Source organism: Plecotus auritus (assembly GCF_963455305.1).
Source record: "Plecotus auritus genome assembly, chromosome: 10".
NCBI lineage: Eukaryota > Metazoa > Chordata > Mammalia > Chiroptera > Vespertilionidae > Plecotus > Plecotus auritus.
The window spans coordinates 30561843-30689134 of NC_137785.1; the positions used below are offsets into that span (position 1 = coordinate 30561843).

General features: G+C 48.2%; 6 protein-coding genes and 2 pseudogenes across 24 annotated transcripts; 4 read left to right on the forward strand and 4 right to left on the reverse strand.

Moving 5' to 3' along the window:
- Positions 1–30448: 30448 nt before the first annotated feature.
- On the reverse strand, positions 30449–35041 carry LOC308235684 (protein FAM187B-like; the record flags this gene model as incomplete). Its single annotated transcript, XM_080644717.1, has 2 exons — positions 30449–30836; positions 34284–35041. 2 exons carry the CDS (start codon positions 35039–35041, stop codon positions 30449–30451), a joined length of 1146 nt encoding a protein of 381 aa, XP_080500843.1.
- A 19718-nt stretch (positions 35042–54759) lies between these two features.
- On the reverse strand, positions 54760–55443 carry LOC308235962 (protein FAM187B-like; annotated as a pseudogene). Its single transcript has one exon. The product of its transcript is annotated as a protein FAM187B-like (transcript).
- An 8880-nt stretch (positions 55444–64323) lies between these two features.
- LOC308235097 (large ribosomal subunit protein uL23-like) lies at positions 64324–72981 on the reverse strand. 2 transcript variants are annotated; one of them, XM_080643754.1, is made up of 2 exons: positions 72763–72981; positions 64324–65384 (listed from the first exon to the last, which is right to left on the reverse strand). In XM_080643754.1, exons 1-2 carry the CDS (start codon positions 72797–72799, stop codon positions 64888–64890), a joined length of 534 nt encoding a protein of 177 aa, XP_080499880.1. In that variant the 5' UTR covers positions 72800–72981; the 3' UTR covers positions 64324–64887. The 2 variants fall into 2 exon arrangements, with proteins under 2 accessions (XP_080499880.1, XP_080499881.1); XM_080643755.1 differs by having other exon boundaries at positions 72529–72981.
- An 86-nt stretch (positions 72982–73067) lies between these two features.
- Positions 73068–87565, forward strand: LSR (lipolysis stimulated lipoprotein receptor). 13 transcript variants are annotated; one of them, XM_080645124.1, is made up of 10 exons: positions 73107–73478; positions 74614–74958; positions 80227–80346; positions 82309–82365; positions 82895–83041; positions 85857–86018; positions 86163–86222; positions 86315–86446; positions 86730–87343; positions 87433–87565. In XM_080645124.1, exons 1-10 carry the CDS (start codon positions 73277–73279, stop codon positions 87466–87468), a joined length of 1875 nt encoding a protein of 624 aa, XP_080501250.1. In that variant the 5' UTR covers positions 73107–73276; the 3' UTR covers positions 87469–87565. The 13 variants fall into 13 exon arrangements, with proteins under 13 accessions (XP_080501254.1, XP_080501251.1, XP_080501250.1 ...); XM_080645129.1 differs by having other exon boundaries at positions 86166–86222; XM_080645131.1 differs by lacking the exon at positions 86315–86446.
- USF2 (upstream transcription factor 2, c-fos interacting) lies at positions 87512–98296 on the forward strand. 2 transcript variants are annotated; one of them, XM_080645122.1, is made up of 10 exons: positions 87512–88717; positions 88979–89025; positions 89134–89252; positions 89372–89572; positions 89983–90133; positions 90254–90341; positions 90632–90690; positions 97206–97300; positions 97409–97537; positions 97629–98296. In XM_080645122.1, the coding sequence occupies exons 1-10, from the start codon at positions 87642–87644 to the stop codon at positions 97716–97718; spliced, it is 2055 nt and encodes a 684-aa protein (XP_080501248.1). In that variant the 5' UTR covers positions 87512–87641; the 3' UTR covers positions 97719–98296. The 2 variants fall into 2 exon arrangements, with proteins under 2 accessions (XP_080501248.1, XP_080501249.1); XM_080645123.1 differs by having other exon boundaries at positions 89372–89491.
- A 2227-nt stretch (positions 98297–100523) lies between these two features.
- HAMP (hepcidin antimicrobial peptide) lies at positions 100524–103388 on the forward strand. Its single transcript, XM_080645137.1, has 3 exons — positions 100524–100649; positions 101574–101633; positions 101719–103388. The coding sequence occupies exons 1-3, from the start codon at positions 100566–100568 to the stop codon at positions 101821–101823; spliced, it is 249 nt and encodes an 82-aa protein (XP_080501263.1). The 5' UTR covers positions 100524–100565; the 3' UTR covers positions 101824–103388.
- A 2577-nt stretch (positions 103389–105965) lies between these two features.
- MAG (myelin associated glycoprotein) lies at positions 105966–119237 on the forward strand. Of its 3 annotated transcripts, XM_080645650.1 has the most exons (12): positions 105966–106059; positions 107677–107736; positions 108208–108275; positions 108446–108814; positions 109989–110285; positions 110372–110629; positions 111779–112039; positions 116179–116466; positions 116815–116911; positions 117654–117747; positions 118007–118044; positions 118721–119237. In XM_080645650.1, the coding sequence occupies exons 3-11, from the start codon at positions 108230–108232 to the stop codon at positions 118031–118033; spliced, it is 1737 nt and encodes a 578-aa protein (XP_080501776.1). In that variant the 5' UTR covers positions 105966–106059; positions 107677–107736; positions 108208–108229; the 3' UTR covers positions 118034–118044; positions 118721–119237. The 3 variants fall into 3 exon arrangements, with proteins under 3 accessions (XP_080501776.1, XP_080501775.1, XP_080501777.1); XM_080645649.1 differs by lacking the exon at positions 118007–118044; XM_080645651.1 differs by lacking the exons at positions 117654–117747; positions 118007–118044.
- A 6176-nt stretch (positions 119238–125413) lies between these two features.
- On the reverse strand, positions 125414–127287 carry LOC308235963 (lysosome-associated membrane glycoprotein 1-like; annotated as a pseudogene). Its single transcript has 2 exons — positions 127264–127287; positions 125414–126821 (listed from the first exon to the last, which is right to left on the reverse strand). The product of its transcript is annotated as a lysosome-associated membrane glycoprotein 1-like (transcript).
- Positions 127288–127292: the final 5 nt, after the last annotated feature.

Consider the following 127292-nt stretch of genomic DNA (forward strand, 5'->3'; position numbering starts at 1 on the left):
GTGCTTGCAGTGATTACCATGGGACACTGAGACACAGTGGCCTATTAGGGCAGGGCTGACAGGAAACCAATGCTGTCTGCTCTGCCCTGAGACTCCGCCCCATCCAAGCTGAGCACAGAGGCTTTTGCAAGTCTTGCCCCATAAGGGTGTCTCCAACACAGAAATTCTCCCAGCGTAGACACAGCTGATCCTCACAGCCAATTGGCCTAGAGGTCAATTCCTCCCAGTGATACCAACAACAATCAAGGCTTACCTACAACAAGACTGTGCACACAGCCCACAAAGGGGTGCACCAAGAGTGTCCACCTCAGGTAACTGAGGAGGCTGACCCACTGGGCCCTATAGGACACCTAAAACACAAAGCCACTCTATCAACTCAGGAAAGCAGCCAAAATGTGGAGACAAAGAAACAGGTCACAAATGAAAGAAATGGAGGAAAGCAAACGACTGGATATAGAGTTCAAAACCACGGTTATAAGGTTTTTCAAGAATTTTCTAGAAAAGGCCGATAAATTTAGCTAGACCCTCAAGGATATGAAAAAGGACCAACTAGAAATTAAGCATACACTGACTGAAATGAAAAATATTATACAGAGATCTAACAGCAGACCGGAGGATCACAAGAATCAAGTCAAAGACTTGAAATACAAAGAAGCAAAAAACACTCAACCGGAAAAGCAAAAAGAAAAAAGAATCCAAAAGTATGAAGATAGTGTAAGAAGCCTCTGGGACAACTTCAAGCGTACCAACATCAGAATTATGGGGGTGCCAGAAGAAGAGAGAGAGCAAGATACTGAAAACCTATTTGAAGAAATAATGACCAAAAACTTCCCCCACCTGGTGAAAGAAATAGACTTACAAGTCCAGGAAGTGCACAGAACCCCAAACAAAAGGAATCCAAAGAGGACCACACCAAGACACATCATAATTAAAATGCCAAGAGCAAAAGACAAAGAGAGAATCTTAAAAGCAGCAAGAGAAAAACAGTTAGTTACCTACAAGGGAACACTCATACTACTGTCAGCTGATTTCTCAACAGAAACTATGCTGGGCAGAAGGGAGTGGCAAGAAATATTCAAAGTGATGAATAGCAAGAACCTACAACCAAGATTACTCTACCCAGCAAAGCTATCATTCAGAATGGAAGGTCAGATAAAGAGCTTCACAGATAAGAAAATGCTAAAGGAGTTCATCACCGCCAAACCAGTATTATATAAAATGCTGAAAGGTATTCTTTAAGAAGAGGAAGAAGAAGAAAAAGGTAAAGATAAAAATTATGAACAACAAATACATATCTATCAACAAGTGAATCTAAAAATCAAGTGAATAAAAAAATCTGATGAACAGAATAAACTGGTGAATATAATAGAATCAGGGGCATAGAAAGGGAGTGGACTGACAATTCTCAGGGGGAAAGGGGTGTGGGGGTGCAGGAAGAGACTGGACAAAAATTGTACACCTATAGATGAGAACGGTGCGGGGAGCGGGGAGGTAAGGACAGAGGGTGGGGTGGGAACCGGGTGGAGGGGAGCCATGGGGGAAAAAGAGGAACAATTGTAATAATCTGAACAATAAAGATTTATTAAATTAAAAAAAAAGGGTGCCGATTTCAGCCCCAGGAACCCCTATTCCAGGCAGTTAGTGGGATCTCCAGTACTTACCTGGAAAGAAATCCCACTGGGGGTCCTATCAAGGTTGCCAAGTTTGAAACCGGACACAATGGGTCCAAGGCTGCCTGTAACTCCTTGAGCCAAATTAAGCAGAGACGGGGTTGACTCACATATGAGCATTTATTCCAATAATGCCGGCAGTATGGGGAGAGCAGTCGGTCAGCCTAGAAATTCTGCTCTGACCAACACCCCCGCCCCTCACCAGTTGGCTGGTTATATACACACGAGGGAGAAGATAACTTGTGCAGCTACGAGCTGCAAGTGTAACATGGAAAGGGGAAGAGTAGAGTCTGCAGTCCGGCCTTCAGAATCTCAAAGTCTGATAACAAGGTGGCTAATCTCCTATGATGTTACAAACAGCTCAGCCCGTTCCTGGGACCAGAGCATGGTCAGTGTTCCTGAGAAAAACTCCCGGATGGGATCAGGGTCCGATCACAGCAAATGAAAGTGTGTCCTGTCCTTGGTCTATTCTCAAAATGTATTTATTTTCTGAGTAATGGACCCATCGAGGCATCTTATCTTTTTACTAGAGGCCCATTACTATAAACATCAATGTGTAGGTTTTGTTGTGGACATACGTTTTCACCTCCTTTGGATAAATACCAAGATGTGTAATTGTTGGATTGTATGATAAGAGGATGTTTAGTTTAGAAAGAAATTGGAAAACTGTCTTTCAAAATGGCTGTGCCATTTTGCATTCCCATCAGTAATGAATGGAGGTTCCTGTGGCTCCAGATCCTTGGCATTTTTGATTTTGGACATTCTGATAGGTGTGTAGTGGTATCTCATGGTTGTTTTAACTTGCATTTCCCTGATGACATATGATATGGAGCATCTTTTCAAATGCTTATTTGCCATCTGTGTATGTTCTTTGGTGAAGTGTCATTTCAGGCTTTTTGACCATTTTCGGTGGTTTCTTTTTAGAGAGAGTGGAAGGGGTAATGGAGAGAGAGAGAGAGGGGGAGAGAGAGAGAGAGAGAGAGAGAGAGAGAGAGAGAGAGAGAGAAACATCGATGTAAGAGAAATACATCGATTGCCTCCCACATGCAAGATGGAACCTGCAACCCAGGTACATGCCCTTGACTGGAAATCGATCTGGCGACCTTTTGGTGAGCAGGCCGACACTCTGATCACTGAGCATGTCAGGGCATTGCCCATTTTATAATTGGATAACAATGATTTTTTGTTTAGTAATTTTGTTTTATTTTCCATGTCCTTGCTTGCACATACTTTTCAAAAGCAAGAACACTGTATCAGACTTCATATTTTTGTCGCACACTTTACCAGTTTATGAAACAAACAAAAACCGAAGTCTAAATTAAAAAATACCAGCTTTCCCAAGTACCTGTCTTCCATTCCCCAGGGATCTAAAGGTTAAGACCACTGAACTCCAAGAGAATTTGAAAGGTAGAGAGAGGGAAATATGAGAGAGAGAGAGAGAGAGAGAGAGAGAGAGAGAGAGAGAGAGATGTGTCTGGCTCAGAGGCCAGTGAACTTCCTGATCCAGTATACCCCACCCCAGCCCCTGTTCCCAAGGCTGCAAGTGCCCATTCCAGAGTTATGGGACAGCATGGTCAAGGCAGGGAGCACATGGGCCAAGGCACCCACAGGGGACAGCCTATCATAAGTCAATTTGCAAGTGTTGCCTGGAGCTCTGCGCTAGGCATTTTCATCTACATGAGCTCATTAAAGCTGAACCACAGCCGTCACACAGCCAGGAAGCAAAGTCATGGATGGAATCTGGACACAGAGTCTTGTGCAGTTAACCACGGTTCCCAAACGCCCTCTCAAAGACCTCACAATAACCCTGGGCGGTGACAATACTGATTTAGTGCTGACTCTTACAGAGCACCTTCTGTGATCTAAGCTCTGTGTGCTCCACGTGCCTTAGAGAGGTTGTCTTCAGAAATGGTGTCTGTTGTGTGCCTGTTTAACAGAGGAGGAGGGGGCTGAGGCAGAGAGGTACTAGCACCTTGGGAAGAACAGCACAGTCGAATGAGGTCCCTGGCACTCTGGGTGGGACTCTGGGCTGCTGGGCCTTGAGCTCTCTGAGCACCTGCTCTGTGCCAGGGTTTGTGCTGGGCACGGGCGACAGTTGTGACCACAAACCGGCTGACAAACATGAAAGTTTCAGAGAAAGGAAGTGCAGCAGGGTGGTGTGATTGGGAGGGGCTGTGGGAGCAGGGGGCAGGGAATTGGTTGGGGGGCTGCACTGAGGAGGGTATATTTGGCTGAAACCTGAGAGCTAAGGAGCCAGCTTGCAAAGTTCCTGGGGAAGGGTGTTCCAGGCGAAGGGTGTTCCAGGCAGAGGAAACAGCAAGCATAAAGGTCTGTGTGGGAACAAGCTTGGTATGTATGAAGAACAGAAAGAGGAAGTGAGAATGAGGTGGGAGAGTGAGCGAGGGAAGAGAGAGGAAGCTTTGGAGGGGGGGTAGGGGCTGGGGGGAGGCGGAGTATCCAGGCCCCAGAAAGCCCAGAAAGGGAGGGCTGTGAGGCATGGTCTCCCAGGCTAGGTCTACTGTCAACCCCTCCTCCTGGCTCTAGAGAAGTCCACCTCTTTCTCCCCATCTCTCCTTCTCCTCCCCCTTCTGCCTTCCCTTTCTCCTCTCAGGCCATGTCTGCACTCCCCACTTCTACTGCAAGGTCTGCAGTACAACCCCCATTGCTACCAGGGCTCATGGTTCCCTCCCAGAAGGAAGATGGAGCTCTCTCTAAAGTCTCCACCTGAAGGCATTCACTCACTCATTCATTCATTCTTGAAGTTATTCACTCATCTATCAAATATTGATTTGCCTCAGGTATTTTGCCCTTGTAGTTTCCTCTTCTTGGAATACTGTCTTTTACCCCTCAGGGCTCTGCTTCCAATGTTGACTTTTTTTAAAAAATATTTTAAAAATCTATTGTATTGATTTTTTACAGAGAGGAAGGGAGAGGGATATAGAGTTAGAAACATCGATGAGAGAAACATCGATCAGCTGCCTCCTGCACACTCCCTACTTGGGGATGTGCCCGCAACCAAGGTACATGCCCTTGACCGGAATCGAACATGGGACCCTTGAGTCCAAAGGCCGACGCTCTATCCACTGAGCCAAACCGGTTAGGGCCCAACGTTGACTTTTCCAAGATGCCTTTCCTGACCACCCCCAGCAAATTAACCCCTATCACCCTTAGCAGCTGAGCTGCTCCTGGTGATAAAACAGGGTAGGTGAGTGCTCCTGGGGTTTCCTTCTCTATATATCTGAGCTATATTGACATGATGGGCATTCATTTCCCTTTCTCCATTTTCTTTGGGAACCATCCCTCTCTGCTCTTAGTCGTGCTTTGGATGGGGCCAACCCCATTTTCCAGCTCTGGAAATCAGTAGGCCATCCAGGTAAAGCCAATGAGAGACAGCCCCAGGGCTTGTGCTGGAACTCCTGGGACACTGAGTTTTTGTTCTGCCATGGCTACTTATCTGGGAGGCTATGAGGCCGGAACTGCTGGCGAGACGGCAAAAGGCTAATTCGTTGTATAATATCTGGTTCCCTCTGAGGGAACTTTACTCAAGCGGAACAGTGTAACCCAGATGGGAAAATATAACCTACTAGAGGCCTGGTGCATGAAATTCATGCAGGGGGGGGGTGGGGGGGGGGGGCGGGGGGTGTGTCCCTCAGCCCAGCCTGCACCCTCTTCAATCTGGGACCCCTTGAGGGATGTCTGACTGCCTGTTTAGGCCTGATCCCACCTAAACGGGCAGTCGGACATCCCTCTCACAATCCAGGACTGCTGGCTCCCAACCATTCACCTGCCTGCCTGCCTGCCTGATTGCCCCTAACTGCTTCTGCCTGCCAGCCTGATCACCCCCCAACCACTACCCTGCCAGCCTGATTGATGCCTAACTTCTCCCCTGCTGGCCCAATTGCCCTAACTGCCCTCCCCTGCCAGCCTGGTCACTCCTAACTGCCCTCTCCTGCCAGCCTGGTCATCCCTAACTGCTCTCCTCTGCAGGCCTGGTCCCCCCCAACTGCCCTCCCCTGCAGGCCTGGTTGCCCCCAACTGCCCTTTCCTGCAGGCCTGGTCCCCCCCAACTGCCCTCCCCTGCAGGCATGGTCGCCCCCAACTCCCCTCCCCTGCAGGCCTGGTCCCCCCCAAGTGTCCTCCCCTGCAGGCCTGGTCCCCCCAACTGCCCTCCCCTGCAGGCCTGGTCCCCCCAGCTGCCTTCTGCTGCAGGCCAGCTCACCCCTAACTGCCCTCCCCTGCAGGCCTGATGGCCCCCACTGCCCTCCCCTGCAGGCCTGGTTGCCCCCAACTGCCCTCCCCTGCAGGCCTGGTCTCCCCCAACTGCCCTCCCCTGCAGGCATGGTCGCCCCCAACTGCCCTGCCCTATAGGTGTGGTCGCCCCCAACTGCCCTGCCCTGTAGGTGTGGTCGCCCCCAACTGCTCTCCCCACAGGCCTGGTCCCCCCAACTCCCCTCCCCTGCAGGCCTGGTCCCCCCCAACTGCCCTCCCCTGTAGGTGTGGTCGCCCCCAACTGCCCTCCCCTGCAGGCCTGGTCCCCCCAACTGCCCTCCCCTGCAGGCCTGGTCCCCCCCAACTGCCCTCCCCTGCAGGTGTGGTTGCCCTCAACTGCCCTCCCCTGCTGGCCTGGTCGCCCCCAAATGCCCTCCTCTGCAGACATGGTCTCCCTCAACTGCCCTCCCCTGCAGGCCTGGTCCCCCCCAACTGCCCTTTCCTGCAGGCCTGGTCCCCCCCAACTGCCCTCCCCTGCAGGCATGGTCGCCCCCAACTCCCCTCCCCTGCAGGCCTGGTCCCCCCAAGTGTCCTCCCCTGCAGGCCTGGTCCCCCCAACTGCCCTCCCCTGCAGGCCTGGTCCCCCCAGCTGCCTTCTGCTGCAGGCCAGGTCACCCCTAACTGCCCTCCCCTGCAGGCCTGATGGCCCCCACTGCCCTCCTCTGCAGGCATGGTTGCCCCCAACTGCCCTCCTCTGCCAGCCTGGTCACTCCTAACTGCTCTCCCCTGCAGGCCTGATTTCCCCCAACTGCCCTCCCTTGCAGGCCTGGCCCCTCCCAACTGCCCTCCCCTGCTGTCCTGATTGCCCACAACTGCCCTCCCCTGCCAGCCATCTTGTGGTGGCCATCTTGTGTCCACATGGGTCAGCCATCTTTGACCACACGGGGGTGGCCATATTGTGTGTTGGAATGATGGACAATTTACATATTACTCTTTTATTAGATAGGATTGCTCCTTTTCCTGCAGTCTGGGCTAGCAAGATTTGTTGCCTCTTTGCTCACATATTACAGAGGCCATAAATCACAAGACAATACACAACTCCCAGAGAGGGCTGTCAGTGCTGGTGCCAGACCAGGCCCTTAGGTATGGTCTCATGACCCCATCCCCACACACGGGGCTTTTTGCAAAGCCCCCAAAAGGTCCGGAAGCCCCATTCCATATTTGGGGGACAAAGAAGCCAAAAAGATATAAAGGAAAAGCTTCCACCAGATTGCTTTGCTCAGAATTTGAGAGAAACTTCATCTGAGTCTGCTGGTGTAATAAAGTTGTGTAACTCCATTTCTCTAAGTGTTGCTTGGTTTTTCTCCATCTTCTATAACACTGGGACAGAGAACCTGCCTGGGAATGAACTCAGGATTGAGGAAAGCCGAAATGAGAGAGGGAGAGGGGCATATTTCTCAGTGTGTATGAGCACCTGGCTTCAGCCATACTGGAGATCCAAACTCCTGGACTTTTCTGTTACAAGAAGCAATAAATCCTCCTGTGCTTAAGCTAGTTTGGCTTTCAGTCATTTTCGATAAAAGGCCTGATTGAAAATAAAGCCTCAAAGATATGCAGGCAGTAAAGCTTAGGTACTTTCCCCTTGAGGGATGTGGGCAGATGCTTCCCTCACTCAGAAGCCATGCCCATCCCGTGAGTCTAAGAGGCCCGAGTGGGGTTCCTGAAACCCGAGGCAGAAAAGCAGAATCAAAGTGCCAGGCTCTGCAGCACGACTACAGAAGCAGCCCAGCAACTAACAGTGACACTGGCAATCTGCTTTATTGATAAGCAAATCCAGGCATAGCCCTGATTTTATTCACTTGCTTATTAGCTCTGTCCCTGCGCTCAGCAAAAGCGGTCTAAGCCAGTCATAGCTCCCTAGCCTCCTTGTTAGTGATTGGCCCTAGAAAGGGCTGTGACTCCCAAGAAGATGTGAGGGAAGTCACAGTGGTTAGTGGGAGGCTTCTGGGGGAAAATGTTTTTGTTCTTAAAAAGTACAATAGTCTCCCTTATCTGAGGTTTTAGTTTTCATGATTTCAGTTACCCACAACTCAAAAATATTAAATGGAAACTTCCAGAAATAAGCAATTTTTAAGGTTTAAATTGCAGGCCATTCTGAGTAACATGATGAAATCTTATGCTGTCCTGCCCCATCCAGTCTGAGACATAATTCATCCCTTTTTCCAGAATATCCAGCTGCACACGCTCCTCACCTTTAGTCACTTAGTAGCTGTCTCTGCTACCAGATGGCGTGTGTGGTCTCACAGAGCTTGTGTTCAAGTCACCCTTATATTACTTAACAATGGCCCCAGACCACAAGAGGGTGATGCTGGTAATTCGGGTACGCCAAAGAGAAGCTGTAACGTGCTTGCTTGTCAGAATGACCATTTTAGCTAAGTCCCAATGCCTGTGTCATTCAACTCACTTCATCTTCTCATGTAGATATTTTATCATCTCACATAACAAGAAAGGTGAGTACAGTGCAGTGAGATATTGTCAGAGAGACCACATTCACCTTTTATTATAGTATACTATTATAATTTTTCTATTTTATTATTAGTTACTAGAGGCCCAGTGAATGAAATTTGTGCAAGGGGGTGGGGGAGTCCCCTCAGCCCAGCTGGAATCCTCTCCAATCCAGGACCCCTCAGGGGATGTCTGACTGCTGGTTTAGGCCGGGATCAGGCCTAAACTGGCAGTCAGACATCCCTCTCATAATCCAGGACCGCTGGCTCCTAACCACTCACCTGCCTGCCTGCTTGATCACCCCTAACTGCCTCTGCCTGCCAGCCTGATTGCCCCAACTGCCCTTTTCCCCCACTGGCCTGGTTGCCCCCAACTGCCCCCCTGCCAGCCTGGTCGCTCCCAACTGCTCCCCCACTGGCCTAGTCACCCCCAACTGCCTCCCCTGCTGGCCTGGTCACCCCAGCTGCCCCCCTCCCAGCCTAGTTGCCCCCAACTGCCCCCCCCCACCAGCCTGGTTGCCCCCAACTGCCCCCCCCCCCCCCGCCGGCCTGGTCACCCCATGCAGCCTGCTATTCAGTCATTTGGTCATCCTTCACTAACCCCCCTGCCAACCTGGTCACCCCACACAGCCTGCTTTTCGGTCGTTACTGTTACTGTGACGGCATCCCAGACAATTTGCATATTCCTCTATTATTTATAGATTGTTTTGCTCTGCCTAATTTATAATCTAAACATCACCATAGGTATGTATGATAGGAAAAAAAAATACAGTATATGTAGGGTTTGGTATTATCCTTGGTTTCAGGCATCCACTGGGGGTTTGAAAGTACCACGGTGACTAAAAGGGGACTGGTGTAATACAAGGGAAAGAACTCCCCTTTTCTGTCTCCCACAGAAGGTGTGGCAGTGCCCACAGGCATTCACTGACATGGAATTTGACTCTCTCAAACTCCTAATCTAAAGCAGAATTATAACCTCATAATAGTGTCTGTGTTTTGTTTTCCCCTCCATCAAATTGGGAGAAGAGGGGTTGGTAATAACATTCTTCTGGCTTAACAAAAAAAAATTTCACAAATATTTATCCTTTTCAGAATCTACATACCAAGTTAAGTGTTAGTCCCAGGGTAATAAATTGCTAAGTAAAACAACAAATCAGAATTATAGATTTGTAAGGTTAAAGTTTCCTTTCACAAAATGTACCAATGATCACTGAGGTCCCTGTGGCCTACAAAGAATATTTGTGCCACTTGGGGTGCTCTCTTAAAAAAAAGATCAAAGCTGGTTTGGATCAGTGGCTAGAGGATCAGCCCACTTTTGTAGGTTCCCTAGCCCCAAGAGGGAACCAATCAATGTGTGTGTGTCACTCTCTACCTCCCCCTCCTTCCTCCGTTCCACTCTCTAGAAATCAATAGAAAAAATATCCTTGGGTTAGGATTAAAGTATATATATATATATTTTTAAAGACCAAAGAACATATATGATAACCCATGGACACAAACAACAGTGTGGTGATGACCAGAGGGAAGAGCGGGTAGGGGCTGGGTGGAGGTGGGCTAGAGAGACAAAATGGGACATCTGTAATAGTGTCAACAATAAACGTTGCCCTGAAAGGTTTGGCTCAGTGGATAGAGCGTCGGCCTACGGACTGAAAGGTCCCGGGTTCGATTCCGGTCAAGGGCATGTACCTTGGTTGCGGGCACATCTCCAGTAGGGGGCGTGCAGGAGGCAGCTGATCGATGTTTCTCTCTCATCGATGTTTCTAACTCTCTATCCCTCTCCCTTCCTCTCTGTAAAAAATCAATAAAATATATATATATAAAAAAACAATAAACGTTTATATATACATATATACATATATACATATATACACATATACATATACACATATACTATCTATCTATATATCTATACTAATAAAAGGGTAATATGCTAATTAGACCAGGCATCTTCCAGACGACCTTCTGGACGTCCTTCCAGACAAAGCCATGTGGCGGGGCTGAGGCATAGGTAGTTAGGGGCGATCAGGCTGGCAGGGGAGAGCAGTTAGGGGGATTAGGCCAACAGGAGAGGGCAATTAGGGGCAATCAGGCTGGCAGGGCACGGCAGTTAGGGGCGATCTGGCAGTTAGGGCGATCAGGCCGGCAGGCAGGTGAGTGGTTAGGAGCCAACGGTCCCTGATTGTGAGAGGGATGTCCCAGATTGGAGAGGGTGCAGGCCAGGCTGTGGGGACCTCCCCCCCAGTGCACAAATTTCATGCACCAGGCCTCTAATATATATATATATATATATATATATATATATATATATATATATATATATATATATGATGTAGTTGTCCAAGGCAGTTTTATTTACTTGCACCAAGTAAAGAAGACAGGGGATTAACATCCAAATTCTGTCTCCCAGAAGGGAGGCTTAGCCATTGCTTATATACACTGATTGGTCAATTACATGTTGATTTCTTCTTTACTTGGCTACTTTTATCTGTTTGAGTTCCTGTCAGCTCATCCTGTGTTGTTTTGTTTTTCTGCATCTGCGAAATGCTATGCTATGTTTTAACAGTTGACAAGAAATAACATTTAGAACTGCCCAGACCTTGAGACTCTTGTCCTATCTGGCATTTGGGAAAGGAGTTTTGTGACATTGAGGAATGCCTAACTTTCTGCAGTTGCAAAGAAAGATAATCTTTATATTTATCTTTGTACAATTTCTTTCATCAGCACTTAGAAGAGTCTTTAATCCTTAAAGCCTAGAGCAGGAATTCCACTAGCCCAGTGGTCGGCAAACTCATTAGTCAACAGAGCCAAATCTCAACAGCACAACGATTGAAATTTCTTTTGAGAGCCAAATTTTTTAAACTTAAACTTCTTCTAACGCCACTTCTTCAAAATAGACTCGCTCAGGCCGTGGTATTTTGTGGAAGAGCCACACTCAAGGGGCCAAAGAGCCGCATGTGGCTCGTGAGCCACAGTTTGCCGACCACAGCAGTAGCCAGTACCAAGAGCAAATCAGAGAGGCTAACGTTTAAAATAGGTTAGGGTTAGGAAGTGTAAAGTTGTAATGTTTTACATTTATAGGAAATGATGGCTGGAACTGTGGCAGCTATGTTACCACCTTGAGGGATGACATATGCTACCAACATGCCAAGGATTCTTAGTCCATCAGAATACCATTCAACTGATGCATTGATCACTGTGGAACCTCCCTACCTTGATGGGACTACTTGTTTTATAAAATAATAAAGGTCCTTATAATGAAGATCATAGCATCAATACTGATAACTTAACAGTAATGTATAAAAATATTTGCAGCTTTTGGGGATGGAATGGGGATGGGGATAACATGGGAAGGGGTAAAAGAGAACTTTATAGGATGATAGAAATGTTCTTTATCTTAATAAGGGATTCACACTAGAGGCCTGGTGCATGAAATTTGTGCATGGGGGGGGGTTGGGGTGTGTGACCCTCAGCCAGCCTGCACCCTCTCCAATCTGGGACATCCCTCTCACAATCCAGGACTGCTGGCTCCCAACTGCTCGCCTGCCTGCCTTCCTGATTGCCCCTAGCCGCTTCTGCCTGCCAACCTGATTGCCCCTAACTGCCCTCCCCTGCAGGCCTGGTCACCCCTAACTGTCCTCCCCTGAAGGTCTGGTCACTCCTAACTGCCCTCCCCTGTAGGCCTGATTGCCCCCAACTGCCCTCCCCTGCAGGCCTGGTCCCCCCCAACTGCTCTCCCCTGCAGGCCTGGTCGCTCCCAACTTCCCTCCTCTGCCAGCCTGGTCACCCCTAACTTCCCTCCCCTGCTGGCCTGATTGCCCACAACTGCCCCCTCTTGCAGGCCTGGTCCCTCCCAACTGCCCTCCCCTGCTGGCCATCTTGTGGAGGCCATCTCATGTCCACATGGGGGCAACCATCTTTGACCACATGGGGGCAGCCACCTTGTGTGTTGGAGTGGTGGTCAATTTGCATATTACTCTTTTATTAGATAGGATAGAGGCCTGGTGCACAGGGGGCGCTGGCTGGTTTGCCCTGAAGGGTGTCCTGGATTAGGGTGGGGGTTCCCTTGGGGCGTGGGGCGGCCTGGGCGAGGGGCCTGTAGTGGTTTGCAGGCTGGCCACGCCCCCTGGCGACCCAAGCGGAGGCCCTGGGATCTGGGATTTATTTATCTTCTATAATTGAGACTTTGTAGCATTGAGAGGAGGCCAGGGTCAGCCAGGGTGGGGTGGGAAGCTTGGCTTTCTCCATCGCCAGGGGCAACCCAAAGCCTCCTGTTTTCTACAGCTCCATGGCTGCAGTCATTTTTGTTGGGTTAATTTGCATACTCGCTCCTGATTGGCTGGTGGGCATGGCTTGTTGGTGTAGCGGAGGTATGGTCAATTTGCATGTTTCTCTTTTATTAGATAGCATAGTATATGCACTAATCTAAACTCAGCAAACATATTAAGATGTGTGCATTACATTTTATGCAAATTTTACTCAATAAAGAACTATAAATACCAGACTCTAGTGACATAAATGCTGAAATGTTTAGGGATTAAGAATACCGATGTTCACTTTAAAATACCTCATGTTAATGCATTTAAAAATCCATCAAAGAAATTATATGGATTGATGAATAAATAGAGGATGGACTGATAGGTATATGATAAAGCAAATTTAAAAAAATGTTAACAGTTGTAGAATCTAGAATATGGGCATGTGGGTATTATGGTAAAATTCATTCAACTTTTTTGTAGGCTTGAAATGTTTCATAATTAAATGTTGGAAAGATATAAAAACCTATCTATAGTTAGGAAATTGGGCCACTGTTTTGGAAGATACTATTGTATCGTAAATCAGTGAGATAGATACAAGATGCCTTAATGAGACAATTAATTAGGAGTCATTTATTGCGAATGGCCCAGAGGGAGGTGTTTCTTCCAAATCTCTGAGCAAACACATAGAGGAAATTCTCTCTATTTATACCTTCTTAAGCCCTTTGTCTGCAGATTTCACGAAGAGCTCTGTGTAGGTATTATTACAGTTTGTAACCTTGAATACATAATGAGCTAACACTTGGCATAAGAATATGGAAATTATTATCAGTATCAGTATTAGACTGTTACATCAGATGGCTAGCTTGCAAGGTCAGACAGTTAAGTTTTTATCTTTTTCTATTATTCAAACTAAAACAGTTATTCTACAGAATAAGAGACTATCTAAAAATGACAGAGTTTACAGAACAAGGGACTATCTAACAATAGCAGAGAATTTCAAACAGCAGTTTTTATACAAGATTAGAGGCCCGGTGCACGAAATTCGTGCACGGGGGAGGGGGGTGTCCCTTAGCCCAGCCTGCACCCTCTCCAATCTGGGACCCCTTGAGGGATGTCCGGCTGCCCATTTAGGCCTGATCCCGGTGGGATCGGGCCTAAATGGGCAGTCGGACATCCCTCTCACAATCCAGGACTGTTGGCTCCCAACTGCTCGCCTGCCTGCCTTCCTGATTGCCCCTAACCACTTCTGCCTGCCAGCCTGATCACCCCCTAACCACTCCCCTGCCAGCCTGATTGATGCCTAACTGCTCCCCTGCCAGCCTGTTTGCCCCTAACTGCCCTCCCCTGCAGGCCTGGTCCCCCCCAACTGCTCTCCCCTGCAGGCCTGGGACCCTGCAACTGCCCTCCCCTGCAGGCCTGGTCACCCCTAACTGCCCTCCCCTGTAGGCCTGGTCCCCCCCAACTGCCTTTCCCTGCAGGCCTGGTGGCCCCCAACTTCCCTCCTCTGCCAGCTTGGTCACCACTAACTGCCCTCCCCTGCAGGCTTGATCACCCCCAACTGCCCTCCCTTGCAGGCCTGGTCCCTCCCAACTGCCCTCCCCTGCTGGCCATCTTGTGGTGGCCATCTTGTGTCCACATGGGGGCAGGATCTTTGACCACATGGGGGCAGCCATCTTGTGTGTTGGAGTGATGGTCAATCTGCATATTACTCTTTTATTAGATAGGATAGAGGCCTGGTGCACAGGTGGGGGCCAGCTGGTTTGCCCTGAAGGGTGTCCTGGATTAGGGTGGAGGTTCCCTTGGGGCGTGGGGCAGCCTGGGCGAGGGGCCTGTGGTGGTTTGCAGGCCAGCCATGCCCCCTGGTGACCCAAGCGGAGGCCCTGGTATCTGGAGTTTATTTATATTCTACAATTGAAACTTTGTAGCCTGGAGCGGAGCCAAGCCTTCTGCTTGCTCTGTGGTGGCAGCCATTTCTGTTGGAATTTATGTATCTTCTATAATTGAAACTTTGTAGCCTTAAGTGAGGCCTGGGCCGACCAGGGTGTGCGGAAAGCTTGGCTTCCTCCATCACTGGGGGCAACCCTAGCCTCCTGCTCTTTCCAGCTCTGTGGCTGCTGCCTTTTCTGTTTGGGTTTATGTATCTTCTATCATTGAAACTTTGTAGCGTTGAGTGGAGGCCTAGGCTGTCAAGGGCAGGCAGAAAGCTTGGCTTCCTCCATTGCCGGGAAAACCCAAGCCTTTCTCCTGCTCTCTGTCGCCGTAGCCATCTTGGTTGGGTTTATTTGCATATCTGCTCCTGATTGGCTGGTGGGTGTGGCTTGTGGGTGTAGCGGAGTGATGGCTAATTTGCATATTACTCTTTTATTATGTATATAGGATGGAGGTTACTATGCTTCAAAACATAAAACAATGGTGGCTCAAACCAGGCTGAAGTCTGGATCTTTCACCATGACAGCCCAGCTGGCCCTTTTCTCCTGCTGCAGTGCCACCCAAGGATGCTGTCCTCAGTGGCTCACGGACATCATGCTCACACTTCAGGCCAAGGGACGGGGGCTGAGGTGGGGGGTGGGAGGGGAGACAAGAATAAGGAATGGAGATCTGCCTGTGATTGAAAGTTACAAAGATAGCTAATACAGAAACCAAAAATGATGATGATAATTATGATAACGATAGCCAACATATCACCCTTACTTATGGGCAAGGCCCTATTCCAAGGGCTTCACATGACTGAATTTATTTAGTCCTGGTGTGATTCTCATTTATGGATGTGGAAACCGAGGCCCAGGTAGATTGGGTGGTATCATTACCTCAGAAGGGGCATGGTAAGAATCGAATCCTCAGCTTCCGTGGCAGGAAGTCAACAGTGAATGGCTTTGTGGGTAACCCTGATGCATCAGAAGCCAGAGGCATAAACGTCTTGTTAAGAGATATGGAAATTGTGACAGAAATATAAACAGTAGAAGCCATGACGATTGCTTGTCTCTGGAGGGAGGAAGTGGTGGAGGGGTGAGTTGGGTAGTAAGGCACGTTGCAACATCAGCATGCAGGCATCACGAACTGAGGCTGGAAGCCATGAATCTAGAAACCTGAGATCCCAAATGTCTGCACAGCTCATTCCTGTGAGTGTCCACTCCCTGCTGATGATATCTTGGAAGAGGGATAACAAAATTGCAGCTGATGGTTGAAGTTTGGAGGTTGCCACTGGAGCATGGACAACCTGCCTGCAAGCAAGGCCTAGCATGGAAGCCTGAGGCCCGGAGGAGGACACGTGGGCACACCCACCAGGGCTTCTCCCAGTGTCCTACCCAGCTCTCCAAAGCCACAGTTGAATGGCAGTAGCACCAGTTACCACAGCAAGTGTTCAGGAAGCACGCGGCCAGGGCCAGGCAGTGTTCCAAGCACCGCACAGGTATCAACTCATTTCATCCTCCCAACAATAAGGATGGGGGAGGGGAAACTGAGGCACAGAGCTATGACTCCATGAAAGGCCACAGAACTGGGGACTCTTTTGTGAACCTCCTACTGCAAATAATCACCTCAGAGTAAGAGTAAATCACATATCAGATTCCACTAAAGATGTGTACTTTCTCGACTCATTTCTGTACGCCTGCTGGAATTTCAGTCACAGTGACCAGCTGAGCCAGCAAAGTGCTGAGAGAACATCAGTGGCTGGAGCCATGCAAATTCCAAAAGCACTGAGGAGACCCAGCTTGGAGGAGCCATGCTGGCGTTCTAACTGATGGGGTGTATTACCCGCCTAGATCTGTGCGATGGAGATAATAATGGCATTTACTAGAGTGTCAGCCGAGGCTGGGTGACACCTGGACCCTCTCCAATGCCAGCTGCTGTTAGTGTTATGATTACGGCCTTAATTAAAAAAAAAGATAAACAAAGGAAGAAAGAAGAAAGGAAGGGGGAAGAAATAAAGAAAAGAGAGACAACAAAGAGAAAAACATTTTAATATCAAGGAGGAAGAAAGAGAGTGAGGAGGAAGGGGGAGTATTAGGGAATGCAAGGTTTTCAAAGATTCCCACACACAACTGAAAATAAAGTTTTATCCTTAAAGGTCCTGGCCATGCAGCTGAGGTAATTTGCTGGGTGGGTAGAGTCCACCTGCATTACAACCCCAGCCCCGCCACATCTGGTTCTCTGAGCCTCAGTTTCCCCACGTCCACAGGCTGCCTTGAGAACCAGAGAAGTCATGAGGCCAATGGCACTTGCTGTCTGTTAGGGGGCGGGTGGCATCGCCTGGATTCTGCTCCTGTGATGCCATTACTACCCAGTTCTCACTTAGCAGACAATTCCAAAGGCTATAAATAGACACATCTTGGCTTCTTATAAATGTATGAAATATGACTTGGCATCTTGCCCAGGCTCCCTGTCCGGGTGGTGGGACTGTTTTGCAGAGGTCTAGCGAGTGCCAAGGTCATTGGTTCCAAAGGAAACCCAGTTGCTCTGTGGCACTAGGTATCGTGCCACCCTATGCCCGCCTTGGCACAGGCTCACATCAGCCACACTGGCAAGCCCTGTCTGGGGACTTAGGCCTGGCCTCTGACTATTTGCTTGGACTTAGCTGTAGGGCCCAGACTGCATTAGGTAAGTTCTTTCACAAGTGGGTTCTGGGAAGGCTGTGCCAGACAGCAGGGTGGGGAGAGGAGGGAGGGGCGGGCACAAGGCCTGTGAGAGGGCTGTGCTGTGCGGGGGCCTTCCTCCATCTCACTTCATGAAGTTCTCAGAGGCTGACCTCACCCCAGGCTCAGGAGTGGGACCCAAGGGGCAACGAATGCAGCGTTTAGAGACCCTACTGTCTGGGTTCAAGTCCCAGCTGCCCCACATAAAACCTTAGTTTTATCTACCCTCTCAGCGCTTCCATTTCCCCATCTGTAAAAGGGAGATAATAACAATGCCTACCCTATAGGGTTGCTGGAAGGGTTAAATGGATATGGTTTTATTATTGCTGCTGTTATACTCTGATGCAATGTCAAGCACAGACTATCTTTTCCAAATAGGGTTTGTTATTATTACTACTTTTCTGTTCGAACTAGGTAAGTACTTAAGAGCAAGAACTCTGGAGCCAGCCTGGTTGGGTTCAACTCCCAGGCCCACCACTTGTTACCTATGTAACCTCAGACATACATCTTACCTCTGTGGGCCTCAGTTCCCTCCTCTGTATAACGGGGATGATAATTATTTATCCTTCATAGGGTATTGTGAGAACTGAGTAAATTAATACCTGCTAAGTACTTGAAACACAGTGAGCAATCTGTCATTGCTATTGTTGCTCTCTTTCCAATGAGGTTGCTGAGCTGCTGGGATATAATCCTTGGGCTGTTCTCATCTCCTCTTGGGAAGCATCTGCTGGGGATTAGGACAACACAAAAAAATTTTAAAAGTAGAAAGATGAAGAAAGACAACTCAGAGGATATACTATAAGTACCTGATTTAACTGTGCCTGAAGCAGAATCTACTGTTGGACTTCTCAATTCCAGGAGCTAATAAATTCCTTCTTAGGTTAAACCACGCGGCTTGGATGTCTGTTACTTGTAGCCAAATGAGTTCTGACTAATGCAGAAGGCTAGTGGGAGGTTCAAATAACAGGGAAGATATGCGAGGTGAGAAAGCCAAGGGACAGAACAAAGGTGCTAAAGCTTGAGAAGAGCCGGCTGTGTGGAGGCAGTGTGCCTCCTGGGTTGGAATCCCAGCTCTGTTGCTTACTGCCTTTGGTGAAGTGATTATGGAATGGATGGGACCTTTGACTCCTCCCTGTGTAAATGCTTAGAGTGTGACTTTGCCACTGTTTCCCTGCCCCTTGAATCTGTGCTGATCTTATAACTTGGCTTGGCCAATAGAACATGGTGAAAGGGATGCTGTGCTAGTTTCAAGCTTACACTTCAAGAAGCCTTGCAACTTCTGCTTGCTCTCTTGGACCCTTGCCATGACCTTGGGGACATGTCTAGGCTAGTTTGCTGGAGGATACAAGACTAGAGGCTTCCCAGCCAACTGCCCAGCCCCCTGAAGCAGAGCTATCTAGCCACCCAGAGAGCTGACCACAGATTCATGAATGAGCCAAGTCAAAACTTAAGGAACTATTCACCTGAGCCCAGCCTACATTGCCAACCTACAAAATGGAGAGAAAAATGAATAATTGTTGCATTAAGCCACTGAGTTTGAGGTGGTTTCTTACATAGCATAGATAGCTGATACATCTGGTTTAATTCGACTTCCCTACAGGCCTTCCCAAACCTGACCTTCAGGTCACAGATAGCAAGCCAAAGCCTCCCTGCCCCGTCCCTGTCTCTAGTCCTATGCTAGTTCCAAGCCTGGGCCTCAAGAAGCCTGTTCACTTTCTTGGACCCCTGCTACTGATAGGGGGGCTTATAATCTGGTAGACAGAGCACCTGTATTAATCTGAAAAGTAATCATATTATTTTAAATCTTAGAACACATATATTTATGTGAATAGGGGGTTAAGTTTCTTATGTATGAACAGGGAGTTAAGTTTTTCTTAAAGTTTCCTTTTCAAGGCCTGTGTGAAGCAATTGGGGAAGTAAATCAGCTGTGAATCCAGCAAGCAGAACTGATAAGCATAATCAGGCCACCCCACTAGGAGTCAACACATCATCTCGTCAACATCATCTCATCAACATCATCTCATTGCCTGATGACTACAACAGCTGATGTCTGCAGACCCCTGGGGCTGCACGTAGCACCCTAGCCTCTTCCCCTTTATAATCCTGCCCCCTGTACTTTGCTGGAAGGCAGGATTTGATGCTTGTAAGTACTCTGTCTTCTTGGTTTACTGGCCTTCTCAATAAACACCTGATATGATTCAACCCTCCCTTTGTTATTGGACACAGTGACAGGCAGCGTGAGCCCAACCGGGGCTTTTCCGGTAACACTACCACCTTTTAGATAAGCCTGGGTTGATCTGCTGGAGAATGAGAGACCACGTGGAAGAGAGCCCAGTTGCCCCAGCTGATGACACCAGGTCCAGCCTACAGACAGACAATTCTTGAACCTGTGACAGAGCTCAGTCAAGATCAGCAGATCCAACCTCAACCCAGTGCTAATCAGAGAACCATGAATGATTCCAGAAGAAACCGGAACTACTCAGCTGGTTTATAGACTTATAAGCAATAAATGCTATTTTATTTTTATTTATTTATTTTAAAATTCTTTATTGTTGAAAGTATTATACACTGAGTGGCCAGATTATTTTATGTTCTCTGAATGCATAATAATCTGGCCACTCAGTGTGTGTGTGTGTGTGTGTGTGTGTGTGTGTGTGTGTGTGTGTGTGTGTATTGGAGGCCTGGTGCATGAATTCGTGCATGGGTGGGGTCCGGCCAGCCTGGCCAGGGGGAGGGGACATGGGCGGTTGGCCGGCCTGCCTGCTGGTCGAACTCCTGGTCGAGGGGACAATTTGCATATTAGCCTTTTATTATATAGGATATACACTGAGTGGCCAGATTATTATGCATTCAGCGATCATAATAATCTGGCCATTCAGTGTATATGTCTCCTTTTCCCCCCAGTGACCTCTCCCAGCCCACTCCTGCCCCCCAGCACAGGCCCTCACCCCCCTATTGTCTGTCCATTGGTTCTGCTTATATGCATGCGTACTGGTACAAGTCCTTTGGTTGATCTCTTACCACTCTTTCCCACCCTCCCCTGCCTTCCTTCTGAGGTTTGATGGTCTGTTTGATGCTTCTATGTCTCTGGATCTATTTTTCTTCATCAGTTTATGTTGTTCATTATATTCCACAAATGAGTGAGATCATGTGATACTTATCTTTCTCCAACTGGCTTATTTTGCTTAACATAATGCTCTCCAGGTCCATCCATGCTTTGGCAAATGGTAAGAGTTCTTTCTCGTTTACTGCAGTGTAGTATTCCATTGTGTAGATGCACCACAGTTTTTTAATCCACTGATCTGCTGATGGCATTTAGGCTGTTTCCAAATCTTAGCTATTGTAAATTGTGCTGCTATGAACATAGGGGTACATATATTGTTTCTGATTGGTGTTTCTGATTTTTTGGGATATACTAGTAGTCCTATAAATGGGATTACTGGGTCAAATGGGAGTTCCACTTTTAATTTTTTAAAATATATTTTTATTGATTTCAGACAGGAAGGGAGAGGGAAAGAGATGTAGAAACATCAATGATGAGAATCACTGATTGGCTGCCTCTTGCACGCCCCCTACTGGGGATTGAATACGCAACCCAGGCATATCCCCTGACCAGAATTGAACCCGGGACCCTTGAGTCCACAGGTCACACTCTATCACCGAGCCAAGCCGGCTAGAGCTCCACCTTTAATTTTTTGAGGAAACACCATACATTGGCTGTACCATAAATGCTTACTATTTTAAATCTCTGATTTAGGTCGTGTTTTGTTTCACTGCCATACTGATACACTAATTTTGTATCCATGGGCAAGTGAATTCACCTCTCTAGCCCTTATAGTTATGAAGATGCTGTGGGTTCATGATCCTAAAGCTCTTGGCAAAGTGCCTGGCAGTGAATGAGCACTCAATTAATGAAAGTTGTTTTGACAGGAGGTAAAATGCCCAGCTAGTGTTGCTCAGTGGTTGAGCATCAACCCATGAAGCAAGAGCTCACTGGTTCTATTCCAGTCAGGGCACATGCCTGGGTTTCAGGCTCAATCCCAGTAGGGGGTATGCAGGAGGCAACCAATTGAGGATGCTTCTCTCTAACCAATGTTTCTATCTCTCTATCCCTCCCCCTTTCTTTCTCTAAAAATCAATAAAAACATATTTTAAAATATAAAATAAAAATAAATATAAAGAGGTTAAATGAAGGACAGAGAGCTATTGATAAGCGCCCCGCCCACTCTGAATCTCCTTGCTTTGTCTGGCCAGCCACAGACCATTCATTCCAGAATAGAGGACCTATGGATTCCCAAGCCTTTAGATTCTTTAGAGCTGGGATTCTGAGCCAGGAGTCACTGCTTCCACATAGCCTACTCTTCTCAAACAGACATTCTTTGGTGGGAGAGGCGAAGATCCTCAGAAAGAAGTGCACCCGGCACCCCAAGCACTTCCTGTTTAGGGAAGGTTATAGCACTAGTTATAACAAATTCTGGACTCAGTTAGATCTGGGTACTGATCCAATCTCTGCCACTTTCTTGCCATGTGACATTGAGCAATGAATGCAACCATTCTGAGTTTCCATTTAACCCCTGTACAATAGAGATAATTGTACCTACCTGCAAAGATTGTTGTTCATTCATTTCTTCATTTAATCAGTTGGCATACATTTATTGAGCACTTCCAGGAGCTGGGGTATAGTTGGGGGACAACAACAAAAATATCCCTAACCTCATGGAGCTTTCAGCTCATAGGTTAAAAACATTAATCCAATAGTAACAGAAACACGTCAAAAAATGCAAAAATGACAAGTATTTTTGAAGAAGTGTGTTAGTCACCATGGGCTGCGTTATGTTGTGGTTACAAAAATCCACCAAATCTATGGCTTCTAATGACATAAGTTTATTTCTCACTTATCTGCCATGTCTATTGTGGGTCAGTTGGAGCTCTGCTCACTCTTTGACCCAGGCTGGCAGAACAGCCTCCATCTCAAATATTGTGAGCTCTGCACAGAAGAAAGAGGACTCGCGAGTATCTTGCAATTAAATGCTCTAGCCTGGAAGTAACTTGGATTACTTCTGCTCACATTTCATTGGCCAGAATCACTTGCATGGCCCCACCCAACCAAAAGGAGGCCCTGAAGCACCACCCGACTCTGTGCCTGGAAGTGCCTGGAAGATGGGGAGACCCAGGGAGATTTGGTGAGCAGCACTAATGGCCATTCTGAAAATCCATATGTTATGAGAGAGTTTCCGTGAAGCAGTGATACTTGAGCTGAAGCCTGAATGATGTAAAGAATCAACTAAGAGGAAGGATCCCAAAAGAACACTGCTAAAAAAAAAAAAAATAAAAAATAAAAAAAGAACACTGCTAAGGTTTTAGGCAGATATTGGATCTTCTTGGATTTGCTTGAGAATTCAGGGAGTGCAAGGCCAGGAACCCACACAAAAGCCAACAGGGTGTGTGCCAGGCTGTTGTTGAAGGATGTGGACGCTCTGAAACTTTTTGTCTAATAAGACTGGCCAATTCGAAGCTATTTTTAATCTAAATGTGGGAAAAGAGATAGGTGCCAATGATCCTCTTCTGTCTAAACAAACAAACAAACAAAATGGTGAGTATATATAAGTTTTAGGAATTCAGAGGTGTCCATTTAAATGTTGCTCTGGGGCCAAAAAATCAGTATAAGGCATCAGAATTACAGATTTTTATAAGGCTTAAAATTACATCAGAGGACATGGCCACAATCTCTGGAGCCTGGATGTGGCAGCAATTGGCCAGGTGTCCAAAAGTTTATCTCCTCTTCCTAGGCACATAGAAGGCCACGTTTCCAAACTTCTTTTGCAGATAAGTGGGGACTCTATAACTGAGTTCTGGCCAATGAGATGTGGGCAAAATGAACGACATTTCTAAGCCTGGCCCTAATCCCCACACCTGGTTCCATGTTCTCTCTGTCTGTTCTATGATGACCTCAGAAACTATTCTTCAGATGGAATTCTATACATCTGAGTCACCCTTTGGAAGAAAGCCCTGAGCTGCATCTGATTATGATGTGAGAAGGAAATAAACCTTTGTGTTCATTCTGTGGTTTGTTACTGTAGCAGAGTGTATCAATCCTGACTAATACGGAATGACTTGCAGAACTCCTCCAATAGAAGCAACATTTGCAAGGACAATTTCATGAAGCAGAAAGTGTCTGTATTCAGGGTTAACATGTGGAGTTGGGCAGGTTAAGCACCATGCAAAGCAGCCATCCAAGGGGCTAGTAGAGATCTACTCCATGCCATAGTCACCAAGTTGTACTCTGGTATGGGGCTATGTCATATGAGGGAAGCCTTTTTGAAAATTTGCACTTAGACATATAGGCTAGTGGCAGCCTTGTCTGAATTTCTGCAGCATCAGAAAAATAAGAAGGGCTCATATTGCCTCTTTATTCTCTTTCTGTAGCTGATAGAAGGGGCTGTAGCAAGGCCAAGTGCTAAAATTGCATTTATTAACGATTACAGTTATTGAAAAGTTTAAAAATTATAATATGAGACACCTCACCAAAGAAGATATATAGATTGCAAATAAGCATGTGAAAAGATGTTCCACATCACATGTTATCAGGAAAATGCAAATTAAAATGCTAATGAGATACCTTTACACTCTAATTAGAATGTCCAAAATCTGGAACACTAACAAAACCAAATGCAGATAAGGATGTGGAGCCACAGGAACCTCTATTCATTGCTAGTGGGAATGCAAAATGGCACAGCCATTTTGGAAGATAGTTTGCCAATTTCTTTAAAAACTAAACATTCTCCTATTGTACAATCCAACAATCACATGCCTTGGTATCCAAGGATTTGAAAACTTATGTCTACACAAAAACCTGCACGTGGATGTTTATAGCAGCTTCATTCATAATTGCCAAAACCTGGAAGCAACCAAGATGTCCTTTGGGAGGTGAATGGATAAATAAACTGTGGTACATCCAGACAGTAGAATATTATTCCGTGCTACAAAAAAAAAATGAGCTAGCAAGCCATGAAATGACTTGGAGGAAACTTAAATGCACATGGCTTAAGTGAAAGGACTTAAATGCACATGGCTAAGTCTGAAAGGTGACATACTGTGTGATTTCAGCTACACCATGAATGTATAACGATGTTTGATCAACAACAGATTGCATATACGATGGTGGTCCCATCCTATATAATAAAAGGCTAATATGCAAATTGTCCCCTCGACCAGGAGTTCAACTGAGAGTTCAATCAGGAGTTCGACCAGGGGGATGGGGCCAGCCAGCCAACCACCCATGGCCCCTTCCCAAGGCCAGCCCTGCCCCCAATTGCCCACCCCCTACCCTGATCGGGGGCAGAGCCAGCCAGCCAACCTCCTGTGGCCCCTCTGCCCAGACAGCCCAGCCTGATTGGCCCCAATTGGGGTAGGCCAGCTGGACCCCACCTGTGCACAAATTCGTGCACTGGGCCTCTAGTAAGATTATAACAGAGCTGAAAAATTCCTATCACCTATTGACACTGTAGCTGTCTTAATGTGGTAGTACACGCATTACTAATGTGTTTGTGATGATGTTGGTGTAAACAAACTTACTGCACTGCCAGTCATATAAAAGTATAGCACATACAATCACATATTGTGAATGTCCCACGTCCCGCATGGTTCAGGGTTCAGGCTCTGGAAGAGGGGCCACATGCAAATGAAAGAGATGGGACAAGAAATAATAATTTGGAAATATTGGGGGACCAGGCAGGAGCCCAACTCAAGAGGAAGGACTCTGGTTGGGCTCAGGCCTTGCCATCCTTTTATTCAATTTGGGATACACCTGTAGCCCTTAGGCAGGCAATTTCCAGTAACAGACAGAGTGTCTTATCAGTAAGGGTTTACTTAACTAGCTGGTGGGGAAGTTTCTTCAGCTAAACAGTGGGTGTACAGCCCTGACCTTTGCCAGGGCCCTGCGTTTCTTGTCCATACCTTTCTGCTAGTGAAGACAATAGGTGGCTTCCCACAATATACAGTACCTAATACTTGGTAATGACAATAAACAACTATGCTACTGCTTTATGTACTTACTGTACTATACTTCTAATCATTATTTTAGAGTGTACTCTTTATACTTATAAAAAAATTGCTGTAAGCCCTGGCTGGGGTGCTCAGTTGTTTGAAGCATCGTCCTATACACCAATAGGTCGCAGGGCATGTACCTAAGTTGTGGGCTTGATCCCCAGCCGGAGTGCATAGAGGAGGCAACCCATTGATGTTTCTCTCTCACATCGATGTCTCTCTCTCTCTCTCATTGCTCTAAACATATCCTCTGGTGAGGATTTTAAAAAATTGCTGTAAAATAGTATGTTATTTTATGTCAGCAGCATCCTCATACATCTTGTTTATAGCATCTCAATTACATCATTTTCTCTAGTGCTTGACTTAATCTCATGTTGTTTTGTACAGTGAGATGCTGTGCAGGCTTGTAGCTTAGGAGTCATAGGCTATATCAATAGCCTAGGTATTATATAGTAGAGTAAGCTGTACCATCAAGGTTTGTGTAAGTACACTATGATGTTCACACAATGACAAAATCACCTAACTCCATATAGCTTAGAACATATTCCTGTTGTTAATCTGAACGTGACTGTAGATGACATTCTGAAAAAGGCAACTATAGGACAGTAAAAAGATCAGTGGTTGGGGTTAGTTGGAGAGAAAGATGACTGGCAGAGCACAGAGGATTTTTAGGGCACTGCTGCTACACCACCAAGAGTGAATCCTAATGTAAACTATGGGCTTTGGGTGATAATGATATGTCAATGGAGGTTCATCAATTGCAACAAATGTACCTGATGGGTATGTTGATATTGGGGAAGGCTATGCATGTGTGTGGCAAGGGTATATGGGAAATCTCTGTACCTTCTCTCAGTTTTGCTGTGAACCTAAAGCTGCTCTAAAAAAAGAAAAAAGAAAGCCTTCAAAAATCACAATATAGAAAGGGAAAGGGCAGATTAGGATGGTTAAAAATGAAATATGGGGTATGCTGTATGCTCATGGGGGGCTTGCCTTTCCATTTCTGCTAGATGATGAGAGCTTCTCATTGTCCAACTGGCCTCATGGAGAGTGGCTGCCACTCCCTGCTCCAACCTGAGGGTTTCCCCATGTTTACCTGTAAGGAACTCTGCCTTGTTTAAATGGACATCAGATCACATCCCTCTGCTACTCAAAAGCCTCCCATGGTTCCCATCTCACTACAAATAGAGTACAAAGCCCTCACCTAGGACCTTACATGTTCTGGCCCCTGGCTACCTCCTTGATGTCCTCCCTGCCCCAGTAGGCTCTATCCAACATCACTGGTCCAGCAGACACCTATCCAGAGCCCTTGCAAATGTTGCCTCTTCCTAGATGGCTTGTGGTAGACTGAATAATACTCCCGCCCCCCCTCCCACTCAGCTCTGTTCCTAATCTCTGGCAGAAAGAGATGTTGCAGTGTGATTAAGGTAAGGATCTTGAGATGGGGAGATTATCTTGGATTATTGGGCCCAATGTAATCACTTGGGTTTTTATAAGAGGGAAGCAGGAAAGTCAGAGTCAGGGAAGATGTGACCCTGGAAGCATAGGTTAGAGAATCAGAGAGACAGATGTGAAAATGCTCTGCTGCTCACTCTGAAAAGAAGGAAGAGCTAGAGAAAGCAAGCAGGTGGAGTCTCTTCCTTGAGCTTCCAGAGGAATCCAGTCCTGCCAATACCTTGATTTTAAACCCATTTAAGACGCACATGAGATTCATTTTGGACTTCTAATCTCCAGAATGGTAAGATTATAAATTTGCATTGTTTTAAGCCATTAAATTTGTGATAATTAGTTACAATAGCCACAGAAAACAAATACATTCTTCCTCCATAAACCTTACTTGTCCACCTCTTTCTTGTTATTTGGGCTCATCTGAAATGTCATCTTTTTAGATAGGTTGTCTGTCCCTAGCTACTGCAGCTCAATAAATATTTGTTGACTGAATAATTGAAATGGAAATATGCACTTGACCCCATAAAGGTTGAAACAAGAGCTCACAAATGCCTGTGGGCTGAATTCAGCCTGCAGATAATGTTTTATTTGGCTGGCTTTGTGTTTGAAAACTCTTTTGAGCCAACATGCATAAATTGGACAGTTTCACTCAAACATCTGGATTTCCAGAATTTTTCGAGACTTTCTGAGGAACCAGGCCTGCATTTGTGCATGGTGCTAATCAGCAAGAACTATGGACTAGCTCCATAGTCCCTCCCCTCAACCCAGTATAATAACTCCTACATCACAACAGCTCCCCAAGGCCTTCCCCCTTATTTTTGTTTTCTATTTGGCTCTACCTGTTGAGAACCGCTAGCAGGGTCACCTAAGACCATCGGAAAACACAGATATTTACATTACGATTCATAACTGTAGCAAAGTTACAGTTATGAAGTAGCAATGAAAATAATTTTATGGTTGGAGTCACCACAACATGAGGAACTGTATTAAAGGGTTGCGGCATTAGAAAGGTTGAGAATCACTGCTCTAAGAGAATGTGGGAAGTGTTGTACCATCCAGGGCTGGGGAAGCTGGATGTCTATCCTTCACTCCCATTCCTTGTGGGGAAGGATTGCTTCTGGGGGCACCAACTGCCTGGCTGCCAGTGCCACGCCCCAATGCCTGGCCCAGCAAGCTCCTGAGGGGAGATTGGAAGCCACTGGTGCCTACAGGAACCATCCATGGAACTGCTGGAGCTGCAGGAGCCTTCAGGGTAGGCCGAGGGGTATGCGTGGGTGTATTAGTTGCCTATTGCTGCATAACAAATTGCCACACATTTGGGAGCTTAAAGCAATACACATTCATGATTCCTCCGTTTCTGTGTATCAGGAATCCTCTGCTCAAGATCTCCCAAGGCTGCAGTCAAGGTGTTGGTCAGGCTGTATTCTCATTTGGAGACTGACTGGAAAAGAATCTGCCTCTGAGCCATTCAGGTGGTTTGCAGAGTTTATTTCCTTGTAGCTGTGGGACCCTGGCTTTTTGCTGACTGTCACCCTCAGGTTCCAGAGGCCACTTGCAGCCCCTAGAGGCTGCCTTTAACTCCCTGCCAGGTGGGCTTCCTCGCATGCTGCTTACGCCACTAGGCTAGCCAGCCTGTTTAGCTGCAGTTGGCTAAAACAGAAGCTTATGTGGTATAACCCAATCAAGAGAGTGACATCCCAACACCTTCGCCATATTCTATAACAGGGGTGGGGAATGTCCAGCCCCATAAAAGGCCTGTGAAATAATTTGGTCTGGCCCTGACAAGGCATTAGGGGTGAATTAATTGTTTGATCAAATATAGCAGGCTAATTTTTAAGTTGGTAATTTTGTATGGCCTGAGAATCTATATATATAAAAGCCTAAGTGACTGAACGACCCAACGACCAGACAGGTCGACCAGTCACTATGATGCGCACTGACCACCAGGGGCAGATGCTCCATGCAGAAGCTGCACCCTGGTGATCAGTGCGCTCCCACAGCAGGAGCGCCACTCAGCGAGCTGACCTTACTGAGCAGTGGCAGTGGGGCAGTGGGGCTGGGACGAGTGGAGTGGCACGGGCTCCACCACAGCCACCTACTGCTTCGCGCACTACTACACCCTCGGGGATGTCGGACTGCTGGGGATCGGGCCGAAGCTGGCAGTCCGGCATCCCCCAAGGGGTCCCGGGTTGCGAGAGGGCGCAGGCTAGGCTGAGGGGCCCTACCGGTGCACGAATCCGTGCACCGGGCCTGTAGTGATGTTATAAATATCCAAATGTCCCTCAGCAGAAAAAAGGTTCCCACCGCTGTCCTATAGGTTGGAGGTGTCACAGATGTCCACACTGAAGGGGAGGGAATCACACTAAGGTGGGGACTCTGGGAGGTAGAAGTCATTAGTGCCACCTTAGGGTTCGTGTGCCAGCCCCAGCAGCTTTGGGTGTGGATTATGTGACCTTCAGTCATAGGCCTGGGCATCAGACCAGGCTTGGCTCTGGCTGCTTCACCTCTAGCAGCTAAATACTAGGGGCTGCTGGGAGCCAGTAGGGGAGGGAGCTCAGATGTCATCTTTCACTCCCATCACTGGCCCCTTCCCAACCGCAGCCTCATGGGTGGCTGTGAGGACATAATGTTTTTGAAGGGTTTGAGTTTTGACTACACCAGGAGGTCCACAAATATTTGCTATTATCATTGTTATTCTCTGCTTCCCACTGGACTCCCTTTAAGTCTCCAGGAACATCCCCCATTCTACAAGACCCTTTGGTCTCTGGACACCACGTGAAACCTTAAGCATTTTGGCAAAAGTGCCTGGTATGTGAGGGGTGAGCTCTGCCCTCTCCTCAGTGACAGAAATTCTGCTCTGGAAGCTTCAGATCTGTTCTGTGGTTGCTTCACAATGAACTATCAGGGCAATGAATTTTACAGGCATTAATATTTTACTGCTCGCTCTCTCACTCTGCCAAACAGTGTATATAATTTCTGGAATAGTTAGTCCCAGTGATTTCTGTGGGCTGCCTGGACCAGGCCCAGTCCCTTGTCCTGGTGGAGGGACCTGTCTCCATTTGGGGTCTGAAGGGGCTCTCTCCACTGCAAGACGGGAAAGATGGTGTGTGTCCCATTGTCCCAGGCCACCCCTGTGGCAGCACCTTCTGACTTGGAGAGATATAGGGAAGCCGAAAGGCCATAAGCACAATTGGGGCAGTGTGGGACAAGGGTCAGGCAAGGAAAGGCAGCGGACCAGTGCAGATGTGGGAGGACTGAGGTTACCCATTCCCATCCCTGTCTTAGTCCTTGTCCTTAGGAGAGTGCAGTGAGTGAGGTGGTTATAGTTTACCAACCCCAGACATTCCTCCCCCAAATGGCCTCATTCCACCCCTCTTTTTTCCCTTGTGAGGAATATAGGGTGTGAGCCAGGCAACCTGGGTTTGAACTGGAGCCCCCACTCCCCCTCCAATTACTAGCCAGGTAGTCTTCTTGCCTCAGTTTCTGATCTGTGGAATGGGGATTGCTAATGAGTTAAGAGAGCAGAACCTGGAACAGGGAAGAGTGCAGTCACTCTTAGCTGTGGGAATTTGGCCCACATGCCTTCGGAGTGTGGTGTGGGCAGGCGCAGGGCAGGGGCTGGGGAAAGGACAGTTGAGGTGACGGTGGCACAGGAGGCCAGGTCTCCCGAGCACCGCAGGCTCACTTTATTTCACCAGAAGCACCTGTTTTCTTCTTTTACCCCGTGAAGGGCAGAAGAGCTTGAGCAGCATCCCGAGCAGGCTCAGCACGGTGCCCACCAGCAGCAGCTTCAAGCCGTTGCGGAGGGAATAGCTGCTCTTCCCCTTCTGGGCCTCTCCTGCCTCCCGCTGTTGTCTAGCTTCCTCTCTCTGCAGAACCTCCATCGTATCCACATGGGACCTGGGGTTGAAGCGAGCCACGAGCTCCTGGTGCACGAAGCACTTGTAAATGGCTGGCCGGAAGACCTGCAGTCGCCTGCCCCCAGTGGCGGGGTCCAGGACGGTGCTCAGGTCCTGGCCGGAGAGCTGGCCCTGCCAGGTCAGGGGCTTGCTGTCGGCTTCCCAGGTGATGGGCCTGCAGAGAAGGACAAGGTCAGCGGCAGCCCCCAGGGAGAAAAGGACAAATGTCCGAGTGAGGTGGAGACAGCAGCACCTCCTCCCGGGGAACAGCAGACAGCACCCCCTCTGAGGAGCACTTCGCAGCAGGGAGCAAGGGGAGGTGGGGGCAGGACGGCTGAGAGGTTTTGGAGCCCTCCCCGTTACTGAGGGGGCGACTTGGCCACAGGCCCCAGCTGTCTGAGCTTACATTTCCCCATCTGAACCCTGGGGGTGCAGTAACTGTACCTGCCTCAGAGTTCATTCAGAGGCATTAGCGAGAGTGCTCTCTACGTGATTTGTGCCCCTGTACCTGCTTGGCTTCGTCTCCTCCACTCTGCCCTCACCTCTGGCCCCGCCACACTGGCCTCCTTGATGCTTCTCTGACAGGCTGGACAGGGTCCTGCCTCGGGCTTTTCCCCTGGTGCTCCCTCTGCCTGGAACGCTTGCCCTCAGCGCTCTTGGCTCCCTCACCTCATTCAGTCTTGGCTGACACGTACCTTCTCAGAGACGCCTTCCCTAACCTCCTTATTTGAAATTTCACCTCACCCACTCCCACCCCCCCTCACTGCCTTATCACCACCTAAAATACTGAATGTTTTATTCATGTGATCGATTATTGCTCCACGAGGGCAGGATTCTTTCAGTTTTGTTTTGCACTGCATTCCAGGTACCTAGAACAGTGCTTGGCTTACAAACACACTCAGTGGTAACTGAATAGCATTGTAAGTGAATAATGTGGAAAGCAAATAAGCGATCAGGCATATAATGCACCCATTGTATGAGGAACAGAGGGGACACTTAGAAGACAACATTGGCAGGGCCAATAATCATACAAGCAGTAACACCTATCAGTGTGGAGCGGTTTGTCAGACACTGTTGTGTCTTCCCAGTCATTTGTCCTCTTAGACATCACAATGACCCCATGAGGCCAGGGCCAGCAAGACCTCTGTACTGAGTTGGAGAGTGAGGTTTTAATCAGACCTCAGAATGTGACCTTATTTAGAAATAGGGTCATTGCAGATGTAATCAGTTAAGACGAGGTCAGACTGCAGTACCGTGGGTCCTAAATCCAATATGACTCCGGTCTTTAAAAGAAAAGGAAGTGGGCTGGCCTTAGCTCAGCAGTTCCTTCTATTTAAAAAAAAATATATTTTATTGATTTTTTACAGAGAGGAAGGAAGAGGGATAGAGAGTTAGAAACATCGATGAGAGAGCAACATCGATCAGCTGCCTCCTGCACACCACCTACTGGGATGTGCCCGCAACCGAGGTACATGCCCTTGACCGGAATCGAACCTGGGACCCTTCCGTCCGCAGGCCGACGCACTATCCACTGAGCCAAACCGGTTAGGGCTCAGCAGTTCCTTCTAGTCAAGCCTCTGCTTGCCAACCACTCTTGCTAGTAAGGGTGGTTTGAGACCTGTGGGCACCCACCAGTCTTTTTCGAAAGAAAGAAAGAAAGAAAGAAAGAAAGGAGGGAGGGAGGGAGGGAGGGAGGGAGGGAGGGAGGGAGGAAGGAAGGAAGGAAGGAAGGAAGGAAGGAAGGAAGGAAGGAAGGAAGGAAGAAAAGGAGAAGAGACACAGGCACACTGGGCTAACGCCAAGTGATGACAGAGGCAGAGATAAACGAGGAAAGGCCCAGGATGCTAGCCACCACCAGGAGACAGGAAGAAGCAAGGGTTCTACCAGCATCTCAGAGAGCACAAGGCTCTGCTGACCCCTTGATTCTGGACGTCTAGCCTTCAGAATTGTGAGAGAATAAATTGCTGTTGGTTTAAGCCAGTGGTCGGCAAACTGCAGCTCGCGAGCCACATGTGGCTCGCGAGCCGCGGTTTGCCGCTCTGTTGACTAAAGAGTTTGCCGACCAGTGGATAGGGGCTTAATCACAAGGAACAACAACAGCCTGTAATTATTGGAATCAGGAGTCTAGGTCAGTGGTCGGCAAACTCATTAGTCAACAGAGCAGCAAACAGTTTGCCGACCACTGGTTTAAGCCACCAGTTTGTGATACTTTGTAATGGCAGACCTAGCAAACTAATACAACCCCTATTCTACAAACAGGGAAACTGAGGCCTAAAGAGACACCAGAGGCCAAAGTCACAGCTGGGAAATGGCAGAGCTGGGATCAGAACCTGGCCTCGCTGAGCCCAGAGCTTGAGACAAAAACCTCATACAAAGTGCCACTCCACTTGGCTCCCTAAAGACACGGACAATTCTTGAAGCCTCAGTGACCTCTCTTGCCTCTTCCTTCAAGTTCCCAATGACCGGCACTTGGGAGATCCTTGTATGGCAAAGGACATGGAGTAGGTGTCCCAGTCTAGATGGGAGGAGGGATTCATAGTGCACTTTCCTGCACTTATGAACTGCGGTATTTTTTAGGGAGTAGGTGTTACTTTTATACTTAAAGGGGGAGGAAGGAGGGAGACAAAATGGCAGGAGCATGAGAAAAAAGAGAGAAATAGAAGTCACAATAGGAAAAAACAAGGAAAAGAAAACCAGATGGATGTGGTGACGCCAGATTCCACAGAGCCCATAGCTGCAGAGGCCCCAAGAGGCTACGATGGCTCTTCCCTTGCAAGGGAGGGGCTGCCGCTGGGTTGCGTGGGGAAGGAGGGCATAGGGGACCTCCTGGTGTGCGTGTGAGATTAAGGGTCTGCACTGCCACTTCCCACCACAAATCTCCCTTCCAGCTGCAGTTCCCCACCTACCAATGAACTTCCTTGGAGTCCACAGCTCCTGGGGCCAGAGTGGAGGGATGGGAGAGGGTGTGGTTTGTGAAGAGAGTTTGCCCAAGGCCTGCCCCAGTGAAACCAGGAGTGGTTGTAGTTTTTGTTACTGGGATAGGGACAGGTGGTTTGGGGAATAGAAGGAAAATGGGGAGATTTCCCAGGGGCTCCAGGCAGGAAGACAAGAACATGAGTGTGAGCTGCGGGAGGCAGGCCCTGAAGGACATGCCTAGGGCACTGTCCTCTCCTCTGGAGCCTGCTGACCCTCCCAGATGAGTCAGAGGCCTCAGAGCCCCACAGCTTCCCAGTCTTCCCCCAGTATAGCCCCTCCACTGGCCTGGGCTTCTCCCATCCCCACCCTGACCACTCTGGGCTGCTTTGCTGCTGGGCCGGTGGCTTCCTGAGGGCAGAAAGTCTGAAGACTACCATGGCCACAGCACTGGGCCAGGCACAGTCAGCCGAGCCCTCCCTGAGTGTTAAATGCTCTTCTTCTGCCTGTGTGAAGCAATAGTGTGTGGGCACCAGGGTATTCTTACCAAAGGAACATCTAAAGAAGCCAGTGCAGAGACTGGGTGGCTGACCCATGTAAGGGACACCCCCCCCCCCGCCCTTTCTCTGCATGGATTAACCATGAAGGCTCCCAGACTGAGAGAGCCTGGCTAGGGGCCAAGGGCAGGGCTGGTGTGCACTTCCATTACCTATAGATGGATCCTAAGAGGCAGGTGAGCCATGCAGATCCTGACTCCTCACTGAGCTCGAAGTCGTCAAAATCAATGTTCTTCATATCTGATGTTTCACACTGGACATGGCAGGCTTCTACCTGCATCTCAGGTCGCATGCGGCTGGCCCACAGCCTAGCGTTTCCCAGGTAGAGCAAGCAGGGGACGGAGCTCCCCAGAGGCTCCTGGATGTAGCAGTACCCCAGGCGTTTGCGCTCCCCGGGCTCCCCACAGCGGTTACAGTCCTGCCAGGGCTCCCAGCGGGTGAAGATGACCTCCTTGCTGCCCAGACTAAGGGTCTCATTCTGCAAGGGCTTCTGGCCCAGGCCTCTATGTGTAATGTGCAGGGTGCTAGCGTCCTGGAAGTCAATCTCATACTGCACCACTTGGATGTCTTTCTTGTCCCGACAGCTGTATAAACCTGACTGGGATGGCAATGGACTTCTAATAAGAAGGCTGCTTTCAGACATTGCTTCCATGTTTGAAACACTGAGCGGGTGGATGGACCAGCTGGTCCCAGCTTGTAGGAAGTAGTAGTACCACTGTGCCCCAGATGAGTTGCAGTACAGAGAGACATCATTGTTGGAAAGTAGGGCTCGTTGGCATCGCTTGCTATGGGGACAGCTGATGGGAACATAGAAACCCAGCAGTGGGACTGCAAAGCTGAGCAGCAGCCACAGGGTGGTCATCATGGTGGACTGGGACTGTGGCAGTGGGCCAGGCACCACCCTGGACATTGTGAGGTCACTCATGAAGCTCAGGCTGCAGAATGAACTGGAGTACACCCCATGGGTGTGTAAGGTCACAATCCCTATTTGTTTTGTGACAAATGAACAATCCTATTTAATTTCTTTCCCATGCCCTCCACTTCGCTTGGGTAGGAGGAAGCTTAAGTTGTCTACTCAGAATTTTCACTACCACCCCCGTGCTTTGGCCTTAAAGTGTCACATGTAAACATTCACCATGTTTTCCCTGAACACTTATTATGTTCTGGGCATACTTCTTAATACCAGTGATGGAGAGGTGAATAAATCCTCTGGTTACCATTCTGACCTCCTACCTCTCCAGTGCTCCAGCCATGTTGGCCTCCCTGCTGTCCCCTGAACACAAAGCAAAAGGATCCTGGCCCAGGACCTTTGCACATGCTCTTCCCATCACTCAATTCATTTTAGCTCTTATTTTTTGCCACTTAATAATTTTTTATTTTTCAGTTACAGTTGACATACAATATTATATTTGTTTCAGGTGTACACTCCAGTGATTTGACATTATATAACTTATCAAGTGATCATCCCAATAAATCTTGTACCTTCTGACACCATACATAGTTATTAAAATACTAGAAGCCTGGTGCACAAATTTGTGCACCAGTGGGGTCCCTTGGCTTGGCCTGTGGGATTGGGCCGAAGCCAGCTCCCAGACATCCCCTGAGGGGTCCTGGATTGAGAGAGGGCACAGGCCAGGCCAAGGGACCCCACCAGTGCACAGTTGGGACCGGGGAGGGATGCGGGAGGTTGGCCAGCCGGGAAGGGACTGCAGGAGGGCTCCAGTGCATGTCCGGCCAGTCTCGCTCAGTCCTGATCGGCCAGACCCCAGCAGCAAGCTAACCTACTGGTCGGAGCGTCAGCCCCCTGGTGGTTAGTGCACATCATAGCGAGCAGTTGAGTGGCCTTAGCATATCATTAGCATATTATGCTTGGATTGGTTGAATGGCTGACCGAACGACTGGACACTTAGCATATTAGGTTTTTATTATATAGGATTATTGACTATATTGACTATATTGCCGCACTTTACATCCTCATGACTATTCTGTAACAACCATTTTGTACTTCTTAATCCCTTCATCTTTTTCACCCATCTACCAAACCCCCTCCCATCCAGCAACTCTCAAAATGTTCTCTGTATCTGAGTCTGTTTCTATTCTGCTTGTTAGTTTATTTTGTGTTTTTTTTTAAATAGTCAATTGTTGATAGGTAAGTATTTATTGCTATTTTATTGTTCATATTTTTTTATCTCTCCTCCTCCTCCTCCTTCTTCTTCTTTGTCTTCTTAAAGACCTTTTAATATCCTATATAATAAAAGGCTGATATGCAAATAGACCAAACTGCAGAACAACTGAACAACTGGTCACTATGTGTGCTGACCACCAGGGGTGCATGCAGAACATGGCAGGCATTGTCCATGGTGGGATGGTGGAGCAGGTGAGCGAGGGCACCAGACCAAGGCAGGGCATCGGTTGCTGTCATCGGGGTGAGCCTCTGGTGGTTACTGAAAATTCTTTGCTTCTGCATGCCATGGTCCCGCCTGGAGCTCGCAACTGCTGCTGGCACTGGCCCCACTCGCACCTGCTATCAACGTTGGAGCCACTGCTCGCACCCACTGCCAGCACCCAGTGCCGGCCCCGATTGCTTGGCATCATCAGCAGGTGCAAGCAGCAGCTGCCGGCCCCAATCTCTCCTCAGGGATTCTCCACCTCCACCTGCTCTTGAGGGGCGATCAGGGTCAGCAGCTGTCTCTTTTACCCACTGCCGGTGATGGTCCCACTCACACCCGCTGCCGGCACTGAAGCCGCTGCTCACACCCACTGCTGGCGCAAGACCTGCTCACACCCGCAGCTGGCACCAGAGCTGCTGCTCACACCTGCTGCCAGTGCCTGATGCCGGTCCCGATCACTTGGCGCTGTCAGTGGGTGCAAGCAGCAGCTGCCGGCCCCGATCTGGGTACTCCCCCTGCTCCTGAGGGGCTATTGGGGCAGCAGCCACCACTCACACCTGCTGCTGGTGCCGGCCCCAATCGCTCTGCACCATCAGTGGGTGCAAGCAGGGCTGGCACCTTCAGCACATGGGAGCAGCAGCGGCAGGAGCAGGACTGCTGGCAGACAGGGGACCAGGGGCCGCGGCAGGAGGGGCCGGGCGGGGGCATGGAGGATGGGCTGAGACCGCCTCTGTGCCCACCGCAGCCTTGTGGCCCACAGGTCCTTTCAAGGTGCACAAATTTGTGCACTGGGTCCCTAGTTTCATATAATATTGGTTTGGTGATAATGAACTCCTTTAGCTTTTTCTTACTTGCGAAGTTCTTTATCCTTTCCTTCAATTCTAAATGATAGCTTTGCTGGGTAGCATAATTTTGATTGTAGGTGCTTGCTTTTCATCACAATTTCTTGCCAATCCCTTCTGGGGATTGAAGCACCATTTATTGAAGAGACTATCTTTACTCCAGTGGGGCCAGTGCCAGCAGCAGGAAGTGTTTTTCTGTTGAGAAAGCAGCTGACAGTCTTATGGGAGCTCCCCTGTAGGTAACTAACTGTTTTTTCTCTTGCTGCTTTTAAGATTCTCTTTGTCTTTAACCTTTGGCATTTTAATTATGATGTCTCTTGGTGTAGGTCTCTTTGAGTCATCTTGTTTAGGACTCTCTGAGCTTCATGGACTTGCATGTTTATTTTCTTCACCAGGTTAGGGAAGTTTACTGTCATTGTTTTTTCAAATACATTTTCAATTTCTTACTCTCTCTCTCTTCTGGCACCTCCATGATGCAAATATTGCTGTGCTTCAAGTTGTCCCAGAGGCTCCTTACACTATATCTTCATTTTTTTTGAGTCCTTTTTCGTCTTGCTGTTCTGATTGTGTGTTTTTTGCTTCCTTATATTCCAAATTTCTGGTTTGATTCTTGGCTTCATCTACTCTACTGTTGAGACCCTATAAATTATTCTTCATTTCAGTGACTGTATCCTTCATTTCTGATTGGATCTTTTTTTATGGATTCTATGTCCTTTTTCATGCTGTTGAAGTTCTCACTAAGTTTCTTGAGCATCCTTATAACCATTTTTTTTTTAAACTCTGTATCTGTTAGTTAGCTTGCCTCCATTTCCTTTAGTTCTTTTTCTGGAGATATCTCCTGTTCTTTCATTTGGGACCTGTTTCTTTGTCTCCGCATTTTGGATGCTTCCCTAAGTTTGTTTCTATGTATTAGGTAGAGCTGCTACATTTCCCAGGCTTGGTAGAGTGGCCTTGTGTTATAGGTGTCCTGTAGGGCCCAATGGCACAGGCTTCCCAGTCACCCGAGCTGGGTACTCCAAGTGTGTCCCTGTGTGAGTTGTGTGCACTGTCCTGCTGTAGTTGAACCTTGATTGCTGTTGGCATCACTGGGAGGGACTGACCCTCAGGTCAACTGGCTGTGAGGACCAGCTGCGACTACAATACAGAAGCTGCTATGTAGGAACTGACCCTACAGGCCAGAACTTGCTTCAGTGGGGCTTTAGTGTTCACCGAGTCCACCCCTTAAGTGTGTCATTTGTGGAGGTGGTAGGATTGTAATCTGGCATGGACTGAAACTATCCACTAGTGCACTGGGTCTGGGGCCTCCCGGGAGATGCAAAGTCAGCCACTACCTGTGCCCTGCCTGGGGCCTCCCAACACAAACTACAGAGTGATCTGCAGATGGCTGCTACTTGTGCTGGGCTAGGAAGTGCCCATGAGAGACCAAACTGCATACCACGGCTGGCTGCTGCTAGTGCTGGGCCTGGGGCCACTTAGCAAGATGTAAAAGGCATGATGATGCCAGATGCTGCTTGTTTGCAATTTGTGAACCTTTGAGAGATTTTAGGAAAGTCTGGAGCAGTAGCCAGGCAGGCAGTTTGTGTGGAAAAACACTGGAAGTGGCTTGGGTGGGCCTGAACGTTAGGTTGGGCGGGGTCTCAGGGAATCACCAAGGTGGGGTTAACAGTGTGAGCTAGGTTCATGGAGACTGAGATATGGCGCATGCCAGCTCTCTCTCTCTCTCTCTCTCTCTCTCTCTCTCTCTCTCTCTCTTTCTCTCTCTCTCTCAGTGTGTGTGTGTGTGTGTATGTGTGTGTGTGTGCGTGTGTGTGTGTCTCAGAAAAGGCACAATGGCCTCCGCCAGCATTTTTGTCTGGCAGAAAGTTGCCCTCCAGCTCTCACCCTGATGCTAGACAATTTGGTCCCTCTCCATATGTCCCTGGTGCCTTTTGATCTGTTGCCCCAGTGCTGGAGCTCAGAGAGAGTAATTCTGAGAAACTCTGTACATGGGCCCCTTAAGAGGAACTACCTGAGACTCCAGTAGCTACTGTTTTACTCAGCCACACTCCATGCTGGTTTTTACAGCTAGAAATTATGGGGACTTGTCTTCCTGGCACTGGAACCCTGGGCTGAGGGGCCTGGTGTGGGGCTGGGACCCCTCACTCCTCAGGGGGGACCTCTGCAGCTGAGAAATCCCTCCTGATTTTTATCCAGCACACGTGGGTGTGGGACCAGCCTGTTCTGCGTCTACCCCGCTTCCCAGTCTAGATGTGGCTGCTTCTTTAAATCCCTAGTTGTGGGACTATATTTTCTTCTATGTAACTTATTGTTTTGGGTCTTATACTAGTATTTAGGTCTTTGATCCATTTTGAATTAGTTTTTGTACATGGGACAAATTGCAATCCAATTTCATTCATTTGCATGTGGCTTTCCAGTTTTCCCAGCTCCATTTATTTTTACTTTTAAAAATGTTTCTATTGAGGAAGGGAGAGGGAGAGAGAGCAGAAAACATCAATGATGAGAGAGAACCACCAACTGTCCTGTGCCCTTGACGAGAACTGAACCTTGGACCCTTCATTCTGCAGGCTGATTGTCTATCCACTGAGCCAAACAAGCTAGGGCCTCAGCACCATTTATTGAAGAGACTATCTTTACTCCATTGTGTGTTTCTGGCTCCTCTGTTGAAAATTACCTGTCCATATACATGTGGTTTTAGAGCTGGGCTCTATTCTATTCCATTGATCTGTGTGTCTGGTTCTCTGCCAATACCATGCTGTTTTGATTATCGTAGCTCTGTAGTATAATTTGAAGGCAGGTAGCATGATACATCCAGCTTCGTTCTTTTCTTCAGGATCGCTTTGGGTATTCAGGGTCTTTTGTGGTTCCATACAAATCTGATGATTTCTTTAAAAAATGACATTGGGATTTTGATGGGGATTGCATCAAATCTGTATATTGCTTTGGGTAATATGGCCATTTTAACTATGTTGATTCTTCCCATCCATGAACACAGGATATTTTTCCATTTTGTTGTGTCTTTTTCAACCTCTTTTAATAATGCTTTGTGATTTTCATTATATACTAATAGGTCTTTCACATTCTTTGTTAAGTTTATTCCTAGGTATTTTATTCTTTTGGTTGCAATTGCAAAAGGAATTATTATTTTTTTCTTTATTTCCCCTAAAGTTTTGTTGTTAGTATACAGGAAGGCAATGGATTTTTGCACATTGATTTTGTATCCTGCAACTTTACTGTGTTTGTTAAATGTTTCTCAGTGTTTTGGTGGAGTCTTTAGGGTTTTCTATATACAGAATCATGTCATCCGCAAAAAGTGACAGTTTGACTTCTTCCTTCCCTATTTGGATGCCTTTTATTTCTTTCTCTTGTCTTATTGTTCTGGCTAGGACTTCCAGTGCTATGTTGAGTAAGAGTGATGAGAGTAGATATCCTGTCCTGTTCCTGATTTCAGAGGGAAAGCTTTCAGTTTTTCACCATTGAGTATGATATTAGCTGAGGGCTTATAATAGACTAGAGGCCCAGTGTACAAAATTCATGCACAGGTAGGGTCTCTAGGCCTGGCCGGCCATCAGGGCCGATGGGGGCCTTCTGGCTGCTGGCTGGGGCCTTCCTTCCAGTGGTCAGCGCACATCATAGAGAGCAATAGAACTCCCAGTCTCCTGGTCGAACTCCCACAGGGACACTTTGCATATTGATTTGCATATGTTGAAACATCCTTGGGCCCCTGGAATGAATCCCAGTTGATCGTGATGTATTATTTTTTGATGTACTGTTATATTCGATTTGCTAGTATTTTGTTTAGGGTTTTTGCACCTGTATTAATCAGAAATAGTGGTCTGTAGTTTTATTTTTTGTGTGTTATCTTTGCCAAGTTTTGGTATCAGGGTTATATTGGCCTCACAGAATGTGTTAGGAAGTATTGCCTCTTGTGGGGGTCCTGTCTAGAGAGTGCTGGATGTTCAAAGACATTCTGAGAGTGAAAATCCTAATCAGGATGTTACTATATGCAGGTGCAAAAGCAAGGACGCAGCAAGCTATATACTGTGCAGGCATGCCTTTCTGTTGCCCAAATACTGAGGTCACTACTTGGCCTAAAGCCTCTTCTGTTTGAGCTTTTTTGAGCTTGTATATAAGTTGCCATTGACCAGCCAGTGAGAGGCTACTGTTATGTGAGGCTGCTTAGTCAGGCTACTATGTTTGTATAGCTCCTATGTTGGTGGCTATGTTGTGGGGAAGATGTATTACTGACCAGCTGGTGCTGGCTATTTTTACTAGGATGGCTCCAGTATTTGCTGCTGTATTAGCAAGGACTACTTTATTAGACTACTTTGTCTAATAGCTCCTTAGTAGCAATGTCTACTTGGGCTACAATAAAGACTCTCTAATATGCCCACAACTTCTCATGTCTTCTCCGTCTTCAATCCAATAGGAAGATATAATGATTCTAAGTTTACACAAACCTAAAAATGTATAAAGCAACACCTGAGAGTACTAAATGTTGAAATACACAAATCCACAGTGGAACATGGAAACAAAAATTTAGTAGAGAAATAGAAGATTTGGACCATGCGATATAAACTTGACCCAATTCATATACAGGGTGGGGCAAAAGTAGGTTTACAGTTGTAAGTACATGAAACACAGAGTTTATTCTTACATAATTCTTATATTATTATTTATGAATTATTGTATTATTTTCCATATGAACAACTATAAACCTACTTTTCCCCCACCCTGTACATGGAACAGTGCACTCAAATTTAGAACATGTGTGCTTTTCATATTCACATGAAATATTTGTCAGAATTGACTATATTTTAGGTCATAATTGTTAAAGGAATTGAAATGCATTTTTAACATTTGGAATTAATCTGGGCACATAAGACAAAAAGATAAGAACATTACCATTTATTTGAAAATTATATAATGAAATGTCTAAATAACCAATGAGTCAAAAGTGAAATCATAATTGAAAACAGAAAGTATTTTTAACTGGAGATGAAAATATAACTTATCAGGTAAGTTGTGCTTAGGGGAAAATTTATGGTCTGATTACATATTTTGGAGGGAAAATAATTAAAACTAGAGATCTAACCAATCTCAAATACCAGAAATCAATTAGATTAAAAAAGTCTAATAAAAAAATTAAAAAGTCAATTCTTTAAAAAGATGAAAGATATCGATAAAGCCCTAGCAAGATTGATCAAGAAAAAAGAGAAAGGACCTACATAATGAATATCAATAATAAAAAATGAGACATTACTACAGATCTTAGAAGAATATTACAAAAAAATTTTGGGCAAAACTTGTGAAAATTTAGATGAAATGGATAAATATATTAAATAAATCAACATTGTCACACAAAAAAGTATCTGAAGGATTCTACATTTACTATTAAAGAAATTTAATCTGAAAGTTAAAAACTTTGCACCCATAGAGATCCAAGATGGCAGCAGAGTAGGTGGAAGCTACACTCACCTCCTCCCAGGACCAAATTGCAATTACAACTAAATTATAGAACAATCATCCTGAATAACCAACTGAAGACTAGCTGAAGGTAAGTCTTATAACCAAGGATTTACAAAAGAAGCCACATTGAGACTGGTAGGAAGGGAAGAGATGTGAAAAGGTCTGGCTTCATTCCTACAGGTGGCAGCTGAGGTTTTTTGTTTGTTTGTTTGTTTGTTTTTCTCTTCTGTGATTTTTATTTATTTATTTTTTTAATTTTAATAAATCTTTATTCAGATTATTACAATTGTTTCTCCTTTTCCCCCCCATAGCTCCCCTCCACACAGTTCCCACCCCACCTCTGCCCTTACCTCCCCCACACTGTCCTCATCCATAGGTGTATGATTTTTGTCCAGTCTCTTCATGAACCCCCCATACCCATTTCCCCCTGAGAATTATCAGTCCACTCCCTTTCTATGCCCCTGATTCTATTATATTCACCAGATTATTCTGTTCCTCAGGTTTTTAATTCACTTGATTTTTAGGTTCACTTGTTGAGAGATATGTATTTGTTGTTCATAATTTTTCTATTTACTTTTTTCTTCTTCCTCTTCTTTAAGAATACCTTTCAGCATTTCATATAATACTGGTTTGGTGGTGATGAACTCCTTCAGCTTTTTCTTATCTGTGAAGCTCTTTATCTGCCCTTCAATTCTGAATGATAGCTTTGCTGGGTAGAGTAATCTTGGTTGTAGGTTCTTGCTATTCATCACATTGAAAATTTCTTGCCACTCCCGTCTGGCCTGCATAGTTTCTGTTGAGAAATCAGCTGACAGTCGTATGGGTGCTCCCTTGTAGGTAACTAACTGTTTTTCTCTTGCTGCTTTTAATATTCTCTCTTTGTCTTTTGCTCTTGGCATTTTAATTATGATGTGTCTTGGTGTGGTCCTCTTTGGATTCCTTTTGTTTGGGGTTCTGTGTGCTTCCTGGACTTGTAAGTCTATTTCTTTCACCAGGTGGGGGAAGTTTTCGGTCATTATTTCTTCAAATAGGTTTTCAGTATCTTGCTCTCTCTCTTCTTCTGGCACCCCCATAATTCTGATGTTGGTACGCTTGAAGTTGTCCCAGAGTCTTCTTACACTATCTTCAACTTTTTGGAATTTTTTTTTTTGCTTTTTGCTTTTTCGGTTGAGTGTTTTTTGCTTCTTTGTATTTCAATTCTTTGACTTGATTTTTGTATTCCTCTTGTCTGTTTTTGGGTCTCTGTATAATATTTTTTATTTCAGTCAGTGTATGTTTAATTTCTAGTTGGTCCTTTTTCATATCTTCAAGGGTCTCGTTATATTAATCGGCCTTTTCTAGGATTTTCTTAAAAAGCCTTATAACCGTGGTTTTGAATTCTATATCCAGTCGTTTGTTTTCCTCCATTTCTTTCGTTTGTGATCTGATTCTTTGACGCCACATTTTCACTGCTTCCCTGAGTTGGTAAGGTAGATTTGTGTGCTAGGTTTCTTATATGGCCCAGTAGGTCTGCCCCCCCAGTTAACCTGAGGTGGACACTCTTGGTGCACCCCTTTGTGGACTGTGTGTACAGCCTTGTTGTAATTAAGTCTTTATTGTTGTTGGTATCACTGGGAAGAATTGACCTCCAGGCCAGTTGGCTGTAAGGATCAGCTGTGTCTATGCTGGGAGAAGTTCGGTGCTGGAGACAGCCTTATAGGATTAGACTTGCCAAATTGCAATAGCCTCTGTGCTCAGCTTGGATGGGGTGGAGTCTCAGTCTTGGCTTCCCGTCAGCCTTGCCCTTGCGCGCATGTGCGCGCCTTCAGACCTCTGCCTTCCCGGCTCCCAAGTCTCCGCCCGAGAGTCCAGACTCCCCCCACAAGAGCGTGGGTCTCCAGGTGCTTGCCTGGAACTGGGGTTCACTGCAGTCAGAACTGGGGCTCAGTGCAGTCAGGAGCCTCTGACTCCCTTCCACCAGGGAAAGCCTGTGGCAACCTCCGCAGCCTTTCTGTGCACTGGCACGCGCGCGCCTTCAGACCTCCGCCTTCCCTGGCTCCTGAGTCTCCACCCGAGAGTCCAGACTCCCCCCACAAGAGCGTGGGTCCCCAGGGGCTTGCCTGGAACCGGGGTTCAGTGCAGTCAGAACTGGGGCCCAGTGCAGTCAGGAGCCTCCGACTCCCTTCCACCAGGGAAAGCCTGTGGCAACCTCTGCAGCCTTTGTGCTCACTGGCACGCGCGCGCTTTCAGTCCTCCGCCTTCCCCGGCTCCTGAGTCCAGATTCCCCCCACAAGAGCGTGGGTCCCCAGGGGCTCGCCTGGAACCGGGGTTCAGTGCAGTCAGAACTGGGGCCCAGTACAGTCAGGAGCCTCCGACTCCCTTCCACTAGGAAAAGCCTGTGGCAACCTCTGCAGCCTTTGTGCTCACTGGCACGGGCGCGCTTTCAGTCCTCCGCCTTCCCCAGCTCCCGAGTCTCCGCCCGAGAGTCCAGACTCCCCCCGTAAGAGCGTGGGTCCCCAGGGGCTCGCCCGGAACTGGGGTTCAGTGCAGTCAGAACTGGGGTTCAGTGTGGTTGGGGGCTTCCTTCCCCCTTCCACCAGAGAAAGTCAGCCAGGCTCTCAGCCGCCCTTCCTCTCTGCATGCACAAAGACCCTTTGCCGTACCTCCAATTCTCTGTGAGCTTTTCTCTTTCCTTCTAGTTGTAGAATTTTCACTCAGCCAGCTTTCCTGTGGTTCTGGATGGTGTCCGTTCTGTCGTTTAGTTGTAGTTTTGAAATTGTTGTGCGAGGCAGCAGTTTAGGTGCTTACCTATGCCGCCATCTTGGTTTCTCCGCAGCTGAGGTTTTGAAGGGATATCTCAGCAGCAAACCTCTGAGAAGTTTGGGGCCTAACCCTAAGCCAGGGTCCTAAGCCCAGAGCACCAGAGCTGGGAGGAAACCACATAACATCTGGCTGTGAAAAGCAGCAAGGTTTCTGTACACAGAGAGTGAAAAGGGTCTGCTAAAGACCCTCACATAAAGGGCCAACCCACAAAATTTTGTTCACAGCCACTCAACCTGAACTCCGGTAGAGGGAGGGTGAAGCAGACTAGAGTTGCATGAAGAGAATCTGGGATTTGTGGCTCTGGGGAGGGAGCTGAAGGGAAAGTCATCAGGATCCCTGTGCAGAGTCATTCTCCCATACAACATATTCCATCTTGTTTGGGTGGAACTCTCTTCCATGCAAGCATCAGCCCAGGGGAAAGCAACAGCCCCACCTTCTGCTCTCCCTCTTGCCCACCCAGTGGAACTTATGTCCTGGTGATGAGTACAGACTCTTTCAGTGACTGAGCCTAACAGGTAGCTGACAAGTGGAGGCAGGCAAAGGCGGTTGTAGGCAGATCTCACTGGGGTGCCTTGGGACTTTTGCTGATCTGCCACCAGGCCTGGTGCTAGTAAAAGCTGGCCTCGTTGTGCAGCTTGGTCCTTCCCTCACAACCAGGCCCAGCAGAGGCAGCCACAAAATGTAGATTGCAAGTAGCTACCAACAGGCTGCCGAGGGCCCGTCACAGGTAGTGTCTTACATTGGCCTGCACCAAAATTGCTCCCAAGAGGCCCAGAACCAACACACTCAGTGGCCAGCTTCAGACAACATCAGAGGAGGATCCAATAAGATTCATAAGCAGCATGCCCAAAGGGAAATCTCGGCAGGTACCAAACCCTGCTGAGGAAAATTCAGCTTCATGTGGTCAGTGCCTGCACAGCAGTTGCACACCGTGGTCAGAGTTGAGTCTCACAGTCAGCCAGCCTGAGGGTCAATCCCATGCATGAATGGGCCAATAGTAATCAAGACTCAATTACAATAGGAGGGCTCACATAACCCACACAAAGGACATTCCTATAGCACCCACCTCAGGTGATCAATGAGCCTGCATCATTGGACCCCATTGGACACACCTACTACATAAGAACAACCAGCAAAAACTAAGGGTCATAGCAATTCTACCTCATGCATAGAAACAAACACAAAAAGGCAGCTGATATGGTAGACAAAGAAACAGGCCCCAAATAAAAGAATAGGAGAAATCTCCAGAAGAAGAGCTAAATTAAATGGAGGCAAATAACTTATCAGATATAGAGTTCAAAGTAATTGTTATAAGGATGCTCAACAGCATGAGAAAGGATACAGAAATTAAAAAAAGAACCAATCAGAAATGAGGAGTACAATAAACTTAGTGGCCAGATTATTACGATCTCTGAATACATAATAATCTGGCCACTCAGTATATATATATATTAGAGGCCCAGTGCATGAATTTGTGCATGGGTAGAGTCTGGCCAGCCTGGCCAGGGGGAGGGGACATGGGTGGTTGGCTGGCCTGCCTGCTGGTCGAACTCCTGGTTGAGGGAACAATTTGTATATTAGCCTTTTATTATATAGGATATACACTGAGTGGCCAGATTATTATGCGTTCAGAGATCATAATAATCTGGCCACTCAGTGTATATGAAATGAAGGACACACTGGAATGAATAAAAAGTAGTTTGGCTAAAGCAGTGGATTGAATTGTGGATTTAGAAGAAAGGGTAGAAAAAAAAACACCCAATCAGATCAGCAAAAAGAAAAATGAATTTTAAAAAGTGAGGACAGTTTAAGGGACGTTTGAGACAACATGAAGCATAACTTCTGCATCATAGGAGTGAGTACCAGAAGGAGAAGAGAGAGAGCAAGGAATTGAGAACTATTTGAAGAAATAATGACTGAAAACTTCCCTAACTTGGTGAAGCATGTTACTTAGCCTCCATGTTACTTAGTAACAAGTTCAGGAAGCACCGAGAACCCCAAACAAATGGACCCAAAGAGGCCCACACCAAGACACATCATAATTAAAAATGACAAAGGACAAAGACAAAATCTTAAAAGCAACCAGAGAAAAGCAATTAGTTACCTACAAAGGAGCTCCCATAAGGCTGTCAGCAGATTTCTCAACAGAACATTTTGCAGGCCACATGGGATTGGCATTAAATATTCAAAGTGATTAAAAGAAAGGACCTACAACCAAGACTATACAATCCAGCAAGGCTATCATTTAAAATTGAAGTCAAAATAAAGATTGTCCCAGACTTCTTCCCCTCCTCCCCACACATGCACACACAAAGCTAAAGCAGTTCATTACCACAAAACAAGTATTGCAAGACATTTAAAGGACCTGCTTGAAGAAGAAGAAGAAAAAAAAACTAAGGAACATAGTTAAAGGAATAAATGGCTAGGGTGGATGAATAGTGATAGAAAAAAAATAAAGAAAAAAAAGAATAAAATGACAATAAATAAGTACATATCAATCATCACTTTAAATGTAGATGGCTTAAATGCTCCAATCAAAACACACAGGGTAGCTGAATGAATAAGAAAGTAAGACTCTTGCCTGGCTGGAGTGGCTCAGTGGTTGAGCGTCAACCTATGAACCAGGAGATGACGATTTGATTCCCAGTCAGGGCACACTGTGGGTCATGCAAGAGGAAGCTGATAAATGATTTTCCCTCATCATTGATGTTTCTATCTCTCTCTCCCTCTAGCTTCCTCTCTGAAATCAATAAAAATACATTTAAAAAAAGAAAACAAGACCCATATATATGCTGTCAAGAGACCCACTTCAGAACAAAAGATATACACAGACTAAAAGTAAAGGAATGGAAAAAATATATTTCATGCAAATGGAAATTTTTTTAAAAGTTGGGGTAGCAATACTTGTATCTGACAAAGTAGACTTTAAAACCAAAAATATAGTAAGAGACAGAAAAGGACAGTACATAATGATAAAGGGGGCAATCCAATAAGATAATATAACCCTTGTAAGCATTTCTGCAACCAACATAGGAGCAACTAAATATGTAAAGGAAATCTTCAGGGAGAGATTGGCAGTGATATAAATATAGTATGGGATTTCAACACCTCATTAGTATCAATGGAGAGACCTTCCAGACAGAAAATCAACAAGGAAATGGCAGCCATGAATGACACACTAGATCAGATTAATTCAATTGATATCTTCAGAGCGTTTCACCTGAAGCAGCAGAATATACATTTTTTTCAAGTGCACATGGAACATTTCCTAGGATAGACCACATATTAGGACACAAAACAAGTCTCAATAAATTTAAGAATATTGAAATCATATCAAGCACCTTCTCTGATGATAATGGTATGAAATTGAAAATCAATATAAGGAAAAAAAAAAGAAAGAAAAACACACAAATATAGGGAGGCTAAGTAACATGCTACTAAACAATGAATGGATTAACAATGAGATACAGGAAGAAATCAAAGGATAGCTGGAAACAAAAGAAAATAAGAACACAACAACCCCAAATCTGTGAGACACAGGGAAAGCAGTCCTAAGAGGGAAATTCATAGCATCACAAGCCTATCTCAAGACACAAGGAAAAGCTAAAATAAACAATCTAACTTTACACTTAAAGGAACTTGAGAAATAACAACAAACAAAGCCCAAAGTAAGTAGAAGAAAGGAAATAATAAAGATCAGAGCAGAAGTAAATGAAAGAGTCTCTAAAAGAACAATACAAAAAATCAATGAAACTAGGAGCTGGTTCTATGAAAAGATAGACAAAATTGACAAACCTTTAATGAGACTCATGAAGAAAAAAAAGAGAGAGGACCCAAGTAAATAAAGTCAGGAATGAAAGAGGAAAAGTAACAACTGACACCACAAAAATACAAAGGATTGTAAGAAAATATTACAAACAATTATATGCCAACAAACTGAACAATCTGGAAAAAAATGTATAAATTTCTAGAAACATACAATCTTTCAAAACTGAATCAGGAAGAATCAGAGAATCTGAATAGGCAAATTACAACTAGTGAAACTGAACCAGTAATAAAAAAAAAAAAAGAAAAGAAAACCTCCCAACAAAGGTCCTGGGCCAGATGGCTTCAAAGGTGAATTTTATCAAGTATTCAAAGAAGAACTAACATCTATCCTTCTCAAACTATTCTAAAAAATTCAAGAGGAGGCAAGACTCCCAAGCTCATTTTAAGAGGCCAGCATTATCCTAATTCCAAAACCAAATAAAGATACTACAAAGAAAGAAAATTATAGGCCAATATCCCTGATGAACATAGATACTAAAATCCTCAACAAAATATTAGCAAACCAGATCAAGCAATCCATTAAAAAATTACACTATGATCACTGGGTCAGTGTGGCTCAGTGGTTGAGTGTTGACCTAGGAACCAGGAGGCCATGGTTTGATTCCTCGTCAGGGCACATGCCCAGGTTGCAGGCTCGATTTCCAGTGTGGGGTGTGCAGGAGGCAGCTGATCAATGATTCTCATGTATCATTGATGTTTCTCTCTCTTTCCCTCTCTGAAATCAATAAAAATATATTTTAAAAAATTACACCATAATCAAGTGAGATTTATTCCAGGGTGCAAGGTTGGCACAACATCCGCAAATCAATTAATGTGACATACCACATAAACAAAATGAAGGATAAGATAATATCAATAGATGCAAAAAAAGCATTTGACAAATTCCAGCACTCATTTATGATAAAAACTCTCAGCAAAACTGGGAATAGAAGGAACATATATTAATCTAATAAAGGCCATATATGACAAATGCACAGCTATCATACTCAATGGGGAAAAACTAAAAGCATTACCCTCAAGATCAGGAACAAGACAGAGATATCCACTTTCATCACCATTATTCAATATACTAGAGGCCTGGTGCACAACATTTGTGCACTGGGAGGGGTCCCCCCTTAGCCCAGCCTGTGCCCTCTCACAGTCCAGGACCCCTTGGGGGATGTCTGACTGCCAGCTTAGGCCAGGGGGGAGTGGGCTTAAACCACATTCAGACATCCCCCAAGGGGTCCTTAGCGCTGCCGCAGAGGTGGGAGAGGCTCCTGCCACTGCCGCTGCTCTCTCCAGCAGCGAGTCTGGCCTCTGGCTGAGCAGCGCTCCCCCTGTGGGAGTGCACTGACCACCAGGGGGCAGCTCCTGTGTTGAGTGTCTGCCCCCTGGTGGTCTGTGTGTGTCATAGCAACCAGTCGTTCTGCCGTTTGGTTTGTTTGCATATTAGCCTTTTATTATATAGGATTACTGAAGTCCTAGTTATAGCAATCAGATAACAAGAAAAAATAAAGGGCATCCAAATTGGGGGGAAAAGTAGTAAAACTGTTATTATTTGCAGATGACATAATATTGTATATAGAGAGCCCTAAAGATTCCATCAGAAAAGTATTGCAACTGATAATTGAATTCTGTAATGTAGCAGAAGTATCCAGAAATCAGTTGCATTTTTATACCCCAACAATGAACTACCAGAAAAGGAAACAAATAAAAAACCTCCACACAATCTCATTCCAATTGCTTCAAAAAGGTATAAATTTATCCAAGGATGCAAAAGACCTGTACTAATAAAATAATAAGATACTGAAGAAAGAAACTGAAGAAGATACAAATAAATGGAAGCATGTACCATGTTCATGAATAGGAAGAATCAACATAATTAAAATGTCCATATTACCTAAAGCAATCTATAGATTCCACACAATTCTTATCAAGATACCAATGGCGTATTTCACAGAACTAGAACAAATATTCCAAAAATTTATAAGGAACCACAAAAGACCCTGAGTAGCAACAGCGATCTTGGAAAGAAGAACAAAATTGGAGTAATCACATTACCTAATATCAAACTATACTACAAAGCCACAGTAATAAAAACAGCATAAAAACAGACATATAGACAAACGGAACAGAATAGAGAGCCCAGAATTAAAGCCATCCCTTTACAGTCAATTAATATTTGACAAAGGAGGCAAAAACATACAATGGGCTAAAGACAGTCTATTCAATAAGTGGTGTTAGGAATATTGGACAGATATATGCAAAAAATAAAATAAAATAAAATAAAATAAAATAAAATAAAATAAAATAAAATAAAATAAAATAAAATAAAACTAGACCACCTTCTTATACCATACACAAGAATAAACTCAAAATGGATTAAAGACTTAAATGTAAGACTTGAAATTATACAAATCCTAGAAGAAAACATAGACAATAAAATCTTGGACATTTCTCATGGCAACATTTTTTCTGATATATCTCCTTCGGCAAGGGAAACAACAACAACAACTAAACAGGACTACGTCAAACTAAAAAGCTTTTGCACAGCAAAGGAAACCATCAACAAAATGAAAGGACAACCCCTGAATGAGAGAACATATTTGCTAATGATACATCTGATAAGTGGTTAATTTCCAAAATTTATAAAGAACTTATATAACTCACACCAAGAAAACAAACAATTCAATTAAAAAATGGGCAAAGAACCTGAATTGACACTTCTCCAAAGAGTACATACAGATGGCCAACAGACATATGAAAAGGTGCTTAATGCTATTAATCTTTAGTAAAATGCAAATTCAGATCACAAGGAGAAATCTCCGCATATCTGTCAGAATGGCTATTATCAATAAATCAACAAACAATAAGTGTTGGTGAAGATATGAAGAAAAGGGAACCCTTGTGTACTGCTGGTGGGAATGCCAATTATTACAGCCACTGTGGAAAGTAGTATGGTGTTACCTCAAAATATTAAAAATGGAACTGCCTTAAGACCCAATGATTCCACATCTGGGAATTTATCTGATAAAAATTGAAACACTAATTCGAAAGAATATATGCAACCCTCTGTTCATTGAAGCATTATTTACAACTAGAGGCCCAGTGCATGAAATTCATGCACTTGGGAGGTCCTTCAGCCTGGCCTGTGCCCTCTTGCAGTCCAGGAGCCCTCGTGGTTGTCTGACTGACAGCTTAGTGCTGCCGTGGAGGCGGGAGAGGCTCCCGCCACCACCGCTGTGCTCGCCAGCCATGAGCCTGGCTTCTGGCTTAGTGGTGCACCCCATGTGGGAGCGCACTGACCACCAGGGGGAAGCTCCTGTGTTGAGCGTCTACCCCATGGTGGTCAGTATGTGTCATAGCGACCGATCGTTCCACCATTTGGTCAATTTGCATATTAGCCTTTTATTATATAGGATAGCCAAGCTTGGAAGCAGGCCAAGTGTCCATCACTAGATGAGTGGGAAAAAAAGCAGTGGTACATTTACACAGTGGAATACTACTCAGCCATAAAAAAGAAAAAATCTTACCTTTTGCGACAGTATAGTTGGACCTGGTTAGCATTATGGTAAGTTAAGAAAAGCCAGTTAGAGAAAGACAAGTACCATATGATTTCACTGAATCTAATGAAAAAAATGAACTAACAAGCAAATAATGACAGTCTTATAGAGAGCAGGCTGACAGCTATTGGGGGGAGATCTGGAGGGGATAGAGGGATTGAGCAAAAAAGAGAGAAAAAACTCATGGACACAGTGTGGTAATTGCCAGGAGGGGAAGGGATTGGAAGGAGGTGGAGGAGTGTAGGGGGGAAATGGTGATGGACAGAGACTTGACTTGGAGGTGAACAGACAATACAGTGTATGGATGATGTGTTGTAGAACTGTGCACCTGAAACCTGTATAATTTTGTCAACCAGTGTCACTGAAATAAATTCAATAAAAAGGAAAAAAAACCTGTGTACAAAAACCATCTAAGCTCAGTAACTTTTCCCAGTGAATTATTAGAAACATTTCTTAATAGTTAATTAAGACATCAATTGTTAATTAAGACATCAATTTTTCAAAACCGTTCCAGAAATAGGAAAAAAATGGAACCGTTCCAAACTTCTATGAGGCCTGCATCAACTTGATACTGAAACCTTAAAAGGATATTACAACAAAGGAAGACCTTAGAACAACCTCTTTCATGAACATGGACACAATCTGCTAAACAAAATATTAGTAAACTGCCTCCAATGATACATAAAAAGGATACACATCATAACCAAACTGGGTTAATCCAGGAAGTTAGGTCAGGATTACATATAGACATCAACTGATGTAATTCACCACATTAATAGAATAAAGGAGAAAAATTATATTATGTCAGTAGCTGCAGAAAAAGTATTTGATAAAATTCAACACTCATTCATGGCTCAAAAGTCTTGGCAAACTAGTAATAATAGGATGTTTTCTTAATCTTATAAAGTTTTTCTATTAAAAATCTAGAGCAGAATTATTCTTAATAACGAAATATTAAGAATAACATAAGCATGTCTGCATCAACTTCTCCGTTCAGCATTTTACTAGAAGTATGTGAATTTAGCAAAATAATTCGATACAAGGTTATATACAAATACCAAATATATTTTTGTATACCAACAACAAACAATTAAAGGATGAAATTTAAAAGACACAATTTGTGATAGCATAAGGGATCAAATACCTAGGAATAAATACAATAAAACATACTGTATAGGAGCAAATAGCCTATCTTGGCACATCATTAGAAGTCAAAGAAAGCCTAAGTAATGGAAGCTGATTTCAAAAATTGTGTTCAAAGAACCAAGAGTAACAAGACAATCTTGAAGAACGAAGTTGGAAAATCTATAATACAAGATATCATGACCTATTATGAAGGTATAATAATTAAAATATGGTAGCATTGGTGCAAGGATGGATAGACCAATCGTATCAATTAGAGTCCCATAAGGAGACAGAAACCATAGTAGTGTTTATGTTGGCATAAGCACGGGCCAGAGTGTCGTGGTTTCTTTGTTTTATATTTGGTCTCCCCTGAATATTAGGAGCCTATGAAGGCAGGGACTAGGGACAACATAAACCACCCAGCGCCTGGCTCAGAGGAACACCAGGGAATTCTTGCTGAATGAACATTTAACCAAGCCAGTGAAGAGATCTCTCCTGCAAAGACTGACCATGAAGGCTTATGGGCTGGGATACAGAGACTGCTTTTCCATTGGAAGGTAAACTCCTGTCCCAGGTGGGCATGAAAAGAGCCTGGTGAGGGTGAAAGACAGGGCTGGTGCCCTGATCCAGTCATCTGTAGATGGAAGCCAAGGGGCAGGTGAGCCACATGTTGCTGGTCAACTTGTCCAACTGGTAAATGTCAAAGTATGGCTGGTTGGTTTCCTTGAAGTGGCCAAAGGGTACAAGGCAGGTTTCCACCTGCAACTCAGGCCACATGCAGTTGTATTGCATCGTTTCTGCCCTCAGGCATAGTTAACAGGGCATGGGTTTTTCTAGGGTCTCCTCAACACAGCAGTACTCAAGACGTTTGTGCTCACCTGGTTCCCACAGCAGGCACAGTCCTGCCAGGGCTCCCAGTGGATGAAGATGAGCACACTGCCGCCCAGCCTTAGGGTCTCATTCTTCAGGGGCTCTTTGCCCAGATCTTTGTGTGTAATATGTAGTGGTGACATCCTGGAAGTCAAGCTCATACTCCACCACGAGGGCACTGTCATTGTCCTGGCAGAGATAGAGGCATGTGTGGGAGGGCTGAGGGTTGGAAGCTACCTCCAGGCAGTTTCTTTACATTAGGTATAGATATTGAGGAGACCAGTAAGGGAAGTACCAGAGGGCCTTGGGATGGTCACACTGCAAGACAATATCATTGCCTGAGAGTAGAGCCTACTGGCAGAGACTCTTGTAGGTGCAGCTGACTAATATCTGGGTCCACAAAGTGGGGAGAGAAAGGCTAAGCAGCAACAGGGTGGCCACCATGGTAGCCCAAGACTACAGAAGCAGGCTCGGAATCACCCTGGGCATTGTGAAGTCACCCATAGAACTCAGGCATCAGCCCTGGGAAGTGGAATGAACCTTGATCCACTGCACTTCCAGGAATACAATTCAATTCATGTTATCAAATAGCTTGGTGTAGGTTGTAGGGTCAAAAACTCAAAGATCTGTAAGAGCTGGGCAGGAAACAAAAATGAGTGAACTTAAGCTAGAACAAGTGAACTAAAAAAACTAGTTATTTGTCCTCCACATACCCAATAGACAATGGTGAAACAGATCAAAAATGGCTTCATGCCCAACAGGAAGGTGAAGAAGGGGAGACACAAAAATTGCTGGTTTGTACTATTTCTAAAATCCAGTGAGAAGGTTCTGCAAGGGCCTCCTGTCTTGTAGATGAGGAGAATTCTTTAATTAGCACAGAATCAGCTACTTGGGGGAGGGGTTCCCCAAACCTTTGTTCTCTGTGGTCATGTCTCCACTCTCCAGGGAGGTATCTCCTTTTCCATTACCTTCCTTGGCTACATCTGAGGTGGCACTGGAAGATGTGCCCTCCTTGACACATGAGCATTTTCCTCAGCCTGCTTGTTGTCGCTCAAAGTTTGGGACCTAAGGATTCTCAGTCCACTCCATGTGCAAAAAAACCCACATCCACAGTTCTGTTCAGGATGTTCCCTTCCTTCCTGCTTCCCCCACCTTTTATCCTCTCTCTCTCATTCTCTCTCTGGAGTTGCAGATAGCTTAAAGTCTATCAGGCAGCCATGGAGAGCCAAATTATTCAACTCTCATTCACTGAGCCATTTTGTCTACCTGAGAATATGTTAAGGGTTTTCTGGGAGTATCTTAATTCATTCAGAGATTTAACAATGGTTAATAATTATTTAATTAGTGATATAGCCTTGATTTTATCCTTGACAAAAGCTGAGTTTTAATTGGACTTTGTTTCGCAAAGGCCTTCCCAGTTTTTGGCCAACATCCACTCCTAATGGTCTGTATGCCAACAGCTTCCCCTAAAGCTGCCAGTTCATTAAGTATGTTCTATGTCTTCCAAGGTATCTCAGGCAACAGTCTCTATCCTCTGGTTTCAAATAAGTTTTCTTGTTCCCTTTGATCTGTGTCTAAGCCAATTCCATGTGTTTTTATTTTTTATAACAGCAGCACCCCACCCCTTATGCTATTTTCTGTGTTACTGGAGATAGGCTATTTGCTCCTGTACAGTAATGAACTTCCCCCAAATCTCAAAGACTTACAAAAACAAAGGTTATTTATCACTCATTCTCCATGTCCATTGTGGGCTGGCATTATAATCATTAGGGATCCAGGATGATGGAGCAACTGCCATCTCTAACATTTTCAATTTCATGCCAGAGAAGGAAGAAAGAGACCTTTGTATTATTTTACATCTACAATTACATGCACTGGCTTTAAATTACACATGCCATTTGGTCACAAACCATTGGCCAGAAACAGTTACATGGCATTACAGATTCACCAACCCAACATAGGAAATGGAATTTTACATGTCTCTGAAACATTTGGCAAATGCCAGTTAGTAATGATTACCACAGCTAACATCTACTAAAAGGAACATTCTTTTACATCATACAGTTAAAACCATTTCCAAAATACTCCCATCAGATTTCTCCTGAAGTTCCATTGGCCAGGATTAGGCCCTATGTGCAGATCCAAAGCAATCTCTAAAAGGAAATGAAATTTCCATGCTTGGCTTAAGCCAAACAGAATTTGCTCTCTAGGACTGAGGAAAGATAATCTCTGACTACAGAAATCATTGAAGACCCAAATAAAATCAGGACTTTGTATGCATGAGAGATGTGGAAGAGAATGCTTCTTTGATTAACCAACCATGTCTCCCACAGCATCCACTGATGGGATAGTGGTAGGCACTGTATGAGCTACATGACCTTAGGCAAGTTGTTGAAACTTGCTAAGCCTCAATTCCCCCATCTGTAAAACAGGGACATTGGAACTGTCGATCACAAACTATGATTGTTATAAAGCTTTCAAGAAATTATTCATGTCAAATTCTGGGCACAGTCTGGATTTGGAATAAGACAGTGGTTAGGCCCTGGCCGGTGTGGCTCAGTTGGCTGAGTGTTGTCCCATGCACCAAAAAGTCGCCAGTTCGATTCCTGGTCAGGGCACATATCCAGGTTGCGGGTTTGATCCCCAAATGGGGTGGGTATAGGAGGCAAACAATCAATGTTTCTCTCTCTCTCTCAAAAAAATGTCAATAGAAATATCCTATATAATAAAAGGCTAATATGTAAATTGTCCACTCAGGAGTTCAACCAGGAGACTGGGAGTTCGATTGCTCGCTATGACGTGTGCTGACCACCAGGGGGCAGTGTGGAACATGGCAGGTGACCAGTGGCAGTGGTGGGGCGCTGAGGGAGCGAGGGAAGGAGGAGGCAGGGAGGCCAGGAAGCGGGGAACCTGATGGGCCCTGATCACGGGCCAGGCCCAGGGACCCTACCTGTGCATGAATTTCATGCACTAGGCCTCTAGTGTGTGTGTGTGTGTATATACATATATTTAAAGAGACAGTGTTTAGGATAATGGGAAAGTAGCCAAGCTTTTAGTCCCAAGCTCTTGGATCAGTTTCATCTCTTTACCTACCTTTTATTGATTTGGGTCCAGCAACTTCATGTTCTTGTGCCTGGCACATTCATTTATTCCATAAATAAAGATTGCTTACTCACTTGCATGAGGCACTAAGGATCCAGGCTACGTCCCTGCCCTCTTGGAGCTTACATTCTAGTGAAGATGTATTAATCAGGTTACGTTAAGTTAGCTGTATAACAAAAGAATTTTCAAAGCTCAGTGGTTTAGTACAATTTTTTTCTTGCTCATCCTACATGTCCAAAGTGGGTTGGTGGAGAGCTCTACTCCACACGGTCCCTTCAGATGCCATGGATTATGAAGGCTGCACTATCTGAAACATCATTAACTGCTATGGAAAGGGAAAGGAGGATAGTGAGTCATGCACTGGCAATTAAATGGTTTGGCCTGGGAGCGATCTACACTACTTTTCACTGCAGGCTATTGACTGGAATTAATCACATATCCCCACCTAACTGCAGAGGGACTAGGAAATATAGGGCAGCACATGTAATATTTTCCAAGCAATATTATCTTTGCCTTGGTGGAAAACAGATGGTAAACAAATAAATAACTGATAAAACATCAGGTCATGGTAAGTGCTTTGAAAGGGAAAAAAAGTGGTTGGTGGGAGAGGGAGATGGGGATAGAGACTTTTATGGGCTGCATTGTGTCCCCTAAAATTCATATGTTGAAGCCCTAACCCCAGTACCCTAGAATCTGACTTATTTGGAGATAGAGCCTTTAAAAAGGTAAGTTAAAATGAAGTAGTTAGGGGGGGCTCCAATCCAATATAACTAGTGTCCTTACAAAAAGAGGAGATTAGGACACAGACAACACAGACAGGAGGACAACCATTTGAGGACACAGGGAGGAGGTGGCCATCTGAAAGCCCAGCAGAGAGGCTTCAGGATGAAACCAACCCTGCCAACACCTTGACTTGTACTCCTAGTCTCTAGACTGTGAAGAAATAAATTTCTGTTGTTTAAGCCACCCTACTTGTGGTATTTGTTATGGTGAGCATATCAAACTAATATAGAGACTATTTTAAAGGGAGCAAGGAGAGAAGGCTTCTCTAAAGAAGTGACATTTGAGCAGACCCACATAAGATAAGCCATGCAGATTCCAGAGGAAATAAAGTCTGGACTAAGCAGACAACACATGCAAAGGCCTTGAGGTGGGAACATGTTTGGCATGTGTCAATGTACTTCAGCCAAAGACCATCAGAAACACACCTTTGGTTAAATAAAATCTAGTTTAATGAACAAATACAGTGAGGGGAGGTGCATAGCATGGGAAATAGTGCAATGTCTCAGTAAAAAGGTGTTAGAAAAGACATATAATTTGGGCTTGTGTTATGTGATTTAGGGAAATGTTTAAGGAAGTGGGGATTTGCTTTGAACTGGGTGCTGTCAGGAAGTGGGAGTAATTCTATATTAGAAGATGAGAAGAATATAGTGAAGTTAAAGCAGTTGTCACTCATACTAGCTGGGAGAGGTAGATGTTTCGTGTTTTGTGGCTTGGACAATGTTCCTGTTTTCATCTATGTTCAGACATGATTACAGAGTGATTTTGTTTTTGTCTTGGTTCATCACAGTCACAGAAAAGCCTTATGTGATATATGGCCCACTAAAAGGAATAAAAAAATAAATAAACCATCATTGAGGAAGTCCAGGTGGTAGACAGACTAGATAGAGACTCAAACTGTCTTAAAATGTTCAAATAGCTAACAAAGACATGGAGAAAGACAGGACAATGACCCATGAGAATATAAATGAGAATATAAATAAAGAGGTAGAAAATATAAAAAAGAACCAAAAAGAAATTCTAGAGCTGAAAAAATACAATTACTGAAATGAAGATTTCACTAGAGAAATTAAAAAACAGAGGTGATTAAACAGAAGACATAATCAGTGTACATGAAGATAAGACAAATGAAATTATTGAATCTGAGGAACAGAAGAAAAATATTGCAGGAAAGTGAACAGAGTCTAAGGGACCTCTGTAACATTATCAAGTAGCCCAGCATACATACTGTGGGAGTCCCAGAAGGAGGAGAGAGAAAGCCACAGAAATAACTACATTTGAAAAAATAATTTCCAAAAACCTCCCAAATTTAATGAAAGACATAAATCTAGAAATCCAAGAAGCTCACCAAACTCCAATAGGAAAACCCCCAAAAGATACACAACAGACATGATATAATCAAACTGTTGAAAGACAAAGAGACAATCTTGAAGGACACAAGAAACCTTGGAGGCCAGAAGGCAATGGGTTGAAATATTCAAAGTGCCGAAAGAAAAAAACTTTTGACCAAAAATTCTATAACTAGCAAAATTGTCCTTCAATAATGAGGGAGTAATTAAAATATACCCAAATAAACAAAGGCTGAGTTTATTGCCACTGTACCTACCCTGCAAGAAATACTAAAGGGAATCCTTCAAGTTGAAGTGAAAGGATAACTCACTTCATATAACTCAAAGCCATATCCTATATAATAAAAGCCTAGGTGGCGTTGTGCGACACCCTTGCGTGACGTCATCACAAGATGGCCGCCGCAACATCGTCACAAGATGGCCACCACAAGATGGCTGGCAGGGGAGAGCAGTTGTGGGTGATTAGGCCGGCAGGGGAGGGCACTTGGGGGCGATTGGGCCATCAGGGGAGGGCAGTTGGGGGCAACCAGGCCTGCAGGGGAGCGCCACTCAGCTGACCAATGGGCTCCAGACACCGGGCTCATGGCTGGCTAGTGCAGCTGTGGTGGTGGGAGCCTCTCCCGTGGATGCTTCCCCTGTGCGCCCCTCCTCCACTGGGACCAGGATTAGGACCGGCATTGGGACTGACTGGGCATGAGCCCACAGCTGCTTCTCGGTCATGGGCGTGCCTGTATTGCCCTAGGATGGGTGCGCGGAGACCACAGCAGAGCAGCAGCGAGCCTACCAAGCGGTGGCGGCGGCAGGCACAGCAAGGCTGGGATGAGTGGGAGCAGTGTGGCGCCCAGCTTGGGCCCGGGCTCAGGCTCTTCCCCAGTCACCTGCTGTTTCATACACTACTACATCTCTCAGGGGATGTTGGACTGCTGGTTTTGGCCCAATCACTGCAGGCCACGCCCAGGGACCCCACCGGTGCATGAATCTGTGCACTGAGCCTCTAGTATAAAAATAACTTCTAGAGGACTTTAAGGGAGAGATCGACAATACAGTCAAGGTAGGGGACTTTAACACCCCTCTGACTTCACTGGATAGATCTTCCAGACAAAAAGTTAATAAGAAAAGTGAGACTGAATGATACACTGGATCAGATGCATTTAATAGACATTTATAGAACATTTCACCCCAAAGCTGCAGAATATACATTATTCTTTTTTTTTTTTTTTTTTTTTTTTTTTTGTTTGTTTAAAATATATTTTATTGATTTTTTACAGAGAGGAAGGAAGAGGGATAGACAGTCAGAAACATTGATGAGAGAGAAACATCGATCAGCTGCCTCCTGCACACCTCCCACTGGGGATGTGCCCGCAACCAAGTTACATGCCCTTGACCGGAATCGAACCTGGGACCCCTCAGTCCGCAGGCTGACGCTCTATCCACTGAGCCAAACCGGTTTTGGCAATATACATTATTCTTAAGTGCACCTGAGTCATTCTCAAAGATAGACCACATGTTAGGACACAAAACAAGTCTCTACAAGTTCAAGAAGACTGAAATCATATCAAGCATCTTCACAGATCACAATGGAATGAACTTAGAAATCAACTACAGTAACCCTGACTGATTTGGCTCAGTGGATAGAGCGTCGGCCTGCAGACTGAAGGGTCCCAGGTTCAATTCCAGTCAGGGGCATGTACCTTGGTTGCGGGCACATCCCCAGTGGGGGGTGTGCAGGAGGCAGATGATTGATGTTTCTCTCTCATCGATGTTTCTAACTATCTCTCCCTCTCCCTTCCTCTCTGTAAAAAAATCAATAAAATATATTTTTTTAAAAAAGAAAAAGAAATCAACTACAGTAAAAACACTAAAAAATATTCAAACACATGGAGGCTAAATAGCATGCTATTAAAAAATGAATGGGTTACCAATGAGATCAAGAAATAAATTAAAAAAAACTTCCTGGAAACAAATGAAAATACAACTACCTATGGGACACAGCAAAAGCAGTCCTGAGAGCGAAGTTCATAGCACTATAGGCCTACCTCAAAAAACAAGAAAAATGTACATATATAAAAGCCTAAGTGACTGAACGACCAGTCAACTGGTTGCTATGATGCGCACTGACCACCAGGTGGCAGACGCTCAATGCAGGAGCTGCCCCCTGGTCGTCAGTGTGCTCCCACAGCCAACCTCCCACGGCCAGCTGACCCCCCCCCCCACGTCCCAATTGGCCCCAATCGGGAGTGGGCCAGCTGGCCAACCTCCCGTGGTCCCTCCCCACAGCTGGCCAGCCAACCTCCCGTGGTCCCTCCCCCCAGCTGGCCAGCCAACCTCCTGTGGCCCCTCCCCCTGGCTGGCCAACCTCCCGTGGTCCCTCCCTCCGCCCAGGTGCGCCCCCCACCCATTGGCCCCAATCGCCAGCCAAGCCAAGGGATCCCACCCATGCATGAATTTGTGCACCGGGCCTCTAGTTAATAATAAACTATTTACCCCTACAACTTAAAGAACTAGCCTGAGAACAACAAGAAAAGGCCAGAGTAAGCAGGAAGAAGAAAATAATAAAGATTAGAGCAGAAATAAATGACATAGAGGTTAAAAAATACAAAAAAAATCAATGAAACCAAGAGCTGTTTTTTTGAAAACATAAACAAAGTTGATTAACTGTTAGTCAGTCTCATCAAAAAACAAAGAGAGGACCCAAATAAATAAAATCAGAAACAAAAGTGGAGAAGAAATCACTGACACCACAGAAATACAAAGGACTGTAAGAAAATACTATGAACAACTATATGCCAACAAGCTGGACAATGTGCATGAAATGGACAAATTCCTAAAAAAAATACAATCTTCCAAAACTGAATCAGGAAGAGACAATAAACCTGAATATGAACTGATGAAATAGAAGCAGTAATCAAAAACCTCCCAGCAAACAGAGCCCTGGTCCCGATGGCTTCACAAGGAAATTTACTAAAACTTTAAAGAGCAACTAACACCTATCCTCCTCAAACTATTCCAAAAAATCAAAGAGAAAGGAACATTTCCAAGCTCTTTTTATGAAGCCAGCATTATCCTAATTCCAAAACCAGATTAAGACACTACAAAGAAAGAGAATTACAGGCCAATATCCTTGATGAACACAGATGCTAGAACACTAAAAAATTTAACAAATCAGATCCAACAAAATATTTGAAAGATCATAAACTGTAACCAAGTGGGATTTATTCCAGGGATGCAAGGCTGGTATCATATTTGCAAATCAATAAACATGATACATCACATAAACAAATTGAAGTAAAAAATCACAGGACCATATCAATAGATACAGAAAAAGCATTTGACAAAATTCAACACCCATTAAAAATTATTTTTGATTGATTTCAGAAAGGAAGAGAGAGACAAAGATAGAAACATCAATGATATAAAAGCATAAGCGACCGATGGAATGGTCGATAGCGGGAGTGCCACTCAGCTGACCGATGGGCGCCAGATGCAGGGCTCGCGGCTGGCCACTGAAGCCTGGAGACCGCAGCGGAGCGGCATGGAGCCTACTGAGAGGTGGCAGCAGCAGGCGCAGTGGGGCCGGGATGAGCAGGAGGAGGAGGCAGGCACGGCAGATGGCGTTGGACTGCTGTTTTGGCCCAATCCCCACAGGTGATGCCAAGGGACCCCACCAGTGCACAAATCCGTGCACCAGACCTCTAGTCAATGATAAGAGAGAATTATCGATCAGCTGCCTCCTGCACACCTCACACTGGGGATTGAGCCTCCAACCCAGGCATGTGTCCTGACCGAGAATCAAACCATAATCTCCTGGTTCATAGGTTGATGCTCAACCACTGAGCCACGCCAGCCAGGCCCAAAACCTATTTTTGATAAAAACTCCCAGCAAAATTGGAATATCATACCTCAATATAATAAAGGCCATATATGACAAACGTACAGCCAATATCATACTCAATGTGCAAATACTAAAACCATTTCCCGTAAGAACAGGAACAAGACAGGGATGTCCACTTTCACCACTCTTAGTCAACATAGTACTAGAAGACCTAGCCACAGCAATCAGACAAGAAGAAATAAAAAGGCATACAAATTGGAAAGGAGGAGGTAAAACTCATTATTTGCAGATGACATGATATTGTACACAGAAAACCCTGAAGACTCTAGCAAATATCTACTGGATTTAACAAAGGAATTTGTCAATATAGTAGGATACAAAATGAACACCCAGAAACTGATGGCATTTTTATATACTAATAATGAATTCTCAGAAAGAGAAACTAAACAAACAATCCCATTTACCATTGCAATAAAAAATTAAGATACTTAGGAATAAACTTAACCTAAGAGATAAAACACTTGTACTCAGAAAACTACAGGATGTTGAAAAAAGAGATACAGGAAGATATAAATAAGTGGAAGAATATACCATGTTCATGGATTGGTAGAATTAACATCATTAAAATGTCTATACTAACCAAAGCAATCTACAGAGTCAATCCAATTCCCATTAAAATACCAATGGCATATTTCACAAATCTAGAACAAATACTCCAAAAATTTATATGGAACCAAAAAAGGCCCCAAATAGCTGCAGCAATCTTTTTTTTTTTTTTTTTCAGTGTAAAGTTTTTATATTTAGAATTAGGCAGCTGGACTCAGTTTAGATGATTCCAATTTTGTTGGCAACATCCAAAGCATCATAGTCAGGAGCCAGTGGAACATATGCCTTCTTCTCGCCATCAGGCCTGATCAGGGTGTTGACCTTGGCCACATCAATGTCATAGAGCTTCTTCACAGCCTGTTTGATCTGGTGCTTGTTGGCCTTGACATCCACAATGAACACAAGTGTATTATTGTCTTCTATCTTCTTCATGGCTGACTCGGTAGTTAGGGGGAACTTGATGATGGCATAGTGGTCAAGCTTGTTTCTCCTGGGTGCGCTCTTTCGAGGGTATTTAGGCTGCCTCCGGAGCCTTAGTGTCTTTGGCCGTCGGAAGGTGGGTGACGTGCGGATCTTCTTTTTTTTGTGGCTGTGGACGCCTTTCAACACTGCTTTCTTTGCCTTCAAAGCCTTTGCTTTGGCTTCGGCTTTGGGAGGGGCAGGGGCTTCCTTCTTAGCTTTCGGCGCCATCTTCGTAAAAAGGCTGCTGCAGCAATCTTGAAAAAGAACAAAGTTGGATGGATCATAATACCAGATATTGAATTATACTCCAAGCCACTGTAATAAAAACAGCCTGGTACTGGCACAAGAACAGGCATATACATTAATGGAACAGAATAGAGACCCCAGAAACTGACCCAAGCCTTTACGCTCAATTAATATTTAAGAAAGGAGGCAAGAACATACAATGGAGCAGACACAGTCTCTTCAATAAGTGGTGTTGGGAAAACTGGACAGCTACATGCAAAAAAATGAAACTAGACCACCAACTTACACCATACACAAAAATAAACTCAAAATGGATAAAAGACTTAATGTAAGTTGTGAAACCATAAAAATCCTAGAAGAAATGTAGGCAGCAAAATATCAGACATCTCATGTAGCAGAATTTTCACATATATTGCCTGGGGAAAGAGAAACAAAGGAAAAAATAAATGGGACTACATCAAACTAAAAAGCTTCTATACAGCAAAAGAAACCAGCATCAAAATAAAAAGCATCAAAATATGCTTTGTATGGGAGAACATATTTGCCAATGACACATCTGATAAGGGGTTAATTTCCAAAATATATAAAGTACTGATAAAACTTAACAAAAGGAAGACAAACAATTCCATTTAAAAATGGGCAGTAGACCTAAATAGACACTTCTCTAGAGAGGACATACAAGTGGCCAAGAGACATATGAAAAAATGCTCAACTTCACTAATTATCAGAGAGATGCAAATTAAAATGATAATGAGGAATCACCTCATACCTGTCAGAATGGCTACCAACAACTAATCAACAAAGGACAAGTGTGATGAGGATGTGGACAAAAGGGGACTCTAGTTCACTGCTGGTGGAAATGCAGACTGGTGCAGCCATTATGGAAAACAATAAGGAGTTTCCTCAAAAAATTAAATATGGAACTGCCATTTGACCCAGTGATACCACTTCTGGGAATATATCCTAAGAAACCTGAAACACCAACCAGCAAGAATATATGCACCCCTATGTTCATAGCAGCACAATTTACAATAGCCAAGATCAGGAAAAAGCCCAAGTGCCCATCAGTTGATGAGTGGATAAAAAAGCTGTGGTACATTTACACCATGGAATACTACGCAGCAGTATAAAGGAAGGAACTTTTACACTTTGAGACAGCATGGAGGGACCTGGAGAGTATTATGCTAAGTGAAATAAGCCAGTCAGAGAAAGACAAGTATCACACGATCTCTAATGAACAAAATAAACTGATAAACAAAATAGATCCAGAGACATAGAAGCATGGAACAGATGGCAGAATCTCAGAGGGAAGGCAGGAGAGGGTGGGTGTGAAGAGATCAACCAAAGAACTTGTATGCATATATGCATAACCCATGGACACAGACAATAGGGTGGTGAAGAACTGGGGTGGGGGGACAAGGGCGGGCTAGAAGGGGTCAATGGGCGGGGGAAGAAAACATATGTAATACTGTCAACAATAAAGATTTTATTAAAAAAAAAAGCGAAAAGGAAATGAAAGTAGGGACATTACTATTAATCTCACAGGAATAAGATTGTAAGAGAATACTAGAAAAAATTGTATACCAAAAGATTAGATAACCTAGATGAAATGGACATATTCCTTGGAACATATAGTTACCTAAATTGACTCAAGAAGAAATAGAAAATCTCAATAGACTATAACAAATAAAGATTGTACCAGTAATTTAAACCGCAACCTCCCACCCCCATCAAAGAAAAGTCCTGGAACAGATGGTTGACAGATTAATCCAAGTGAACATTTAAGAAATTCTTCCAAAAAATTGAAGAGGGAGAAATACTTCCTAACATTCTATGCAACCAGCATTAATCTGATATCAAAGCCAGATAAAAACATCACAAGAAAAGAAAATTACAGATCAATATCCCTTATAAATATAGATACAAAAATCCACAACAAAATATTAGCAATGTGAATCCAAAAGCATATTAAAAGATTATTTTAAAAAGATTACTCACTGTCAGAGCCATCAAGAGCACTGCACAGCTCTGCTGCTCTGAGTTTCTCTGAGTCCATATATTTTTCTAAATTCTTCCTGACTATGCCAAGGCAGGTTTCTTCTCGAACCCTGCCCACTACACTAACTGTTGGGAACTTAGTCCAAATTCCTCCTTTATTCTCTGCTCACTGGTTACAGGTGTTGGGTCCGAGCCCTCCTGCTGGGGCTGGACCTCCTTAGGATGCCAGGTCTTCACGGAGAAGCCATGAGAAGTTATCCTATATAATACAAGCCTAATATGCTAAGTGTCTGGTAGACGGGTTGGCTGTTCAACCAATCAAAGTGTAATATGCTAATGCTATGCTAAGGCTGCTCAACAGCTCACTATGACGTGCACTGACCACCAGGGGGCAGTCGACCAGTCGCTATGATGTGCACTGACCACCAGGGGGCTGACAGTGGACTGGTCAACCAGTCGTTATGACGTGCACTTACCACCAGGGGGCAGATGCTCTGACTGGTAGGTTAGCTTGCTGCTGGGGTATGGCCAATCAGGACTGAGTGAGTCTGGCCGGACATGCCCTGGAGCCCTCCCGTGGTTCCTCTCTGGCTGGCCAACCTCCTGTGTCCCTCCCCAGCCCTGATCATGCACTAGTGGGGCCCCTCAGCCTGGCCAGTGCCCTCTTGAAATCTGGGACCCCCTAGGGGGATGTTGGAGAGCTGGTTTCGGTCCAATCCCACAGGCCAGGCCGAGGGACTCCACTGGTGTATGGATTCGTGCACCGGGCCTCTAGTGAGAATATAAGAATGAATCTTTATTGCAGAAGCCAATGGCCATATAGCCATCAGACAAAACAGTCCTTCACAGCAAGTCCTGTACAGGCAGGGAGCTGAACACCAGCTGGTTCCTCTTTCTCACAAAGCAGCATTCATCTCTGTACCCACAGCTACTATCTGAGCAGCCACAGGCTGTCCCCTAGACTCACCACCTCACAACGTAGTGGTATCTGAGCTCTCTGGCTCTGCAGCTTCTCCTGCCCAGCACACGCTAGCTGGTTAACATGGTAGCTATATCTGAGCTCTCTATGAACTCTTAGCTTTACATCGTAGGAGCACCAGCTCTCAGCTCTGTCTCTCCAGCACACTTCTTCACACTCCAGCAGACTAGCTGGTCAGTAACCTGTATATTACCGCAGAGACAAAGAAGGCTAGTTGCCAACAGTGACATCAATCATTTGGGTTACAGACCGTGAGATCGCTATGGCCTTGCAGCTGCTTATGGTATCTTAGCCTAGGTGCAGAATGGCCTTGGACATTCGGCATACTATCAACAAGGTCTCCACACTCTAGCCTTGACTATCCAGGGACTCTGGTGTGGTTCCCACACTCACCATAACCAAGTGGAATTTATCCAAGAATATAAGAGTGGTTCAACATAAGAAAATAAATCAAAGAAATACATTACATTAATAGAATGAAAGGGAAAAAATACATGATTATCTCAATTGATAATGAATGATATTTGACAAAATCCAATCTTTTATGATAAAAACTCTCAGAAAACTAAGAATAGAGGGAAAATTCCTCAACCTGATAAAGGGTATTATAGAAAATCCACAACTAACATCATACTCAATAGTGAAAGACTGAAAGCTTCCCCCATAAGGTCAGGAACAAGACAAGGAAGGGTGCCTACTTTCATCACTGCTCAACATTGTACTGGAAATCCTACCCACAGCAATCAGACAAGAAAAAAAGTAAAATGCATCCAAATTGGAAAGGAAGATGTAAAACTAATCCTGTTTGAAGACAACAGTATTCTATATAGAAAAAAAAAATCCAAAACGATCCACAAGAAAGCCACCAGAGTTAATTAATGAATCTAGCAAACTTGCAGGGTATAAGATCAACACACAAAAATCACTTGTGTTTCTATATAACAGCTCTAACCAATCTGAAGAGAAAAACAGTTTTAAATTCCATTTACAATATCATCTAAAATAATTACTTAGGAATAAATCTAACCAAGGAAGTGAAGACTTGTATGCTGAAACTACAAAATTGCTGAAAGATATTAAAGAATATCTAAATAACTGGAAAGAAGTTCATAATTAGAAGACTTAACACTATTAAGATGGCAACACCACTAAAAGTGTATACAGATAGATTCAACAAAATGCCTATCAAAATTCCAACAGCCTTTTCCAAAGAAATGGAAGCAAATCTTAATATTCATATGAAATTACAATGAACCCTGAACAGCCAAAACAACCTTGAAAAAGAAGAATAAAATTAGAGGACTTCCATTTCCCATTTCAAAACTTACAAAAAGGTTTAATATAGGGCTGTCAGAAGGGCAGAAATATAGACCAGTGGAATAGACTAGAGAATCCAGAAACAAACCCTCAGGTATATGGTCAATTGATTTTTGACAAGGATGCTAATACTATCCAATGGGTAAAGGACAGTCTTTTCAACCTATAGTGATGGGAAAACTGGATAATCACATGCAAAAGAATGAATCTGAACCCTTTCCTTTACCATATACAAAAATTAACTCAAAGTTTATCAAAGACCTAACTTAAGAGCTAAAACTATAAAACTCACAGAAGAAAATATTGGGGAAAATCTTAATGACCTCATATTTAACAGTGATTTCATAGCTATAATATTAAAGCATAGGCAACAAAAAGAAAAAAATAGCCCTAACCTGTTTGGCTCAGTGGATAGAGCGTCAGCCTGCGGACTGAAGGGTCCCAGGTTCAATTCCGGTCAAAGCCATGTACCTTGGTTGTGGGCACATCCCCAGTAGGGAGTGTGCAGGAGGCAGCTGATCGATGTTTCTCTCTCATCGATGTTTCTAACTCTCTATCTCCCTTCCTCTCTGTAAAAAAAATCAATAAATATATATTTAAAAAAGGAAAAAAAAAGAACTTCATCATATTAAGAACTATGTGCAGCAAAGAACACTATCAAGAAAGTGAAATGATAACCTACATAATGGGAAAAATATTTGCAGATTATATTCTGGACAAGGGATTAACATTCAGAATATAAAAGAACTACAACTCAACAACAACAAAACAGCCCAATTAAAAAATGGGCAAAGATTTGAATAGACATTTCTCCAAAGAAGATATACAAATGGCCAATAAGTACATGAAAAGATTGTCAACATCATTAGTTTTCAGTGAAATGAAAATGAAAACCAGGATGAGATGGTACTTTACATCTATTGGGATGGCTATATTCAAGAAAGGGGGAAGAACAAGTGTTGGTGAGGATGTGGAGAGTTTGGAACCCTCCTGCACTGCTGTAATATAATGTAAAAGGTACAGCAATATGGAAAACAGTTTGGCAGTTCCTCAGGATAAAAAATAAAACTACAACACTATTGGGGGAAAGCCCCAAAAGTCTAAATTCAGGATCGATTCCAAAGAACTGACATGTAGCCTTATTCAAATTCATAAGAGCTTTAAACAGGGGCAAAGCAGCTGTTTGCTCCCAGCGGTGGCTGGCCTGGAAGAGAGGGTCTATTTTTTTTATAGGAGATTGAATAGTAAAACCACATGATGGGTGGTCACCTAGACTACCAGAAAGAATAATGCATTTCTAAGTTAGCAGATAACAGCAGGCAATTATCCTTACTCCAGATATTCATCAACTCCCTTCCTGGGGTCTGACATTTATCTTTGGGTGGCAGTACTGCTTTCTGGGTAGTCAGCCAAATCTGCGGCTACAGAGAGTTAAACAGTCACAGAAAGTTAAACAGAGAGTCCAACATTTCCCAGACACCTTTACTGCTGGAGACATACTGCATCTCTGAGCTCCCCTACAGATATGATACAGGAATTCCACTCCTAGGTGTGTGTGTGTGTGTGTGTGTGTGTGTGTGTGTGTGTGTAAAAGCAGACATCTGTACAGCAAAATTCACAGCAGCATTACTTACAATAAATAACCAAAAGGTGAAAACAACCCAAGTGTCTAACAACAAATAAATGGATACACAAAAGGTGGCATATACACACAGTGAAATACTATTCAGCCATAAAAAGGAATGAAGCTTTGTGATATATACTACAACATGGATGGACTTGAAAAATTTATGCTTAGTGGATAAGCCAGACACAGAAGTACAAATGTTATATGATTCCACTTATATGAGGTACCTAGAATAAGCAATTTGATAAAGAAAATAGAATATAGAGATAATCAGGGGACAGGGACAGGTAGGATGAAGAGTTATTGTTTAATTGGTACATAGCTTATATTGGGGATGATGAAAAAGTTTAGGGTGATGAACATACCAGTATAGTGGTGATGAGTACACACCGTGAATGTAATTAATGCTGAATTGTGCACAAATGGTTAAAATGATACATACATATTTTGGATTGTATATTTTACCACAAAAAATGTATTTTTTATAAAGTGGATATGAAAGTTGGGAAAGGATCTTGAAATTTCATATAAAGTGGCCAGGGGAGAGGTCACTGCAAAGGTGACCTTTAAGTGAAGCCCTAAAGGAGGTGGAGGATCACGTGGCCACCTTCCATAAGGGTGTCCCAGCAGAGGGCAATGGGCCGGAATGGGAGTGTGAGAGACACATTCCGGAGTAGGGGAGGCCAGGGTGACTGAGTGAGAGGGGGTGAGGTCTGAGAGGGAGCAGGCCACAGTTAGGTATTTTGGTTTCTGCTGGGAGGGGGAGCCACAGGAAGGTTTTGAGCAGAGGTACGCGATCCTACTTGAGTTTTAACAACATTAAAACAAAACATTTCTGGTCACCGCAAGGGCCAGCCAGTTGGGGACCTCTAGGAAGCAGTGTTTCCCAGGACGCGCTTCCCCTATCCGCCATCGTGGGGCAGCAGAGCCGCGCTGAGCACCCCGCGCTCCGGTGGCCTCGCCCCTCTCCGCCCTAGCGCGCAGGTGGTCTAGTTCTTGGAAATCTTAGCCGAAAACCCATCTTTAGTCCTGCGCCTCCGCTGGGCCCCTTTGAGAGCCAGGGTTTCCGGAGGCCTGACTTGGGGCAAGCGATGCCCCCGGGGCCATACCACGAGATGGGAATGGAGGGAGGCGGAGAAAACTTCGGAAGTAGGATTCCAACTTTTCCTGGGCCTGATTCCCTTGGCGTTCCCAAAAGGGGTAGAGCGTCCCTTTCAGGAACCTCACTTACTTTTTTAAGTCATATGCAGTATGTTAAAGGCATGGCACTGGCCAGGTAGGTCAGTTGGTTAGAGCGTCGTCCCCAGTCAGGGCACAAACAAGAATCAACCAAAGAATGCATAAATAACTGGAACAACAAACCGATGTTATTTCTCTCTCTCTCTTATCCTCTCTCTCAAATCAATCAGTAAATTTTAAAAAATTAAGTGAAAGACACAAGAGCAACTCGTCCACCGGGACTCACTCGTCCCGCCTCGCAGGGTGTATCTAGGCGGGTCCATCGCCAGCCTGGGAGAGGGGAGAGAAGGAACAGGTGCGCACAGGGATCCTGCCCCCGCAACAGGTGAATCACCCCAGTTGAGTCTCAGTTCTCGTGAGTCACGCTCCGCACGAGCAGAAAGGGGCCAGACAGGATCCCAGGTCTACAGGCGCGTTCCCGGCGGGCGGTAACTTGGTTCCGACCCTAAGGGCCAGCGCGCACCTGGGCCAGCCCACTTCCGGGCAGGAGGTGGAGGAGCCCCTTTCACCGCCCACCCCCTTGCCCAACCCTCTCTTCTCACTCTGTGTACCTGGGCCGATCCATTCCCCAGAGCGCACAGGGGGTGGAGTGACTAGGAGAAACACAGTGAGTCAAGCAAGTTTCTCCCCGAAAGCTGGAAGTGTTCTTCATCCACGCCGTTTCCGCTCATTAAATTCCTAGAACTGGGCAGGGTGGGCTTGGAATAGGGACAAAGAACGGAACTGGGAAGGGGAGGAGCATGTACCCCTTCCAGCCTTGGTGCGCGCCGCGCCCCCTACCCTCCGGGTACCCAGCAGGGGACGCGCGGACCGGACGTGCCCGGACGGCCGCGATGGCGCCGAGGGCTCGCGTCCGGAGCTGGGTGCTGGGCTCCCACCCGGGCACTCCAGGTTGGGGCGCGGTCGTCTTTATGTGGCTCTTTCTTGGCACTTTGTGCGCAGGTACGGAGATCGGGGCCCCTGGTGCCGTGGAAGGGCGGGAGGGCATTATAGAAACGGGATGAATGAAGTTCTACACCTCCGAGGAGGCAGGAGAGCTGGGGGAGGGGAATCGGAAAGACCAGGACCTTCCGATCCCCAGGGTCTCCGAGATCCCCTGTGTACCTGTGTGAGGGGAATTACCCCGTTCGCGCTGGAAGCGGTCCCACGCCCTTGTCGGAGATAGCAGGAAGTGAAACTCTGGGACCGAAAACCCTGGAGCGGCAAGGAGAATGGAACTCTTTGTAAGGGCAGGGGTGAAGGGACCACCGGATCTGCGGGAAAGGCCGGGAAGGAGACTTGAGCGCACGCGGACATTTCTAAGTCCTAGGGCAATGGGGAGCGGGCCCTCGAGATGAAGAAACAGTGCCCAGGCTTCTGGTGGGTGTGGGATTGGGGAAACCCCACCCATGTCCCTCAGGCTCGAAGTATCTGTGCGTAAGGGTCCGATAGGATGGACTTCTAGAAGGACTTGGTTTGAAACCATCTTCTGCTGGCAGGTTTTCGCTGGATCGAATGTTTGTTTGGGTGGGGGCGTGGGGGAGATTTTATCTTCCTGCAAGCACTTTTGGCATGTTTATTTGAAATGGCTTTGGGTAGGGTGAGATGGGAGGCTGATGGAGACATTGTTGGGCTTTAGCTACTCCATGACGAAGCAGTTCAGTCAAACAACTCCAAAATTAACCCTCCAGCCCACAAAAGTTGGGGTAATTTGGAACAATGGTTTTGAGGTGGGGCCTCCAGCTCTTTAGCAGTTGCCTGTATGGGCCACAGAGAGGAGCCCTTTCTGCGAGAGAATGGGCAAGGGAAGAGGGGCCAGTGTGGTTCAGAGGACACACTCTGGGAAGAGAGGTGGACAGGATGTTCCAAGAAATCTGGCCATCTGACTTTGCACCTGTCACTTCAGCCCCATGGGTCTATAAAATGGGCATGGTTATCAGAGCTGCCTCACCAGTCCTGAGGATTAAGGAACAGTATATGCCAGGCTCTCTATAAAACCATACACTTGTGAGTGTCAAGTTGGTGACAAAGGTTGTTGCTTATTTCTGCCGAAGCAACTGTTCGTAGTGGTCCCTACTGACTCTCCTCTTGCCCGCAGCTCCTGCCAGTGCCATCCAAGTGACTGTGTCAGACCCCTACCACGTGGTGATCCTCTTCCAGCCCGTGACCCTGCCTTGCACCTACCAGTTGACCACAACCCCCACAGCACCCATCGTGATCTGGAAGTACAAGTCTTTCTGCCGGGACCGAATCGCTGATGCCTTTTCTCCAGCCAGTGTTGACAACCAGCTCAATGCCCAGCTGGCAGCTGGTAACCCAGGCTACAACCCCTATGTGGAGTGTCAGGACAGTGTGCGCACTGTCAGGGTTGTAGCCACTAAGCAGGGCAATGCTGTGACCCTGGGAGAATACTACCAGGGCCGGAGGATCACCATAACAGGAAGTATGTTGGGTGGGGCAAGGGAGAAGGCAGGGGATGGGGTTGGGGACGGCTTACGCAGGCTCCCTTGTGTGCAACCTGGAATCCCCACTTGGAAGCTCGTTAGCACCAGTGTCTGAAATGACTGACAAAGGGAGGACCCTTCCTTCTATCCATCCATCCATTCCTTTATTTTAACAGCAAAGATTTAATGAGCACCTAACAGACACCAGGTGTTGTTTGGTGCCTTGGAAATACAGCAGTAAAGAAAATTATTAAATTCTTTCCCTTGTGGAGCTCTCAATCCAGTGAGGGAGACAAGATAAATACAACACATACTATCAAGTGCTTGGAAATAAAGAAGAGTGGGTAATGGAGAGAGAGGCAGGGTTCTATAATACTAATATTGCTAGTAATAGTAAGTAAAATTCCTCTAAGTAACAACTTATAAAGGACCTCCTATGTGCCAGGCCGTAATTCCAGGTTTATGGGGATTAACTCATTTAGACCCCACAGTTGTGTGAGTAGATTCTGCTACTGTCATTTTACAGAGGCCCAGAGAGGCAAAGTGACTTGTACAGGGTCACACAGCTGGTAACAGAGCTGCGATTCTAAGTCAGCCTCTTTGGGTCTAGTCTCTTAAGCTGGTAACTCCTTTCCTTGACCAGGGTGGGGTGAGAGATTTTAATGGAGAAGGTCTATGACTTGCCAGCGCATTACATATTCTCCCACTGAGTCCTTACGTCCACATTTTCCACTGGAAAACTGAGGCACAGAGAGGTTACGTAGCTCATCTAAGCACACAGAGCAGGAGCTGGGATTTTAACCCAGGCAGCCCTGGGAGCCCTTTTCCATAACCTTAATTCTGCCTAATGATGGGAGTGCCTGTTGGGACTAAGTAAGGGCTGGTGGGGAAGTTCATTCATTTATCTATTCAGATAGTATTTATTGAGCATTTACTAAGTGCTAGGCACTGGGGCTGGGGTGGTGATCAGGACATCTGATATCCCTGCCTCAAGGAGGTGACGGGCTAGTGGGGTGAGGTAGATAGTAAACATCAGATAAAGAGTAAGAGAATATTAGAGAATACTAAGTGCTACAATAAAACAGACCTGGGTGTTGTGCTATATGGAGTGCACAACTTAAGAACTCTACAAATGTGATTTGAGGCGGGACTGGGACTGGGTCCTAAAGAATCTAGAAGGCAGCCCTAGCAGGTTTGGCTCAATGGGTAGAGCATCAGCCTGCGAACTAAAAGGTCCTAGGTTTGATTCCAGTCAAGGGCACATGCCCGGGTTGTGGGCTCAATCCCCAGTGGGGGGTGTGCAGGAGGCAGCTGACCAATGATTCTCTCTCATTGATGTTTCTATCTTTACCTCTTCCTCTCTGAAATCAATAAAAATATATATATATATAAAAAAAAGAATCTAGAAGGCAGAGAGGAAGGTGATGGGAAGCAGTGGGTGAGGGGTGAAGGCTCACCCATTTAATGGATTTATCCTTTTACTGTCTTAAAAGAAGATTAAAGTTTTAGTCTTGGGCATGGGGGCAGAGGAGTGAAGGGAGTGTCCCTTTGCAGACCCCAAGAGACCAGGGCCTGCGCACATGCCTTCCTTCACTCTGTAGACCATGGACAAAAGGCAAGGTTCCAGGGACTGAGCCTGTCAGTCCTGTTTCTAGGACAGACCAGACCTACTTGCCCTGAATTTCCATGGGCAGTTCAGCCCAAAGCATCCTGCTGTTCTTGAGGACAAAGGGCTTCTTGGGGGTTAACCTGTCCCATTCCTTTCCCCCTCCCGCCAGGACCAGATGGGACAGCCCAAGTACTGAGAGTGCCCTTGAGGGCTGGCTGGAATCATGCCTCTGCTGAGTCCAAATCTCCAGAGTGGCTCTCAGGCTCCAGCTGGGGCAGATTCTTCATGCTCTGGAGGCCTCACAGGCCCAGGTCTTTCAAGTGGCCTTGATCCAGCCCATGTTTGATGTAGGCTGTGAGCATCCATTGTATCTACGTCCTCTCAGGAAACCCAGTAGCCATAGGAGCTTCCTACATTTCAGCCTTGAACGTAGAGAAAAGTGGACTTTCCTGTGGTGTCCCAAGGGTCACCAGCATCAGGTTTTAAGTGAAAGTGGTTCTGGGCAAACTGTAATGTTAGTTAACCCTCAGAGTCTCAGCTCAGTGGGGCCCCACTGCCTTCCATTCTTCCCTACTGTGGGTGATGTGGGGTGCCTGGATAGGGGCTCTGTTTCTCCCTCAGGCTGCTTGGGGTCCATGTGTCACCCTCCCCACTCAGTAACATGACCAGAGAGTCCATGGGGCCCCTGAGATTTTAAGGGCCCTCTCTGCTGTGTGCTGATATGGAACCAGAGGGTCAGAGGTGTGGAGGAGGCTCAACTTCTGTTCCCAACTGGATACCAGTATCTTCTCCCTGTACTAAAACACTTGGGAGTAATGCCCAGCCCCGGGGGTCAGGACCAGACAATATAGACCGGGAACAGGGCGTGCCTGGCAGGAAGGAGGTGGGCCCAGGCCTTAGAATTGATCAAAAGAAGCTGTAAATCCATATTTTTCGTGGGTTTTAGAAACATCATGCGAGCCAAACAAAACACATCAAGGCCCGGGTCTGGGCCACAGGAGCCCAGATTTCATCTCCTGCCCATAAGCTTTTATTGTGGCATGGGGTTCCTGTCCACCTCGGCGGTGTTGGGCAGGGACCTGTCCTGGAGCTCTGGTTTGGAGAGGTGTAGTCAGAGTCTGGTTTAAAAGATAGGCTGGAAACATGATGGTGTTCTGGAGAGTCCAGAAAGTTTGGGAGAATGTAGTTAAGAGTTTTATGAAGATCCAGTGAAAGAATATGTGCAAAGGAACCCAGCACATAGCAGAAACTCAATAATTGGTGGCCAGATACATGACCATGGAGGGGTGCTGTGTCCCCACTCCTTCATGTCTGCTCCGAAGGTCACCCTACTTAAACTTGCACAACCCTCTCCTCCACACTGGTACTTTCTGTCTTCCCTGATGGTTTTTCTCTGTATTGCTTACCACCATCTGACATGCCATATATTAACTTTTTTTACTTGTCTCTCCCAGTTAAGGTCTGCTCTAAGGGCAGGGGTTTATATCTGTGGTCCATAGCAGTGGTTCTCAAACTGTTAGTTTTAGGGCCCCTGTACTTTTTTGTTGTTGTTAATCCTCATCTGAGGATATTTTTCCTTTGATTTTTAGAGAGAGTGGAAGGGGGCGGGGAGAGAGAGAAACATCGATGTGAGATAGACACATTGGTTGCCTCTTGGTTGTGCCCTGATTGGGGGTTGGGGGGCGGGGATTGAGCCTACAACCCAGGTATGTGCCCTTGACCGGAATTGAACCTGGGACCCTTCAGTCTGAGGGCTGACACCCTATCCACTGAGCCAAACCGGCTAGGGCCTCTACACTCTTAAATACTGAGATCCTCAAAGAATTTTGTTTTTATAGCTAGCAAACAGAGAAGTTTAAAAAAATATTTAAGCTGACAGTGATAAACTCTTCATAAGTTAATATGGATAACATACTTTAATGAAAATTGCATCGTTGCTTTATAATTTTGCTCATCTCCTTGAAGTCTGGCTGAGTAGAAATTGTGATAGCATGTGTCATATAGCCTCTGGAATCCTCCACAGTACATTCAGAGATGAAGTGAAAAAGGCAAATAACGTTTTAGTATTATTATGCAAGTAACTGACCTCTGGGATCCTCTGAAAAGATCTTGGGGAACCACAGGACCCATGGATCACACTTTGAGAACTGTTGCTGTCGAGTATACCACATGCCTCAGTTACTGCCTGGAACATAGGATGCTTTCAGTAATTATGTGAAATGTTGAGTGTATTGAGGGCATATTTGAATAAAACCAGGTGCCTAGACTGCTGGAACAGACTACAAAAGCTAAGGGAGGTCAACGCTAGGAGGGAAGGGGTTCATTTCCCGGTCCCCATGTGTCAGGCGCTCCGGACTCAGTAGTGACTGAGAGCAGGTTCTGCTTGTGTGGAGTTCACATTCTCCTGGGTAGGATCCGGAGTGCTCGGCCTCTAAGTGAGCTGATACAATGTAGCAGTGGGGTGGGGGAGCTGTGCCAGTAGAATGGAACCAGCCCTGCCAGGGTCTGAGAACAGAGTGCCAGGCTGAAGTACTAGCACAGGTGCAAGCAGAGGCAGGTGTGGGCCAGCATGCTGGGCCCAGTGAGGAGGCCAGAGTGTCCAGTGTAGTGAGTGAAGGAGATTGGTGGGGGCGAGGCTGGTGTGTCCGGGAGTGAGATCATACCAAGGGCCTGTGGGCCAGGATAAGGCTTTTGGAGTGGTGGAGGTAGACATCATTGAAAGGAGGGTCTCTGGATGTGAGCTCTTCTTTCCAAAGGAGGAAGGCTCCAGTTTTTTTTCATTTCTTTGGCAAGTGGCTGATGCCCTGGTGAGTGCCAGGTGCTGCAGACGGGCACACATAGTTACTGCCCTCGGCTGTCATGGAGAAGGGCAGCAGGTACATGGGGCAGTGTGGTAGGCAAGTCATCGGAGGCCCGAGTGCCAGAGCTTTTGGGAAGAAACTGGCTGGTGGCTGTGGTGTGTTCCTGTTGCCAGCTGGGTCCCACCCTGCCCCACACTGGTGCATACCTGAAGGGATTTAACTAATTAGGGCCTGAGGCATAGAGAGGAAACTGGAAATGCTGACCGATTTTCATTATTGGTGTAATTAACAGGCTCCTTGCCCGGAGCAGCTTCATACCTGAGCGTCCCCAAGCCCTGGGCCTGACCTGGATTGTGGGGGCTGACGGGTGGATGGATTAGGGAACTGGGACGGTCCAGGTCTTTCTCCCTCACACACACATACCCCATTTCTTCTCATGCCTGCACGTATTCTCATTCCTAGAATCTGGGCTACTTACCTCTGCTTCCTTACCCTGGGCCCACGCCCTGGGTCTACACCAGGCTCCCTGGTAGTTCATGTTGTGGGCAGTAACTTTTGCTGTGAGAAGTAGAGAAAATGGCTGTTAAGTCTGAATTGCTGGCTCTGGAGTCAAGGCCACTGATGAACTGGACAACTTTGGGCGGGTCAGGTCATGTCACCTATGAACCGGGAAAGGTAACACTGCCCACCTCACAGATTCCTTGGAATACTCCATGTCAGGTGTTTAATACAAAGCCTAGGAGGAATCACTGCCTGGTCTGAATTGTCCGCACACCGGCAGGCCCATTCCCTGATGTCTCCATGGTGGGAGGCCCTGGCCTCCCCCACAGTGGCTTCACACTCTCCTCCTGGTACAGATGCTGACCTGACCTTTGACCAGACGGCTTGGGGGGACAGTGGTGTGTATTACTGCTCTGTGGTCTCAGCCCAGGACCTCCAGGGGAACAACGAGGCCTATGCAGAGCTCATCGTCCTGGGTGAGTGGGCTGGGCCCTGAGGGCCTGGGAAGGGGAGGGGAGAGGGGCCTCTTCTCCCACTTCTGCATGTCTCCCTCTGTCCTCCAGCTCACTCTCTGGGCTCTGTCGCCTGCTTTGCTCTCCCCACATGGCACCATCAGTCACTTGGGCTTACCTGTGCCTTGCACCCTAGGCAGAGACTCCCTCCCCCTATAACATTTCCAGCCAAACTAAGAGCGGAAAGAATGGGGGACCAGATCTCTTCTTGTCCCATTTTTTAAAAATACAGAAATGGTTAGAATTGGTTGGCAGTTAGTGAGGAGGGTTGATGGTATGTGTAATTGAGAGGGAGCTGGACCCACCTGTCACATCTCCAGGGCCACATCTGACCCCAGAGGCCCTTGCCAAAGCACAGGAACCTTGCCCTCTGCCTGCTGGGATGGCATTTTGTGGATTATACAGCGAGTGCTTCCCTCAGGCCAGGCCCCTCCAGAAGCCCAGGTGCAGGGTGGGGTAGCCCCTCTTTGGCCATGAGGCCCCTCTACCGTGTGTGGAAGGGATGTTGCCATTAGCCAGATGCTCTATTCTCAGCCAACACATATAGTCTCGTGTGACGTGCTATATGTGAAATGCTGCTGGGCTACACACTGCCAGCATATGCATGATACAAGGAAATACATGTGTGAATGTGTACACATGATGAGGGAGCATGCTGCAGGGTGCTTAGACCATGTGACAGTTCACATGTGGGTGACAGAATGCATGCACCAGTGACCCAGAGAACCCCTGCTTGTCCTTGGTAGAATGTACAGTCTGCATTAGCAGTTCTCAAAATGCAGTCTCAGGACCTACTTACTCTTTGAAAAATTACTGAGGATCTCAAAAGAGTTTTTGTTTATGTTTCTGTGGGTTATATCTATAGTTGGTTAACATCGTAGAGATTGAAACTGGAAAATTTTTAAAACAAGATACACAAGGACATAGTCCATTACCATCAAAGTGATGATGTTGTGTCATCACATGTCACACAGCCTCCGGACAGCTCCACTGTACACCCATGACACAATGAGAGCGAAAAAGGCAAATAATGGCTTCGTGTTATGAAAATTAGTTTGGCTTTGGGGACAGGACCACACTTTGAGAACTGCAGGTTTGGATGGTGGAAAGCCCCTCAATGGGGCATGTGGCACGGAGTGTATGAGCTCTGGATAGAGGTTGGTTGGCGGAGAGCTGCGTGTATAGATGCCCCTGCGATATGCTTGTGGGCACACATCTCTGATGGCAACTGAGGGAAGGCACTAGCTGGGCCATAAGACTTGCAGATGGGACAGAATGCATGGACCGAGATGGGACCCCCATGGACTAAAGAACAAGGCCACACTAACTTTGAGGGCTGTAGGCACTTTTGCCTTCATGGGCCTCTTCCTCTGCATTTAAAATATATATATGTGTGTGTGTGTGTGTGTGTGTGTGTGTGTGTGTGTGTGTGTGTATAAAACCTTGCTATAAAAACCATTTGTTATTATATATTTGGTATTATGTATTCCGATTTAAAAATAAAAATATTTTCAAGGGCCCTAGGACACTGCCTATTATGCCTGATGGATCAGGACTGTCCTTATCACATGGGATGCAACCCTTTGGGGCAGTAGGACCCATGTATGTGGAAAAGACGAAGTGCTCAAATTCAGTTCACACCTTCAGAACCCATGGGAAATGTACTGGGACCCTTTTGGGCAACAGAATCCCCTGAGGCACGAGAGAGGGTAACTTATGTGATGGAAGCCCTCTGGAAAACAGCACCCATGTGGGTGGGGGTTTGGGTGAGGGCAGAAACCAAGTGCTATGACCCTCCTAGGCCACCAACCTATCTGATGCTTCCAGGCACACCTTCACCTGATAAGCCTGGACCTGGGCTTCTGGGGGAGGGGCAGCCTGTGCTGGCTCTTGCCAGCATAATATGTCTCTCTTTTGTCCCTCCAGGCAGGACCTCGGGGGTGGCTGAGCTCTTACCTGGTTTTCAGGCGGGGCCCATGGAAGGTATGGGGGTGGAGGCCCTTACACACCACTTATTGCTTCTAAGTATTCTCCCCACCCTAAATGCCGCTCGCTGTGGACCCCCACTAACCTTGCCTGACTCCAACTCATGGCATCTAGTGACCAGGCTCTGGGCTTTGGGGTGGACAGGGATGGCTGAGGGTGGGCCTGGGGTGTAGGCAGGAGGCTTCTGTGACTGGTGCCTATAGTGTTCTTCTGGGGTTTGGGATCTGGGCAGCTGGCTCTCTGTCCCTGAGGCTACAGCCTGTCTTCTCTGGCTAGGTCACCTCTTCTTTTCTGCCTTGCCCTGCTGAGTCCAGGGCGAGTTCCTTTGGGATTAGCCTGAGTTGTAGACGAGTTGGGCAGCCCTCTACTGCTGCGCCCAGCTTCTGGCATGGAGACTCTAGCAAGGGCTAAAGCTTCCCTGACAAGCTTTGCAGATAGCTTTGCCCACCCGTCTCTGCATTGCCCTGCTGTGTCCCTGTTCCCACCCAGGCCTCCTGGCTCAGGGCCTGCTCCCATCTCTCTGCAGACTGGCTGTTCGTGGTTGTTGTCTGCCTAGCTATCTTCCTTGTCTTCCTCCTCCTGGGCATCTGCTGGTGTCAGTGCTGCCCGCACACCTGCTGCTGTTACGTCAGGTGCCCCTGCTGTCCAGACAAGTGCTGCTGCCCAGAGGCTTGTGAGTGCCCCTCCAGTGACCACCCCCATTCAGCAACTTGCCTGGGTCCAAGGGGAGGTGGTGCTATTGGTCTGGAGGTTATGAGGTGAGCATTTTGGGAGAAAGTGGGTCAAGGAGGACCAGCAGATTTAGATTTTTATTTACATACTTTTAATGTATTTTGATTCTTCATTTGAGTTTTTCTTTTCGAAAGTATAATCTATATGCATGGTAAGAAAAACTCAAATAGTACAAAACAGTCACTAGAGAGTAAATCTCCCTTTAAAAACAAATCTTAAGTGAAAAAGGTAAGAAACCAAACGAGGTTTATATCATCACATAATTTAAGCAAATTAGAAACCTCATCCACACAACCATTTGGATTTTATACGGGTACTATTTTTAAAGACATGTCTAGCACATGAGTGGCACCTGGAGAGTTGGGAATGGAAGTGGGGAAGGAAGCAAACAAAATAGGAGGGGAAGGAAGGAAGAAAAGTGAGTCCCTCCTCCCGCTGCCCCATTGCCCCTGCAGGGACTGTCCAGGTAAACCAGCACCTCTACACTCAGTTGTTTTGAAGTTTTCATCAACTTTGACGTGGACATTTATGTGGGCCACTTTCAGTCATACATATGTGTATCTAGTCTCTTGCACTGAAAATAGGTCATGAAAGCATACTTCTCTACTAGTCCTTAGTAAGTTCAACACTCCCACCTTTTCCTTTATCATTGCAAAGTTCACTGTATCTTTGGTTGATGAACAGATGACCTTGACAGCTAGAAAAAAAAACTTTACACATGAGGAGCACCTAGAACATGAGACCAAAAGAGGGACGGACCCGCTCCTCTCATGGCACCTGCCCATTTCTAGGCCAGTAGTGAACAGGTGATGGAAAGAATGGCGCATGTACTCCAGATAGATGTGTGTTTGTGTACTTACATCTAAAGCTTATACACATTCCAGTATAATGCAGTCCAAGCTGCGTTAAAAGTTGAATCACAAGCAATTTTTTAAGGTGGAGGTTTGAGGCCTGGCTTGCCTCCTTACCTGCTTGGAAGCCCAGTAAATTCCCCTCATTTAGTCTCCTCTCTGTAAAATGGGACTGTGGCAGAGCCCTCTGTATAGGGTGAATGTGGGAAACTGGTGTGTCCAGCATTTAGTGCAGGATTCGGCCTTCCTAAAGTGTTCCACACCCACTAGCCATTGGACATTGCTGCTGTCAGCATCGGCAGTGACCGAGGGCCAGAGAGCAAATCAGAGCCCTGCCACTCACACCTCAGAGCAGTTTCTCCTACCTCAGGGGGTGTCGTGAGCATTAAGGGAAGACTGTGAGCGTCCCTAGCACAGGGCTGTGACTCACTCGATGCCTACTAATTCTATGGTCACTGGGCTCAGTGGTGGGCAAACTGGTTCCTCAAAATATCACTCCCTGGAAAAAATTTGCTGCTCTTTGGGGACTTATGCTATTACCTTTGTTGTCATTTTTAGTTGAGAGCTTCTGGCTTACCTGGTGGATGTTAGTCCATTTCACAGGTGGAAAGGGACTCCCAAGGGCTATAACCAAATTTGCAGTTATCCCACAAATTAGGTTAGGGCTGGGGCCAGGACTGCAAATTCTCTCCATTCTGAATCCCTGTTATCCCAAATGGAGGCCCCATTAATTCCCTACCAGAGGCTGCATTACTCCACAGCCATAGTGACAGCCACAGCCCTCCTGGGCCATCTGAAAGCAGCAAATCCCACAGCAAATTATAAAGCAGCCAATCACCGGAGCTACTGGGGGGCTTCCGGGGGGGACCACTGAGCCTTTTGCTTCCCAACTGAATCAGCAGTGAAGGGACCTTTCTGAGCCCATCTCCATGCCCTGTCCCTCCCCTCCCACCCCATTTTCTTGTTAAGAGGCCCAGGGAAGAAACAGCTTGCCTAGGCACAGTGACTGTGCTGCAAGAGCAGCCACCAGAACGCAGCCTGTTGCCGGGAGGAAGGCAGCAGGGAGCATTTGCCCTTGAGCTGTCAAGCCTAGAACCAGGAGGGGTGAAGGCAGAGTAAGTGGGTACAGCCCAGAAGTTGAAAACACTGCAGATAATCCCCATGACATCGAGGTCTGGAAGATTCCATGGGGAGGATCCAGCAGGCCTGAGAGGGGAGCAGGCATGGGATTCCCCTACCCCTGGCCCAGTGGTCGGCAAACTCATTAAGTCAGAAGAGCCAAATATCAACAGTACAACGATTGAAATTTCTTTTGAGAGCCAAATTTTTTAAACTTCTAACACCACTTCAAAATAGACTCTCCCAGGCCGTGGTATTTTGTGGAAGAGCCACACTCAAGGGGCCAAAGAGCCGCATGTGGCTCACGAGCTGCAGTTTGCCAACCACAGCCCTAGGTGATTTGTTTTCTAAAGCTGGGACTCAGCTGCCAACTGGAATGTTTTGGCCTGTGGGTCCAGCACATGGGTTTATCTAAAGGGGCATCTTCTCCCTTTGCTCTGAGAATGCAGGCCCCAGGTGGCCACATCTTCTGGTAAGGTGCCTAGAGAGTTGGGATTTTATGTAAAACCTCGACAAATGTTGGCAAACCAGCCCTGCTAAAGAAAACACGTCCTGCCAGATTGGAGCTGCAGGCTGCAGTGTACACCCCTGCCCTCAAAGCTCCGTGAGGAATCACACAGGAGGAGTGGACTCAATGATGATGGACCTAGAGAAACCAAGTCCCCTTGGAGGCTCCACAACTGGGGATGGGGAGAAGGCCGAGGCACATGTCCCTCTGGTCCTGTTATCATAGGGAAGGGCAGTATGGCTCCTGGCCACCATCTCATGCTTTGTGTGTCTTACCAGTGTATGCTGCTGGCAAAGCAGCCACCTCAGGTGTCCCGAGCATCTACGCCCCTAGCACCTATGCTTATCTTTCTCCTGCCAAGACCCCACCCCCGGCAGCCATGATTCCTATGGGCACTGTCTACAATGGATGCGCTGGAGACTTCGACAAGAATAGCTCAGGTGAGGTCTGGGGGAGCAGGGGCAACTAGGGCAGGGATTGGCTGGGCATTTGGGCACTGAGTGTGGGACTGGGGGCAGGGGAAGGGGGCTGGAATGCAGGACTTTGCTCTAGGGGAGCAGCCACTGACAGCCAGTCTCCCCCAGTAGGTGGCTGTAGCTCCCAGGTACCCCTGCTTCGTGATGCAGACAGCAGTGTGACCTCTGGTAAGAACCAAGTGTTACTAAGCTGAACATGCCTGTAAGGGAGGGGGACTGGGTCAGCACCCAAACTGATCACCTCCATCTCCTGTCTCTAGAAATCCGTAGTGGCTACAGAATTCAGGCCAGTCAGCAAGATGACTCTATGCGAGTCCTGTACTACATGGAGAAAGAACTGGCCAACTTTGACCCTTCTCGACCTGGCCCCCCCAGCAGCCGTGTAGAGAGGGGTGAGGAACCTTGGAGTTTGAGGGGTTGCAGAGGTGGGGGGTGGGACATGTCTCCCTGATTACCTGTCCTAAGGATGCTTGCTTGCAAATCTTGGACATAGTACCTCCTTCCCTACCATGGCCAGTGAGAATTGTATGGGACACTGCATATCATCCCTTAACAGATGAGAGAAGTCTAGGGCCCTGTAGAGAGTATGAGCCAGTGGTAACACTGCTGGACCCTAGAGTTCCTGGCATCAAATCTTGACCTCCCAGCAGTCAGTGACACGTCCCTTCCCTACAGCCATGAGTGAAGTCACCTCCCTTCATGAAGACGACTGGAGATCGCGGCCTTCCCGCGGCCCTGCCCTCCCCCCAATCCTGGATGACGAATGGGGTCGCCACTCCCCTCGGAGTCCAAGGAGATGGGAGCAAGAGCCTCTCACAGAACGGCCCAAGAGTGGCTGGGGGGCCGGGCGTCCCCGGGCTCGCTCTGTGGATGCTCTGGATGACCTCACGCGGCCAGGCTCTGCTGAATCAGGGAGGAGGTCTCCCCCAAATAGTGGGAAGAGAGGCAGAGCTTATGCACACCCCCGAAGCCGCAGCCGTGATGACCTCTACGACCAAGAGGACCCAAGGGGCTTTCCACACTCCCAGGAACCCCACTTCGATGACTTCAGGTCTCGAGACCGCCCTGGTGCTGACCCTAGGAACCGCTCCCACCGCGCTCAGGATGCTCGGAACGAGAGGTCCAGGGACCCCCAATATGATGGTCGGCTTCTGGAAGAGGCCTTGAGGAGGAAGGGGCCAGTGGAGAGGAAACCTTACAGGGAGGAAGAAGATGCCTACTACCCTCCAGCGCCTCCCCCCTACTCCGAGACCGACTCCCAGGCCTCACGGGAGCGGAGGCTCAAGAAGGTGAGTGAACAACCTTCCCTGGCCTGCAGACCCCTTCCTGGACCCTCTCCAGTAATAGGCTCACACCCTTTTCTTTTTCTCCTTTGCAGAACTTGGCCCTGAGTCGGGAAAGTTTAGTCGTCTGATCTCATGTTTTGTATGTAGTTTTGTACTTTTTTTTTTAATTTGAGGAACTGTTGATATTCTTCTAAGTCTAATAAAATATATGATCACAAGGCCTAATGTGGAGGGAAGCGCTTGTTTTGTTGCGTGAGGTGGGGCCCTGGGAGAGCTGCCCTGTGTGTAGGCACAGGGTCCCATGCCCCTTCTCTCCTGGTACTTGTGCCCGGCGCCAGGGGCAGGACCCGCTCTGCCGCCTCCCGCTCCCCTAGGCAGGGAGTACGTACCCCGCTGGCTCCGCCCGGCCCTGCGTGCGCGCCCCAGCCCCGTCCAGACGCGCATGCGCCTCGGGCCTCCGCCTTCGCGCACTTTAGCCAACACGGGAGCGCGCATGCGCGCTCCACTCCCGTTCCACTCCATTCACACGCGCACCCCCCCCCCCCCCCGCGACGACTTTACGGTCTCCAAACCCCGCGGCCCGCCTCATCGCCCGGCGTTCCATCCGGGCCCGCGTTCCATCCGCGGCCCGCTAGCGACTGCCTGGCAACCCGGGGGCGGTGGCGACCCTGCGCCCTGCCGAGACCCGGCCGGCGCGCGCCCGCGGCCATCGGAGACAAACAGCGTGCGCGTTCCCCGGGGGCTGCCCTCCCCGCGCGTCGGCCCGGGATCGCGCTGCCGCCGCCGCGCGCGCGCAGCTCAAGTAAAGGAGGAAAAAAAAGGAGGAAAAAATAGAAAGCGGCGGCCGCTACCGCAGCGATCCGCCGCGGGATTGGGCCAGGCCGGGCGGCTGACGCTCGAGCCGGCGATCCAGAGGAGGCGGCGGCCGTCCAGGTCGGGCCGGATTAAAAAAAAAAAAGTTGCGGCGGCGGCGGCGGCTCCGGGAAGGAGGCCCGAGGGCCGCGTGCAGCGGGCGGGGGGCGGCCGCTGCGTCCCGGAGCCCAGAGCCGCCGCAAGCCGGCAGGAGGGCGGGCGGAGGCGGCGGCGGCGGCGGCGGCTGCAGGAAAAGCGCGGCGGCGGCATCTCCTCCTCACATGACCCCACTGTTTGTCCCCGTGATCAGCGCGAGCGGCTCCCGTGTCTCCTCCGTCCCCTCCTGCCGCGCGGCGTGAGCGCCGGGCTCGGGGGCCCCCCCGGCCGCCCGCCCCCTCCCCTCCCTCCCTCCCCACCCCTCCCCTCCCCCGGGCCCCGCGCCCCCCCCCGCCCCCACCCCCCCATGGACATGCTGGACCCGGGTCTGGATCCCGCTGCCTCGGCTACTGCTGCTGCCGCCGCCAGGTAAGGGTGCCGGCCGGCCGTGCCCCCGCGCGCCCCGCTCCGGCCCTTCGGCCTGGCGGGCGGGCCGCCATGATCCCGAGCGACCGCCGGGCCCAGCTCAAAATGGAGGCCGCGAGGGAGGGGGATCGTGCTAGTGTCCCAGCCCCGGGTCCTAGCGGTGCCCCAGCCCCCGAAAGGGCCGGGCGGGACGGGGGCCCAGCACCTGAGCAGAGGGGCGGGGGCGCGGGCGGCCCTGACCCCCTTTACCCGCCCTCCCCGCAGCCACGACAAAGGACCCGAGGCCGAGGAGGGCGTCGAGCTGCAGGAGGGTGAGTGCTCGCGCGGCGCCGGGCTGCGGCCTGCGCCCGGGGCGGGCACTGGGGGTGCCCAGGCCCTCGCGACCGCTGACCGTCGCCCCTACCCTCCTTTGACCGTAGGCGGGGACGGCCCTGGGGCGGAGGAGCAGACGGCGGTGGCTATCGCCAGCGTCCAGCAGGCGGCGTTCAGCGACCACAACATCCAGTACCAGTTCCGCACAGAGAATAATGGAGGACAGGTGAGAGGGGCCGGAGCCGTGGGCCCGCGGAGGGTCGGGCTGGAAGGGTTGGGAGGGGCTCGGACCTGGTCCCTGCCTGGGCCCTAGCGCTGGTCTCGCTGCTCTACTGCCCCCTGCAGGTGACATACCGCGTAGTCCAGGTGACTGATGGTCAGCTGGATGGCCAGGGCGACACAGCAGGCGCTGTCAGCGTCGTGTCTACGGCTGCCTTTGCTGGGGGGCAGCAGGCTGTGACCCAGGTGGGTGTGGATGGGGCGGCCCAGCGCCCTGGCCCTGCTGCTGCCTCTGTGCCCCCAGGTCCTGCAGCACCCTTCCCACTGGTAGGTCCTCAGCAATGCCTGGGGGGATGGAGAGGGGACACTGACCTTTTTGGGGGAGTCCCAATGGGTGGAGCATGTGCTGCCTTCAGGCTGTCAGGCTGTGTGGGTTAAATTCCTGTTCTGCACAGTGAAATCTTGGACAAGATCTTTGGAACATCGTTTTTTCTTTCTTTAGACTTGGGATCACGGTAATAGAAAAGTCTCTTTCTCAGAGGTAAAAATCAGTTGGTTCACCAAATGATGGCTGAGTGTCTGCAAGTTCCAGGGCCATCTGAGATATAGGCAGAGTAGTACATACGGAGGGGTCCCACCCTCCATAGAGGATGCAGCATCCACCAAACAGGGCAGCAAGGGGATGGTTTGGGGAACAAGATGGCTAAGGGTGGCCTCTGTGTCCTCCTACTCCCCAGGCTGTAATCCAAAATCCCTTCAGCAATGGCGGCAGCCCAGCAGCTGAGGCTGTCAGTGGGGAGGCACGATTTGCCTATTTCCCAGCGTCCAGTGTGGGAGATACCACGGCTGTGTCGGTACAGACCACAGACCAGAGCTTGCAGGCTGGAGGTAAAGGGAGGAAGGGGCCGAGGTGGAAGGCAGGGGAGGCAACAGGCCTAGCAGGGAGGGATTCCCCAGCCATTTCTGACTCTGCCCCCAGTTTTAGCACTAACCTGGCTTTCCCTACAGGCCAGTTCTATGTCATGATGACGCCCCAGGACGTGCTTCAGACAGGAACGCAAAGGACGATTGCACCTCGGACCCATCCCTACTCCCCGTATGTGCAGGAGACCTGGGCCCAGGAGCAGGGGACACTGGGAGGGCCTGGTGTGGGGCCGAAGGAAGGAAAGGTTTTCTGGAGTAGAAGTCAGGCAGTTGAGCACCCCATAGGCACTTGGTATATTTTTTGGTCTGTTTTTGTTTCTTTAGTATAAAGAAAGTATCATTTCCTCTTTCTTTCTACATATGAATATGTCTTGCAAAGGTTATTTTTAAGTCTGAATTTGTAATAAATGCTTGGACAAATGGGGCCTGAGATAACACGTGCCCATTTTATCCCTCTTCTAGGAAAATTGATGGAACTAGAACACCCCGGGATGAGAGACGGAGAGCTCAGCACAATGAAGGTAAAGTCAATGTGGAGCCCCTGCGCCAGCCGCAGGCCTCGGCCTCACAGGCACTGCCAGGTGGGCCTTGTGTTTGGTCACAGATCACTGGGCATGCTCCACATAGAGAGAGGTGTTGTTGAATGCTGGAAAAGTAGAAGCAGGTGGAGGAGGTTCATTGTCTGGAACTGATAGGTAGGATGAATGGACTAGAATGTGTTTTGTCATTCTGGCTAGTTTTGAATTAAGGGCCAGCATCAGAAATGGCAGGTTTCGCCCGGCTGCGGTGGCTCAGTGGTTGAGTGTGGACCTATGAACCAGGAGGTCACTGGGAATCGTCCCAGTCAGGACACATGCCTGGGTTGCTGGCTTGATCCCCAGTAGTGGGCATGTAGGAGGTGGCCAATCAATGATTCTCTCTGATCATTGATGTTTCTCTCTCGCCCTCTCCCTTCCTCTCTGAAATCAGTAAGAATATATTAAATAAATAAAAGTAAATAAATAAATAAATAAATAAATAAATAAATAAATAAAATGGCAGGTTTCACATTCACATACGGATTTCCTGTTCCCCTGGACCTTCGTTTCCATTGGCAACTGTTGTGTTTGAGTCCGTCATTTCCCTGCCTGCCTGGCTTCCAGAAGTAACTCTGGTCTCATAGGGGGCAAATCTGAGGATGAAACTGCGGGAAACTGTGCCTCTGGCTAGCCAAGGCTGGAGCATCCTGCCCTTATAAACACCAGATCCAACTTGCATTCCCAATCGTCCTTTGTGTTCCTGTACTTTGCGTTCCCAAGTTGGCCCTTTTTGCTGTCCCCTACTTTCCCACCCAACCCCTGCCTTCAGTCAGTAGCCACTATGATTGATGTAGCAGTATTCAAGTCCAGGGGAATTTTTACACTCAAACAACTGTCCTTTAGCAAAGATTTCCTGGAGATAGATTCTGGGCCAGGTATGGGGCATGTTGTAGAGTGTCAGAGAAGCTTAGGAGTTCAGGCTAGTGTCTGACTGAGCACTGACCACCAGGGAGGTAGTCTTTGGGAGGGCCTGCCAGACAGGGGGAGCACAGGAAGAGGGGTGGCAGGGAGGAGTCAAATTGCTTTGGAGGGTACTGGCTTGGTTGTTGTACAGGTTCCATGTGGAGTGCTTGGGAGGGGAGCCAGGAGAGTCAAGGAAGGCCCTGAAAGTTGGGGTGAGACCCCACAGTCCTAAAGGTCTTCGATTGGGGATGGGCTATGCAGCTGTGATCTGAGCATCTCACTAAATTGAGGCATTCATTCCACATGTACATACAATGTGCCAGCCCGTTCTAGGTTTTCAGATAGTGGGTAATCGAACAGATGAGGTCTTGGCTCTTGCAGTGTTTATTCTGGTAGAAAAAACAGAAATTGCACAAAGCTACAATATGACGTCAGATAGCAGGAAGGAAGATAAAGCTAGGTAATGGTGGCAGTGTAGGCCTCTGAGGTGACATTTGAGCAGAGGCCTGAACAAACCATAAGGAATGGGCCAGTCAAGTACTGGGGGAGGGTCCCAGGCATAGGGATGAGCAAGTGCAAACACCCAGGCCTGAGTCAGAACAGACTTGGCATGTATAAAGAAGAGCAGAATTCAGGAAAGGAAAGAGGAAGTTGGCAGAGTTGCAGGAAGATTGGTCAGGCCAGATCCTTGTAAGAGGCCCTCCCAGTGTCCCTGCTCTTGGATATTTATTGTAGTTTGAGGGGCAACTAACAGAGTCGTTTATGTATGGAGGCCGGATAGTAAGGGATACCAGGGATACTAGAGGCTAGAAAAATAGGTGACTGCAGATGTCTGGCCTGAGACAGGCTGAAGAATCAGGATTTCATGAATCAGAGTTTCATGATGGGGTCAGGTTGGTTTGAAAAGGGAAGGAGTGAGTGAGTCTGAGCTTGGTTTTCGGGTGTGGCAAGTTTGAGGGGCCTCCTGTAGGCTACCCAGCAGTTCTGTATCTACTGCTTACATCATATGAACTCAGACTGGTTCTTAATCTCTGCACCTGTTTAGTCTTCTCGGTAAGATGTTAACCCATCTCCTGCAGAGGCTCAGAGTGAGGATGCACAAGCCGAGACGTGTGAGTGCCCCGGCAGTGTGGTGTGCCCCCCAGTATCTGTAGCAAACCACTCTTGGGATACCATCTAGCCACCCTCTACCTCACTCTCTCATTCTTTGCCTGTCACAGGGTTAATCCACCTGCAAAAAGTCTGGACTCTTTCTCTTACAAAAAAGTCTTTTTCATAACCTTGCTTTTACCCTCCAGCTGTAATCTGCCCTCTCCTAACCTGCAGAGTATTTGGGCCACCTTTTACCCATCCTGTACCCTTGGCAGTCTGATTCTTTTCTCTACCAAAATGGCTCCATTTAAGGCCATCCTTGACAGCCTCATTGCCAAACCCATTGGCTTCCTTCCCTGTCTGTGCTGTACACATCTGACCCTGCCTATTCCCCGCCTTTTGGTAATGATCCTTTCTGCTCTTCCTGCTCTGATTCTCCTACACTCTGTGCCTCTTTTTCACAGCCTGCTCCTTAGAACAGGGCTTTCCGGGAAGCTTGTTAACAATCAAGGTCTCCAGGGCTGTCCTCACAGTTTCTGAATGGGTAGGACAGAGGGAGACCCAGGAGTCTGTATTTTGACAAGTTCCCCAAGTGATTCTTCACATTGCGCAAGGCTGGGAAACTGCTTCGGCTCGTGGTGTTTCTTAAGGTCTGATCCTGTCTCAGGTCAGTCTCAGGAGAGTGAAATGTTAGGATCGGGAATTGTCAATATCCCAAAGCCCCACCCCCAGTTGTTAGGTGTTCAGTATTTCTCTGAGGGGTTTCTGCTGGCTTTCTCCTATGTGACTCCAAAAAGGTGAAACCTGCCCCCTCCTCTATGTCCCTCCGGGGCTTCCTTGAACTCCAGACTCATTTTGAGCTGCTTGCTCAAAGTACCATTTCTGGATGTCCTTGAGACACCTCCGACTCAGTGTGTCCAAACAGAACCTGCCGTCTCCTCCCTAAAGGCTCCCATGCAACATTTCTCTTCCCACGGCAGCAAAGGGCACCCCTGTCACAAGTATCCAGGCCCGAACTGAAAGCCAGGCCACCTTCAACTCTGCCCTCTTTGCTCATCCCCCAAACCTGAGATTCTGTGCTGAAGTGGACTTAGATCAGCTTCCCTTTCTCCTTTTTACATCTTTCCCACCAGTTCTTGGTACTGTGGGACCCGTCTCCAGCCTCCTCATGAACTGGAGCATGTGTCCTGCCTGAAGGGCGGCCTTTGCAGCAACCATTGCTGCCATGTCAGAGTTTGGGTCCACTGTTGCAAGATCCTCTTCAGTAGCCAGAAATCCAGATCTTTATGTGAAATCTGATTTTTTAAGATGGACCTGCTTTTTTTATTTCATTAGTTTTCACACTTAATGCTACTAATTCATTCCTTCTACTTAGGGTTTAATTTGCTAGGTTTTTTTTTTTTCTTCTACTTTTTAAAGATCATTTTAAACTTTTTTCCTAATACAAACCTTCCTAGTTACAAATTTCATTCTAACACTTGCTTTAGCTACATCCCATTTGGATATGTTGTGTTTTCATTATCTTTCAGTTAAAAATATTTTCCGGTTTTCCTTGTGATTTCTTCTTTGGTTTATTTAGAAGTGTGTTGCTTAATTTCCTGATGTGTGTGGGTTTTCTAGATTTTTTTGCTATTGACTTTTAATTTAGTTTTATTATACTCTGTGACTTTAGTTCTTTGAAATGTATTAAGATTAGTTATGTGGCCTCGAAGATGGTCTATCTTGGTGACAGTTTCTGTGTGAATTTGCTGCTATTGCGGAGTGTTCCCTCAGTGTCATCTAGGTCAAGCTGGTTGACAGTGTTCAGGTTTCCTATCCTGATTTTTTTGTCTACTTGTTCTATTGATTACTGAGAGGGGAGTGTTGATGTCTCCAAGTATATTTGTGAGTTTGTTCACTTCTCCCTTTTGTCCTGGCAGATTTTACTTCTAAATTGTGTTTTAAGTGTTGTGTGGGTGTAACTGAAGCACTTCTGTGGAATACATGTGGCCTTGGTCTTATGTAGTCTTCCTCCATTTCAGATGTACCAAAATGGTCTTCCCAGTCCACATCACCATCTGCTTAATGAAAGGCCCCAGACTCAAGGGCCTCGACTCCTAGAGTAAGAGATAAGGTCCAGACTCCTTAGCAGGCATTCAGGGTCTTCACAACCTGTTTTTACAACCTTTTACTGTCACCCTGTTCCATGCGCCCAAGTATTTCCATGTCACCATTTCTGGGGTCTTGACACCTGTCTGCCTGATGCCTCTCCCCTCAGAAACCAGCCCAGATAGTTCCTCTCTAAGACTTTGAGGCTACACCCTACCCCACTCTCATGCAGAAACCATTGCTCTACCTTGGAGTTCCCCAAGCACTTGGTACAGTCTCCAGTCATAACACATATCCTTGAGTGTTTGTACCACTATCACCTGTTCACATGCACTTCACAGCGGTCCTCGCAGGACAGAGACTGAGTTTATTGTGGATTCTAGCCTCTCAGAGTGCCACTGCAGCAGTACTTTTTTAATTTTAATCCTCCCCTGAGGACATGCTTAGAGAGAGAAGGAGAGAGAGAGAAACATCAATTCAGCTGCCTCCCTCACACACCCTGACCGGGGATCAAACTGCAACCCAGTTATGTGCCCTGACTGGGAATCAAACCAGCAACCTTTGGTGCACAAGATGATGCTCAGCTAACTGAGCCCCTCCTGCTGGTTGGCAATATGTTTTTAAGAAGTAAATGCAAACTAGAGATGTGCCACACCCCCTGTCTCTGCACCCTGGTGGCTTGAAATGAGGAGTACATGGGAGTTACTGCTACAGCCGAGTGCCCAGGCTGGTGAGTGTGGGACTGCATGAGGGCAGGGAAAGAAACCAAGCAGCCACTGCTCTGCGTTCCTCAGCTGGAACCTCGGGAGCAGCGGGCACGCAGCTGTGGGATGTGGGCGCCCGGGCTGCACTCTTGGCTCTGCTGCAGATTTTGGCCACTGAGTTCCGGAGACTGAGACAGACAAGGCTGTCCTCGAAGGGAAGGTTCTTCTCACACCACAGCCACGGGGCCCAGGGCCTGGAGTCAGACGAAGCTCTGTACTGGGCACATTCTTGTTATGATGTTAGGGAGGTTTCTGAGGAAAGAGGCGAGCGAGGGAGGAGGAGGGGCCAGGAAGGAGGAGAGTCCTCCACAGAGGAAGGTGTTGTCACCCAGGCCAAAGTGGAAGAGTGCTAAGAGGTAGGAAGGACTGGTCAGCAATGAGTGGATAAAACCAAGTGCCAGGAGAAGATTTGTCAATTAGTGGCCAAGTGTGTTCTTTGAGGGAACACCTCAGAGGAGGTACTGGCCAACCCCTCCTTTCTCACCCTCCCTCAGCCCCCTCCACAATCTCCCATCAACACTGCCCAATCCTGAGCAAATATCTTCTCACCCTCCTTTCCAAATCCTATTTATTAGCCCAGTTTCCTCTCTACAAACACTGCCCGCATTTGTCCACGGGAACTGAGAGTTGCGGGATAGCTGGGCTTCTTTGTCCCCACAATCCTAGTACTTGGAAGGTAAAGAAGGGCTGAGACAGGTTTGCTTCCATGGGCCCCAAACCGGGAGTGTCGGGCTCCAATGAGGCAGACCCCAGGCCGCTGTCGTAAGTCAGGATGTGCAGGCCAGGTGCGAAGCCAGAGAGGAGACATGCCCTGCCCAAAGGGGGCAGCTACTGCCCAGCTCAGCTGGCAGTGTGAGAGTGTGGCATTTTATAAAACAAAACCACATTCTGGGCATTTTTCAAGTGAAACCTTCCATTAGTTTGCCATCCCTGGTCTTCAAGATGGGGTTCATGTTGTTCCTGGGTTACCCAATGCCCTGATAGGCCAGGCCCCTGAGAGCCACAAGTGCCAGTCTGGAGATGTGGGACATGCTGTCGGGGCCCTGGAGAAGGGTTTTAAACAGATGAGATACGGCCAGACTGTGACTTACAGATGAAGAAAAAGACTCATGAGACGCAGCACTCTGGGAAACCTGAGGACTGGACAATCAAATACAGGGCTGTGGGGACCAGCGGGGTCTCTTGGTTCCCATGTAAAGGGACTCTGGCCCATTCAAGAGTGCATGCCCACTGTAGCCATAACTCCTTTTTCCAAAGATGTTAATTATTATATGCAATTTCCTCATTTTAAAATGTTGACTCAAATTTTAAAAGTAGTCAAACAAAATGAACCCACTGTCCCCCACGGTTAGCTCTGCTTTAAAGGTATATGTGGTACTCGAGAGCGAGACTTTCTTTGTTTCTCTTGAGAAGCACTGTGAAGCAGGCGGGGAAGCTGGCCGCCTTCCTTCAGATCTTGACTCTAGATTTGCTAGCAGTGTGACCCTGCCCAGGGCCCGTGCCCTCCCTCAGCAGCCTGGGGTCTGCCAGCACCTGCCTCGGGAGGCAAATCGCCTAGGCGCACAGAAAGTGCTGTAAACCTAGCTGTTGATACTGCTATTGTGCCTACAGTGGAGCGGAGGCGGAGGGACAAGATCAACAACTGGATTGTCCAACTTTCAAAAATCATTCCAGATTGTAACACAGACAACAGCAAGACAGGAGCGGTGAGTGCCCCTGGCGCCACCCAGAAAGTCTGCCTGGACCACTGGGGTGAGCCAGTAGGCAGAGGCCAGTGGGCAGTGCTCACTCTAATGCTCTTGCCCGCCCCCCAGAGTAAAGGAGGGATCCTGTCAAAGGCCTGTGACTACATCCGGGAGCTGCGCCAGACCAACCAGCGCATGCAGGAGACCTTCAAGGAGGCCGAACGGCTGCAGATGGACAATGAGCTCCTGAGGCAACAGGTGAGTGCCAGGCTGGGAGTTGGGTGGAGGACCAGGACCCCACGGTGCAGGGAACTATCCCTGGCCCCTTGTGTCCTCTCATGTCTGCCAGATTGAGGAGCTGAAGAATGAGAATGCCGTGCTTCGCGCCCAGCTGCAGCAGCACAACCTGGAGATGGTGGGCGAGAGCAACCGGCAGTGACGCCCTTCCCGTCGCGCGGCAGGCCCTCCTCTGGGCCTCTGCTGCCCCCTTTCCCAGCCCTTAGCACAGAGAGGGACAGATGCCCCTCCCCCAGCTGCGTTTTTTTATAGTAGATTTTTAACAAAAAAAATGGGGAGAAGTAATGCATTTCTTTGGATAAACACCCACTGCTCTCCTGGATGTGGAAATGATCTCCCTCCCCCATCTGTCTGCCCCTTCTGGCCCCCACTAAGCCCCAGCACTTCTAGTGGTCTCGCTTGGAGGCAGAAGGGAGGAGGACAGAGGCCCTGCCATATCCTGCTGCCTCTTTTGGCCTCTAGAGGTACTGACATGGTGCTTACGGGCAGGAGGGGAGCCTTTGGGGGGCCATCCCTGGGACCTGGACCTAAGAAGGGAGGCCATGTCCCACCCCACCTCTTGTTTCTGGATTCCTGCTCCCCTTTGGGTGTGTGTGTGTGTGTGTGTGTGTGTGTGTGTGTGTGTGTGTGTGTTTCATTTTCTTTATGGAAAAATGGACAAAAAATAGAGAGAGAGAGGTATTTAACTGCAATAAACTGGCCCCATGTGGCCCCGCCTTGTCTCTTTGCGTATTTGTCTTTCTCAGGTATGGGCAGGGGTCATGGGGTCTGTGCAGAGCTCTATCAGGGCAGGGCCTCAGCAGCTGTTGGTGGCTCTGTGCCAGTTCCTGGCATTCTGTACTGCACGATACCCATGGCTGGCTGGAGGAATTAAGGAGTGAATATCCTCTTTGAGGCCCCAGGTGTGTATATGTGTGCAGGGGCCGGGGAGAGGTTGGGTCAAGGACCTATGTCTTTGGAGGAGAGGCTGGGGTCTCCTGTGTCATCAGTTCCTAAAAATGACTGTCTCCTGGCTCTGCCCTTCTGGGCTGAAGCCCTTCCCTCTGCATCAGCCAATGGTGGGGCCTGGCCTTGAGCCCCCCACCCCCAAGGAAGGCAGAAGGCCAGGAAGCCAGGCTTGGCCCGTCAGCCTGTCGCCTTGCACTGTGGCTCTGGCGCCTGTGCTGTGACCCCTGCCCCTGGCTGATGATGAAACCTGCCCCAGCAGAGATGTAGTGACACCAGGCAGTGTTGGGGGATGCTTCTGGGTCTCCCTGTGGTCGAATGTGCAGCCCCCATGCAACTCCATCCACTCCCAGGATATAGGCCTGCCAGTCGCCACCATGCTGAGTTCACCATACGTGCACCCCAAATGTCCCCAACTGGTTTCTTCCCGCTGAGAGCCCTGTCTCCTTTTCCTGGCCATTACTCGGTTTGAGACCCTCTTTGAGTGAGGGTGTGTGCAGCAGGAAGAGCCTAACGTGGTGTGAATGGGGAGGCAGATGGCAAGGAGCAGCCTTGATTTCCCAGGGGCCCCCATTCTTATTGTTTTGAATGAGCTCGGCTATAGTTCAGGGCAGGGGAGAAGTTTTCATTCCTTGGCAGCAGCATCTCCAGGCTCCAGTAAGGTTGACACTGGATGATCTATGAATGAGTCAGATCCCAAATGGCCGAAGTCCCATCTCTGGAATTAAGTTTGTGGGTCCTCTGGGCTGTGTGTACCCACTACCTCTGGTTCAGGTAGTGGCCAGGACAGTCAGGAGCCTTGGTTCTTCCTGCCCAGTGGTGTTCTAAGGCAGTGGTCGCCAACCGGACCACTGGTGGTATGTGAGGTCCGAAAGGTTGGCGACCGCTGTTCTAAGGGACCAGCTCTCGCCCCCAAACCCTGGTTTGTAGTGTTGGCTGATGTGGTGTACATACCCCATTGCTGGTGTCCAGATACCAAGGTGATGCCACTGAATGTGGAGGTGGGATGAGATGTGCACAGTGGCTCTGTTGAGCCAGTATGAGCCAGGTCTAGCCCAGCCCACTGATCTCCTGTGTTTGGGGGAGCAGGAAAGCCTGGTGATCAGAGCACAGGCCTCAGAGTCAGGCTGCCTACTCTGGAGTGCCAGCTCTGCCTCTGATCTTGGCAGAGCCCCATCTTGGCTTTCAGTTCCTCTCCTGTCAAGTGAGGAAAGCAAGCCGGGTAGGCATGGTGGGCTCCTAAGAGGGAGCAGTGCTTGGGAAGCCAGATCCTTGGAAATGGGCTGAGTAGGCAGCTAGGGCCCTGAATACAGTGCAGAGCCCAGGATGGGGCAGCAGGCACTGCTTTGAGGACAGGCGGACCTGGCTAGGTTAACACAAAAGTGAGTCGTACACCTGCTGGGGCATGAGGTGCAGCCACTACTGTTACTGCTCTTCCGTGGTCCAACGTTCACAGGAACATTTTCCGGATACCAGGCCACTTCTTAAGGTTCTGACACTTGTAAAAGATCATGCTCATGCTGGCGCAAACTCCTGCATCTGGCAGTTGCAGTGTTCCCTACAGAACAGAACCCGAAGCTGAGGGAATGGTATGTGGCACCCCAAAGGACCCTGGTAAGTGATAGCCACCCCCCATGTGAATGAGGAGGTCAGGGAAGGGTGGGGAACGAGGACACCTTGCTCCTGCTCATTGACCTGTTCAACCTCTGTGGCAAAAGGGAATTTTTTCTGAGATCAACAAGGTGATGTCATGTTAGGGAAAGTGTTTCTCAGGTGGCTGGCTAAAGGCCTGTGTCTGTGGCCCCATCTGCCCCACCCCCTGTACACACCTCTGCTGGCTGAGGTTGACACAACCCTGTTCCCTGTCACTCTGTTCCCGCTTATCTCCCGCCTTTTCGGCGCCACTACCTTCTTGGAAATGAGTTAGGACAAAGGGGAGGGGGCTTAGCACCCCCCGCCTCTGGCCCCATAAAAGCGACTGTAACTTTGCCCAGACACCAGAGCTGTCCTAGACCTAATAGCAGGACACCAGCCAGACGGCACAATGGCACTGAATGTGCGGATCCAGGCTGCCTGTCTCCTGCTCCTCCTCCTGGCCAGCCTGGCCAGTGCCTCAGCTCTGCACCAGGTGAGAGCCCACGGGGCCTGGGCACAGCGGGCAGCCACATGGGAGAGCCAGGCCCTCGGAGGGGACTGCTGAGGGCAGATGGAGACCACAGGACTGGGCAGATGGCAAGGCAGGCAAAGGGGGGAGGGGCAGCTGCCTGAAGTACAGAGACAGGGTCCGAGTGGCAGGGACTGGGTGTCCCAAACTAATTCCACATTTATTGAGTGCCTACTCTGTATAAAGTCTTATTCTAAACGGGATCAAGCAGCGCACAAGGTAGATGAGAGAAGAATTTTTGCTCTTAGGGTGCTTACAATCTGGTCAGGGAATTAGTCAAAAAAAACAAAAGATCGTGGTGGGGGGTGGGGGAATAGGTGAGATCTAGAGCTGGCAGTCAAGCAGGGGTGTTTTGTGAGAAAATGGTATTTGACCTATGACTTGGAGGGTGAGATGGGGGGCGGCAAGCTAAGACCCGAGGTGGGGCAAGCATGGTGTACTTGATAATCAGAGGCTGTAGGAAGTGGGTGGTGGTGCTTGGAGCTGAGACTGAGGGGTGGACATGCCGAGTCTTAGTGGGCAATCATGCAAACCCTGATGTTCCTCCAAGTGCAGAAAGAGCCCTGCAGGCTTTTCTAATGGGTAAAGCCACAGCACGACTGATATGTGTGAGGGACGGATTGTAGGGGCAAGATGGAGGCAGATTTTTTATGGGTGAGGGGTGGCATCCAGGCCAGGGAGGGCGACGTCCCAAAGAAGAGCAGCAGCTATGGAGAGAGCAGGAGACCTGGGTGTCTGCAGGAAGGAGATTGCCCGTGGGAAGGTGAGGAAGGCCAGGAAGCAAGGCTTCTAGCTGAGCACCGGGCACCCCCGGGAAGAAGGGGTTGGTGTGGCAAATGCAGCTCTGCCGGGCCCCTGCCATTCTCAGCATTCCTTCTGCTTTCACAGACAACACAACTCGCAGACCTCCAGACCCAGGGTACCACTGGAGCCACAGCTGGCTTGATGGTGAGAACACCTAGGCCTCCTTTCAGAGCCTCACAGCCTTCCCTGAGCCCACGCCTGCTCACCCTTCCTTCCTTCCTTCCTACAGCCTGGGCTGCAGAGGCTGAGGAGACGAGACACTCACTTCCCCATCTGCATCTTCTGTTGTGGCTGCTGTTATCCATCAAAGTGTGGGATCTGCTGCAAGACGTAGAGTCTCCCTGCCCTCCCCTCCCTCCTTTATTTATTCCTGCCGCCCTCTAACACTTGGTAAATGGTCTCGGAATAAAATGACTGTTCTAGCTTTTATTTTCCAAACCAGAGTGTTGCCCTTTCTCCCTGCCAAAGGCCTATGCCAGAGGCCTGCCTGGCTGCTGTCTTGTAAGGGCGTACTCAGTGGGATGTGCGGGTTGTGTGTCGAGGTTGCAAGGAAGCTTGGTGAAAGACATTTGTTTTCTGTTCTTCCCCTTCTTGAAGCCCCACTTAAGACCTAGAATTTTTGTTGCCATAGCAGGGAATAAAAATTAAAGTTTCTTTTTTAAGTTTTGAAATGGGTGACAAACTCAAATGCCTAGCCAGGGTTCTCAAAGTCAAGTCTGGGGCTCCATCCAAGGCCCCACAGGCGGACACTATTAAGATGTTACTAGTTTCCTTTACTCTCATTCTCACATGAGTGTGCAATGGGGTTTTCCAGAAGCTCTGTGACATGATGACATCATCACTCTGATGGCTAATGGATTGTAGCTGTGCTTTAAAAATTTCCCAGTTTCAATTTTTAATATGTTAAGCAATTATACATATAATCCACTTAAATGAAAGTTTTTGGAGTCCTCAATAATTTTGCAGAAAGGGTTCCTGAGACCAAAATGTTTGAGAACCACTGGCCTTGCAGACAGATGCAGTAAATGAGGAAGGTGTGGATTTGTTTCCCAGGAGCACATTAGGTTGTAATCTCTCAATAAGGACACACTTTGCACATGACACACAGAAGAGAACACCATTCACAAGGAATTAAGGTCCCTCCCATTCTTTTTAAAAACCATATGCCTCTCAATTTATCCGATTTTCCCATTTTTGATAGAAACAAAGATGCATTTCACTATCTTCTTAGCCTATAAGAAAACATCAGCAGTGGTGTGATGATAAAGGGCCTGGCCATTTGGCTTCAGTGTTGTGTGTGGACAGGAAGTGGGGAGGCCTAGATCCCATCTAAAGTGGCTCCCTCTGATGGCTGCAATGCTCAAAGGCAGGCCAAACATGGCTAGAGCTTCCTTCCAAGAGAAGGTGGCAGTCCTTTCTGATTTTTAAAATTTTGGCAACTGATTAAAGGAATTTGATTTTTAAAATCAACACTCTGGGAGCGAAACTAAACCCAATTTGGAGCTGGATCAGTCTGGTAACCCACAAACTTCTGCTTTCTGCCTTCGAAGCCATGAGAGGCTCCTCTGCTGAGAGGATTTCCTGAACCAAGACTAAGGGGCGGGAGAGGAAGGCAAGCTGGAGAGCCTGGCCTCCTATTTGCTGCAGGATGGAGCAGGCATCTTCTCTCCTCCACGCCCCCACCCCACCCCCCGACCCCCACCTCCTCGTGTGAAAGGACAGAAGTGTCCCTACAGTGCTCAGCTGATTGGGCTGTTGAGCAGCTCAGCAAGGGATGAGTGAAATGGTTTTGGAAACTGTCAAATGCCTCATCAGTATAAAGGATCAATATAGAGGGGAAGGAAGAGGACTCTCGGACCCCCTCAATAAATGCCTAGGAGGTGGGAAACCTGAAATGACTACATTTAATGACACTGAGTACTCTTTGCTCATCTTAGTAAGTTCTCCGGGCGGTCCTAGAGAGAAGCAGAGGTGCTCCAGTTTCATTGTGCACCAGAATCTGCTAGGGGGCAGATTGCCAGAGTTGCTGACTCCACAGGGCTGGGATGAGGCCATGGAACTTGCATTTTTAATAAGCTTCCAGGCCATACTGATGCTACTGGCCAGGGTTGGGGGTGGGGGTCACTCGGAAGACTCCTGGTACAAAGCTGACAACTCTGGCTGAGGGCAGCAAGTGCCTCTTGGCTGGACCAAGAACCAGCTTTCACTCAAGAGAGCTTTAAACAAGTGGGCCTGAGGGCTTGATCTGCCCTGAGTTGAGTTTGGCTTGCACTGCACAGTATTTTTAGATACAATGGGGCTAATACTTAAAAAACAAGGTATGGCACATAAAAATCTGAACTCCTGATATTACGGGTTAAACTGTGTCCCTCTCCTTCAAGTATATAAGTTGAAGTTTTAAATCCCAGTACCTCAGATTGTGACCTTATTTGGAGAGAGGGTCTGTAGAGAGGTTATTAAGTTAAAATGAGGTCATTAGGGTAGGTTCCAAGCCAGGAGGACTGGTGTCCTATAAAAGGGGTATTTGGACACAGAGGCCCTCGCCCAGGGAGAACGCCTGGCGAACATGAAGGTGGCCATCTGCGAGCCCAGGGGGAGGCTTGACCGGAAGGAACAGCTCCTGTCCCCTAGCCCTCAGAAGGTACGATGCCAAAATGCTGACTTCCCACTTCTAGCCTCCCGCAGTGAGATAATCAACTTTCTAAGCCATTCGTTTTGTGGCACTTTGTTACAGTGTCCCTAGCAAACTATCATCTGCCTTGAGGGGAAGGACCTGTGATCTGGCAGAGCTGGGGGCTGGGTGTGAGTGAGTGGCGCCTCTCCCCTTTAGACAGGCCTATGCTCTCCAGTCCCCCAGTCCTGTGTTCTGGGCACGGGAGTTTTCAGATTTCAGTGGTAGTTGCCAGTGCTGTCTATGGGACTCACTTGCCTGTGCATCCTTCTCTCAGGGACAGCCTTCAGTTCACCCCCAAACAGCACAGGCACATGAACCAAGGGGGTTGGCGCTGACACTGAAGGCTGTAACATGAGTATCCCAGGTCATGGTGTCCTCCCCCAAAGCCCGGGCACCAGGCCCCTCTCTTCTCCAGGACCTGGGCGGTCAAGCCCCACCCCGCTCTCAATGGGCCTTTGTCCCTGACTGGGAAAGGCACGGGCAGAGTCTGACATCATAAAGCCTGATGTGGGGATGGGACTCTCCTTCCCCCTCCGTCCAGCCTTCTCTCACTCCTCAATTCCCTGTCTGAGGGATTTCCCGCCCCTCAGCCCCCATCCACCCAGTTTCTCCCTTGGGAGGAAGGACACTCCCTCCCTCCCCACAGAAGATGCCCCAGTGTGACTGAGCAGCTCACAGTCAAAGCACTACTGACTTAATCAAACCACTGCCCGCTCCCACCACCACTTTGCAAAGATCATGCCAATGGAAGGGTCTGGATGGCAGGAGGATCACGCGGAATCTGCCCACAGAGGGTCCCTACCCTGCTCAGAGTCAGCACAGCCCTCAGCAAATACCCTTGGGGCCCTGTTCTAGGGGAGTAAGACAGACAGGTTGAGTAAGACAGACAGACAGACAGACAGATAGAAACACTTCCCTCTGGAAGTCCCTGGCTGGTGGGGAAGGAGCTCACTGATAGTGCAGATGAGCAGATGTGCTGAGGGCTGTGGAGGGACAGCCACATTTAAGTGAGGGACTTTGGCTTGGGAGAAGGCAGGCGGCTTCCAGAGGAAGTGGCATCCACTCGGTGGCTTTGGCTAGGGCAGAGTGGGCGTGGGGCGAGGTAGAGGAGCTTTCCAGGAGGAAGGGATCAGCGCAAAGGCCTCCAGTCAGAAGGTGCCACAGGGTATCGGACGGATACACGCATGCATCCACCCCGCATTTATGAAGCTTAGCTGTGCCAGGAGCCGTGCTACAAGCAGGAAAGATTGGGAACAAGCAGGCAAAGCCCTCATCCTCCTGGAGGTCATGTGCTCGTGAGAGGAGACAGTCAATACCTAAGGTCATTTCTGATGACAAGAAGAGCCTAGAAGAAAATAGACCAGGATGCAGGCACCAACTGTGACCAGGGAAGTGACTGTAAGGGAGGGGGAGGTGACACTGAAGCCCAGAATGGCAAGGTCCTGTCTCCTCTCCCGCCCACACCGGCCTCTTGCCTCTCATGACCAGGGCTGTACCTGTCATTGCCACCAAGATTCCCTGGATGCTGAGGACAATGCCTTCTGTTTCTGTCTGAGATGTTCAGAGATATTAGAACGCCCTCCCAGGGACTCCAAACCAGGGTGCACAGCAATGCAGGAGAGGGGAGCAAGTGAGGCAGCCCCCCATCCCCTCCAGGAAGGAGCTAGTAGAACCCAGGCATCAGGCTGCCCAGTGGAGCAGTGGTGACAAGGGCCCCTTTGTGCCCCCCTCCCCCGGGACAGGGAGGAGCTGGGCCCTGGAGGCAGGCGGTCCCTGGCACCCACGGGGGTGGGGGGGCGGGAAGGAGGGGCCGGCAAGTGGGGGCCTAGACCCTGGGAGGCCAAGGGACTGTAAGCAGGCGTGAGGAGCAGAGGGTGCAGACACAGGAGCATCCTGGTGAGTACACAGCAGCCAAGAGGGGCCGGGGACAGGGTGGGAGCAGAGGGCCATGAAGCAGGGGCACCCGAGGTATGTGCAAGGTGAGGGTGGTCACTGTGAACTGCCACTAATTTAGGATGGGGATGGTGTTCCTGGGGACTTTGGAGTGAGCTGGGACCATGGCAGGACAGTGATAGGGCTTTGGGAAGAAACTACAGAGAAAGAACGAAGGGCCCTCCTCAGCACCCCTCGCGGTGGAGGTTCTGCAGGATCAGCCGCCCTGGGGCTTCCAAGTTTGGGGCAGATGTGGTGGAAATGGCCTGGAGCTGGGTGAAGAGCTGACTGATGCCCAGGTGATTAGATACCTGCATCCTGCCCTCTGGGAGGGGGTGAGGCAGTGGGCTTTGAGTGAGCAAGTTCCAGCACCTGGGCGCACAACAAGGGGTGTGTGTGTGTGTGTGTGTGTGTGTGTGTGTGTGTGTGTGCGCGTACCACCCTGGGTGGGTCTGAATTTACATCAGTGTTTGTCAACCTTTTTTTCATCACATCCCCACCAAAAATTTTTTTAGACCTGCTCTTCCTAAATCCCACTGCCCCTGTGAATTTCACTACTACAGCTGTGCCATGCACGTTTATGCACTGTGGTCCTGGAGAGTCACAATCACTGCCATCATCTGCCTGTGTCCATCAGTATGTGTCTGGGCAGGTCTGTCCTAGCTACACGTCAGTGTGGGTGTGCAGCCGTGTGTCTTTGTGAGCATGGCATGCAGGCAGGTTCACGTGCATGCCTGAACATGGTGCCAATGTCAGTGCAGGTGTGCTTCTGTGACTGTGTGTGCAGGCACAGTCTGCGGGCACAGGAGTCTCAGTGCCTGTTCACATTGTAGGGTCCTGACCAGGTGTCCACATGAGTGTCTGTGGTATAAGCCTGCTCCTCTGGCTGGGTCTAGATCTATCATATTCCAGAGCAGCATTTGCATGTGTCTGGCTGTGTATGCATCTGTGTCTGTGGGAAGAGGGTGGTGAAGGCCTGGAAAGGCAGCCACTTGGAGACCCTGTCTCCAACCCTGAGGGGACCTACAGAGCAGCCAGGAGGGTCTCCTGACCTCCCAACCCCTGGTCCTTCCTGGCCCCACATAGAGCCCAGCCAGGAGTGTGTCTCTTCTCTCACCCCACCTACCCCAGGAGTCCCCCAAGATGCAGCACCCTCCCCGTGAGGGAACAGGGCTCTTTTGTGCTGGGCACTGGCCTCTGCTGAGGGTGGGGACAGCAGGGGCCGTCTGTGGGGTGGGAGCGGGCGGCAGGAATTCACACGGCATGTTGGGAATGCTGATGCTGTGAAACCCAGTCATTGATGGCACTGAGTCTCTGCCTACCACCCCCAGGGCTCCCCCCACTCACCTCATCCCCTTCCCCCCACAAGGCTCTGTCACTCCCCTTTCCTTCCCCACAGTTCTTGGTAGTTTGGTGGGGTGAGGAGTGACCCTATGTAGAGTAGCTGCTAGGCTGTGTGGGAGGGGTCCGAGCATCCAAGGGCAGGCAGCCTTACAACAGGCAGCAACTCATAGCAGATGCTGAGCGGGACGGGGGTGCTCAAGCTCCCGCCCCCTTGCACCTGTCTGACTCTTATTCCAGGTTGGCAGGCTGACATCTTCAAGTGGGACCAGAAGACATTCTCAACTCAGGGAGACTGAGGTGAGGGACAGGGTTCCTTCCTCCGGGCTCCCCCTTCTTCCTGTTGCTGGTCCAGCTCGGCTCTGTCATTACTTCCTGAGGGTCCCCGGGGGCACCATGGTGCTGAAGATCATTGTCAGCATCTTACAAACACATAGAGACAGGACAGTTGGGGGTTAAGTCTGCACACCTGGAGCCGGGCAGATAGGGCTTGTCCTAGTTGATGCTTACCAGCTGTGTGGCGTGGACAGGTTACGTAACCTCTCTGGAACTCAGTTGTAAAATGAGGGTAATAACTGCACCTGCCTCAAAGAGATCATATGAATTAATATAGCAGAGTAAAGCACTGAGGACTGGTACCTGGTCAATGCCATAGACATGTTTGTAATTATATTTATAGCAGCAGCGCCTATGTCTGAACAAGCCCCCTCCTGAAGCCTTAATAGAAGAACCCCTTCCCCTAACCCTTCACCCCTCCTGTCCCTTCTCCAGCTGTCATCACACGCTGTACAAAATGATATTCCTCACAGCACTGCCCCTGTTTTGGATTATGATTGCAGGTAATGCCGGGGAAGGGGATGGCTGGGGATTCTGGGGCCTTGGCCCCAAGCAGGCTGGGATTGTTTCTATGGGTCCCTGGATCCCTCAGGCTGGGGGCAGGTGATGAGAATGGGGCAGGTGATTTGGTCAGGACATGTCCCTTGGCCTCAGCAGTCCTACTCACCCACAGCCTCTCGAGGGGGTCACTGGGGTGCCTGGATGCCCTCGTCCATCTCGGCCTTCGAGGGCACATGCGTCTCCATCCCCTGCCGCTTTGACTTCCCTGACGAGCTGCGGCCTGCCGTTGTGCATGGCGTCTGGTACTTCAACAGCCCCTACCCGAAGAACTACCCCCCTGTGGTCTTCAAGTCACGCACCCAAGTCGTCCACGAGAGCTTCCAGGGCCGCAGCCGCCTCCTGGGGGACCTGGGCCTGCGCAACTGCACCCTCCTGCTCAGCAACCTCAGCCCCGAGCTTGGCGGCAAGTACTACTTCCGCGGGGACTTAGGGGGCTACAACCAGTACACCTTCTCCGAGCACAGCGTCCTGGACATCATCAGTGAGTCCCCGGGGCTGCACAGCAGTGGGGCAGGGGCATCCCTGGGGCAGGCAGGGGTGTAGCAGGAAGTCCTCCCCAGTACAGACCCAGGGACTTGTTAGGCTGGGAGGTGCAAAGCCGGTCCCCACACGGACCAGGCAGATGACTGAAATGAGCAAAGCGGAGCCCCAAGCAGTCTCGTGGCCCTCAAAGGGAAGCGAGGCGGGGGCCGGGGGGGGGGGGGGGGGCAGAAATAGGGCTAAGGTCTCTTGATCGCTGCGTTCGCTGGGCAACTGTGCGAAAGTTACTTAACTTCTCTGAGCCTTGGTTTCCTCTTCTGCAGTGGGGGCAGGGGCAGCCCGTGAGCTCAGTGAGTGCTTGTCAAGTGCTCAGAGACGTGCCTGGCACATGGCGCCAGCCCTGCTCACGCGCTGGGCAACCAGAATTGTGTATTTCCTGTGATCTCCTAATTCCTAAACATTAGCTGCTGGTTCAGATATATAAATTTTTAAATTCCTAAATGCAGGCCACATAAAATGCAGCTCTGGGCCAGATTTGACCATCAGAGCAGGGCCCACTGCTTGATTTCGGACATTCCTACTGCCAAGTGCCTGAGAAGCCCTACCCTGGAGCTCTTAGATTCGGGCTGTCGTCAGCCGTGAGTCTCTAAGAAGAGCTGGATGACAGGCCTGATGCAGAGAGAGACTACACCACACACACACACACACACGCGCGCGCACACACAGACACACACACACAGACACAGACACACACACACACACACACACACACGGAAGTAAACCAAATCAGACATGGGGAGGAAGCAGGCTTCTTAAGGAATATGTGGTAGTGTCATGACACAGGTGATCAAGCCAGAGTGACAGGGTTTGAAGCTCAGTGTTACCCTCTGTGGCCTCAGTCTCCGCAGCTGCAGAATGCGTAAAGTAGTATTACCTGCCTGCTAGCGCGGCTGGAAGGCAAACGCAATGCTGTGAAGGACTCAGACCAGCACATTGTTGTTTCGTTACTATTACACGGTGGTTGGGTCTGTGCAGGGCTCTGGGTGAAGGGAATCGGGCAGATAGAACGTTTTAGGGAATTCTGTATCCAAGGGGAGGGAACCAGGTACCAGGACTGGAGCTGGTCAAGGTGGGGATGTCTGCTTCCTCCATCCTCCTTCTCCCTGCCCATGTAGACACCCCCAACATTGTGGTCCCCCTGGAAGTGGTGGCAGGCACAGAAGTTGAGGTCAGCTGCCTGGTGCCTGACAACTGCCCAGAGCTGCGCCCGGAGCTGAGCTGGCTGGGCCACGATGGCCTGGGGGAGCCGGCTGTCCTGGGTCGGCTGCGCGAGGACGAGGGCACGTGGGTGCAGGTGTCACTGCTACACTTCGTGCCCACTAGGGAGGCCAATGGCCTTCGGCTGGGCTGCCAGGCCTCCTTCCCCAACACCACCCTGCAGTTCGAGGGCTACGCCAGTCTGGATGTCAAGTGTGAGCCTGGGTGCCATCCGGGGTTGGGTTTGGGGGGTGGGGCCCGTTGCACCTGCCTGCTGATCCCACTGTGTCGTTGGCCTCAGACCCCCCTGTGATTGTGGAGATGAACTCCTCAGTGGAGGCCATCGAGGGGTCCCATGTCGGCCTGCTCTGCGGGGCAGACAGCAACCCGCCGCCGCTGCTGACCTGGATGCGGGACGGCATGGTGCTTCGGGAGGCCGTGGCCGAGAGCCTGTTCCTTGAGCTGGATGAAGTGACCCCCGGGGAGGACGGCGTCTACGCCTGCCTGGCAGAGAACGCCTATGGCCAGGACAACCGCACCGTGGGGCTCAGCGTCATGTGTGAGTGGCCGCCCTATGGACTCACTTGGCACTGGCCTGCAGAGTAGGGACTGGGGGGAAGGGGCCCTGCCCAGGGCGGGGCTGGGCCATCAGGAACAGAACTGTGGTTGAGGGAAGATGGAGAGGAGGGTTGTGGGTCAAGGCATTCATTCATTCCTTCATTCTTTGCACAAATATCTAGTGAACAGCTACTCTGTACCACTCTCATGCCTAGGACAGGAGCAGAAGACAGATGTGGTCCCTGTCACCCAGGAAAGCTGGTTTTATTCCATTTCCTGGGGCAGCCTGGCTGATCTGGGAATAGATCAGGGCTGGGCCCTAGGAATCTGACTTTTAAATGAGTCCCATTGCAGTTCTAATGGGAGGGTAGGGGGGACCCCAGGCCTGACCCAGCCCATTGTGTGCACCTGTACATTGTGGAACCCCAGAGGAGGGGGCTAATCAGACAGGATTCTTAGCTAGGAACTCAGGAGAGGTCATTCATTCATTTTTCATTCACAAATACTGATTGAGGCAAAATGCCAGGGCTGTGGATAATAATAATGACAGCTACAGCCAACATTTACTCAGCAGTTTCTGACTACTTTACACAAATGTTCTTCCCCCAGGCATCCCAGAGGCTGGCTCCTCCCACCTCCTTCTACTCTCACTGAAGCCTTCCCTCACCATCCTAGTTAAAACAGTAACCACCCTAACTTCCCATCCCTCCCTTTATTTTTCTCCAAAGCACTTATCCCAAATTTGCCAATGATATATTTTATTTACTTACATGGCCACTACCCACATGGGCAGGGATCTTCCTCCACCTCGTTCAGGCTGGAACAGTGCCTGTTACTTGAGTTCTCAGTTACCCCTGCGGAGTTAGAACTGTTATTAAGCCCATTTTCCAGATAAGAAAAAACGAGGCCCACAGAGGTTAAGACATAGGTCCACACACAGCTGGAAGGAGCGGGGCCCGGACTCAGACACAAGCATTCTGGCTGCAGAGCCCCTGTTTTGTAAACAGGACAGCCCGGCCTGGGGCTCCCCGAGCCATCCTGAGCTGCTGTGCTTGGATTGGGGTGTATGGGTCACATTTGGGGGTGGAAGTTGGCTGGCAGAAGAGGTACCTCCTGGCATCTGACCATCGCCCCCTGTTCTGCTTCCCAGATGCACCCCGGAAGCCAACAGTGAACGTGACAGTGGTGGCTGTGGAGGGGGAGACGGTCTCCATCTTGTGCTCCACAGAGAGCAACCCAGACCCTATTCTCACCATCTTCAAAGAGAAGCAGATCCTGGCTACAGTCATCTACGAGAGGGAGCTGCAGCTGGAGCTGCCGGCTGTCACGCCTGAGGATGATGGAGAGTACTGGTGTGTGGCCGAGAACCAGTATGGTCAGAGGGCCACCGCCTTCAACCTCTCCGTGGAGTGTGAGTATGCCCCCGCCACCCCCCGTCCCGCTGAGAGCTGGCTTGACTTGTGTCTCCCCTCCACCTGAGGTAGATGGTTCAATAGGGACGTCTGGGTAACTGGAGGTACTCACATATCCCAACCAAGAGTTAACATTGCACCAGCAGGTAAGGATGGGGAAGGCAGGAAAGTGGAATCCACAGAAAGAAAATACCAGTCTCACCTGAGAACACTTGTCTCCACATCCTGGAGTGCGCTTTTAACCAGGGAGACTCTGGATCCCATGGCCACTGCCCCTTTAACTAAAATAGTAACCATGATATCTATCCCTTGTGGAGCATCCCTACGTACCAGGCATTGTTGGAAGCTGTGTATAGGGACCCACTCATTTCATCCTTATGACATCCCTGTGAGGGGGGTTCCATCACTGCCCCTAGTTTCTAGAGAAAGAAGCTGAGGCCCAGAGAGGTTATACCACTTGCCCAAGGTCACACAGCTAGGAAATGGCAGAATTTTAAGATTCAAATCCAGGCAGTTTGGTTCCACTCTTCTGTAGCGCCCAAAGCTTACTTCATCCTGCATTATTACATCAGAATACAGTCAGTGGTCTAGCAGTGGTTATGTGCAAAGGGCTGTGTGGCTCTGTGAGAGGTGGGGAATGACACCAAAAAGACACCAAGCTTATAAACAGATATAAGCTAGAGAGATGAGCTGGATGCACATAAAAAGCTAACTGCCTTGGAAATGAAACTCAGTGTTCCACTGCCAGCTGGTGCCTCTCCAGCATCCTCTCTATGGAGAGCACCACTAACACACCGATGCCCACTGGCCACCATTCTGGGTTGTAGCTCCCAAGTCACAGTTTTGACCCCCCCCTCCGTCAGCAACTCTCTCTGGAATGTCACCTCCATATTTCCATTTTTCCTGCTTCCTCCTCAGCTCTGACCTGACCTCTGGCACTAGTCTCCAAACTTCACTACTCTCAACCTCAATTACTTCACTTATAATGGTCCCCACCACACAAGTTTGCCAGAAGATACTGAGCACAGTCCATACGTGATATTCTGCATGTATGGTGATAATCAGTATGTTGTAGCTATAGCTCATTCCCGGAGTGCCATCTTCCAGGGCAATGCCATGGCCATCCACTTCTTTGCTGACCTTTCATCTTTGGCCACATTCCCTTCAGTCTCTGGTCACTCACAGAATCCAATGTGGTCACCATGTATGGGCTTTGTGGCACTGTCTTCTCCATGTGTGCCCTTTGGGCCCAGCTTCCCTCTTCTGATGTACCCTCTTTTCTGTCACACCCCAAGCCAGTGGTCCTTAAGTTTAAGAGTCAGAACCCACTGAACATACACACAACACCATCTCATGTACATTGTCAGTCACTCTCCCCCACCCCCCCTGCATAGTAAGAGTAGTTGCAGCAAATGGCCATAAAGGGCCTACTCTGGGTCACGATTCCATCCTCTACAGGTGGCTTTGCTGGGTCCTCCTGGTGGCCCTGTGAAACAGGTGTTTGTTATCATTAGTCCTTAACTAAGTACAATGAAGGTCAGAATTTCCCCATGCTCATGCAGCTAGGAAGGTTGGTCAGAGCCAAGATTCTCCTGGACTCCTGTCTGCCCCAGCTGTTAAACCTCAGCTGCTTCACCTCCCCTGCAGGTCTTAGCACCCAAGGACTCACTTAATCTGGATTAAAAAACAAACAAATCAAAAGAAAGAAATGGGAAAAAGCAAAACAAAACAAAAAACCCCAAACAAATAGATTTTGGAATATAAAGCCATCAACCCACTGGAGTAGCGGAGCAGCTATGACATCCCCCCCCCCCGCCCCCCACCTCCCGGCTAAGCTCCTCGGGTGTCTACAAGCCCGTGTCACAGTGCTTTCCCTCTGGGAGTGCAGCCTCAGCTCTAAAGTCTATGTCCCCTAGCACCTGGCTTTAGTGCTCACTGACAATGGTGGGTACCCAGTCTGTGCAGGGTTCCCAGCCTTACCTGCCCACCCCAGAGCCCAGCATGGCTTGGGGACTGCAGGAGGCTCTCACCCTTACGGAGTGTCTGAGCCCTTTGCCTGTATTGGCAATTTTATTCTTACAACAATGTGATTGGGAGAGGGGACTGTTGTTCTTTACCCCAAACCAGTTTAAGAGAAGAAAACTGAAATGTTACCCAAGAGCTGAACCATCTGGGTCTACATGCCAGCTCTCTCTCTGTCTTACTGCACCATCTCAGACAAGAGACTTCACCTTTACTGAGCCTCAATCATTTCCTCTGAAAAATGAGTGTGATAAGAGTATCTTACTCCAAAGTTGAGTATGAAGCTACGGAAACGATGGTGATCTTCCACAGCATCTGACACTTCCTGTAGGTTCCATAAGCCTTAGGTAGCCTCACCGTTTCCCACTCATCTTTCCTTTGGATGACAGGCTGGATGTCCGCCCTGCATTCTGAAGCCAAGGCTTTGCTCACATGCTCCCTCTGCTGGAATGGTTCTATTTTCCTAATCATTAGTCCTCGGGCGTATGTTAATTTGTCTTTACAGCACAATCATGTGCCTGTCTTCAGAGTTCCTGTGGGCCCTGTGAGTTAAGGACCATTACCCCTGTTTGCATAAATGAGAACTCCATCTTGGAGGCCCAAGGATGCTGAGGGCCTGATTGAGGCCACCAGCCAGTAGATGGCCACTTAGGGTTTGTCTAGTGTCAATTGGGGTGTCCCAGGCTGCCTGCAAAGCTTCGAAAATGCTAAGCACATGCAGGCAGGGTGCCAGCGTTCCCGCAGCATCTCGGGCAGACACTGTCACTGGTGCATTCTTGAACGAAAGGGTTTTTTAAAAATTTAATTGTTGTCCGTTCAGGTGTGTCATTATTGGTTTATTTTGTAGTGCGTTAATTCGTTAACACTACAGCAAGCATGGTGTATGCCTGCCTAAGCAGAATTGGGGGTATTCAACTTTTGATTTACTAGACTTAGATATGTGTACGCATTGAGGTTCTGATTAGAATCATCTCTATTATGTATACATCTGGTCACATGACTCCCTGGCCCATCACTGTCACCTGCATATCCTTTTGTTGGAAATTGAAAATACTAGTTAAGTGGGGGTGGCGAGCTGAGGGTCCTTGGCCCCTGTGTACATGGGTTTTGGTCAGAACTGAGAATCAGAACTCAGGCTATGGTGAGCAGAGGGGAGTGCTCGACTCTCCAGGAGGGAACGAGAATATAGTTTTAAAAAGCAGCATTCAAATTTCGATGATAATTTCATGTTTTGGAAAATGAAAGAAAATCATCATACCTGTACCACTTGAAAAAATACAAATGGCAGTACAGCAAAGCTCAACAGAATCTTGGGTGGAGGGTGGTGCTGGGTTCGAGTGGCACTGGGACTCTCATGAGGGAGGGCCAGAATGCAAGGGGGCTCTGGAGAGTCAGCAGGGCCGTCTGCAGGATGGCCTGAAAGGGGAGTGGCAGAACTCAATAGGCCACCCCATAAGTCTTCCCAGAGCTCTGCTAAATGAGAGACACGATTTAAGTGTGGGTGACAGAGCGAGACAGAATAAGAGCCCGTCTTGATGGAAAAGAGAGACAAGCCGTATCAATATGTAACCCGGGTAGGAATGAGTGCTGGGCAGAAAACTTAGCGGGACCTGAGTCATGTCAGCAAAGCGAGGTGGTAGAAGAAGGAGAGAGTATCCGAGTGGTCTGAGCAGAACCTTCATGGAGCGAAGAAGTGCGTTGGGAAGGTGCCTTCAGGGAGTGTTCCAGGCTGAGGGAGAAACAAAATACCTGGGTGGGAAACAGCTCCATAAATGCGAGAAACGCAAGGAGGCTGGTGTGACGGGAAGGAATGAGCCTTTCAGGGTAAGACCCAGAGGTCAGAGTGCGGCTCGGTCCCGCAGGGTCTTGCAGACCAAGGCGAATAAGTGGGATTTTATTCTAAGTGACACAGAGCAATTGGAGGATAGGTTTGAGCAGGGAGCACTGTGATGTGATTTAAGTTTTGCGAGGTGGGCAAAGTTACACATGTAAAGGGATGGTGTGAAGGAGAAAATGCAGCTCACCTGATGACAGCTATGCCTGCTCTGGGCCCTCAGCCAGGGAGTCCTGGCTTCTGGCTGTCTCCAGCCCTCTCAGTCCGATTTTGCCCCTGCAGTTGCTCCTGTGATCCTTCTGGAGTCCCACTGTGCAGCGGCCCGTGACACGGTGCAGTGCCTGTGCGTGGTGAAGTCCAACCCGGAGCCCTCTGTGGCCTTCGAGCTGCCCTCGCGCAACGTGACAGTGAATGAGACAGAGCGGGAGTTCGTGTACTCGGAGCGCAGCGGCCTCCTGCTCACTAGCATTCTCACGCTGCGGGGACAGGCCCAGGCCCCGCCGCGGGTCATCTGCACCTCCCGCAACCTCTACGGCACCAAGAGCCTGGAACTGCCCTTCCAGGGAGCCCGTGAGTGGCGTGGTCTGGGGCTGGGAGCCACGGGACAGAGGGGGCTCCTCCTGGATCCAGGCTCCTCTCCCCAAGGCTGACTGACCATCAGCCACCGAGCCTGGGTCAGGCTATGCAGGTGGATCATATGGTAAAGCGGTCCCTCTGGACAGGAAGGAGAGGCCACCCTGAGTTTGCCTAGACTGTCCTGGGCCCTCCCAGGCCCTCCAGGCTAGTCAGTCTGTGAAGGATGTGCCAGTTATTCAGATATTTTTCACTGTCGCTGATGTCCCGGTCTGTCTCCTAAGAACCCAGGCGTGTTCACTCCCACCAGCAGTCTGAGGGCACCTGGGTTTTCTCTATCCTCAGACCGCCTGATGTGGGCTAAGATTGGGCCCGTGGGAGCCGTGGTTGCCTTTGCCATCCTGATTGCCATTGTCTGCTACATTACCCAGACACGCAGAAAGTGAGTGCCCCACCGGGGTCAACCTGGGGGAGGGGAGAGACTCTAACGGTGGGGAGGGAGGCTGTGGGCTAGGCAAGGGAGGGCAGCCCTGTGTAGGTGGGAGGGTGTATTCTGCTCTGAGGATTCTCCTCTGAATGGAGGAGAAAGGAGTCCTGCTTCCGTGAGCCACTACAGGTCAGCATGTGCCAGTGCCTGAGCCAAGCACTTTCCACCAGTCATTTCCTGTTTCTCCTCTCTGCCCTCCTGCCCTCCAAGAGGTGTGATGGGAAACCCAGCTTCCCCTGGCTTGCAACCTCAGCGTCGGTCACAGGTGGTTCCAGAAGTGCCAATGACCACACACATCTGTGGCAACACAAATGCTCCCCAGCCCAAACACACCCATCTGCCACCACTGTGCTGCTATTTTCTGCCTTGTGGCTCTACTGAAAATGAGTTAATCTCCCTGCTCCATATCTTGGCAGCAAGAGGGACAGACAGACCCAGAGCAAATGAAGAGAACCCGGAGAAGCCAGGCGGGGTCCTGAAAAGTGGTAGAGACCAGGGGCCACAAAACAGGGGAGGGATGGACGGTGGTGGACAGGAAGGGCTGGCCATTTAAAGAGCCTGTCTGCCCCATCTTAGAGAGATGGGTGGGATCAACTCGGGTCCCTTGGGCCAAATTCCTAAGGTAGATGAGGGTATAGAAAGGGTGGGGGAGGGAGACCTGGGAGTCCCACTGGGGCTCGCATTTCCTGCCCAACAGAAAGAACGTGACAGAGAGCCCCAGCTTCTCCACAGGGGACAATCCCCCAGTCCTGTTCAGCAGCGACTTCCGCATCTCGGGGGCACCGGAGAAGGTGAGGGCCAGAAACCTGTGGCTCCAGACAAGTTGGAGAACCTAAATGTCAGGGACACTGGGGTCCTGGGAGAGGCCTGGAAGGCCAAGTGGCAGAGGGGAGGCCATGCCCCTTAGGAGGGACAAGGAGGAAGTGTGGAGGGCTGGCTTGGACCTAGGCTGGGAGGGGTGCTGAGACTGAGACTATGAAGGGGACTATGGGGCTCAGGCCCAAGGGAAGCCCTCATGTAGGTCTATGACAGCATTTCCTTCTCCAATAGTCCAGAGTGGTCTCTACCCTGGAATGAGCGCCCAGGAGGTAGGTTCTGGGGGGGGGCCTCAGTGTGCCTGCCTCTGGGCCCTCGGTGGGCCTTGGGGCTGTCATGCATATGTGTGCATCCCTGTCAGGAGTCCAAGATGGTCCCTGGTTAAGTCTGCCCTGCCCAGCACCCCTAGCCTTGTCTATTCTATCCCACTGCTACTCCCTTCTGTCTGTCTGTCTTTGGCCATTGTTCTATGTGTCTGTCCAAAGGCTTATGTGTGTGTGGGGAGGTGGGGTGAGGGTGGGGGGTAAAAAGCATGAAGGGGAAGCCAAAGCCACACCTACAGGATCACCAAGATTGCGGGGGGACATGTACAGACATTTGGAAAGGTGAAATCCGACCAGGTGGCTTTACTCTGGAAAGGTGTCATGGATTGAATTGTGTGCCCCCCAAATTCCTATGTTGAAGAAGTTTTCCTGAAGACATTGAATTTGTAGTCAACTTTTAGGCTAAGCAATGAGGAGGGTGTTGCGAAGGGGGAATCTCCATATGGGAAAAGGTTCTAGAGTGGGATGTGGGGACTGTGGGGCTGGCTGGGCTGGGGGTCCTTGAGAAAAGAGGTTCATATGGGGCTTTGGGACTCAACTGGAGGTATGGGGTTCAAGCGACTCCAGCCTTTGCATCTGGATAAGGTGGAACGGGACCCTTCTAATGGGTTGGTTCCCTTCATAGAGTGAGAGGCGCCTGGGATCTGAGAGGAGACTTCTGGGCCTTCGAGGGGAGCACCCAGAGCTGGACCTGAGCTTTTCTCACTCGGACCTGGGAAAACGACCCACCAAGGACAGCTACACCCTGACAGAGGAGCTGGCCGAGTATGCTGAAATCCGCGTCAAGTGAGGGAGCTGGGGGCAGCCTATGTGGCCACCACCCCCTCAGCGCCCTCCCTGGCCCACACTGGCTGAGGGCTCCCTTCCTCCCCAAAGTACTGGGGGCTGAGGCAGGAAAGGGATGGAGCAGGTGACAGCAAGGTCCTGGGGGTCTGGCCCCCCATCCTTCCCAGCTGCCCCTACCCTGCCAGCACCACATCTTCACAGTGTGGCTCTCCTCTAACCTCCTTTAACCTCATCTGTCTGGAGGGAAGTTTTGTCTGTCTGTGTTATTTATTGCTATCCCCTGCCTGGTCTCCTCCCCTACACCTGGCCCCAGGGTCTATACTAAAGGGACATGAAATAAATGCCCCAAAGCTAAATGCCTGTCTAGATCCTAACGATTTCTGACCTGTCCCTGCGGGAGACTTCCATCCCCCTCCTTTCCCTCTGTCGGGTGTGTGGGCAAGGCCCAGGGATTCTAGCCCTGAGCCCAGGCCAACCACCATTAAGTTGCTCCCACTCTGAGCTGTGGGCTGGATCTGGCTCACAACATGTCTTATTTGACTTCTAGTTAATTTCACATAACAACCCTCATTCCGGCCTCTGCCACAGTCAGAGCGACTGACAGTGTTGTGCTTGCACTTGACCACCACAACTGTGACTCACTGGAAGAGAAGGGTTAGGGGCTCCCTATTTGCCACAGTTCCTACCATTTCCTGTTGTCCCACACCTGGCTGGCTTCCCTCACTCACTAACATGCCCTCTTGTGCCCTGAAGGTCAGGGGTGACCCCAGGCCTTTTCATGAGCCTGTGTTGGTTTGACTGCCATCCTTCACATTCATGCCGCACTCTGACACTTCAGTCTTCAAACTTTACTCCATTTGGTTCAAGAAACATTATTTAGGCTCCAGCTGTGCGTTGAGCCCAACCAGGAGGCTCAGGCTATCCTGGGAAGGGACTCCCAGGACACCCCTGTGAAGAGGAAAACACTGGCTAGGAGAAGCTAGGTGACTTTTCCAGGGCCCCGAAGCTAGTAAGTGGTGTGGCCAGGCTCTTGACCCAGTTCTTTTTTTATAAAACCTGTCAAGAATTTAAAGAAGGCCAGTCCCCGAGTGGCACCCTCACAGGAGATTTACTAGCCACAACCTACCTCCTGACTTCCCAGGGGCCACGCCCTGTTGAGGTTGCAAATTTGTCAGCTGGCTGTGGACAACCTGGGCCCATGGTCCAGACTCTCTTGGAAGACTCTTGAGATGGTTTGGGCAGACACGTGGAGAGACTGCGTTGGGTGGCTCTAGGGCGGGGGCCATTTCCCCCTCATGCACCCAAATAGCACTACTGATCCTGTGCAGAGCCCTCCCTTCACATGGCTTTGTTTTGGCCTAATGAACTCTGCTGATCTCACCCTGATGACTCCGAGACCCTGCCTAACCACAAACGTCCACAGGTCCCTGGAAAGTGGCAGGTGGCCTTGGTGTATCCTGAGATTTCCGCTGAGTGGCCTCAGACCCAGCCCTGGTGCTGAGTTTGAATCTGTATGAACCTGGTGAACACCACTCGCCCCTACCTGGTCACTCACTGAGAACCTACTTCATGCAACTTGGGTACTGCCCAGAGGCTTTTTCATGACTGAGCTTAACAGACAGCCAGCAGGAGGAGATGAATCTAGGATTTCAGGTGCTTAGGGTCCTTTGCTGACCAGCTTGATGCTAATGGAAGCTGGTCTTGTTATGTAGTTTGGTCCCTCCCATGTGCATGCACCCAGGCCAAGTAGAGGCAGCTACAAACTGTGGATTGCTTTGTAGCTCCAAACAGGTAGCCCAGGGATGGTCACAAAAAGGACCTGACATTGAACTGCACCAGAATCCCTCCCAAGAGGCCTCAGAAGCAACACACCTGGTGGCAGGATTCAGACCACATCAGAGTATGATCCAATTACCTCTACAACCAGCACATCAAAAGAGAGATCTTGGCAGGCACCAGGGCTGCTGGGATGAATTTTGTTATGTGGGGTCAGCCCCTTTACAGTAGCTCGTACACTGTGATCAGGGTCAATCCTCATAGTCAGCTGGGCTGACTATGGGCTAACAGCAATCAAGACTCAACTACAACCAGAGGCTCACATAATCCTCTCAAGTTTGCTAGAGCACGTAGTGCAGGTGATCAGGGAGATTCCACCACCAAGCCCAGAAAACACCTACTACATAAGGCCACCATGCCAAGACTGGGAACATAGCAGATCTACCTAATATACAGAAACAAATACTGAGAGGCAGCCAAATTGGGAGACAAAGAAATATACTCCAAATGTAAAAACAAGAGAAATCCCCAGAAAAAGAACTAAATGAAATGGAAGCAAGCAATTTAACTGACACAGCTTTCAAAACAATAATTATAATGATGCTCAAGAAAGTTAGGGTAAGAATAAACTCAGTGAGAACTTAAACAAAGAGATAGTAACCATAAAAGAAGACAGCTATACTAATAATAGAGGAATATGCAAAATGTCTGGGACGCCACCACAGTAACAGTAACGAATGAACAGCAGGCTGTGTGGGGCGACAAGGCTGGCAGGGGGGTTAGTGAGGGGCGACAAGGCTGGCAGGGGGGTTAGTGAGGGATGACCAAACGACTGAACAGCAGGCTGCGTGGGGTGACCACGCCAGCAGGGGGGCAGTTGGGGGTGACCAGGCCAGCAGGGGGGTAGTTGGGGCCAACCAGGCTGGGGGGGGGCAGTTGGGGGTGACCAGGCCAGCAGGGGGGCAGTTAGGGACAACCAGGCTGGCAGGGGGGGCAGTCAGGGGTGACCAGGCTGGCAGGGGGTGGGGGGCAGTCGGGGGCAATCAGGCTGGCAGGAGGGGCAGTTTAAGGGACTTCTAGGACAACATCAAGCATAACAACATTCATATCATAAAGTACCAGAAGGAGAAGAAAGAGTGAGCAAGGGACTGAGAACCTAGTTGAATAAATAAATGACTGAAAACTTTCCTAACCTGGTCAAGGAAAAACCCCTACACAAGTCCAGGAAGTGCAGAGTCCCAAACAACATGAACCCAAAGAGGCCCACACCAAAACACATCATAATAAAAATGGCAAAGATTAAAGACAAAATCTTAAAAGCAGAAAGAGAGGGACAGTTAACTACAAGGGAGCTCCCATAAGAACGTCAGCTGATTTCTCAACAGAAGCATTTCATGCCAGAAGTGATTGCCACAAAATATTCAAAGTGATGAAAGCAAGGACCTACAACCAAAATTACTTTACCCAGCAAAGCTATCATTTAGATTTTTTTAAAAATAAATCTTTATTCAGATTATTACAATTGTTTCTCCTTTTTCCCCGCATAACTCCCCTCCACCCGGTTCCCACCCCACCTTCTGCCCTTACCTCCCCCTCACTGTCCTCATCCATAGGTGTATGATTTTTGTCCAGTCTCTTCCTGAACCCCCCCATACCCCTTTCCCCCTGAGAATTATCAGTCCACACCCTTTCTATGCCCCTGATTCTATTATATTCACCAGATTATTCTGTTCCTCAGGTTTTTAATTCACTTGATTTTTAGGTTCACTTGTTGATAGATATGTATTTGTTGTTCATAATTTTTATCTTTACTTTTTTCTTCTTCCTCTTCTTTAAGAATACCTTTCAGCATTTCATATAATACTGGTTGGGTGGTGATGAACTCCTTTAGCTTTTTCTTATTTGTGAAGCTCTTTATCTGCCCTTCAATTCTGAATGATAGCTTTGCTGGGTAGAGTAATCTTGGTTGTAGGTTCTTGCTATTCATCACTTTGAATATTTCTTGCCACTCTCGTCTGGCCTGCATAGTTTCTGTTGAGAAATCAGCTGACAATCATATGGGTGCTTCCTTGTAGGTAATTAACTATTTTTCTCTTGCTGTTTTTAATATTCTCTCTTTGTCTTTTGCTCTTGGCATTTTAATTATGATGTGTCTTGGTGTGGTCCTCTTTGGATTCCTTTTGTTTGGGGTTCTGTGCGCTTCCTGGACTTGTAAGTCTATTTCTTTCACCAGGTGGAAGAAGTTTTCTGTCATTATTTCTTCCAATAGGTTTTCAGTATCCTGCTCTCTCTCTTCTTCTGGCACCCCCATAATTCTGATGTTGGTACGCTTGAAGTTGTTCCAAAGGCTTACACTATCTTCAATTTTTTGGATTTTTTTTTTCTTTTTGCTTTTTCGGTTGAGTGTTTTTTGCTTCTTTGTATTTCAATTCTTTGACTTGATTCTTGTGTTCCTCTAGTCCTGTGGTCAGCAAACTGCGGCTCGCGAGCCACATGTGGCTCTTTGGACCCTTGAGTGTGGCTCTTCCACAAAATACCATGGCCTGGGCGAGTCTGTTTTGAAGAAGTGGCATTAGAAGAAGTTTAAGTTTAAAAAATTTGGCTCTCAAAAGAAATTTCAATCGTTGTACTGTTGATATTTGGCTCTGTTGACTAATGAGTTTGCTGACCACTGCTCTAGTCTGTTGTTGGGTCTCTGTATAATATTTTTTATTTCATTCAGTGTATGTTTAATTTCTAGTTGGTCCTTTTTCATATCTTCGAGGGTCTCGTTATATTTATCGGCCTTTTCTAGGATATTCTTGAAAAGCCTTATAACCGTGGTTTTGAATTCTATATCCAGTCATTTGTTTTCCTTCATTTCTTTCGTTTGTGATCTGTTTCTTTGTCACCACATTTTCACTGCTTCCCTGAGTTGGTAGGGTAGCTTTGTGTGCTAGGTTTCCTATATGGCCCAGTGGGTCGGCCTCCCCAGTTAACCTGAGGTGGATACTCTTGGTGCACCCCTTTGTGGACAGTGTGTACAGCCTTGTTGTAGTTAAGTCTTGATTGTTGTTGGTATCACTGGGAGGAATTGACCTCCAGGCCAGTTGGCTGTGAGGATCAGCTGTGTCTACGCTGGGAGAAGTTCGGTGCTGGAGACAGCCTTATAGGATTAGACTTGTCAAATTGCAAAAGCCTCTGTGCTCAGCTTGGATGGGGTAGAGTCTCAGGGCAGAGCAGACAGTCTTGGCTTCCCGTCAGCCTTGCCCTTGTGTGCACGCACCTCCAGACCTCTGCCTTCCCCGGCTCCCAAGTCTCTGCCCGAGAGTCCAGATTCCCCCCTCAAGAGCGTGTGTCCCCAGGGGCTCACCTGGAACTGGGGTTCAGTGTAGTCAGAACTGGGGTTCAGTGAAGTCAGGAGCTTCTGACTCCCTTCTGTTAGGGAAAGCCTGTGGCAACCTCCGCAGTCTTTGTGCACACTGGTGCACGCGCCTCCAGACCCCTGCCCACCGGGGCTCCCCTGGGTCTCCGAGTCTCTGTGTGCCTTTCTCTCTACCTGACAGTCCAGACTCCCCCTGTATGAGCCTGGGTCCACAGAGTTTCACCTGGAACTGGGGTTCAGTGAAGTCGGAACTGGGGTTCAGTGCAGTCAGGGGCTTCCTTCCCCCTCCTGCCAGAGAAAGTCAGCCAGGCTCTCAGCGGCCCTTCCTCTCTGCCCGCACAAAGACCCTTTGCTGTACCTCCAATTCTCTGTGAGCTTTTCTCTTTCCTTCTAGTTGTAGAATTTCCACTCAGCCAGCCTTCCTGTGGTTCTGGATGGTGTCTGTTCTGTCTTTTAGTTGTAGTTTTGAAATTGTTGTGCGAGGCAGCAGTTTAGGTGCTTACCTATGCCGCCATCTTGGTTTTTCTATCATTTAGATTTGAAGGACAGATAAAGAGCTTCCTACACAAGAAGAAGCTAAAGGAGTTCATTACTACCAAACCATTTTTTTTTGTTTTGTTTTTAAAGAAAGAGACATTTTATTAGCATTGTTACGGCAATGCATTAAATGAAGAAATCCTCAGTGCACAGCCCATCCGAACTGCAAGCAGATAAATCAGAGAGTGAAACTAATTATTGTACACAAGTGCAGACACAGGATCACCCTGAACCTCAAACAGAAGATTGAAAGTCACTTTACAAAAAAAAAGAAGTAAATAAAATAACACCCATTTTTCTATTTAAAAAAGTGCCAGTTCTTGAGTGGCAGAGCATGGAAAGACCAATCGCTTTAATGCTCAGCTGTGCAGCCTGTGAGGGCCAGGCCTGTCTTGGCTTCTAAAGCTTAATTTAAGCATTCCAGAGTTTTCTCTTTTGAAGTACTTCTGTTTTAAACTTTTCTTTCTGTACTAATTTATGAACTGTGTCAGTCTAACAGTTAGCCAGCCTTCATTAGTTGTAAGTGTTAAGGCCACTGAACCTCCCTTTGTAAGGCTTATATCTGATCAAGAATGAAGAGAAACTAAACACCAGAACCTTACAAAGTCAAATGACAGTGGAGCCAGCTCCCACTTAGAAAAGCACTATCCCCCTGTCCCCCTTAAAGTTCTACATTGGTAAATATTAACATTTAACCAGTTAGCAAAATATTTAACCCCGTTAGCAAAATTAACACTGTCATTGCAAGAGTTACTCTTGTGCATAGTAAATGTTGTAAGATGAACTTCACGATGGATAAAGCAGATCTGAAATCAGTTTGCAATAAAGTATGCCTCCCTCAACGTCAACCTAAGCTCAGGGAAATGAACAGAGCCCTGCAGCTTCTGCTGGTCTGCGGCCATGCAAAATCGTCTGGTAGCCGGCCTGGCTCCTCTTCCTGCCAATGAGGTAGGCGATGAGGACGATGAGGACCAGTTCTGCCAGGGCACCGCCACGGCGATGGGGATCGGCATGTTATTCTCATCCAGCTGACATTCTTCCACAGACCCGAACTTGCCACCTTCTACCTGGAAAGCCTGGACCCACACTTTGAAAATGTTGACAGGAAGGCCTTTGTGACCCAAATGTGCTCCTCGGCGTTACATTTGTAGGAATTCCCTATCGTGGCCTGAAGTGCTCTCAGTAAGCTGTTAGTGGCCTTGAAGGTGGGGTCTTTGGCATCGGAAAGAGTCATGTTCAACTGGATTTCTTGCAGAAAAAAACCAGGTGGAACTCACATTCATTCCAAACTGGAAGACTAGGAAAGTGCTGGTCTCACTCTGGAGCTCAAGGGTCACCAGCTGGGTAGTGCAGCTCCCACCGACTTTGGTGTTATCTGGGTTAATGTTGAATACTCTGGTCACAGTCCTGTCATCCTTCCTATAGGTGACATTCAGCTGCACCCCATGCTGGCAAGCAGACAGGTTCCGTTGGTGCCACTTACGTTGTACTTGTGCACCAAGGGGCTCTCAGGCACTGGGGACGGTGAAGAGTGGGGAGGAGGTGGTGAAGGGTGGGGAGGTGAAGGGTGGGGAGGGGATGACGAGATGTTGGCAACATTGTTGGGGAAGGTCCATCTTGCATACAGCGTGTCTCTTCCTTGCTGAAGCTATCATTTGAAAGGTATGCCTGGATGGTGAGTTACACTATTCATGTGGACATGGTTGCTGCTCACACATAGGTATTTTTTATTTATGTCTGCCATGATGTCAGTTATGGATTTTACAGTCTTGACTCCCTGGAAGCTTGCATTAGAGAAAATCTGTGTGTCTGACAAGTTATAAAACAAAACACATCATCTGGACACTGTAACATGTAGCATTTCTTGCAAAACTGAGGGTCAGTGTATGTCCTCTTCCAAAAGCAATCATGAGACTGGGGTTAGAAGCATTCTCTTTACCACAAGCTGCTATTTAATGCTTCTGCATTCGGTGACAGGTTGAAGGTCGCATTCTTAGAGCCACTCTTGGTATTACAGTTGGTCAAGAAGTCAGCAGAGAAGTTGGCCATTATACAAGTGGTCCCGTTGCCATCCTTCACCACAAACAATACTGCTGATGTACCACACAAGGCCTGCAAGTAACAGCAGGAGCAGTGGCTGCCACCAGGGGTCGCCATGGGCATCAGGGCCACCAAAACGGGAACCTGGAGAAGTTGGGTGGTTGGGCCACCGGAGGGTAGGCGCTGGGAAAAGGGCTGGGGGCCGGTGTGAGAGCAGCAGGTCCTGCAGTCAAGAGCACCACCAAACCAGTTTAATAAGAAACTAGAGGCCCAGTGCACAAAATTCATCCATAGGGGTGGGGGTGGGGAGAGGAGGGTCCCTCAGCCCAGCCTGCATCCTCTTGTAATCCGGGAGCCCTCGGGGGATGTTTGACTGCCGGCAGTTGGACATCCCTCTCACAATCTGGGACTGCTGGCTCCTAACCGTTCACCTTCCTGCCTGCCTGATTGCCCCTAACCACTCGCCTGCCTGTCTGATTGCCCCTAACCGCTCTGCCTGCCTGCCTGATCACCCCTAACCACTTGCCTCCCTGTCTGACTGCCCCTAACCACTCTGCCTGCCTGCCTCATCATCCCTAACCACTTGCTTACCTGCCTGATTGCCCAACTACTCTGCCTGCCTGATCTCCCCTAACCACTAGCCTCCCTGTCTGACTGCCCCTAACCACCTCTGCCTCAGACCCTGCCATGGCGG

Bases quoted from the DNA above. Each gene is read 5' to 3' on its own strand.
- LOC308235097 (XM_080643754.1), bottom strand. From the start codon at position 72,799: ATGGACCCGCCTAGATACACCCTGCGAGGCGGGACGA. The intron at 65,385-72,762 runs GTGAGTCCCGGT...TTCTTTTTCAAG, and splicing joins CACCCTGCGAGGCGGGACGA to ATTGCTGCAGCAGCCTTTTT.
- LSR (XM_080645124.1), top strand. From the start codon at position 73,277: ATGTACCCCTTCCAGCCTTGGTGCGCGCCGCGCCCCCTACCCTCCGGG. The intron at 86,223-86,314 runs GTAAGAACCAAG...TCCTGTCTCTAG, and splicing joins AGACAGCAGTGTGACCTCTG to AAATCCGTAGTGGCTACAGA. The intron at 87,344-87,432 runs GTGAGTGAACAA...TCTCCTTTGCAG, and splicing joins GGGAGCGGAGGCTCAAGAAG to AACTTGGCCCTGAGTCGGGA.
- USF2 (XM_080645122.1), top strand. From the start codon at position 87,642: ATGCCCCTTCTCTCCTGGTACTTGTGCCCGGCGCCAGGGGCAGGACCC. The intron at 89,253-89,371 runs GTGAGAGGGGCC...TGCCCCCTGCAG, and splicing joins CAGAGAATAATGGAGGACAG to GTGACATACCGCGTAGTCCA. The intron at 90,134-90,253 runs GTAAAGGGAGGA...CTTTCCCTACAG, and splicing joins CCAGAGCTTGCAGGCTGGAG to GCCAGTTCTATGTCATGATG.
- HAMP (XM_080645137.1), top strand. From the start codon at position 100,566: ATGGCACTGAATGTGCGGATCCAGGCTGCCTGTCTCCTGCTCCTCCTC. The intron at 100,650-101,573 runs GTGAGAGCCCAC...CTGCTTTCACAG, and splicing joins GTGCCTCAGCTCTGCACCAG to ACAACACAACTCGCAGACCT. The intron at 101,634-101,718 runs GTGAGAACACCT...TCCTTCCTACAG, and splicing joins GAGCCACAGCTGGCTTGATG to CCTGGGCTGCAGAGGCTGAG.
- MAG (XM_080645649.1), top strand. From the start codon at position 108,230: ATGATATTCCTCACAGCACTGCCCCTGTTTTGGATTATGATTGCAG. The intron at 116,467-116,814 runs GTGAGTGGCGTG...CTCTATCCTCAG, and splicing joins ACTGCCCTTCCAGGGAGCCC to ACCGCCTGATGTGGGCTAAG. The intron at 116,912-117,653 runs GTGAGTGCCCCA...CCTGCCCAACAG, and splicing joins ATTACCCAGACACGCAGAAA to AAAGAACGTGACAGAGAGCC.